The sequence below is a fragment of the Vespula vulgaris genome, chromosome 9 (genome assembly GCF_905475345.1).
Source record: "Vespula vulgaris chromosome 9, iyVesVulg1.1, whole genome shotgun sequence".
Taxonomy (NCBI): domain Eukaryota; kingdom Metazoa; phylum Arthropoda; class Insecta; order Hymenoptera; family Vespidae; genus Vespula; species Vespula vulgaris.
The window spans coordinates 4138493-4282671 of record NC_066594.1 but is presented as its reverse complement, the minus strand read 5'-3'; the positions used below and the strand labels follow the sequence as shown (position 1 = coordinate 4282671).

The 144179-nt window shown below is 37.1% G+C and overlaps 9 protein-coding genes and 2 long non-coding RNA genes across 34 annotated transcripts in view; 4 read left to right on the top strand and 7 right to left on the bottom strand.

Moving 5' to 3' along the window:
• LOC127066456 (nephrin-like) overlaps window positions 1-5005 on the top strand; it is a 268358-nt gene extending 263353 nt beyond the window's left edge. For 3 of the 4 annotated variants that reach the window (XM_051000230.1, XM_051000234.1, XM_051000232.1), the window contains 2 exons: window positions 4140-4370; window positions 4584-5005. In XM_051000230.1, the coding sequence (XP_050856187.1) occupies window positions 4140-4370; window positions 4584-4948 (596 nt within the window). In that variant the 3' untranslated portion in view covers window positions 4949-5005. The remainder of the gene's footprint in view (window positions 1-4139; window positions 4371-4583) is intronic. The other variant, XM_051000231.1, reaches the window with a different exon arrangement.
• A 4346-nt stretch (window positions 5006-9351) lies between these two features.
• On the bottom strand, window positions 9352-12972 carry LOC127066459 (uncharacterized). The gene is made up of 4 exons (XM_051000237.1): window positions 11520-12972; window positions 10286-10438; window positions 10012-10211; window positions 9352-9936 (listed from the first exon to the last, which is right to left on the bottom strand). The coding sequence occupies exons 1-4, from the start codon at window positions 11721-11723 to the stop codon at window positions 9915-9917; spliced, it is 579 nt and encodes a 192-aa protein (XP_050856194.1). The 5' UTR covers window positions 11724-12972; the 3' UTR covers window positions 9352-9914.
• A 23922-nt stretch (window positions 12973-36894) lies between these two features.
• LOC127066482 (uncharacterized) lies at window positions 36895-39687 on the bottom strand. 2 transcript variants are annotated; one of them, XM_051000275.1, is made up of 4 exons: window positions 39445-39687; window positions 38731-39049; window positions 37198-38523; window positions 36895-37077 (listed from the first exon to the last, which is right to left on the bottom strand). In XM_051000275.1, the coding sequence occupies exons 1-4, from the start codon at window positions 39509-39511 to the stop codon at window positions 37017-37019; spliced, it is 1773 nt and encodes a 590-aa protein (XP_050856232.1). In that variant the 5' UTR covers window positions 39512-39687; the 3' UTR covers window positions 36895-37016. The 2 variants fall into 2 exon arrangements, with proteins under 2 accessions (XP_050856232.1, XP_050856231.1); XM_051000274.1 differs by having other exon boundaries at window positions 38731-39687.
• Window positions 39688-40819: 1132 nt separating this feature from the next.
• Window positions 40820-64990, bottom strand: LOC127066483 (steroid hormone receptor ERR2-like). Of its 7 annotated transcripts, none has more exons than XM_051000276.1 (11): window positions 64828-64980; window positions 62819-63488; window positions 60165-60455; window positions 46582-46728; window positions 46300-46500; window positions 46076-46205; window positions 45698-45919; window positions 45551-45586; window positions 45267-45407; window positions 44981-45183; window positions 40820-44862 (listed from the first exon to the last, which is right to left on the bottom strand). In XM_051000276.1, the coding sequence occupies exons 2-11, from the start codon at window positions 62891-62893 to the stop codon at window positions 44524-44526; spliced, it is 1785 nt and encodes a 594-aa protein (XP_050856233.1). In that variant the 5' UTR covers window positions 62894-63488; window positions 64828-64980; the 3' UTR covers window positions 40820-44523. The 7 variants fall into 7 exon arrangements, with proteins under 7 accessions (XP_050856233.1, XP_050856234.1, XP_050856238.1 ...); XM_051000277.1 differs by having other exon boundaries at window positions 45698-45904; window positions 64828-64967; XM_051000281.1 differs by lacking the exon at window positions 62819-63488 and having other exon boundaries at window positions 64828-64984.
• A 460-nt stretch (window positions 64991-65450) lies between these two features.
• LOC127066484 (DNA polymerase alpha subunit B) lies at window positions 65451-76099 on the bottom strand. Of its 6 annotated transcripts, none has more exons than XM_051000284.1 (7): window positions 75884-76099; window positions 75136-75358; window positions 74986-75052; window positions 67417-67517; window positions 66551-67336; window positions 66235-66450; window positions 65451-66131 (listed from the first exon to the last, which is right to left on the bottom strand). In XM_051000284.1, exons 1-7 carry the CDS (start codon window positions 75960-75962, stop codon window positions 65825-65827), a joined length of 1779 nt encoding a protein of 592 aa, XP_050856241.1. In that variant the 5' UTR covers window positions 75963-76099; the 3' UTR covers window positions 65451-65824. The 6 variants fall into 6 exon arrangements, with proteins under 6 accessions (XP_050856241.1, XP_050856242.1, XP_050856243.1 ...); XM_051000285.1 differs by having other exon boundaries at window positions 74986-75049; XM_051000286.1 differs by lacking the exons at window positions 74986-75052; window positions 75136-75358; window positions 75884-76099 and adding exons at window positions 69510-69630; window positions 69722-73034.
• On the top strand, window positions 67544-73439 carry LOC127066487 (uncharacterized). The gene is made up of 2 exons (XR_007782407.1): window positions 67544-69022; window positions 73028-73439. It is a non-coding gene; the product is annotated as an uncharacterized LOC127066487 (long non-coding RNA).
• A 395-nt stretch (window positions 76100-76494) lies between the features above and the next one.
• LOC127066481 (dipeptidyl peptidase 3) lies at window positions 76495-79573 on the bottom strand. Of its 2 annotated transcripts, none has more exons than XM_051000272.1 (4): window positions 79178-79573; window positions 78784-79081; window positions 76955-78722; window positions 76495-76855 (listed from the first exon to the last, which is right to left on the bottom strand). In XM_051000272.1, the coding sequence occupies exons 1-4, from the start codon at window positions 79297-79299 to the stop codon at window positions 76692-76694; spliced, it is 2352 nt and encodes a 783-aa protein (XP_050856229.1). In that variant the 5' UTR covers window positions 79300-79573; the 3' UTR covers window positions 76495-76691. The 2 variants fall into 2 exon arrangements, with proteins under 2 accessions (XP_050856229.1, XP_050856230.1); XM_051000273.1 differs by having other exon boundaries at window positions 79389-79573.
• Window positions 79574-79670: 97 nt separating this feature from the next.
• On the top strand, window positions 79671-85303 carry LOC127066485 (protein enabled homolog). 4 transcript variants are annotated; one of them, XM_051000292.1, is made up of 9 exons: window positions 79671-80228; window positions 82368-82495; window positions 82585-82801; window positions 82940-83093; window positions 83169-83283; window positions 83392-83445; window positions 83567-83725; window positions 83834-83958; window positions 84047-85303. In XM_051000292.1, the coding sequence occupies exons 2-9, from the start codon at window positions 82399-82401 to the stop codon at window positions 84239-84241; spliced, it is 1116 nt and encodes a 371-aa protein (XP_050856249.1). In that variant the 5' UTR covers window positions 79671-80228; window positions 82368-82398; the 3' UTR covers window positions 84242-85303. The 4 variants fall into 4 exon arrangements, with proteins under 4 accessions (XP_050856249.1, XP_050856248.1, XP_050856250.1 ...); XM_051000291.1 differs by lacking the exon at window positions 79671-80228 and adding an exon at window positions 80263-80388; XM_051000293.1 differs by lacking the exon at window positions 79671-80228 and having other exon boundaries at window positions 81806-82495; window positions 84068-85303.
• On the bottom strand, window positions 80321-81784 carry LOC127066486 (DNA repair protein RAD51 homolog A-like). Its single transcript, XM_051000295.1, has 2 exons — window positions 81355-81784; window positions 80321-81256 (listed from the first exon to the last, which is right to left on the bottom strand). The coding sequence occupies exons 1-2, from the start codon at window positions 81457-81459 to the stop codon at window positions 80321-80323; spliced, it is 1041 nt and encodes a 346-aa protein (XP_050856252.1). The 5' UTR covers window positions 81460-81784.
• Window positions 85037-90531, bottom strand: LOC127066480 (probable ATP-dependent RNA helicase spindle-E). 2 transcript variants are annotated; one of them, XM_051000270.1, is made up of 10 exons: window positions 90396-90531; window positions 89986-90192; window positions 89561-89870; window positions 88974-89431; window positions 88500-88869; window positions 88262-88428; window positions 86907-88085; window positions 85701-86840; window positions 85264-85601; window positions 85037-85185 (listed from the first exon to the last, which is right to left on the bottom strand). In XM_051000270.1, the coding sequence occupies exons 1-10, from the start codon at window positions 90408-90410 to the stop codon at window positions 85047-85049; spliced, it is 4323 nt and encodes a 1440-aa protein (XP_050856227.1). In that variant the 5' UTR covers window positions 90411-90531; the 3' UTR covers window positions 85037-85046. The 2 variants fall into 2 exon arrangements, with proteins under 2 accessions (XP_050856227.1, XP_050856228.1); XM_051000271.1 differs by lacking the exons at window positions 85037-85185; window positions 85264-85601 and having other exon boundaries at window positions 85742-85879; window positions 85956-86840.
• Window positions 90532-90807: 276 nt separating this feature from the next.
• Window positions 90808-92808, top strand: LOC127066488 (uncharacterized). 4 transcript variants are annotated; one of them, XR_007782410.1, is made up of 4 exons: window positions 90808-90913; window positions 91139-91212; window positions 91308-91460; window positions 91905-92808. It is a non-coding gene; the product is annotated as an uncharacterized LOC127066488 (long non-coding RNA). The 4 variants fall into 4 exon arrangements; XR_007782411.1 differs by lacking the exon at window positions 90808-90913 and adding an exon at window positions 90938-91080; XR_007782409.1 differs by lacking the exon at window positions 90808-90913 and adding an exon at window positions 90939-91074.
• The last annotated feature ends 51371 nt before the right edge of the window (window positions 92809-144179 follow it).

Genomic DNA, 144179 nt, shown 5'->3' with positions numbered 1-144179 from the left:
GCTTCTTGCTCAATTCCACTCTCTTCGAAACGCGAAAAAAAGTTCAATGACTTTCGACTCCGTAGCTTTTCCACGATCCGAAAAAGCTCCTGTTGGACCTTCGTCCTAAAGGAATTTTTCTCAAATACTAGCACCGGAAGCGGACACAGAGCCTGTTCTGACCCTACGGCAAGCTCGATTAGTGATCTAAACTTCGATGAACTTGGGATTCGAGACTCCACTGGGATATGCGATCTCTTCTCTTCTCTTCTCTTTCCTCGAGGATTCTCTTAGTCCTTTCTCGGAGGATCGGCAGTAAGATCCGGTTTATCTTTACTACCCTGCCGGCAGACGTTTCTTCGCGTAGAACTCGATTAAACTTCCATTGTAACTTTTACGAGACACTGTTGGAAGCTTAGGAGAGTAAACGATGGTGAACCGTACCTGTTATCCGCCATGAAAAGCCTTTCCGAGAATGCCACGACTTACTAGAATATAGGTAATAATCGAATGAAAAATAATTGTAATTCGATCGAGTAGATGCTAGTAACTTTTATCCAAATAAAAAAGAAAAGAAAAGAAAAGAAATCAAGAGCAAATAGGATGATATATTTCGGCCATCGACAAGTGTCATTTTAGAAAAAGATTAAACTGCTTCGGCAACGACGCAAGTCTCTACACGAAAACCATCGACGATGTAGCACTTGACAAAAAGAAAAGATCGAAAAAAGAAACGGAGAAAGGAAGAGAGTGAAAAGATAGAGGACGTCGTTCTTGTAAATCCTTAGAGCTCGTCGACGACTCACTTCGAAATCTCATTTATCTCCGTTTCGTAAAGTTCTCCGTTGGGGAAGGTGTACACGTCGTTGTATAGGTCTCTGCATGGATGCCACGAGGGCCGATGAGTTTCCGTCGCTTATATGCGTTTGCACGTTTCCCCTACGTGCCTCTTGCACTCCCTTGAATCCTTAGAATCCTCATTTACGGTCCAGCTTACTCCCTATGAGAAAATGACAACGACTATACCCGACATAACGTCACGAGTGGCGTCAAATGGGTTGTGCGTTAGGCAACATCGCTTTCCATCTGATTAAAGTCACCTCTTACAAATGTTAACTCTCCTTGAAAAGCCTGTCCTTCTCATTCTTCTTTCTTTTCTATCTTACATCTCTCACATGTCCACGTTCAATGAGTTCACACTTTTATTTCTCCCAATTACTTAGGAAATCTATAGGAAAAACAAAAATATCCTATCGTATCGTTCAAAAGTACATCATCTCGATCATTCAAATTTCCAACAGGAAAATCACACAAACTAGTAACATTAAACGAGTAGACTGAACATCGCCAGGATTGCCGACAAATTTTGTCCATATCCATTTTGTCCTCGCAAACTTACTAATTGTATTACGAACAAATTCGATTAAAGCATACTACCGGCCACAAACGCACTTCTCTTTTTGATAAACCGTCATGTATTTATATACCGGTCGATGTTATGAATATTTACCAAAGAGATCATTATAAAGTTGAACGATTACTTTTGTTTCCTGCGTATCCTTTCAACGAATGATTAAGTGCAATTTTACATATGCGCATTACCACGTGTTATTAATCTTTCGACATAATAAATTATTACTTTGTTAGATTTTATTTTAACTGTTCTTCGAACATCATCTCTTTTCATTTATCGATTCGTTATCGGAATAATGCTGGATAGCCACTCATCAACGTTGAACCGCATAAAAGCCACATAAAGGAAGAAGAAAGGCGAATAGCCTGAAAAATAATGATCGGTTAAGAGACTCTGCATTAATGCTTTTCCAAGAAGTAACGTTGTAAGATAAAACCGTAAAAACACTTAAGGCCCCAAAGAGAAGGAGTAAAAGGGTAATGCATCCTAAGCCATATTCATAATTTTTTTTATATTAAATGATACCTACTACGTAGAAAGCATCGTTAATGAAACTTACCGGTACTTCTATCTCTTTTTTTGTTCTTTTCTCCTTTTTATTTTTTAATATATTTTTTCCTTTTTTTTCTATAAACCAATAGGAAAGACTTCAAAGTCGACAAAATTAATATATAAGCTGAAACTAATGAGAGAAACTAAACATCGTGTTCAACAAAAAAAAAAAAGAAAGAAAGAAACATATTACAGAAATGGACGACAGAAAGCTAGCACGTAGAAAAGCTGGACGTTTTAGCTTGACTTCAAAATGGAAATAAAAATAAAGCACGCGTTGCTTTTTGAAAATGAAGATGAAGAGCACGAGAAAGAGAGAGAGAGGCGGAGAAAGGGAAAGGGATAGTTTGATACACCACGCAACATTGTATCCACTTTCACGGTGATTCTACTCTGGTCTTTCGTATACATCAACGTAGCTCGGTGAGCGCAGCTGGGCTGCTCGTACTGGAAGAAAACAGTTTTGTTAATTATCCGACAAAAACAGCAGGCCCAGTCCCACGCTCGGTACGCGCTATCAAATGGAACGTCACGTGTATGCGAACACACGCGCGCAAGCACGAGCGCGAGCGTTGAAACGGTTAGAGAACGAATCGTGCACGGAAAACAAACTGGAGAAAGATCTCTCTCTCTCTCTCTCTCTCTCTCTCTCTCTCTTTCTCTCTTCTTTTCTCTCCTTCTCTTTATCCCTCTTTTTCTCACTCACTCTCGACCTTGTTCTACCGGGTGATTCTTGGACGCTCGTCTCTCCTTCTACGTAAATGGCTAGAGATATAAATTAATCTTTCTCATTAAAGTTTCGCAATTGAGGCCGAGCAAGAAAGAAAGAGAGAGAGAGAGAGAGGAAGAGAGAGAAAACATAATGCACTGGAATGCCAAGCGTTTCAGCAACTTCCGTATTTTCGTAATAAAGAACTCTATCTCGGAGAATTGCAATCTCCTTTCTTTACTGCCAATCGCGAATAAAAGTGCTAGGAACAACGTGGGATATGAAAAGATGTATTCTAAATAAACCTACATGATGAAATATTTCATGGCGGACTGTCTTCGGTAAATTTTTTTCCGAAGTATTTGAATTTTCTTGAAAAAAAAAAATAAAAAAAAAGCTTATCTATCTCCGCATTAAAAATCTTCAGAAGCGTCAAATAATTTCGAGTAAAATGCAAGCATCATAATAATGATAATAACAAAATTAATTTCTTTCGAGGCAAAAACTCTCAACGTTAATTTTGTATTTTCTACTATCTCACATAACCTTTTTACTTTTGCTCTTAAAGTTTAATCGCAAATCTAAAAACAGCCCTGTATACCTGGCTGGTGCAGGCGGGCTCGTTACACACATATACGTACGAGCTCAAAAAGCAAACGAAGACCGCGAGAACCACAGAAAAAATAAACGTAGTTGATGTAATCCTTGTGCTGAAGAATAAAACGCGCTTTCTCTTCGTTTTGGCCAAGCTGTTTAGTCGCTAACACGCACGTACGGTCTACTCTTCTCTCTTCGTCGTCGTCGTCGTCGTCGTCGTCGTCGTCGTCGTCGTCGTCGTCGTAGTCGTAGTCGTAGTCGTAGTCGTAGTCGTAGTCGTAGTCGTAGTCGTAGTCGTAGTCGTAGTCGTAGTCGTAGTCGTCGTCGTTGTCGTTTCAGAATTGCATGAAAGAGGAGAAAAAATGAAGCACAGTAAATAACCACGAAGGGCGGTAAACAGTCGCTTTCTTTTCTACGGTGACAGAGCGTAGTTAATCCTCCAGCTCGTTTTAACGTTCTTGTTCACGTCGAAAGCTCGACCGAGCGTTACTTCGAGTACAAAGCACGAGAATAAGCACGCAATATACGTTCGAGGTATATTGTCTAGCTGAATATTTACGAATCTACTAGTTTTTCTTATGCGTGCTTCTATAGAAAAAAAAAAAAAAAAAAAAAAAAAACTCGAAGAAATGAGCGATATCACTGATAACGTTGACAATATCATTTGAATAGAATGCTGTATAAAAATATATTACACCTACGTACGTACGCGCATGCTACAAGAAAAATGATCGTCGTCTAGGATCATCGTCTAATTGAAATCTATATAAACTATCGCAAAAAATTTTGTTAAAAAGATCAACTTTCTAAAATTAACATTTAACTTTAGAAAAATGTGTGAATGTCTGATGAAATGCAATAGAAATACCTTCTATTTATTTGCTTCAGGACAAGACGCGGGAATCGTTCTGTCGCCGCTAATTGGCATGGTTGTCGGCGCTTTGGTAACCCTCGTTCTGATCATTCTTGCGGTGGTCGTACGGGTGCGAAGGGAACGCATCTCAAAACCGCGACACGAGAAGCCGGCTGAACTTAGCGAACTACCAACACAACAATATCCCATGCAGAATCTCCAACAGACCGTAGAGACCGACCCTGACGTTATACCGAATAAGTTTGGTAGGTTCTTCGATCGATCAGCCGTTCTAAATGTATTTCTCTGTCATCGAGGGAGGGATGCGTAGACAGAAATCGCTTTTCAAGGTCCGACGTGATAAAAAGAAGATTAAAATCGTCCGCGAGGCATGAAAAGCGATTTAGCTCGTTACACGTGGTAAGCGCTTTCGAATCCGAAAGCTCTATACTCTATAGGTATCGTGTATATTGTTTCAGAAGGTAATCTCGTCGAAGTCAGTCCACCAAGTTATCCAGCTGGGTATCCCCCGGGACATTGGGTCACGCCCGGACCTACGCCAAGTATAGACGAGCTTTGCCACAAGTTTAGCGGTAGACCAACGGAGCTGAGGTTACCGTCGAGAAGTACGATACCCGCGCTCCCAAATATGCCGATGACGGGAGTAGGAATGATGGTTGGTACCGGGCAAGGCATCGTCGTTGGTGGTGGCATCACCGGCATCAACACGCAAGGTGTGGTAGTAGGTGGAGGTCAAGGAGTCGTTGTGGCAGGCGAATGTCTCGATGGCGAGGCTATCAAACGTCGACTCATGGCCAACAGGCTTCCCGAGAGCTGTGTCTAGACCGAACACGGAAAAGGTCGCGAAAAGATGCAAGGAAACTGGAGAGAGAAAGAGAAAGATAGAGAGAGAGAGAGAAAGAGTAGAAAGAAAAGATATTATTTGTCCGTGTATCGCTAAGACAACCGCGATGGAAAAGAAAAGACTCGATCCGCCCCAATTGTTTTCAAAATACCTTCTCTCTATAGCCAAAGAAATCTCTTACGAAGGGAAAAGAAGAAAGACATTGAATGGAAAGAGAGTCGCAAGCTTGCTGAAACTTTCTTCAAGAGTTTCTGCGAACGTCCTCCTCCTATCTTCGAAAGACGCCGGGAAGTTCCTTCCTTCTGTTTTCCCTCCTCGATGTAACTTTCCTACGTTTCTCTCTGCTTCTCTTTATCTTCTACCTCTTCTCTTTGTCTATTTCTCATTCTCTTCCTTTCGCTCGAGCAACTTTGTGAACCGATGATCTTCGATAGTGACATTTTTAATATCTACCTTCGGTAGTTCTATGATTTATCCATAGTAATTAAATTTTCCTAAATGTCCTTAATAACTGAAATAAACTTCGACTCCCGTCGAAGAATACTTTGGCTTCACGAAGAGGAAGGATAGATTATAGAAAATATTTCCCCGTATTATCTTTCCCTTCGCTGAAACAACGGCCACGCTTTCTTTTTCCTTTTTTCTTTCTTTTTTTTTTTTATATCGATCCACCTATCTTGGAAGGCGAGAGACGTAAATGTAGCTACGTGTAAGCCTACCAATCACGTCGTCGAGGCCTGGAAGCATCAGACCACGAAATGCGAGAAAAGATAAAAGGCTCTCGAACGACCCCCTTTCTGGTGGCTCGAATGAAGATGGATGAAGGAAGCGCGTAAAGATATACGTTGGAAAGGAGAGTGAGAGAACGAGTAAAGGAAAGAAAACGAAATGAATCGGGAGATAGGGTGAAAAAGAAGGAAAGAGCTAAAAGGTAGAGGGGACGCCGAACAGAAACGAAGAATATCCCGATGTTACTCCGACGCGCGCTTTTAAGAGCATGGAACACAATTTTAAGGTCAAGCGATCAATTTCGATATAGAAGAAATCTACTTTATAGAGTTTCCATTTATAAACCTCAACTCTTATGAGCCTCCCTCGAATATGTCAGGGATTTTTTTTTTTATTCTGAATTAACATTCCTGAACAATTATTTGCACTTTATTTTTTATCGTCGCTGTATCTCTCTCTGGTTTTCGATTGATGAACTCCCGTTGGTATTTGAACAAAAAAAAAAAAATCGTTCGATCGAGTCTCCGCATCTTTTTGATAATAAATTGAAGTGCTTCTCTCTGCTGGTTCAAACGATTGTTTTGATTAAAGAAGAAAGGGAATTATATTTAAAGCATATCACCGTACGATCAAAGAAATTAGCAAAGATTGCGTTCGATAAGAGAAAAAGAAAAAGCCGCGATAACGATAAATCATACGGGGCAATGCATCGTTAGAAATTTTTTTGGAAAATTAGATCTCTCATATCCCCACAAAAGCAGTGAAACAAATGGTGTTAGAACGCTCTATCCGACAATAAAGTATGTACCCGAGGGAGATAGAAAGTTTACGAATAAGATTGGTGTAACGTGCTCTTCCCAAAGCATCGAAAATTATTTCCAGTGCGCTTGACGGGTTAGACACGGAGAGGTCTTCGTATTTTTATCAATGTAAAAAGTAAATGTTTCTAAGTGTGAAAATACCATCGACTTAAAAAAGTGAATAATTCGATAGCCAAAAGACAGAAGATAACTTATATATCATACTATACCATAGATCAATAATAATTTAAAAAAAAAAAGAAAAAAAAAGAAATATACTGGAGCGTGAGTACATGCAAACAGATAAAAGAATGTTACTTACTAAAAAGTTTCGTTACTATCGTCGAGTGACCTTTACACGTAAAGCGCAGGGTATATACACGCACTTTGATCACATCCTAGCTGTGACATATACCTAAATTACATGCGCGTGCGTTTTTTCTACTATTATCATATTTTGTATCGCGATCGATGATCTTTTCATCCAAAAAATACACATAAACATGCATACATACAAATATACATGCGTCTCCTACCTCATCGGACAAACCGCATATATTGATTTTTATTTTAAAAAGCTCTTACGCACGATGATTGGACGAAATTTAATAGTCTGATTATTCCTCGTGTACATATAATAACATATACATAGGTAGGGCGATCGTTTTAACCAATCAATAATCGTCGTCTGATTTGTGCATTTTGTATCCCATATCTAATTGCCTCAATGAATTTACTTAATTTTCCTAGAAAGCAACACGAAAATATACATTTAAGATGCATATATCTGCATAAACAAAGAGCAGAAAAAAGATTTAAGGAAAATAAGAAGAAGGCTCGGAAGAGCATTTATCCTCAAGTGAAAAATTCAATTTATAAGGTCACAAATATCGGGCTTCCACGTGATATTTTGCGACGGAACCATGAAAGGTGCTTGGCAGCAGTAAGCGAATGAAAATATGACGAAATATAATCGTAGGCGAACGAAGTGACATGAATTTAATCTGTCTAAGACTCTCGCTCAAAGTGATTATAAATCTTAATGTGTAAAAATAATTTATCAGAAGATTGAGAGAGAGAGAGAAAGAGATATAGAAAGAATAGAAAAATAGGAGACGTTGATTTCTCGTGAGAACGATAACAACGAGAAGAAATTATAAGTGCGTTGGGCGGAATTTCGAGTGTCTGTTTCTATGTATAAAACAAAAGTAAAAATCGTATGATCGTTACTCGTTAGCTGATGTTGTGTCGCTGTATATATTACCGTTAAATCGATTTACGTACTGTAAATTTAAGTTCGAAAGTGATCGTGTCGAACATCGTTGTACCTCCATAAACATCGGCTATAATTTAAGCAAGTTCTTATCAAATAAGTAGTTGGCCAACAATTTCATAGACAGAGAGAATTACACGTATATATTTACTATACGTACAACTATCCATCTTGCGTCTGTAAACTTTGGCGATACCGAAACTACGAATCACTTTCCCAGCATTAGATAAATTTTGGCCTCGTTTTAGCATACTCTACGGTCACAAATTTCCTTTCAAAGTGGACAATAAAACTCGGGTGGTATTAGTCGAAAACAATGTCAACATCTTGTAAACGATTATCGATTCATATCATTATGAACATTTGACTATACATATCTGATTCTCGTCGATCGTCGTCCATAAAAATTCATTCTGTAAAAATCGACGCGAAGATTTATAATTAAGATATCCTTTACTACACAACGCAACCGAAATTTCGTAAACTGATACCGATTGGATATAATACTCCTACAATTTTCACTGTAAAATCAAGTTATAAAGGTCCTAAAATATTCACAATGTTAAGGCTATAACTCTCTTCCACCGGGACAACCTTCTCTTGATCGGCAAATTCTTTTCAACCGATCATGACATCAGATCAAATTGAAAAACGAAAATATAATTGAATGATTGAAGATAGTAGGGAATAATAATTGTACATAATTCAATATTCTTGTGAGGAAAAAAGTCCATGTAAATCGACGAACAACCACGTTTTAAGTTCACTGTATAGGTGATTTCATATCAAAACTCCATCATATCGTCAACTAACTCGTATGTATATATATTACATAAAATTTCGATCTGAATAAACTGTTTAACTGTCCAAACTGCCTAAAAGTGTTTATACAATTTAAATGACCATCAATTCCATTTTCCTAATGTCCTTTCTACGTTGTTTAGTTTGGAAATTACTTTCTTTCGTTATCGAAGAAAATGAAGACATGTTTCTTATTTCATTGCGACATCTACTTAGACGAAACTTTAACGTTTGATTATTTTTCCACTTTTTATATTTATACAATTTATTATTGTATCGCGGCTCTCGAAGGTGAAACGTAATAACCGTAAAAATGATTGTAGTAAAATTGATCGATAGAATTCCTCAATCTTGATTAATAAAGTTTTATCATCCTTTCGAAAAAAAAGCGTACACCGTTAAAGCCCTGAAACGATCACACTTGATAATGACCTGTCGTCCGAAGAAACGCGGCTATTCACTCGTAATGAAACGAAAATTGGAATTCGCCTTATTTCGGTATTAAACACTGTCTCCCGTGTATCTTTCATCGTGTAAAATTTCGATCTACTCAAGTTCTCGGTCGTATTTTGTTCGAACACAAACAATTCAACGTTTTCGATTGTGATTGCAATATGAACGACCGATAAAGTAAATTGTTAACTATTGTAAAAGAAGACATCTACGATACGTAAAGGAAACATCTAAGTTTTTCTTTCGATATGAAGGAAAGAAGAAACAAGAAAAGGAACAAAAAGAAAAAGTACATTTTCACGGTTATAGAAATGTGTATCATAAAAATCGCTTGATATGCAAGCTCTGTGTAAAATCCCTTGTGTGCCCTTCAGGTACACCGGAAAAAATGAAAGAATCATGCGCGGAATTTTAATCCCGGCTTATACTCTACGTACTCTCACGAGTGTATCTCTCTATATGCGAATGAAAGAAACATCTCAGGAATGTCCCTAGCGTGTACTAACCAAAGGTCTTAAAAATCTGTAGAACAGGCGACATGAACAAACAATCCTTTTGTTCCTCGTTGTAGAATCGTAAAACGTGTTTTTAAATGCTAATACGACATTTAAATTTTCTTTGATCAGAAGCAGCACTACAAACACCATATTTCATGTAATTAAGAAAAATATATTTTATAACAAATACAAGTACATACATATCGCAAAAAGTCGATTCATTCGAAACCCTTACGTTTATTTTACGTTGAGATCCATTTCACAGACAAAACGGAAGGACGAAAATAACAAATTCACGACGCACGAAAAACTTGGATAAAACGAATACTTTGATCTGTATGATTTTAAATTTCAGAGTTTCATATTTGATGAATATGTGGCACTTAATCATTCTATCGATCGTCGTTTGAAGGTCTACAAGAAAAAGATAAAACAAGCATTGAATCTATGATTTTCATAAGCCGATTAAAATGTTAAGTATACGAGTACTTTTCTATATTATCCTCGGCGTTGGTATTATCATCTTCCGTCGTTTTTTCGCTTGTCTTTTCTGGCCCATAGATAATACTCGAAAGCTTTTCAAAAGTTTTCTGCGGTAAGTCGACGAGAATATTCATGATCTTAATAACGGCACGATTATATTTTTGAATCATTGAGTACCTCGTATTCTCGAGGCGCGGTATATTGATCTAAAGAAACGTATACGCATGAATAGTATAACAAGGTGAACAAAGCAATACGAGAGGAAACTACATATATTTACTTTGTCGATGTCTGGAAAAAATGGCAAATTACCATCGGTGTACATCCAGTATAAAAGAGTGCCTACGGTAGCACTTTTCATTAGAAAAACTATTATTATGAAAAATATTTGAGCTTTCGTTCTTCGCGCTGGCTTCGGTGGACACACGCATATCTAAAAATGTAATAAAAGTGAATGAGTAAATAAATTCGTCGAAAAGCCCGATATAAAAAATTCATAAATCGTCAGGAAGAAGGAAGATGACCGTTCGAAAGTCCACGAGAGATTTGACAGATTCTACGATAACCTATTGAATAGTTCGACAGATATTAAGCCTCGCGAAATGTTAGTTGCCATTTGTGAAGTCACGTAGGAACGTGTCTCTAATGAGTATAGGGATTACTGACCGTTCTCTTCCATTAGAGACCAATCGACGTCGCTATACCTCTACGCCATCCGTCGAGCTAATTCGAGGTAAACGCTACTAGCTATCGACTAACTAATTCCGTACAGGCGTTGGGACAACATCAACCACTTGTCCACCTTGTCAAGAGTCGCGTATGCCAAGGTAAGTTAGTATCATCGTAACTGAACGTGTCGCACAACTTATCCATCGAACAAGAAGGACTTAAAATTTTCCAAATTGTATATTTTCTCTTAAGAAGAAAAAACGATCCCCGTTACATCGCTAAACCGTTTGATTCCTAGTTACCGATATCGATCCTACGACCTTAAAATGAATTCGTTCGAAACACGACTCGTTTTTTTTCTCGAGATCAGGTATTTTCAAGACTCCGGCGATTCGTATCGATCCGCGCGCAATCCACTTTCCTACTCCTTCTAATATTAACGCTCACTTTCACAGCCAAGAGTTCGATCAAAACCAGGGAATTTACGTAAACCACTAAAACTTGGGCATTTACCCTTCGGCTTCGTTCAAATCGCTGGACGTACTGAACGCGTTATGTAAAGCCGCCCTACTTTCCACTTCAACAGTTTGTATATGTTCCGTGACGTGTTCGAAGCATGGTCAAACTTTCCGATTACAAACGACAAATTTAACGATTGGATGCACTTTGTATATGTAACATGTACAAATTTAAGTCACGTAAACAGCTAAAGGTAAACTTTCCTTCGGCTTAGACTCTAAAGCAGATCATAAAGAAATGATTAATAGTTTAGATATACTAACCTTTATAATTCCACGCGCAAAGAGTCGATTATAAGAGCCGATTGATAAACAGTATTATCTCACCTTCGGTGCACAAATTCTTTGCATATCCTTTCGTGTACAAATTTTAACGTGAACTGGCTTCGGCGTCCAATAAGAAGAACTTCCATGTCCCAAATTAGGACATGGTTCTGTTATATCGGCACTGACAAGTTTCTGTACTTCTTTTGGCTTGTTTGGTACTGATAGGTTGATGGTCCGCGCTATGCATTTCGCCCCCTTTTTCATCTTCCTTTCTCTATTATAAAGACCTCTGGAATCTTTGTTAGAGATTCTTAGCTTTCTTTTAAAATATTTTTCCAAGATGAACGGTTATGTAGGGTCGAAATGAAGATTCGAAGATCGAAAAAGATCAAAAGCTTTTCTTAGAACGACGTCCTTTGACAATCACAAAAATACGAAAACGAATATTCCCGATAAAACTTTCAATATAACTTTGTTACTACGCGAAAAGAGTTCAATAAGGAATAGCGAATCTTAAATTAAAAGGATAATATTATCGTACTCAAAATGCGTTTGCACTGCTATTATAGTATACAGGGAAGGTTAAAATTTGATTTACATTAAAATTTCTTACGAAAGGTGCACAAATATATCTATTCTTTTTTCATCCAATTGAAAATTAAATAAAATAAAAACAAAGCCACGATCCGATATATATATTTTTCTCATATAAAACGAGAATGACACTACTAAATTTTGACAAGCATAGCAAAACCACGAATTTTACATTTTACATAGTTCGCTCGAAATAGTCTTTCGATATTCAGCTATTCTTTTGTTCGATAAGAAGTGGAGATTCTCTTCTTTATGCGGCCTTCATACCCTGTGATTTATAACTCCGTCTCTTTTGCAAACAGATCGAGTTTCTCAGTATGCAGACTGAGGGGCACAAAGAATTCTTACCAAACTCTCCCACCTACAGTCGAATAAATCAAAAGGTACCAGTGCATTTTAGACATCGATATAACGTGCACCATTATTCGTTGCTAACAATTTTAATACGTATTATTAAATTGCTAAATTATTAAGATAAGTCATCTTCCAAAGTAATATTTTACAAATATAGCGATCGTAAGAATGGGATAATCCAATATAAATTCAAAATGTACTAAAACTTAATAAGAAATTGATAAGAAGCTGAATAAAATATCTCGGTACGGTACCAATCATAGAGAATACGCTTTCAGCTTATTCGCCGAACAATATTTATATATTCGTAGCCGCATATCGTGCATTTTCTCCCTACAAAAATATCCCGTTTTTCGTTTCTCGATCTAGGATTCCAATCTGGATATAATGAAAGGAACCGTGGTATATAAGCAAAACTACGCGCGCATATAAAACACGATGAGAAGGATAAAGGCGAAAGGAGTAATATACGTCGAATGTTCCAACGAGTTTCTTTTCTTATTTCTCCTTTTTCAATCCAAGAAACTTCTTAACAAGAGCGAAAAAAGAAATAAAAAAGACTAGTAACAGAGGAAATAATATACCTGTGTATAACTTGTTCAACATGGCAGTAAAGTTAATTTTCCGACCCTTGTAAAAGATCACGAGAACCTTAAAAGTATAAACATTTTTGGAAAAATGTCGAATACATCGGGCTGGCAATTTGTTCGTGGATATAAATCGTCGATATCAGCCACCTAGTCGCAAGTTGGAGAGCCATCCGTGCGACATAGATCACTTTTTATCGCGAGATGCCACGGGTCCGATGTGTATGCTTATTAATAGACATCCTGGCACCCTTAGATCCCCTACGTAAAAATATGGCCGCGGTTCGGCCAGAAAACGGGGAATTTTTGCAGAGGGTAGAAGAATGCGAGAAGGGTGGAAAGTACTCGTACTATGCTAGGGCGAAAGGAGAAACGGGAGAAGAGAATGGAAATGAGAGGTCGACCGAGATACGGTATACATACATACATACATACATACATACATACACATATATATATATATATTTATACACACATGCAGCAGCACGAATAAACGCATACGCGTGTCACCTATGAATAAATATATGTATGCATGCATATAGATATGTATATTCGAAGGCATTTATAACGACACGGATATCCCTAGCAACGCTATTCCGCTCATCATTATTTCGAATCATTTCTCTCCTTGGAACTAGTACAGTGAAATCGGTAAATTAATCATCTTCGTAAACGAGGCATGTGTGGACATTTCTGAAAACTACTATTTAACTTTTAAGGAGAAAATAGGTCGATCGATCAGTATACGACCTATTAATTTTATCTATAGATTTCTCTTTATTTATTTAAAAAAATAATCGAAATTCCGCGTATAGTACTACTTTACAGTATTAAGCATTTAATTGCGCAGAAGAAGATTCGATTAAGAAAGAGGATCATAAGCTCTCTTCATATCTCAATGATAACTCGGAGAATCGTTTTACTCGTCTATTTCGCAAAAGAGAGAAACTTTAGAATTTGTCCAATTTGTCAGATCCGGAAGACTCGAGTTCGCGTTTTTTCTACAAAACGCACTGAAAACCTGTGGAAAATTTGTTCGTAAAATGCATACTCGTCGAGGTGGAAATTTCGAGGATGAAAAGAGGCGCCGCCACGACGAGTGGCGCAACAAAAAAAGACGACAGCGAAGGAAAACGAACGACTCCTAAAGGAAAGTTTGAGGGTGTTGGGAAGGAGCAGCGGTGAGGTATAGAAGTAGAGAAGGAAGATGGGAACGTACGAAAGTAGGATAGAGAAGACTTAGAAAAGGGGAAAAAAGAGAAAGAAAGAAAGAAAGAACGAAAGAAAGAAAGAGAGAGAGAGAGAGAAAGAAAGAGCTGTAGTAAAAGAAAAAGAGAAAGAGGGAGTGCTATATAGAAATGGAAGGATATTAAGAAAAGGAAGATGTAAGGCGCATGAAACTCGACTCGCAGCTGAAGAAGCGGTAATTACCCCAGGAAAAAGATGCGCATCAACGGCAATCAGGCTATAACTCGTGAAATAATTAATTTATAATTAAGAGACGCCCTGGATCACGTGACACCGCAGCGTAATCTCCAAGAGAAGTTTTTCCTTTTCATGTCCTTCTCTCTTTCTCTCTCTCTTTTTCACGTATTTCGACTTTTACAGCTTGTCACGTAAAGAATAAGTAAAGAAGCGCAAAATATTCCCTCTAATTCATTCTCGAAGTTTATCGGACGCATTTAAAATTGTCGAATTTAAACGATAGAAATAAAGAGAGAGAGAGAGAGAGAGAGAGAGAGAAATTATTAGCTAGTATATCTCGATGAAACGAAAACACGAAATTACGAATCGATTTTATATTTTCTTCGAACCGATCACGAATTTTTCGTACGTACACGTTGAATCGGTAGGAAGCGAGAGAAGAAGAGATATGTATGTATAAAAATGGAGATCGCAAAACGATAAAAAAAGATTCACGAGGTACTTGGTTATAACGATAGACTTTAAGAAAATCACGAGGTCGTAGACCTAACTAAGGTATTTTCTAAAAGAATAAGAAGAAGATAGGGAAAAAGAGGGAAAGAGCCAGCGGCGCGAGAGGCGGAAAGGAACGTAGGAAACTAATTTTCACGATATTAGTCTTACGAAATTGGTTATTGATGTTCCGTTCGTCGGCCGATAATAGCGAACGGAAGCGAATCCTTCCGGAAGGTCGTAAGTCCGGGAGGGCCGTGAATCCTTACCACCCTCGCAATGTACTCACACCAATGGCCCGTCCTTTCTAAAAGAATTACTTTCTTAACGGGCGTTAAATCGACTTTACCTCTCTCGAGAGATCTTCGGCAGTCTGCGATTGACAAATATTTCATGGTTCCAACTTGTTTCGATCTTTCGCCAGATTCTCCTCCTTATCCTCGTATCTATGTCTTTCCCCGTACTATCCGTTTCTACCTTACGAAATCTCGGCGATGTACCGCGAACGCGCCTACAAGCACTCTTTCCTTCTTTCCGAACAAATGACCGGTTGAATCTCTGGCGTATTTCCAAGAATCCCTGCCGTCTAGCGCACTGCCCCAAGAATTTCCCCGAATTCCAGGAAAATCGGTGGCCCTGGAAAAATATTTACTTCCACCCAACGTAAAGCCGATATATCTCGATAAAATACGATATTACGAGGTGGTGGCGGCGAGAAAGAGGCGCATGACGACCACATAAATCGATTTCCTATGCGATCATATCGGTCGTTGAACGTCCAAGAGCTCTCTACCGTCACGCTCTTCTTTCCAATCGGCGACTTTACCTCTCTCTCTCTCTCTCTCTCTCTTTTTCTCTCTACTCGGTCTCCGTCTCCCGTCTTTCAACGATCCTATTAAGGAAACGGAGGTCTAATAATTTTTAATCACCACTCGTCTCATCAAACCTTCGTCGTTCTCGTTTTTAATATCGATCGTAAAACGATACTAATACTACACTTCCTGCGTAATATAACATTGAACGAAAGGAAAAAGATAAAAAGGGTAAATAGAATCTCCCTCGATTCGAAACGTTTCTAATCCGTGGATTGGTCGATTTGACGCACGGAGAGATAAGTTCGACGGGATTCTACGAATTCGATTGATCGCGTTTCCTGGCTATAGAAGAGCTGAATGTAAGAGAGGGCGAAGAGAGCTCTCTCGGCCTTGGCTAGGATATATGATTCGCGGCGGTGTCGTAAATTGAGATTAGTCCGGGATTTCGGTGGTACGCCGTACCACGAGGAGATTTCAAGAGAAAGAGAGAGAAATACAGAGAGAGAGAGAGAGAGAGAGAAAGAGAGGGAGAGAGGGCACTACCAATCCAAACTTCCCGCCGAGATTCGGAATCTTCGTACTCTCTCGCAAAGGAATATTGCGAGCTACCGACTCCGAACGACTCGAATTATCGACTCGAGCGAGCGTTTAACGCGGTCGCTCGCATACCAAATCCATCTTTCTCTTTCTTCCTTGCCCACATCTCTTGTCCTCGAATCGACCGATACCACTCGCTAGGGATCGATTAGAATACCCTCGAGGAATTTCCCCAATGTATAAACTTCCAAGCAACGAAAAAGCCATTTTATTTGAGCTTCCCTTTTCGCCAAAGGCCGAATGCTGTCATCGCCGTCCTTCTCAATCTTGTTCCGTGATCGAAACGTGTTTAATAAACCAATCCCTACGCCGAACCTAAACCTCATCGCTTCGAGAAAACTCTGATTCGGAACACGTGTGTTAGCGCCCTTTTCCTCTTTCCAATATGCGTACTTACCAGTAACAACGCTTACGTATATAGCGTATATTGGTTTTACTGAATATTTTACTAGAATATTTACGATCGCGAGACACAATACCTGATTATGCTTTACCAATTATATACATTTTTTATGGATCTTAATTTTCGGCAAATCTAGTTGTCGCATACAATCCTTGGTAGATATCTTGGTACAACTGATCCTTGGTGAATCCTAATTCTTGTCGGTTGATCCTGATAGACTTTAGATGCTAGTTCGCTCGTAACTTCTTTGAGACGAGCGCATAAACATCTCTCGGCTCACAATCCTGCAAGATCATCAGATAATTTAAAGAAAAAGGGGACAATACGTAAAAGTTCGTATAAAAAGTAAAAAGAAAAGAAAAAAATGATTCTTGATTGATCAAAGATTTGTTTGGATTGTCCGTCTAGAATATTTTTGAACAATTTCTCTGATTTGACAACTAAAAAAAAAAGAGAGAGAGATAGTTCAAAGGAATATTTTACTTGTTAGATGAAAGTGTTTCGGATCCCATTCTGATCCGGTTGTAACTATGTCTGCATAGCATGTTTGTTTAAGAATACCCTCGGTGGATGACAAATATGTTTATTGCGTTTAGACTTGCATATCCAAGATCCGAGAGCAAGCAGATTATCTATTTTACAAAATTATTTAAACATGCGAATGATAATACATGATTTGACCGAGACGGTACACCAGTTATAATGATATACCAAGACACGATTTTGACTTTAAAATGAAATAGTACTTCGAGCAGAATGTAATCGTATTCGTATCTTATCTCCGAATTATCTATACGGAAAAATCTTTGTCATCGTTATCGTATACCGTTCAGCTTGTAATTTTCAATTAGATCCTTGGGACAAACCTTCATTTCTTCTCCTCTGCAAGTTATTACAAGTGCACAAATAAAATTATTTGTCTCTCGTACAACGATTTCAACCATTTCGAAGGTCGTAAAAGAAGAGAATAAAATTATGAGTGCTACGATAAAAACGCAACCATAGAATTCTGTATTAAAAAAGATAAAAAAGAAACCAATATCAAAACATTATCAATCCAGCATATTGGATAATATGGCTCTTTTCCTTTCATAAATTTTCCATTTATTATTTCTTTTCTAGAAAAGTATATATCCATCCTGGGAACATTCATCAATTGTAACTCTTTCAATAGTAAAGATATATCGATAGTAAGAGCAGTGCGGCTTATAAAAAAATTCAAGAATGGAAATAACGCAATGAAGATAATAACGACTGTAAAACAAAGAAGAAAAAATTCGTAAAAATATGCGTATTGTTAATCAAAAATATACATGATATGCGCGACATCTCGTTTACACGGAACTTTCCTAGTAAATTCGTAGAAAACGAGGTCTCTCTCTCTCCCTCCCTCCCTCCCTCCCTCCCTCTCTCTCTTTCTCTTCCCTTTGAAAAAGAGAGTGACAAAAGGGATACAGGAGAAAGGTAGAAGCAAAGATAGAAAGGATTCCGGAAAGAAGGTGTGAAAAATACTTTACCCGTACAGAAGGCACAATTAGATTCACTAGGTAGAAGAAAGTCTCTTACGTCGTTGGGACATACATAATGTATTTTCCGATAGGTACGTGTTCCTGTAAATAAAATACATGTGGGCGAACTCGAGCAAGTTGGTGCCCTCGAAAAAGAAGAAAGAAAGCATTTACGTGAGCTACGTTCGTAGTAAATATCCCAACATGCAACGTAAACGAGTATCGTGCATTTCAGTAAAAGTACAACGTCAGTCACAATTGAAAGAATGAAATAAAAATAAAGATCGAAAGATTGAAAAACAGAAAAATAAACGAGTAATTGATCGAAATTATATTCACCGATTGTTCCTTCGAAGAAAAAAAAATGATAAATGTTTACTTGGGATGTGTAATTCCTAAACAAAAATTATCGTTAGGTACAATATATTTTCTTAGAGATGACCATTAGAAAGTTTGTCACGCAACACGAATGAAACTTTCACGGATACGTTTTCCTTTCTACTATAATTCGTGTTTCGAGCACGTTATAATGTACGGATAAACGCGGTTTCACGTGGTAACACGCGCGAGAAAAGATGTCGGAGACAGGAAAGGTGAAACATTTACGTGAGAGACCGTGTAAAAGCACGACGAAACTCGCAGCTCGTCTAACGACGTTCAAGGGACCAGCAAATTCACGTTGCTCTAACGAAACTCCTGCACTTCGCCAGTTACGTTCCTGACGACGAGGAGAAACAAAATTTAAAAGTTCTAATGAAGTGCAGCAGCTCGCATAAGCGTTCATAGGTTGCGAATATGTCATCTTTTATTTTTATTCTTTTCCTTTTCTTTTTTTTTTTTTCTTTTATATTCATTCAAAAAGGTACGAAATAACATAGGAGAGAAAATTAAAACTACGTTGGCGCGGACTGTGGAAGCAAAAGAGGATACACTTGTACACGCATACTTTTCGTTATACAAATTGTAAAAAAGGATACAATATTTAAAAAGTGAATCAAAAGCACACCCATGCTTTCGGTGAGGAATGATGACCAAGTGATAAGTTCCCGCGGTAGTATTCTTTAGGAACGCCGTTAGACATGTTCGTTTCTTTCGAGCTTTCTCTAGCTAACGTATTCATATGTACGAGAGAAAGAGAGATAGAGAGAGAGAGAGAGAAAGAACAAGAAAAAGAACGAATAGAACTTTTGCAAGATATGAAACACTTGGAGCATTAACCTAATATTTGCCTCAATCAAATATTGTCGCACCTGTGCGATACTCCAGCTTCTCGCTGAAAAGTCGTTCAAAATTTGAGCACCGTGAAGATTCGTCTGACATTTGCTTGAACTAAACGACGATGTCACACATATGTGAGATTTATCTTTACCAAGTCAGAGTGTACTCAAGCACGTAAACTGTGCTCACAACATTTAAGCATACTAACGTTCCTAATTTTACGCGTTTGTCGTTTCACTATCCCGTTTTACTATATCAGAAAATAACAAACATAATAAACATTGACAAAAAAGACATCATTAGTTCTACCCATCGTAGGTTTCAAATTATCTGATAATAAAGAATTTTACGATCCGACGATTTGACGATTTAACGCTTATCTACATTTCCGAACCGAACGAACAATTAGTACGGAGAATAATTAACACCTTGATTTGAACTATTCGCTTCAGCAGATTCTCGTAAAAACTCTGTAATCTGATTCCATTGATCCGTCATATCCAAAGTATCGATATTCTCTAATCTTGCGCACACGTACTACCTATAAAAATTTATGCCTCGAGGCGTACGTACTGATATCAGGAAAGGTTGTCTTACCTATACCGCACAATGTACATATGTACATATACATATATATATATATATATACATAAATATATACATATATATTTTATATTAAAAATACCCGATTGACTCGAATTTCCAGTGATATGAACATCGTATAAACATTCATCGCAGCATAACCAAGGGAAAAAAAATCGAAAAAAGGGAAATTGAAAAAGCTTCGATTCAAGGATTGTATGTATAAGAAAAAAGCAGTCAAATCGCGGGAAATAATGATATCGATATGATATATGTAGGTAGATAGGAAGGTATATGTAGATAGATATATGTATATGTATACGCGGCCATAAGAGGTAACGTAACGGTTAAGGAAGAAGATATTCATTTCACGCGTGCCCGACTGTAAATGCGAAGATATAGCTAGAGTTATATATCATCCCTTCCGAAGGACTTTAAATCAGGATAGGAGCTGAATAACCTACAGGACCTGCTTCTCCCTCGAGAGCATAGAACCACTGTGGAATTCCAAACGCAGTCGCGGATCTCGAACCTTTGATATACGTATTGACTTCAAGTTGCCCTTCCTTCAAAGATTATCCCATTCGTCCTCTTCAGGCATCCCGATAAATACTCAATATAGATTCCGATCGCTATATATATTTTTGAAATCAGATTTCCGATTCAGTGACGTATACCTATGACACGTGAGACCGAAATAAAATTATAATCATGCGTTCTCTGATATATCAAGATAAATGTCTGACAAAATATTCTACGCGTTGAATATATAATAATATCGAGAGAGGACGCTTTGTTGATTATGAAAAAATCTGGATTTTTATCTTGGCAAACTGCATTAATTACAAGCGATAGATCCAATTAAAAGTACTATCATGTTAAAACACTGCTACCGAGGGATAAAGAGAGAAAGAGGGAAAGGAAGAAAGGAAGAGAAAGAGAGAGAGAGAGAAAAAGGAGCCATTCTCCAGCGTTTCGTACACTGCGATTCCGCATGGATCGGAGGGTCGAATGAGGGCTGAGGAACGAGGAGAAGAGGGAGAAGAACGGTGCGACGGTTCGGGGTTGAACCAGGGGTAGGACGCGAGGGCTTAAAAATATGATTTTAATACCACTGCTCCGGGGGTCGCCGTATATCACGCTTTTGTCCGCCTACTATTGTCTCTACGCTGGACTCACACCCTCTCGAAAGCGTCGTCCCTTCGCTCTTCCACGTCCAATCCCATCCCCTCCGACGGACCGACGAATCCCCCACTCCCACCACCACCCTCCGTCATACTTCGCCTCGCCCTTCATCCGATAGAGCTGCCTCGACGATGCACCAAACCAAATCTTTCTAATTGAAAATTTTTGCACGTCCCTTCTTTTCCTCGACTTTTTTGCGGAAATCACGATTTTGTACGGTACTACAATTATTGTAATTTTCGACTGATAAATACTAAAAGCTTTCGTTTCTAATTCGTTGTAAAACCAATTTCTTATCGACCCGTTAAATTTAATTGGATCTCGAATCTTTCAAATATTGGAAATGAATACATTTCATTTCAACAAAATCCCATTTTCTTTTTATCTACAAAAATTGTATTACCCTTAAGATTCATTTTATTGGATTCGCATGTGTTAAATGTGTTAATCGTTAAAAATAGTTATTCTTTATTGAATTACTTTAGCTCGAAATAAATCGACGCTTCTAAATCGCTTCTAAATCGTGCTTCTCGTTTATTTGTATTAATTCGAAGTAAGTTCTGGATGTTAACGCGCATTTAAAGTAAATTATCTCTTTCCATCGATTTATTGGAAAAAAAAAATTTCGTAATATGTAAAGCATTCGTAAATTCGTTCTTTGTCATCTCACATATTTATCTATGACGTAAAAATTTGTTGTCCGCAAGAGACAATTTGTCTAATTCAAATGTAACCATTCTTGATAATGTCAGTTCACGAAATTCTTTTTGTTAATAAAACAGAAATCGAATTATCTTTACCATGATTAATAGTCTTTTTACTAATATATATTAACCATTTGGTTTGTACTATAAATTTCAAGACAAATTTATTTATTTTTCAAAGATAATTCTACAAAAGAAAAAACGTGCGTTTTATCTTTCAGCATGTTGAAACAACCATGTCAAAACATTGAAAATATGGGCTTTGATGGAATGGCTTTGCTTTTATGGAATACGTGAGAACAAAGTACGAGACGAAGGTAGTAAATTCGAATTAAACACGAATGACCGATTTCGAAAGAAAAATTATAATACGAGTACAATGCATTGTAAAATCCACTGTGACAACAATCGTTTCTCGTAATGTTAAAGCATCTATGTATATGTCCTACATACTATATGCAAATATAAATCAAGCGGTGTTGTATGAAAATACTCGAAATTACCAAGAATTTTGTACAGGGATTTTCTCCTACTTTCAATAACGTTATTATCTAAAAATCAAATACAAACAAACACACGCGATAATGATAATGATTTGTGCACCTTCGAAAAACATAGAAAGAAATAAATATAGAATAATAAAAAATAAAAAATGGTGTAATTCATGAACATCGTTAAAATGAACTTTCGCGTTCTCACCTTTTTAATAAGCTATAAATAGACATCTAAAGGTACGATAAATGTTATTAATCGAATCGTCATCTATTAGTTCGATTAATTGAACAGCTATCAAATGTGTCCCAAGCTTTTGACGGCAAAGCCGATTGATATTACTACATTATTATATATGCGGCCGGAACCTGAATTGTACATACGGACACACTCTCCTAAGGCTCTTTGCTCGCTTGATACAGGAGGTTGCTGCAGGAACTTGATGCAAATAATCGAGTACAAGTACCTATACGAACCCATAGAGATATTCATACGATTAACGCATACACACACACATACACATATATATAACACTGTTGGCGCATCTATATATCATTGGCCGTTTATTCACTATAGACGGGCACGACTCGAATTTGCGGACGATTGGCTGCGCCGTGTGCGTGTGAAGCTAACTTAAAAGTGAGACATGCTTGAACGCTCCGTCAAACGATCCTGCAAGATCCTCTTCCTCTTCTTTCTATCTTTCTCTTCCCCTCTCTCTCTCTCTCTCTCTCTCTCTCTCTCTCTCTCTCTCTCTCTCTCTCTCTTTTTCTCTTAATTTCTATAATTAAAAGACGATACATCGAACTCAAAAATCCAACCTCGTTAAAATCTTTCGGATTACGGAAAAATGCTCTCAGTTAATTTAATATACCTTTGATATAATTTGAAAACTCGAATTCTTAAGTAAAATTAAGCTACATCAAAGAAACTGCTCGTTAATCTCTGAGTCTCACCCCAACTGCCGATAGATTATACCTGTGAATTTCTATATTCCTTCGGGCGATGCAAAAACGAGCAAGGTTAATCTTTCTTTTATAAAGCATCGGCACATTGCATTTATATTATATCGTTCGGGATATTAACCAAACGCTAGAATCGTTTTACATAGGAGAAACGAGCAACGAGATTCTCGGTATGCTTATATGTCGTTTCACCAAGATGAGGAATACAAAGGGTCGCTGTCCTCAAAGGGTCTCATTTCATTCGCGTTTAGCTCCTCCTTTTAAGAATTTCCTTTTCGCTGATCCTAAGGTCGAGATGAAAGAGGAAAGTTTACCTTCTTGGGAAGAGGCAAGTATAGTTAAATGAAAATAAGCAACAACACGATAAAAATTGACAGATATTAAAAATCTCTATACTATTGGATCTATTTTGTTCTACGACATTTTGTCCTTTAATGTAACGCTTGCTTTCCCTTTTAAAGGAAAACCGAATCAAAAGTAACATTATAATATTATTATACATATGATATAAAAAATAATGTACAGACAGTATCGTATATTTATCATTCAATGTCGTTTATATTAAGTAATAATGAAAAAAGAATTGATGAGGTATGATTCAAACGAGCGATACGTTCAAGCATTTATTGGCGTGTCAGTTATCATAAAATATCAAAGAGCATTGCTTTTGCATTGTAACTGTGCGAGGGTTAATTCATTGCTCTGCGTATACACGATGAATTATGATTTCCATCGATGATCGTAATATCTCTGATACGCGCCATTGCCTTTCCGTTAGGATCGAACTTGGTGTGAAAGCTACGAACATTGTAATAGAAAATATACCAAGTTACAGTAACATTGAGCGAACGAATATAACGTATTTCATCGATTTCATTTTCCTATATTGTTGTTTTGCAAAGCTATACGGTATATTGAAACATGATATTAATTACATTTGATATCGATGATTCGTCGAATTCAACCTACGATAAAAGGTAAATGTAAATAACATATGTATACCGCATGTTAGCATTGAAACCTGCATAACAAAAGATTTAATGCCGAGTTTTGTAAACATTGAATAAACGTTTTTTTTTTTTTTGACGAGATTATATGCGTATTAAACGAATAGCTAAAACGTATTAAGATATAAAAACGGTAAAATACTATGGAAGCGAGCACGTTCGTTTTTAATAAGTAAATATTCGCCGAAAAAATTGACCTAAGCGCTTGGATGATTTAGTGATTTAATTATAGCGATCTTCTGCATATCGAGCATATATCGAAGACTACAATCCAATCTTAAGAATAAAATATTACAAACTAGATTTTTTTCATTTGTCACATTTCTTTTCTTTCTCAAGTAAATCGAAGGTGAAACGAAAACGTGTATAGTAATTAATAAAAATCAATCACTTACCAATGTCTATTACGCCTCGTCTTGAGAATCAGCAAGTAATTGCGCCGAGACTTATTGATCGTAGAAACTTACGTCTTACTCTCGTCAAGGCTCGATGAATACTAACGATGATATATGAACAAAACAAAGAAGTCAGGAGTTGTGAAGGACGTAAACAGATAATACAACGTTATAATACGTGTAAGAAAACACCTACATGACTAATACATTGACGAAATTGTTTTTCACTAACCTTCATTCACAATAACATTACAATATATTATGAAAGTCCCAAACGACTTTGACCTTACCTTCAAACATCTAAAGCAAAATCTACTGAGATCACTTCTAGGAATCTAGAACGAAACAAAGCCTTCTTTTTTTTGTATCGTTAAAATTCTATCGATCTAAAATGAAAAAATTTTCAATTCAAAACTCGTATTTTATTTATATACAGTTATTCACGTATATCTTTCTGTGAGATAATAATTGTACATGAATAATAAAATGAAAACGGAAGGCAAATAAATAAATGAGAATTAAATATCTATCCCAATAAAATTAGTCTAATTTTCCTCCATTTCTATCAATTAATCATATTATTATCGGTTATATCGATTAAATTAATGTTGATATCAATGCTGAATATTTTTAACCCGTACTCCTTATTTTCGATATAATAATATCTCGTTAGTTTGCTTAATAATTTTAGACGATTTATGATAAAAAAAGTTGAAGCGCATCATTCGTAAAATGATTTGAATTCTATAATTGCAGTCTTTCGAGAAGTCGTACGAGTAGATCATTAAGCATAAAGAGCCGATAAATGTTCCTGAAACTCGAAATTGCCGTTAAATTACCGCACGGTAAAGTTGCGATAACGAAGGACTCCGAAACGACGATAGTCCGATTAATCGCATCCATAGGGAGCAGCCATTGCAATTGTCGGGAACTAATTAACATGCACCGTATTGTCCTCCGATCTCCCAAATTATACCGATGAAAAAAAAGGATAGATGAATTCGATCTAATCTTGATTCGGAAAAAGTATTTCTTGTTGAAACTTAATTCCTTCTTTATTCGCGTACAATTCGAACGGAGATCTAAATTTCATTTCATTGATAAAACAGATGTTTGGTATTACTTTTCACTCGAGACTTTTTGAAAGTCGATAAAATGTATAATGGATGATATAACGAAAAGGAAAGAGTATATGTATACCGGATCGATCGTAAACGATCGTTCTCACTTTAGTAACGTACATCGCGCCTTATAATAGAAATTTGATAATGCCAGTTTGGCTGAAGCAACGTCGCCTTAGAGAAACGTATTACCCTAGCACAAACTTTAAACAGCCATCGAGTCGATAAAAAAGCAACCATCCGTGAGGCAATCTTAGGGCAACGTAAGAATATATCCGATCTCTAACCACCGCTACCATTAATAGTATCATTCGCCACTGATCGTGCTTAATCATCGGTAGCTTCGAAGAGGTCGATAATTCTTTGACGTTCGCGGGCGATCCCTGATATCGTGGGCCAAGGATTTGGAGAAGAAAATTATTACGAGACTCTCTCTTACTTTCTCTCTTTCTCTCTCTTGCATCATCGAAGAAATTGCCGAGCTGTTCATCCCCCAGGCCGCTAGTACTAACGACGTTAACAAAGAAAACTTTTCCTTATATAGTCTCTCCTGTCTTCCTCTCTGATACAGTATGATAATATTCGTCTAAGTTTTTCTTAGGACATAGAGAAGTTTACGAGAAGATTTTAACGAGCTTCTAGAATTTTCAGTGCATCCTTAAAGATGCAGTAAGATCGAAGTAAAGGATAAATATCTTTTCAGAAGTGCACGGAAATATTCTAGCTAATTTGCTCGATGAAACTTGCTGCTAATATTCCGTTAACCTCTGTAATAACCTCTGTAACCGAGTTTAATGGCATAGAAATTATTATATCGAGAGACCTGTGAATTATTCTGCAAAAACTCGTTAATATTAAATTTCTGTCATTCGCTATTCATGATATAAATATCTATATGCAGATATGATAAAATATCAATAGGATATATGTCAATGATATAATAACCTTTTCATCTCATTTTTAAAGCAATCGGTAAAAAGAAAAAATCGATTCTTTTTTAAAACGGAATAATAATTTTTGTCACCGTCATTCCATGCTAGCGAAGCAAAAACGAGAGAGAGAGAGAGAGAAGAGGAGAAAGTAGAGATGGCTCGCGCACCGATACCGCATTTAATTTTCCCTGGAAACGTCACGTTCACGTTCCGCAGAAGATCATATCTGTAAGTTGCGCAATAAAATTATTCGGACAAAACGTTAGTGGTACTTCCACCGGAGAATAGCATCGCGCCTGTTGTTCGGATTTTCCATTAAATTTTCTCCAAAATTAGTTCGTGTACGTCGGATGGTTACCTGCGAGCGGTCAGAGATTCGACTTGTACGAAACATTAGCGTTTCCTCGTTCCTGTGAAATACCACAAAATATTTTCAAGTAACGAGAGTAAGCTTGCTAAGAACGCTAAAATCGTTTTCCTGGAATTCTCTCGGCATGCCGTACCTATTTAAGTATATACCTATAGACTATCTATAGCGATAGAAAGCTATTTGCCGTTTCTCCGCATTACAATAATTTCCAAAGCCTGGTCAACGAGTCGTGATAATTTAGAGATATATCGTTATAAGAGAAGGAAAATATCTAGGAAAATATACCTTTCTTCTTTGAAGGAGCAACGAAATTATACTTTGCTTAGGTAAAAAGAAAAACCTATCCAATTAATCAATTCGATATTTTGCGCTTAATCTCGAATCTCCAGTCTGCTATGAATCTAAGACCCTATAAAACTGATGATTCTTGCGAATCACTCGGAATGCGCTTCGTTAACGTCACGTAGAAAGCACCGAAAACATGAGAAGAAGTTCGATACTTTTTTCTTTTCGTTGTTTCCAATCGGTTATAATTCACCATCCAATCGGTTCTTCGGAAGTAATCAGGAAGAAAAAGGAAAAGAGGAAGAGAGAAAGAGAGAGAGAAATGAGGAAAGAACGATAGGTGTAAGCCAACTCAGGCCTTCGTGTGCACGATGATAGGCATTGCACGCTTAGAAAGACGAAGAGAGAAAAAGAGAGAGAGAGAGAGAGAGAGAGAGAGAGAGAGAGAGAGAGAGTCACAGGGCTGACTCGAAAGGGAGGCTTTGCCAGTGGCGGGAACTATAATTCTGCGTTATCGGCGAGTTCACGGGCCAACGAGTCTCTTCCTCGAAGGGGTGAGCTCCCAACAGGCTGGTCACCCTTCCCTGGCATCTATGTACCTACATGTCTCACCGCCCGAATCGATTCTCCGCGAGTCCTACGATCTTCGATCGAATAGAACGTACCACAAGCGTGATCTAGGCTCGATCGATCGGTCGATCGAGCATACCATGCGACACATGAAATCGTGAAGACGCGATCACCCGTGTCTCTTCGTTCGTTCTCACTAATATGCTCGTAAACTCTACGTCCTGCGATATTGCGTAGCTCCGCTGAGCGAAACGATCATCGAAACTTACCAACTTACCGCGTTCAACGATCCGTGTATACATCTTTAACTGGAGAATAGAAAAAGAAATGATGAGATCGCGTGTTCGAGCTCGTCCAAGTTGGAATCAATTTAACGGACTCGGCTAAACAGAAAGAGCCGTTGGTTGAACGCGAACGTGCCTTTGGGTTTGGAATGATTTAAGGGTTGTTATCGGTAACCAGGACCGCAGGTCGGAATGTCGACGTCAGCTAGATCATTGATATCAATTCGATTTCTCACTCTCCTCTCTGATCCACCCTTGAGTTCATCGAACGCGTTCAAGTTAACGATGATGATACACCGACGGTAGGAGCGAAGATCTTGCTTCGCACACCAGGCGTTCGACATTAACCAGCCGAGGCACGTTGCTACCAACGAAGTAGTTAACCGAACAAGCTAGGCTTTCCACCTTTGACCTCTGCCGCTGACCTCCGCATCTGACCTCCACAGCTCAACGGATCAGTACGTTATGCGTTTAGAGCGGCCGATGTATCGTCTATCTGGTAAAGTTCACGCACGGTTGCGTCAAAGGGCAATGGCGAGTGATGGATTAGTGATTTAAGATGATCCGCTATCCGTGAACGTCGAACTCGAGCTGCTCATCTTTCCCTGTACGGCTCATTCAATTTCAATCGACCTCCCTTTTTGTTTCCGAGCTGGAACATGCGTTTTCTACTACGTTCGATCGCTCGAACGAACTTAGATTAATGACAATGTTGACGACCTCGTAAAATCGTAGAAGCCGCAACTACGAAGTTCGAACTCGAATAGCCGCGTATCTAGTAATTACGAGCGAGAATTGGCGAAGATCGCGCGTATATCCTCCTTTCCACGAGTATCTAAAGTTTCATCCCCAGAATATCGAGAAATCACGAGCTTACCTGAAAGTCTCGTGTATGGGTTCCACTGCATTCCAGCATGCAAATGAGACACGAAGCGTTCAGAATAGTTGGAGGTTACTAATGTCGAAGATAGGAGCTAAAGGAGACGCCGAAGGACTCTCGTTTCTCTCCCGTTACACAGGGCAGCACTTCCCCACCTCTATTTTCGAACCCTACTTTACCTTCCTATCTCTCGCCACCTCCATCGAGCCCCAACTACCCCCATCTCCTCCTCTCTCTCTCTCTCTCTTTTTCTATCTCCCTTTCTCTCTTCTTTTCGCTAAAGTAACATTTCTTTAATGCTTCTCGCTCTTTCGCCGATTATCAATTATAACGACTCCGCACCACAAATCGATTTTCATATATATTTGTTAAAAAAATGAAAAGAAAAAAAGAAGAGAAAGTGGAAAGAGAAGAGTGACTTCATTTCGTCGATAGTTATGACTCGTTTAAATATAAAGTAACGTCCAAGTGGATTTGAATTTGTGCACGTGTACGTGAGAGAGAGAAAGAATGGATGGAAGGAAAAGAGAGAAAAATTGTAATTCATCGTGGTCTATATTAAAGTAGGAAAGAATTCAACGACGCAACGATAGCTCCTCCCGGAAAATCGAATCGACGAATGACGGATATTATCGCGATGTCGGAAAACGAAATGAAATTAGGTGAAAGATCGAGGACTATTTTTCCGAATGGAAAAAGCTTAGAAAGAGGAATTTTTGGTCGAAGTTGAGAATAGATAGGAGAGATAGGAGAGCGCACAATCGCATAAGGAAACATACAGGAACGGTACAGATTTACGACTATTCGAGAATAAACGTGCGAGTATTAATGAACGACAAAAGGCTCTCTTTCCTAGCATGCAGAGAGAAAGAAAACATGAAATGTAATTTATAATGTCGGACGCGATGAGCGCAATCTTTAATGTTAGCGAGATGGTTCAACGAGAGTTGGCTGACATGGCAAAAGCCAATGGAAAAAGTGAAAGAAAGGAAGAGAGAGAGAGAGAGAAGCAATTCTCGTATTATAACGGACGAGATCGTAAAAATTCTCTTTTTCTTTGGACGGCTATCATTAATGCGAGACTCGCAGGACGAGCATGCGCGATTCGTGCTTTAACGAGGAATAATCATAAATACGGATGACCATGATATTTATTACTCCGTAGGATTATCGTTTTTTTCTATTATCGACCTTTATATTTCATCGCTTGACCGTTAAGAAGATCAGATAATTGTATCTCTTCTCTTTATATTATCTCTTTTTCAGTTTTAGAAAAAGAGATTAAAAAAAAAAGAGAGAAAAAGAACAAAGAAAAAAAAAAGAAATCTGATGAACTATAAGAGAAAAAAATTTTATACAAGAGAAGCACGAAATTGGATCTCACCACTTGACAATGTCACGAACGCAACAGTACTCACGAATGCGCGCGATACGTGCTCCAAGTTAATTTTCATGACTGGAGATAGTGAGTAAGAGAAGGGGTTAGGAGAGGTTGTCTTACAAGGCAAGGAGTCTGGAGAACCAAAGGTTGGTCGAAGCTAGGAAAATTACTATAATCAACATCGAGATGAAGTAACTATTACCTACACATCACGCTTAGACTCTTTAAGAGTCAAAGAGAATCTTCCTCCGTCGTCCTCACCTCTGCCGCTTATATCCAGCTGCTCTCTGCTCTTTCCTAAAGAGAACCCCCTTGAAGAATGGGGGTCATAGAGAACGAGCAGGCAAACGAGTAAGCGAGATACAAAGAGAGAGAGAGAGAGAGAGAAAGAGGGAAGGAGGGAGAGAGAGGAAGAAAAGGGGAAGAAGGGAGGATAGGAAGACTCGAAACTCGGGAACGAACCGTTCGAAGACTGGAGGGTGGTGCAATTTCATCGGCACTTTTGGTGGTGAGGGGTCGCGAAGTTCGAGACTGCTTCCAATTAACCAGGCACAGCTTCGCTCTCATCGAGAGCTCGAAGGGAAAGGGGCTATTCGAACGACGGGGTTACCACGAAGGAGAGAGTGTGTAAGAGAGAAAGAGAGAGAGAGAGAGAGACGGAAATTGTTTTGTAACCCGAGAGCGTCGTTAACGCGAACACATCAATTTCTCGCTTAAATAATGACATCGAGGAAGATTAATTCGTCCAATGCGTCCAGAAACTCCGCCATTTATAATCCTTCTCGCGATTCGAGTGACATTCTTCCTCGAAGGGCTTCGACTTCGATAGGATTGCACGAAAACCTTTCAACGAGACGATTTCGTGTCCGCTTGGATAAAAGTCTCGCGTTCGCCGGACCGTTCAAGTACCGTCGTCTATCGAACGTTTTCCTCTGGAAGAGAGAACGAACCGAGGGGAAAAGTTTTGCATTACCTCGAAATGAGTTCGATGGAAGGAAATAAGAGGAGAAAAAGGAAAGCAAAGATCGCGAATTGGATCGAGACGGGCGGAAGAGATTGGAAATTAATATCGGATATCCGTGAGAAATATTTCAAACTACCAGTAGAATAGTAGCTAAGGAAGATCGTAATAAAGATCGCTAAGATTTTAACGAATCCCACGTCGGCTCGCAAAGATCGTAGGATATGCCGTGGCAGTCGATGAGGCACGTTACCCTTAACCCAACGACGGGCAAAACCAACGACGTGACCGAGTCGGTACGTGACGTTTCGGTCTCATGAAGAATTTTAATTTCATCCGTCGTCGTTGAAAAAGATGCGAAAAAAGGAAAGCGAATCTAGCTTTTCCAAGGAGAGGGAAGAGTTTAAACCAAGTCTCAACTGTACCCGTTCTTCTCGACGTGACAAGAATGGATTTTCCTTGGCATGCTGTTCTATGGCTGGGAAAAGATGATTACGTCCTCCTCGAAATGTCCGACAATCTATCCTCTCCTTGCGAACTTTAATATACTTCCATATATGTATATTTATGACGCTTATCCGAATCCATTTTTATAATCTTCTCTTTAAGGATCGATTTTTTAGAGCGTATTTTGAAACGTACGCAGAATTATCCATATTGCGCTTCATACCTAAAATATCAAATCCTATTAATGTCGTTCACCAGCTTTCGCTCTTAGCGTGATATAACTACAGCGACAAGTATGTACAAAATATGAACTACAAGCGCAATAGTGTCGACACTGTACGCCTACTCAAAACTGAGAGGAAGCAGCCGGCCCAAAAGGCCTATAAATTTTAATTATTCCATACTTAACGCGTGTTACGAAATCTGTAATGTTAAACTGAATGTACTATTGTTTAAATATTAGTTTGTCGTCAAGAGTAACGCCTGTAAACCATCATAAACGCAGGGGTAATGAGCAGACTTAATGACGTATAGCACGGAATATTTCGTTTGATATCATCTGTATCAAAACGAACGAGAGTAAAAAAGATCGAGAAAGAAAACGAGAAAAAAAGATATGCTTTCCTCTTGTTTCTCTTCTTACTCGTGAGTTCCTTGCTTCTGAACTTTTTAGAAAGCATCTGGTTTCATTGAGGAGGAACAAGGAACAACAGGACCAACGTTCGAAGCTAACGATCAAAGTTTTTATTAGAAAATAAAAAGAAAAGCGTCTTTATTCTTAGAGAGTGGATTAACCCTACGTTGTTTCTCATAGGGAAACGAATCGCCGGTCTCGCTCTCTCTCTCTCTCTCTCTCTCTCTCTCTCTCATTCTCTTTATCTCTTTGCTTCTCACGTCGAAAGCAGCGGAATACTCGCAGTTCCTAACCGTTCATCAGGATTACTCTGGCTCCGAAGTAATACCGACAGTGGCAGGAAGCTCACGGAAATCATTTAACGGTTGGAGGTGGTGGAGAAGACTGGAAAAGGACGAAGAAGAACACCGGTAATTATTTTAGTGGTGCGGGTGAAAGGACGAAGAAAAGGGTTGTGCTGGCACCCTCTCTCCTCGGTTTTACTTCTTCCAATGCCACACCCTTCCACCGACGTTGTTCCATGCTAATTCTTACTAATTGGTTGCATTACTCTCGTTTCATTCACCTCTTCTTCTTTCTCCTCGTTCGTAAGATATTCCTTTTGACTCGTTTCTCTTGTTAACCGGCTCTTTGGCTCCTCTTTCCTCCTTTGCCATCCCTTCATCCACGATTTTACCAATTATATTTTCCTTCTTTCGTTCGTACGTATCAACGAATTTTTACTAATACCTACGTTCGTCTAACGCAATTATTTTCACTCGTTCTTTACTTAGCCAACTACCTAACTCATTTCTTTGCTCGTATCAACGTTATACCGCTAGTCTTAGAGTTACAAAATTAGAGATTTATCATCCCAAGAAGATTACTTTAGCCGCTTTAAGTTATGTGCCATAGCTGTGAAATCCTTTTCATCTTATACGATATATTCATTTGCCTTTATACGAGAGCATTCGACGAACGTTCCTAATTTTATTCCTGTTTTACGATCAGACGGACGCAATATTGCCTTTCCAAAATTTAATACCTAAGACTGGCTTAGACATCCAATGATACTTTCCAATTTCAAATTGATACAGAACTAGAAGCGTAGAGATTCGATCGTCGGTGAATCGAAGCGCCTTGAAGTCAATTTGCTAACCTTGGGAGAGTATATATAAGATTTTAGATATTTTGTTAAGCGACTAATTTGTTCCCTCGATAGAGAAACCGAGTTACCGATTAAATCGTTTCATAACCGAACCGATGAAATTATAGCCGTTGGAATAAATATGTTCTGCTTTGTCAAAAGCTTCGCAAGTACCCTCGTCCTTTATCGTAGCTCAGCAATTTCGTAAACGTAACTGCGTTAACGATCGACCTATACCGAAAATTCCGATCGCTCATAGCTCTCTTCGTTAGCCCTTCGAAGGAACGTGTGATCAGGGGAAATTGCGAAGAGCCTGACGTTGGCATTCGATCGTCCCATCTTTTACTTCTCGTCGTTCATCTATGAAATTTTATCGGAACGACGACATCACTACGAAATATCTGTACCTCCAAGTTATGCATCTCTATAAATCGATGTTTGCCCATTACTTCCAAGATTTTCTAAACGGAAAACGTTAACGGTATTCTCAGCATACTCGAGAAAATTTCTCGCTTGCTCTGATAACTCGATTCTCTCTGATGATGGCCCAAACAAGGATTTCTCCCAAAATTCAGATTGGAGCTCATTAAGAGCGAGGATTGCATGGATAGTCCAAGTACGCTGTCTCCGCGAGCGTCTTACCGTGAAAATTACTTCCGAAGATCGTCGCCACGAAAGAACGCGAACAGTCCTCTCTTATTTAAATAGCTTCAATCAGTGCGCGATAGTCCCCGTACAAGAAATAAATAAATATTTTTCAAACACTTAATTGTTCGCCCCTTTCGAAATACGCATAGACGGAATTCAAAATACACGCTTCGAGTCCTTTTACTCCTCCGGGCTATTTTCTATATTCCGTAACGTAACTAACGAGAAAAATAGTGAAAAGATAAGGAATATCGCTTGAACGTCGAGCGAAATAAGGAAGACGAAAATACGTTTCTAAAACGTACGTACGTATGCAGTAGGTATATAGCGGGCCAAGTGCATCTGCCAAAATTCGCAACGGGAAGCACGTAACGGGAAAGATCGCCGACGACGATTAGAAACGTAAGTAGTTGGAAGGAGCGTGGAATGGTCCTAATTATATGCTAACGGCCGCTCTCTGAAAAGCAGATAAGGTTTCGGGTGCACGGGAAGCTACTACCAGTGAAATTTAAATTACAAAGCGCTTGGTAATTAATTTATATTATTAATCACAAAGCGTACTTATTAGTTCGCCGTATCTACTTACTCCCTTTCGCTCGATTCGCGCGAATAGACATTTTATTATCGTTCGATATTCGCATTCCTCTCAATGGAATAGCTCAGAACGAATCACCGAAGGAAAAGTTTCAATTCGCCGCTGAATACGTTATTATTCATTTATGCAGATTAGCATTAATATCGAAAGACTTTCGTGAGAAGTATCCGACCGAGTTCGTTTCAACTTGAGTTACCCTTCTTGTAACACTTGATATGACACCAATCGTTCATCTTAATGAGTAATTTCAAACGACATCTTTTTGCTTCTCGTCAAAGTTAGACTGTCCGAAAGGAGACGAAAGATTGATCCTTAAACTTCTCCACAAAAGCCATGTGGATGTATCTCGACGCGATGTGTTAACACGTAACACGATGCGGTAGCACGACATAAAAAAATAGATACGTACCAGTAAGGAAGAGAAAAAGTCGGGCGCATACGTGTTATCGTCGATTCGATCGCGATTCTCAAGATCCTCGAAAGAAACTTACTCCTATCTCAGAAGTAGATAAGAAAGGTAGTACGTGCGGCGACGATGCTTCGCGATACGTTATATCGACGCGATAAGAAGAAGAAATTTCGTAAGAGCGGAAACGAGAAAGCGAACGAGCTTTTACGGCATCCCTTGCGTTCCTCTCTCTATTCGAAATTTGATCGTAAAATTATAGAACGTTCTTATGACGAAAATTTGTTAATCGATCGTTAGTCGACATGAAGGAAGCGATGAAAATTTGTTATTTTCGCAAGATCGTTTCGGACGCTCGAAAAATCGAAAAATTCAGCCGAACGAGAAAATTGTCAAACTTGAGCCGATAGATTAATTAAAAGTCTCGACGCATGAATATTTTTACAAATTACAAGCGAAAATCATCCAGTTCGTTTAACGAACAATACCGACCGCTTAACGAAGTAATTACAAACGAAAAAGCGACAGCACTAATTATCGTAGCTCTGTCGTCGTTTCTCGTAACCGCGTTCGAGCGACATTTTTTGCCCCGTAGGGATGAAAGTTGATCCACGAACGTAAATTTATCGTGCGTATCTGTTTACCCTTTGTCCTGACAATTTGTGAAAAAGTACTTTGTCAATACGTCATTTTTCGAAAATTGAAAATGATGCTCATCGGTGGTGAGTGGCGTTTTTCATATCGTCCTCGTCATTCTTCATCCCTTTTTTTCAATGTAAAATCAAGTAAAAATATATATGTTTCCCTGCGATCCTGGTTATTCGTCTATGATAATAAAAATGGCGATGAATATCATCGAAACGGTTCAATTTTTACGATAAAACCGTTGTGCCATAGAAAGTCAATCTGAAAACTATCGATTGTACAAGTTCGGTACTTTCATTTAACAATCGAATCTATAATAAATTCGCGAAAAGAGATTTAATAAAATAGAATAAAAAGAAACAAACAAACAAAGAAAAAAAGAGCTCGGATCGTTTCAAGTAGAAAGGTTTCGTTCAAAATAAAATATGTATACTCCGATGATAAAACTCGGCGAAATGCTTGATCGACAGTGGAAAAAAACTAACGTATTGTCCTTTAATAAAACTGACCACCCAATCCTAAAAGTCTTCCCGTAAAATTTCGAAGCCAAGCGAAAGAGTTTACACACGAGATCGGGTCAGATAATAAGAGGATTCGTTTACGAGGGCTCGTAAACCATGACGGACGTTACCAGGTGCGGAGCTCGTAAATATCAGTCGGCTCCGGGTCATGAATTTATGGACCGTCCGCGAAATCGTTGATAAGAATCGGTAAGTATCCGGTCATTGCACCGGGCAAGGTGCAAATGCAATGTATTGAGACGATATCAGTCGCAAAACCGAATTGTAATACCTTAAAATAGTTCACTCGTCGAGAAACTCGATTCATTTTCGAATTACAAATAGATGTAATCAGTCATTATTATAATATAGCTGTGTGTGTGTGTGTGTGTGTACGCATATTATATAACATTTTACACGGAAAAAGAATAATATTTTTCTATATCATCTTACGTACAATCATTTTTACATTTAATACGAATAAAATCCAATATTTCCCTGTCGTTTCTCCTGAAAATGATAATAATTGAATAAATTTTTAGAAGGAAGATATTCAAGCTAGCTTCAATTAAAAAAGTATATTTGAACAAAGGTAGAGTAATTATCGTTCAACGTGACGATATTTCATACCTAGTTTTTTGCTCCGGTCTTTCTCCATAATGGTAAAAAAATCTAAAATTATTCTCGACATTGGTATTCGTATGGTCACATTTTTGAGAATCCAAGAGATCTTTAAATTTATTTGTTTCCGTTATCGAGTCTGTCATGAAAGTAATAGTCTTCGAGAGAAGCGAAGAAACCTCTATGTTCGCTTTATGATCCTTCGTAACATGTCCTGGAGGTTGTTTTCTGTGAACCGGAAGCCTTTTCAGTTTATCTCCGACCTTATGATGAAATCTGTCGATAGAAGAGTAAAACTCGTCTGGCTTGCGAGTGAAAACATCGTAAATACTGTTCCATAAAGGATCAAAGTAATCCATTGAATTTGTTCCCACATTCGATGGATTATCATATGTCGGATTATCATTCTTCGAAATGGACAACTCGTTCGAAATAATCTCCTGGAAATCTTGACGATTCGTTGCATCGTTTACGCTATTTTTAGCATAAGAATCTTTGATATCGGCAGATTTCGTAACAGTATTCATCGTGTTAAATTTCTCGAAATCCGTAGGCGAGATTATTTCGGAATAAAAATTGGTAGCTGTCGAAGAATCGGAACTTCCGTCGCCCTTATATGTCTCGTAAATATTCGTTAAGTTATAAACATTTAGACCATCGTTCTTAGTTTTCGTTTGTGTTTTTTGCAATGTCATTTCTTCGAAAATTTCTGGTCGAATGGTCGACAACGAACTGATCGAATTAAATTCCTCGATGGACATTCTCGCATAGTTGGATTTTACTGTACTCGTTGAACTAGCCAAACTCGCAATTTTCTCTGTTGACATGGGAACTTCCACATTTCCATTTTCTGAACTTATCATTGTAGAGATTGTTAATGGTAACGTTACACCCTTCTTATTATCCAACTCATTATAAATGCTAACTTTCGTTATCTCTTTGTTTTGACTACTATACGTTGCTTCGTTTGCTATTTCCATCATAACATCTGCATTTGTTAATAATTTATTTACTTGTTGAGAAAAGGAATATTTAACCGTATTTTCGAAACAATCGGCTTTCGTAAATCTTTGTAAATTCGTATATGATGCAACGTTTTCACTATCATGATTTTCCATAGTATCGTTCTTCACATTATTTCCTTGTGTTTTTTTATTAAACTCCACACTAAGGCATTCAGCATTATCTTTCTTCTCTCCGTTTTCATTCGTCTTATTCCCATTTATATTTTCACGATGATCATCAATAACGTTGATATTCGTATTCCCAGAAGGTACTATCTCGGAACTAAAATTCGTACTCGTAAATTTCGTTTTCATAGTATTATTCCCAATGCTGTAAACATTTTCCGTATTAAAAATATTCTTGAAAATACAATTATTATTTGTTACATTTTGCATTATCGAAGAATCGAATAAAATTGTATTACTTGAATTGTTCATTAATATTTCAACAAGACAATATTAAAATATTTTATTAACGCGTTGACTCTTGTTAATTTAATGAATAAAATTAAGAAATTGAGATTCGTATTTGGCTTACCTATTGCTTGTTCTATCGAAGGATTTCTTTGGTATCAAACTTTGTTCCAATCTTTGATAAGCTATAATTAAAAGTTTAAACAGACATTCCAATTTCTCAGCGAAAATCGAACCTTTCTCTTGTGCATTACGTAATAACAACAATCTTGCCCAGTCAGATCTCAAAATACCAAAGGGTAAAGCCGTAACTGGGCATTCGAAACCAATGATCATCGAATCGATTGTAGGTACGTTCGCTAAATTCAATGTAGAAATGTATTCTTCTAAATTCGCAATATTTAATTCTAGACATTGGTCGTGTGATAACAGCGGCCTTTGCACTGTAAGTAAGACAACAAGGAAACGAATCAAAGAGATAATGAAAAACAAACAGAACGTAACAAAAATAGTATGATTTTTAAGATAACGAAACTTCATTAATCTGTTAAGCGGAAAGAATGAGTTATCTCGTCTCAAAGATTTCACTTCACACATAAAAGAAAAAATGTTATGTCCTAATTCTTCGCATTACGATTTATTACCAAAGTATAACCATTTTTTTTTTAATCAAAATAAATTTTATCCACTTATATCACATTCACCGAACGAAAATCTTCTTCAATTTAACAGATTAAGAAAATATAAATGCTTATATTTTTTATTTAAAATAGCAATATTTATTATAACGAAAAACGATGTAGACATTTAATAAGTCAAAAGAAATGATAACACTCACCGTTGTTTGCAAGAGCAAACGAAAGAAAAATGTAAGAGAAGGGAAAGAAAGGCACTAGTCGATGCATGACTACCACACGAACTGCGGAAAGACTGCACTATGTATATTCTATTTCGTTGGAATCGGCACTTCCTCGCTGCGGGAGTTGCAACATTTTTTCTCACTCGCTCATAGCCAACGACAATTCATGCTTACCATGTGAATTATTCACGATATTCTTTAGTTAGAAAGACTAAGACCAAACGAACTTATCGTATTCACTATATTCTCACAAGCAAGAAATTATTCGATATTTAAAATTCTTTCGTATATATGTATTCCTAATGTTCGTGAAGAAATTATATCAGATGAGATAACGAAACGATTAGAATTGACCACAAAGGAATTCCATGCAACATTTTTTTTTATTTTCTCGTGTCTCCTGGCAGATATTTCTATCTTACATAACACATTTTTCATCCGGACGAATAATTAATCGCGACTTGTACGAATACCCTGGCGCACAAACTCGACTCCAGTAATATTTAGGCTGTCACTTGATTTTCTTCATTTTTTTTTTTACAAGTTAGCCGGTGATCTCTCGTGTGTTTGTTCGACTACACTTCTCACTTCGTGTATGTATACATATAAAAATTATATTATATATTTATATATATATATAAAATATATATATAAATATATATATATACATATATATACATATACACACATATATATATATAGACCTACTATAGTACAATTACAAAGTAATTACATACATATTTATAATCGTCATAGAAGCGGCATTTAAATTCTACAGGCATCGTTTTCGATGGTGGATTTCGAAAGAAGATCTAAAGATCAAAGCATAATTGAGAATTCATTGAGTATAGATCACAGATAGGAAGCAGATATTATACGAATTTTTAACTACCTTTAGATTTTCTTCAAACAGAAAACATCAATTTTTTTTTATCGCTTATTTACTATTAACATCCAATATTTATAACGAAAAATATTATACCTCTTTCTTCAATTACTTTGCCTTATGTTAAATAAACATAATCTTATTTTGAACGTGCGCGATATCTACACATGAAATACTAATAATGCTAAATTCAAGGTTCGTTCGCATCCATCTCCAAATCCATCTTGTAAATGATGCCTGTTACAATATAAAAATCTCAAAACTGGTACTAGCGTCTTTCGCCTTCTTTATTTATACTATATATTTACACTTTATAAAGGGGCGATATTGTACACTGACAACAAAAGAAAAAAATCTATGTCATCTTCAGCGTAATAATGTATATAGAAAAAAAAAAAAAGAAAAAAAAAGAAATAAAAGAAACTTATTTTAGCCGTAGGATCGTATCCTTGTTTGTTGTTGTTGTTGTTGTTTTTTTTTTTTTTTTGTAATCTTCTTCGCACCAAATACAAAATGTACATATTACATACACACATCTATTTAATCGCTCTATTATAACAAAAATAAATCGATTTCATCCTTTTTTGTTTGTCCTCTGAAAAGAAAAATATGCACGTTTGAATAATCAATGTCGACGACGAAAAATGATTTGAAGCCAAACACGCGGACGGATAAAATGAATAACGATTTGGAAAACAAATAGTCGAAATCCCCACTTTATTTGGGCAAAAATAGTCGACCATTCTTAATTCCTTAACACAAAAGAATTTTACTTCTGCCGGATTTTCTCTTCCATCCGTTTTCATATATGCGTTTCCTTCTTTCTTTTTTTTTTATATATAAATAATTTCCATCTTCGTAACACATAAGCTTCATTATATAACATAGTGAGTTACAGCATTAATCGTCTCCTTATCTTTATCGTTATTAATATTATTATTAATGTTATAATTATTATTCTTTTATTATTACTATTATTATAATGTTTGCTTCACAAATATATTCGCATTCTTAACTATTTGTATGTATCGAGGTTTGTATCGTTTGTTTATTTGTTTGTATGCAACCCTGAGACTACGATTCTATGCCACGGCGAATGGATGATGATTAAATGATGGAAAAAAAAAATATAAAATAAAAGCTTACGAAAATTTGTGGATTTCTCAATTTCGATGGGGACCATATAAAAGTCGGTTTCATAAAAATACATTTTTGCTTTTAGGTGGAACGCTTTGATTAAGAAAATATTTCTTCAATATTCTTACCCGTTCTTTTCCGTATTTTTAATAGTTCAGCGCGTCTGATATTTAATAGTTCAATACCATCGCACTACGAAAGTTTTACATATATCGTATCTTATTGTCGGATTTATAATAAACGATCGTATGCACGTAGAAGATACATTGAATTCCACTTGAAAATAATAAATCAAGTAACGAATCGGATTATCAAGATATGACAAAAGCTGATCAACGACGCGCGAATTAAGCTAAGCTTTATGAAACACCACCCTTATCGCCCAATCTGGTTAACATAGTTTCACCATGCGCGATAGTAGAAAAATTAATTTAACGTATCGATTTTTACATACATGGAAATAGTTGGTAAATTATTATGAAACCAACTCAAGAAAAATAACAAAAAAAAAAAGCAGAACAAGATAAATTCATATTAATATATTACAAGATCTCATAAACTAAAACGTTCGAATTTTGACGGAACGCCAATAATTCCACAAAAGAGAAAGCCAAATAATGTGTAAATATCACAGTCTAAAGAAGAAACACTTTTACATTGATAAAAACGAAAAGGAAGAGCGTGACGAATGAATTGATGTTAGTTAAATCGAAAGTATAAAACTTATAAGAAAAGTGAATATAATAACTGAACAATAATTTATTTACCGATAGGAAAAAAAGTTTCATTCGCAAGAGATACAGAAAAGATCTCTCTTGCGTCAGTCCTTTTCGTTGATTACTTTCAATTTTTTTGTTGACATCTTAAAGTGAAATTTATCCATGGGGAAAAAAAATCGAAACCATATGTATATGTATTTAAAAAATAAGCCACGTAATGAACGAGAAAGAGAGAAAAATGTAGCAAGCTGTAAAGAACACAGATAAAATTCGCCGTGGCTGAACAGCCATGTTTTCATTTCATTTATTATGCTATCTACTTCATGACGAGGAACAAATCATCAAGCAGGAAAACTTGAAAGAACTTACACGAATAAGATATGGGAAGTCAGTATCATGAAATATTCATCGTACGTAAATGCAGGATAGATGAAACGTTGTAAGATAAAAGGACAAGAAGGAAAAGCAAGGTCAAAATAAAGGAATAATGCCACATTTCCATGGTTTGGATAATGCAACGACGCGACTGAACTATATATTGCACCGTAAAAGTGACGATATACGATACGACTACACCGATGCATAACATTTTCACCGATTCTTCGAACGATTGTTTGTACGTTACTTTAATTCGATAATATTTTGTTTCTCTTTTGTGCAGGAATTGGTTACTTCGTAGTCATTACTCGTATCCTTATTGTTAAAGAGAAAATTAAGTTCACGGACGCTGCCGATACATCTCGAGAGATATATTAGATATAAATTTCAAATATAACAAGTAACAAAATCGATTGTTCCTTCCGATAAAACAGATTCAATTTCTTACATCGTGCTTTTAATTTCGCGCGAATATATAAGGCAAAAAGAAAAATACAAATATCTGTGAAAATGTTATGGCTGATGACAAACTATTGCTAAAGAAAGCTCCATAAAACAAATTTATATTCAATTCGTACTGAACTTTCACGTTAGAATAGTAGCTCTTGTTACATAACGACCTTCCTTCCATAGAAGCAGTACTATGCACACGACCCGCACGCGATACTCATAACGGTAATAACTAGATAATAAAGATCCCTGAATATATATATGTATATATATACATATTTATATATTCTATATAATATATGATATATATATATATATACATATATATATTCTCCTACACTTTTTGTGTGGCACGCGCAATATTTTCGCGATCATTTTAACAAACAATTAAACTCCTCTTTTTTACTCTCATGAACCTGGCAACCTGGCCAAAGTCCGTTCTTAAAATATATTCCTAATGTATCTTATACAAAAGAAATTAAAAAAAAAAAAAAAAAAAAGAAAAAAGAAAGAAAAAAAAAAAAAAAAAACAACGTGGCTCTAATTCGAGAACGATCCAGTCATTCTTTCTCTTTCTTTTCATCTCTCCAACTTGATCAACCCTATTCTTATCACTGGTTTTATTTGTACAACGATACGCCCTAAAGGTTTAAAGTGCTGTAACTATGGATGTTCGATACATCTAGCTTAAGTTTTAATTATTATTACTTTCAACATTTAATGCCACCTATAATGCCAAGTAAACATTTGTATTATCTTTTTTTTTAAATTATTAGCGTTACGCACGTACGTTCCTCTTGCTAAATTAACTAACCGCCAGAAACGATATATGAATCCAGATTAATGACAAGCATGAGATGATTAGCGTATCTCTATTGCAAATATGTAACATCAAACACCCACAGTTCATCAAACACCACAATTACTAAACTTCGATCTGACTTGTACGATCATTGACTCGATGTCACGATCATAATGATCAAGTGTGTAAACAAAAACATATTTATTTGGTAGTGCGATCTGTCGATCAACAGACTATATACTATCCTATAATGATACCTCTAAACGTAGGCTCCTCGCATTTTATTCTCTCCGCGTTTTATGCTGAAATCACATTCCTTTTCCTATACCTGTAAAAGGGGTACTTGAAAAGGAAAGCTTGGTTACTTTAAACAAAGACAGCTAACGGTATCTCAGAACTATACGCAAGGTTCGATGATCGTCGGGAAACACTGGTCGAAATCACTCCACGCTTCACCTTTGAAAAATAAAGAACTTTTTGTTCGCGAGTCTGTTCGAAAAAAAAAGAACAGAACTGCACTGTTCCTCTCACTTATCATTCACTCACTGTCATTCTCTTTAGTTTCGAAAACGTGAGTAACACCTTTGTTATTTCCGCGTGATGGTTATTTTACATCGACAATTAATGATAACTTTGACGAACTCGTATCAATTTCAATGATAGCATTCGACCAGGTTCTAGCTGTTTCATCGATAATAGGCAGCTTCCAACATCTCTACAAAGAGCTTGTTCATCGGCACTTTGCCCGTTCTATAAACACTCGACCAAAATCTCCTTACAATTCCATCGGCCTGTCTAAGACTAGGCAGTATTAGGAACATGTTTTGCGTAGCACGTAACGCCTGTCCTGGCCTTACGGCTGCTACGCAATCCGAAAGGGAATTTAATATTGCGTCACGGAAGCGATATAGCGCTTGAGGTTCGTCCGATCTCGCGTCGCTATTCGCTAGAATCAATGCCTTCAGTACGTAGTACTCTTCTTTGATCAAACTCAATCGTTGAATCCTTTCTACGATCTGGATACACTGTCATAAACGGTAATGATAAAACAAATGTTACCAGAGTTCGAAAAAGTTACTTGTATCAAATTCCATTTGACAAATCAAACTTTCTTTTTATCTCGTAACCGACCGCTCTACTTACATGCGTATATAGCTCTGTACAATGGCATTCACGTGCCAGGCGTTCATCCAAGCTGAAATCTTGAGCGAACCACAATCTGCCATTATTAGGCATACTTCTCCATGCTAAACTGAAAGTTAGGATTTCCGCCCATGTACTTTGTAGAAGCCGCATTTGATCGTTTAAAGCTAAACTGCTGAACCCCGGTATTTGCTTAGCCCAACCTTTTAAACAACATCGTTCTCTGTATTATAAAACGAGCAGCTTATATCGCGTAAAATATGTTACTATTCCAATACTAAATTACCGATAATTCCAACTAATTCGCGGTCATATAGATCCGACAATTGTCCCAGTATCCTTTGATCTGTGTCCAAAGTGTGAGAAAGATTGGATACTTGTAAAATATCGGGCTCGCACGCAGCTAGAGCTTCGACCATCTTGTTATCTATAAACACACGTATATAGCTTTAACCGAATCACATAATGTCAAACATCGTGATGTAATCTTATACGTTCTACTTAATATTACATTATCCAGTTTGCTTTTATCTAATATAAACCAGACTTAATAAATATTCTGCAGCTTACTTATTTGTTCCCCAGATCCTCCGGATGCTACGCTCGCTTGAAATATTAAAAAATCTTTGTTTATATGAACGGATACTCGAACTGATTCTAATGATTCTTAAAATGACATAAAAAACCTAGATTAAGCTACTTGGTAGAAAACATTACCTTCCAGAGTAGCCGTTTTCACGGGGATGTAAGGATCCGTAGACCTTCTGTATTTTTGCCTGCCACCTCTAACCCGATCCAATCGCACGCCTTCTTTTAGCATTCCCTGGCGAAGACATTTTTGAAATCTGCAGGCCTGGCACGCCTTTCTCCTACGTTTATTTATTTCGCACTCTCCGTTTGCCGGGCAAGTATATTCAATGTTACCTGTAAAGTTACTCGCTATTTTATCGTAATATACATGGCCTTGATCCAGATAGCACCATTATTAAATATATCACAACGGACGATTAATTCATAAAATTGGTACTATCTGGTACTATCTGGTAAAATAATCGAATTTCCGACAATCCAAGAGGAACGTGAAACTTTTTTTACCTTGTATGGTCCTCTTAAAGAAAGCTTTGCACGCTTCGCAAGACGCGACACCGTAATGGAATCCACTCGCGACGTCTCCGCAAACGAGACACAATCGCCTAGGCATCATATCTTCCTCCTTAATGCCTTCCTAAATAAGAAACAAATATACGAATCTTATTTCGAACGTTCATAATATCAAATGCGGCATTCAACGATCATTCGTCGTGCATTCTTAGTGATACCTCAGGAGTTCCTAAAGGTTGAGTTGTCGAAGAACAGTGATGCATCTCTGGACTACCTGGACTTCCACTACCACCGCCTCCATTTCCGCTACAAGCGCTGCCGCCACCGCCACCACCACCACCACCACCACCACCACCACCACCCCCACCGCCGCCGCCGCCGCCATAATCAGGCGGCACATCCATTTTTGTGCAAATTGCCTACATATAACGTATCATTATTATCGTACCGATGTTATATCAATCAATTTCTACATTTCTCGCTATCCTATAATGTTTTACCTCCTGGTTTTGCAGTGTAGTGGTCGGTGAACAAACTTGATAGTTTTGTGTAGGCGTGGCGGGGTTGTCGACTTCTTGTTTAATGTTTGGCATGGTTCTGTTGTAGCATATCATACCTTCGGTAGTAGCGCCAGACATCATACAAACCTGCGAAGAAACGAAATATAAGTAGTAAAGGGGCGAAGAAACGAAATATAAGTGGTAAAGGGGCGAAGAAAAAAGCGAAAAGAGAAGATTCCACTCGAAAAAAAATTATTGCTTTTTCTTTCTCTCCTCCTTGCAGTCAGTTGCACTTTTTTCGATCGCTATTTTTAAGTACGACCAGCACCACGAACATTTTTAGAATCGACTTCAGAGAATTCGCGGTTGGGAGAGGATGTCCGTAACGTTGCTCTCGCAACGTTCGGGCCAGGCTCTAGAAGTGAAAAAAATATTTTTCAACTCGACGGTCCGCGCTCTTCATAATTATCCTCACACCATTGGCCTTCTCTATAGTTCTTCTCGACCATAATTCGTTCCATTCGTATCGACGACAAAATAATACATCCCCAAATTATTCGATACGAAAAAGAGAAACAAAAAGGTTATTACATAAATAAAAAGTCATTACATACTATAAAACGATGAACGAAATCTACTTGAGGGCATAATCGGAAAAATTTCGAAGAGAAAGTGAACGATTTCCGTACTCTCGAGAGTTAGTCAGACGATCGAATACTCGACAGATATTTATGATTCGATAAAAGCCTGTTTTTTCGTAATCTCTTCAAAGAAAGGAATGGAAAATGGATGACACGAAGCATCTTGCATTTAATCGTGAGCTCAGATATATGTAGATACGCGTAAGAAGAACGTTCCCGCGCCATCTGGTTGACCTTGAACTTAAATTTCTTTTTTATCCTCCCTTACGCAGTCGAAATGTCTGGAGCGAAGCGTCAAGAAGAACAGCTTTTAAAACGACGACGAATGGACTTGGAAAGATGGTCCCTTAAACAAGCCCTAGCTAGGTTCCGTGAACAAAGTAACGGTGAAAGGATTGCGTAAGCCTTCTTCTCTTTCCTCTTCCTCCCCCCCTAATACTTCTCCTACTCCTACTCTCGATCTTCTACCCTCTCCATCTTCCTCCTCATCCTCCTTCATCTCCAACTTCAACCTCTCCCACCACACCACTGGTGGCACATACGGTGTCGTGGTTCGAGCTCAGAAAAGAGATAGAGGAACGCAGGATATCTGGTTGAACTTGAACTTGACTTCTCAGATGAAATGACGATCGCATTCATACGATTCACAGAAGCCTAGAATGTGTGACCTTATAACTTTCTCTATCTCTTTTTCTACATTATTTCCTTCATAACGTAGTATTTACTTACCACCGAACGCACGCATTTCCGTTAACGAGCTACGTACAATTTACGTACCCTTCCTACAGTCGCTTGGACGCGTTAAAATCTGATCGACGATAAAATGGATCGTTCGATCAAAAAATCTTCGCAAATTAATAAATATTTTATTATTGGTCAGCGAACCGTCTATAACCGAATGTTTTCGAGTTCTATAAAAAAACTTATACAATGTGACAATTATAATGTTACTTTTTTATAATAATATTATATTGTATTATACTACGAATAATATAACTTAGCATCGAAAAAAAAAGATATTAAAAACTACTGATATATACAATATAAGTGAGCGACTTCAAAGTTAGACGGCGTTATAGAGGATCGAAGAAATAGAATTTATACCGTAATTGTTGCGATGTCCTTTAAAAAAAATCTTCCAAATCTATAAAATGTCAAAATAAGATCAATGATCGAGGATCGATGACGAAACAGAAAGATTTCTCGCGTAATTCTGATATAACACGCCTATTATGCGATTTGTACGATTGCCGAGAAAAAATATAAACGAAAATTGCATAACGAACACGTGCGTTTGAGTCCTTATTAGAGCATAATATGAAATTAAATACGAAAGGAAACCAGATAGAGAGATAATAGGTAGAGAGATAATAGATAGAAAGATAATAGATAGAGAGATAATAGATAGAGAGATAATAAGAATATGCTTGGACTTGTCAGTCTTAAATCTGTCCTCCCATTTCCACAAAAGCGTTTATCGTTTACGCTTGAATTATTTCTACCGGCGATAGAATTCAATCTTGTACTACGTCAATCCTGTCATGACACAATAAGATACATATTTACGGGTTTCTATTGCATTACTCCTTTATACTCTATTAAATTGCTGTTAAATAGTCTATGTCGTTTAAAGCTTATATATATATACATATATATATATACATATATTATCTTAAAAAATTGAAAAATCTTGTCAATACAGAAAATTCGCATAAACATGTAGGAAACTAATAATCGTAACGTATATACATATATATATCTGTATTTGAATCATCCCATTTAAATCTCAATTCTTCAGGATTATTGAAATCGTTAACTACAAAAAATGATGATAAATCTGCGAATCTTCTTGTATATCATTTTCAATGCAACATTATTCAACTGCAAAAGAGTGCATACATTTAAATACATTTACAATTATTACAAATATTTATATATGCAATATTTATATTTACAATGTATTCTATAGATATGTAATCATAAGCATATATCAACTTCACATATTAGAATATTCCGTATATATGTTGTCTTTAAGTAAGTATACTTAAAGTATACTTCATTGATGGCTCTTCGATGTATCCGAGAGAGGCCCTATGTGTTACTTCGAAAGGAAAGTAACGGGGAAAGGATTGCGTAAGATGCATCCTCCCTGCCTCCCTCCATCCCTCCCGTCCTCTCTGCCCCTCTCTCTCTCTCTCTCTCTCTCACTCTCTCTTTCTCCATTCCTCGATTTCCCCAAGCAACCCTTTACTTCACTCTTTCCTTGTTCGATCGCCGATTAAATGATCGCTAGAAGCGAGACGCAAGAGAGACGAGAAAAACGATGAGACACGACAGCACACGCAGGGAGCTATCTGTGGTTGGCCTTGAACTTGACTTTTCTGCGTGTGCAGAAAGGGAGAGAAGGCGTGAAGGGGAACGGTACGAGAATGAGAGGGAGAGAGACACGGAGAGAAAAAGAGAGAAGCACGGCCGCGTAGCGAAGGCCGCAAAACAGCGCCATCGCAAATTTAGATACCGAACGCCAGCGGAAACGGCCGACTACGACGGCCTTGACGTTACTCTCCCTCTCTCTTTCTCTCTCTTTAACCCCCTCCAATGCCTCCAGCGACAGCGCCCAACACTTTTCAGCCGTCTTCTTCGTCGCGTGCCTTTTTCTATCTTCTAGCTTGCTCTTTCTTTTTCCTTTTTTCTCTTTCGTCCTCTTTCTCTTTCTCTTTCTCTTTCTCACTCTCTCCTTCTCTCTTTCTCGCTCTCTATTTTTCTCTGTCTCTCTTGCGAGCGCCCACTGACTTCCGCTGCTATCAGCTTCCGACTGTCTGGCTGAGAAATTCGCATAAACTCGACACCATCGATTTCGAAATAATTTGTCGAAAAATAAGATGCATACGTATCTATATGCATATATTTCAAATTTATTATAATGAATACACAGTGGATATTAAAATATATACCTAGCTATCATTTTAAGACCCACAATTCAGCGAGCAAAAATAATTTCTATAAACGTCTTATTCCGTTCGACCTTTTTTCTGTTCCAATAATTCCTTTATCTGACCGATTATGTCCAGAGTATTGAAAAGTATGGCCTCGAGATTTCTACGTCAGTCGTATAATTTTATGAGGATAGACCAACAATCGGTAGAAAATAATAATTAAGAAAAAAAGAAATTATAACCGTGTAAACAAAAAAAAGAAGCTTCTGTGACCCCATATTTTATAATACATTCTGTATACTTGATCGTAATCAATATATTCGATAGAAAACAATTTATGAAAAAATTCGGTCCGCTCAATTGTAATAAAACGATTCGGATCAAATGCATGCATGCTGTAAGTTCCCAAGCGGGATAGAAAAAAATTTTCTTCTAAGCACGTCCGTTCGTAGCGACGAGACGTTTTTTCAAGTTCTTAAAATACGTACATATAATCCAATAGGAGGGAGACTTTCGAAAGTAACCAAGAGACATTGATATACGTGCGATATTATCTTTATGTAACCTAGAGATTGAGCGGAACAGAATATAAATATAACTTAAAAAAAAAAAAAAACGATTTCATGAGATTCGCGATTAATTTCTCAATTAAATTATTTCCGATTATTTCTCGGTTAAGTATATTTCCATTTGCAATTACTAATTACTTCGAGTTTATCGAACGGAAGAAGGTTTTTCTTCATTGCGAGTCGTTATCATTTCCTCGTCAGAAACAATTAAATAAATCCTATAGATTATCTTGTAGGTACTAAAGTCTATTCGTGAATACGTGTTGAGAATTAAAAGCTATAATATATGATAATGATTATGAAAAACTTGTTAAGCGACTAAGATATGTAAATGTCATAGTTGAAAAATGATTAATAATGAAATACGCGTTGCATTTTTATTTTCTGTCGCATAAAATCAAAGATATATAAATCTATTTATGCGATTGATTTCGAAATAAACGAGAAAATTTTGACGTCAATGGGAACGCTTGAACGAAGGATCTAATGAATTTTTGTTCGTGTTGAAATCGACTAACGCGATAGATCCGAATACAAAGAGTTAATTGCAATTCTAACTGGTTGCTGCACCATACACGACACATCGAGAGGATTACACGTACTTGAATCCCAACTACACGCATACGCAAGGAGGTTATACGTCACCGATGGCGCAACTCGCATCACGATTTTACGCTATACCTACTTAAAATCGCTCTTTATTTCTGTCCATCGTTCGTGGTCTCGCAACGATTGTTTCTCTCATATCTCCGTGACGTAAAGTTTCTTCTTCTTCTTCTTCCGTCGTAATTATTATATTAACGTGTTTAACCTGCCTGAAGATATTTCGTTCGGCTTTATGTGATCGAGTTATAAACGGCTGCTTCGCGCGGTACATGAAACGTTAATATTTATAATATTTATAATATTAGAATTTTATTTCTAATCGTTCGACCCGTACGTATTACGATAAAATAACGACGAATAAATCGGTCAATAAAGTAGAGAAAGAAATTTTGAACGCGTCAAGAGTATAATCCTGTTACTTAAAAAAACCTACGGAATATACGTCAAGCTCGGAAGAAAAAATATCAACGTCGATAAAGTCACGACGACCAGAAGTAAGCACTAAGTAGTAGCACTCATCAAACTTTCACGAAAAGATGGATAGTTCGATAGAAATGATAGAGTTTATAGATCCTTCTTCTACTCCACGGACGTTTACCGATTTCGATCAAACTTACTACAACTGTACGTACATACATAGTTGCGCGGGATATATCGAAATTTTCAAGGTCCATGAAACCCGTCGCACCCGTTTTCAAACAAGTCGATTATGTAAGCGAGAAAAAGAGCCTCACGGCAGTACGAAAGAGAATAAAAAGAAACGATGCCAGCTGCGCTTTATCGCTGTTTCGACTTTGCTCATCCTATTCTTCGGAAGAATCCCCTTGCCCTTTCTTCGCAAATTTATTCCCAATCGGTACGAGTGATTCGTTCTAATGATTCGAAAAAACTAATGGTGTGCTCAAACGCATACAATAATACGAGATAATAGTATTTATGAAGAATTTAACATGACAACAATAAAGGTATATCACGCGTATACGTTCGTTTCGTGATTGAGGGATGTGTGTTACTGGCAACGTCTAATTAATATCACCACCATTCTAGTCACGTGTATCGTGTCCGCGATGCTGCATGTTTCCTAGCGCATAATCGAACCACCGTCTTATTAATAGTCATCTTTTAGATGTTTATTCGCGATTACGCGACCGTTTCGTCAATGTAACGAAGAAAACGAGATTCGAGATAGTCGACTGTAAGAATAAACATAGAATAAACGGAAATGAAAGACCGCTTAATATCAAATTTTTTATTGTTGGTTCTCATTCGACCATTTCTCTTCTTATCTGTTACTATGCGCGATATCGTTCAAATAAATGTACGATACGTGGTCACGCTACGCCATAATACTTTGTAATTTTAGGTGCAGACGAATTCACCTAAACGAAAGCACGGAAGAGTATAATCTTCGACGCTCCAAACAGGATTATCATTATCAGGATATATATATATATATATATATATATATATATCGCTTTAAAATGATTTTCTTAAGTGAAAACAGGTGTCTAAAGGTTGGACTGGTTCAACCAACTTAGAGAAAATCTAAGATGGCTTTCTTTGATTGTTTCTATCGCGCAGCAGCATCATCGCGAAACCACACATTTATCGAGAGTAGAAAGAGAAAGAAAAGGAGAAAGAAAGAAGCCATTGCTAATGCGATCATTAAAGTTAATAAAATAAACTTGAGAAGATATAAATAACTTCGTACGATAGTCCGTGTTTACTCTTTTCCAACTAGTCGTTTAAATACGCAGAATAAATGATTCGATTTATGAATAGAAGTTCGATAAATTTCTGAATTCTTTCGATCTCTCGATGGATTAAAAAAAAAGGGAAAAAAAAAGAAAGAAAAAATGAGAAATGGACTCTGCCATGAAGACGATCGTGAATCATCGAACGAAATTCCTCGTTTTTCCGGTCCAATCGTCGAAATTTTTTCGTGTGCAATAATATTGTATAAAATATTTCTTAAATGTTTCTTATATATACGATTTGCCTGCGTACATACTTTACTGAAATAAAAGAACTTACCAAAGACGTATGCGACATATATAAGAGTATTGCCTTTAAATTTTCTCATTTTCTTGGTAAAAATGATCACAAGTCAGTCGTACGATTGAAAACAAATTATTAATCGTAATGAAAAATATTATTAAGTAGCAGGTGGGTGGTATTCGTGCGATTGAAACGCGTCGAATAAGAAATCGATCGAACGAGGATGAAGACCCTGGCTCGCACGGTCAAGGCCGAGACCTTGGAAGTTGTGCGCTATCTACCAATTTCGCAGACTTATCCAATGAGAAGCCTGCGAACCCCTTTCCGATTGTTCTTCGGTGTTGCCCCTTCTCCTACTTATTATCCCTAACGAATAATAATTAGAGATAAATACTGATATCAAAAGTACTTATACATTTTATCGGATCTCAATAGTACTTATAATACGATGTAGTTAGATGTATATGTATATACGTGTTATATACGTGCCCAGTGTTTTATATATATATATATATACATACAGATACATTTGATCGCATCTCTGACGATAATAGATTTGCTTATCGTAATCATATTTATGATACCAATCAAAACACTTTCGTTGATTATTTCAAACTAAAAATGTCCACTTTCTTATCATAAATAAATTCGTGCACACATATCGATCGTCACGTTCCAAGTTCAATAATTAGAAACCATCTAGAAATTTAACGTTATCCGCATTTACAGCTAACATCGTCGAAAACAAGCTCGATGTGTTTCCGCATTGTTAGCAGACTTTTTAAAAAAGAAAAGAAATAGATCCTCTTCGATTCTCGTGGTAAAGAAACCACTCCGAGGGGCGTTAAATAATTGATCGAAATAGATAAGGATGCAATGTTTACAAGCTTCGACGAATCTTCTCTCACGCGTGTCACCGGAAATTCATTAAATTCTTTAAACCTTTCATTTTCTTTTCCTCTATGTAAGGATACAAGATATATACATACATACATATAAGAAAAAAGAAAGAAAATTTATGTATACAAAGGGGATTTAAATTGACGCAAATACTAGAAAATAGGATTGACTATCGTACCTCTAATGATGTATAATGTATGAAATATATTTTAAGAAATCAATTGAAAACCTATACTCATCGGTATAGTTACAAAAAGTTGTTAAATCGAAATTTAACGTAGCCCAATTTTGTAAATTTCAGAATAATTTTCTTTTTTCTTTCTTTATCTTTTTTTTACTTGTATACGATCCAACGTAGGCATTACTTATAATTTTACCCTTACAAGAGTTACTCAAAAAAATTAAAGGGATAATCTATCTGTTTTACCAATATTCCTCGATCTATAATTAAATATTTCTTATTTTGCTATACTGTAGATTCGACAATGTATTTATTCTGTTTCACGTATTGTCCAAGGTTAGGACTAGCCCAACTCTTTCTCCTCCCCTCCCCCTCCCTCCCTCTCTCTTCTTCTCTCTCTCTCTCTTTTTCTCTTTCTCTCTCTCTCTTTCGATGTGATGACGTCACCGACGTCTCGTGGCCTTAAACTTGACTCCCCACCAAGCAAGCGCCAAAAGGCAGCAGACGATTAGCAGAACGAAGGCTGGCCTCACCGTTCTTTACGATTTGCGTCTCCTCTTCCCCTCCCTCGTTCTCTCTCTCTCTCTCTCTCTCTCTCTCTCTCTCTCTCTCTCTCATACACGCGTGCGCAAGCACGCCCAAGTTTATGATAAGAGAACGGTCTATCATTGATGAATGATCGTCGATAGGAGAAATCTACAGAAAATTCTTATTCCGAAATTTCATAAATCGCTTGTACCGTTAAAATTTTTTTCTAAGAGCTCATCATCTAAAATCATTATTCTATTTTATGCTTTCCAACGGTAGAGCCTATAAATTTATACCGATGATGGCTCTCGTTCTAAATGTCCATTAAAAAGTTTATTGGTGTCGAAGCTGAAAAACGTATTCGAGACACGCAAAGTATCGAACCGGAGTGTGAGAGGAATGAACGGGGGGCGAAAATAGGAAAAGAAAAGGAATTAAAACACGAAAATAAAAAAGAGAAACAAAATACAAAGAAATAGAATAAATATTAATTTCGTCGAGACGACGCTTATGCGGCACGTCAAAGAAGTTAAGGATCGTTCGAGGACGTACAAAAAAAGGTTCTTCGGAGTAGGAGGAAATCGAAGAAGCTCGCTAAAGCATTGCCCTCCGGTTCTTTCTTCTGCTTCGACGCACGCGTGGAATTGAGCAAGATCGTGATCTCGTTGGTATCCACACGTAACATCTACGGTATAACAAAACTCATATTCAGAGATCCGTTACGGACCGCGAATGCGAACACATCGCGTAGTAAAGATACGAAACGCGCGCTAACTTAATACGAGACAATCGTGTATGAGCAATTTCAAGGTAGGGCATTATCTATTTTTAAAGTCCGAATCTGTGTTACTGCTCGCCATGACGACGAGCAACAACGAAAACGACAACGTAAGAACCTCGCGATCGTCGCTCGAAACGAATATCGACGAACTCCTACTTTTCATTTTTGATTTCTTTATCACGACGAAGAGCGAGATCAAGTTTTTCCGCCGAATCCCACGTTTCCATCCTCGCATTGCTATTTCGAGCATACCTTCGAATTTTATATTTAGATATCCTTTCTATCCTCGCTCCAAGGGCAGCGTCGTCTTGGAAGGGTTAAGGAACGAACGAAAGAAAGCAACGAATGAAAAGAAAAGAAAAGAAAAAAAAACGAAGGATCGATGGGAACTCAGAAAGAACAAGTATCAGCAATCGCGTTGGAGAGAGAAATATAGAAACGCGGTTTTCTTTTTTTTCGCGTTTCTACATTTCGATGAGCTAGCGCGACACAAAGATCGATTTTTTTATACGTTAGAACACATCGGCCCGGCGCGCGCTCAAAAACAAAGAGAAACGCGAATACGAAGAGAAGAGGAGAGATATAACAACAAAACGCGTTAGAACGTTCGATTCTTTTCGGATGATGTCAACCGAAGCAAACAATTTCTTTGCACATGGGTAAGCTCTTTTCCTATCTTTTTGTAAAAGAAAAACTGAGACACAAGTGTCATCGTCTCTCTTACTTCAAATACAATGACTGCGATCGCTCGTCTCTTCGTATTTCCATCCACGTGCGTGTCCTCCGTTCAGAAGAACGTAAACGACTCTCCGGAGAAATTTCTTATCCTTTTCTTTTTTGTTTTTTTTTTTTTTTTTTTTTTTTACAACTGCTGTTCTCTCGAAGACAGCACGAGTCGAGCACAAAGAAATTATTCTATGAACCGTAAAATCCGTTTTACTTAACGGAGCGTGGGAGGGTAGAGAAAAGAAAAGATACCTCATTCCTTTGTTCCTTTCAAATTAATAATTTGAATAAAAGAAACACGTTGAATAAACGTTTGAGAAAAACATCGGAGTTTCCATATGTTTCGAATGAAGCAAATTATAAATTATAATTGTAGTTATATGCAATAAAAGGAAACACACAACGCGATCAAATATAAGGAATAAAGAAAGTTCGATGAACTTTTGTGCATATTATTTTATTTTATTACGAGAGAATAAGTACGAGAAGTGAAGAGACGAGAGATTGAGAGAGAGAGAGAGAGAGAGAGAGAGAGAGAGAGAACGGAAAACAACGTTTAACGTCTCATCCGCGAGCGCATGCACTGCGGAGAGAGAAAATGAATAGTGACGAAATCGTAGACGATCTCTTAACACCGATTAATCTCACCTCTTCTTCTAATCTTTCGTACCTCCTCCCTCCCACTCTCTCTCTCTTTCTCTCTCTCCCTCTCAAACTAACTTTTCGTGTAAAGTAGAAAACGACTTCGAGAGACACGCAAAGTACAAGACTTTACGCTATATACGTGAATCTTTCGAAAGACAAAGACAGAACGCGGAGTAGTGGTAACTGTTTCGAAAGACTTATGAACTTTGCTATCATTCTACGAAAGAAAAAAGTTATTTCTCCGGCTCGGTCCATAATCGATTAAAAACATCTCTGACGAAATATATGTATAAGTGTGATATAGAAAAGAAGTATAAAAAGTATAAACTATAAAATCTTTAGACAAAAAGTTATCATTAATTAATCGAAAATTAGAAAGGACCTTATCATTCTTTCTCTCTCTTTCTCTCTCTCTCTCTCTCTCCTCTTCTCATTTGAACACCTTCGATCGGAGTCGAGCGCGCGCGTACCACGTAAACAAAGCCACGAGTTCGTGCGATAGAGAGAGAAAGAGAAAAAGAAAGTAAAAGAGAAGAGAGAGAGAGAGAGAGACAGAAAGGGAGAGAAGGTGTACATAAGGTGGAGGAAGTAAACAAAGAGAAAAGAAAAGAAGAAAGAAGAAAAAGCACGTACCACGTCGTACATCCAGGCCTCCATATCGTTCTCGCTCCTTTTCACACTGAGGAATAAGCAGAGTAAGAGTAAGCAAAATAAGAAAATGGCGGCGGGATGTATCACGAGGGCAAGGAAGACGTTATTAGCGTCGGAAGTACGCGAAAGGGCGACGGTAATAAAATGGAAAAGATGATAGAGGTAGAGGAAAAGAAGGTGACGATGGTGATGGTAGAGGAAAAAAAAGAATAGAACGCACCGCGAATCATCCCCGCGTGGCTACGCTCGGCAACGCGTCGTAAACGCAACAACGGTAAAACCTGGGACTCGGCGGAACCGCGGCTCGCGCGCGACTGAACGCAAACACGCGCCGGAGGATGCGGTAACACCCCCACCCCACCCCATCCCACACGCGAACCCTGGATCGCGCACGACGCGCGACGACCGAAATTCTTTCTTTCTTTCTTTCTTTCTTTCTTTCTTTCTTTCTTTCTTTTTCCCTTTCTTCCTTTCTCTCTTTCTATATTATTATAATATCGAGCTCTATTCTCTATTATAATAACATCGATCTTCGCTAAATCTTAATGATCGCAAAATTTCTCCTAAAAAATGAAAGAGAAACAAACACAGAGACAGAGAGAGAGAGATAGTAAAATAGTTCAGTGTTATCATTAGATAAAACACACACTTCAACTTTTTACACACCCCTCAAATTCCATGACTTTATACACAATCTATTTAATTATGGAAATCGATAATTACGGATCACAATGCAAATTTAATGTAGTCGATTATCGTCTCATCTCCAACGTTCGAATTTACAACCCCGAGTTTCGAAACGATTTTTATCCATCGTACGATTATCCAATCCCTTATTGAAACATACTTTACTATACTTATTCATATTCAAAGATTTCTATTATCATGAAAAACTTTTTGCTTCGTAGCTCGCAAAAACAGTTGTCGAAATGCGCAAAATAATCTTCGATAACGAACAGTGAATACCGATAACGTTGTAAATCGATCACTCGATCGCTCACCCGACATGACATGAAATTTACATTGCGTTCCGTGCTAACCTAGCGACTTTCGATGAAAACGAATTATTTCAAATCTATTTTCTACAGTTTCTTGATCCATTCGTGATAATAAAACTCCGTTAAACGAACATTATATCACTGCAATCGACATACGCTTTTCAGCGATTTATGATTTTCGTAGCTGATGTACGCAATTGAACAAACATACGGGATGGTCACACGCAACATGGTTTCGACTTATCAAAGATCTTTGATTTTCTATATTAGATTAAAAACATAATAAGCGAAATCATAAAACGATTTGAATACATGATTCAAAACTCTCGAATAGTTTTATCTCGCGCAATACGCGTATTGTATTCAAAAAATTATATATTATACGTATACGTGTCGTATATCGATTACATTATTTACGACTCTCGACAGACTCGACGATTCGATTAATCGTAAAAATCGTCAAATGAGAAATACTTGTTATTAAAATCTTATGAAAGAATGACACATGTTTACCGTATAATTGCATTGCATTAGCCAAAGAAAACACAAAATCGCGTTATCGCCTCCATGTATATTCGATCAAATCGTTCGTTCGTTCGATAGCTGCAATATACGCATATGTTATTCGATAATTACAAATACCGCGTTGTAATATCTCTCATTTTCGGCTTTTCATGGCCACGGCAAATCGGTCATTAACACTATTCACCTTGGGCCAACATATGATAGAACTTATCTCATTTATCTGTTCGCACTCGAAACGATTTGCGATATCAGCTGAACCGCTCAAATATCTCCGTCATATTCTCTCCTTTTCCCCTGTTCTATCAAACTGCAATACCTGTATATATATTTTATATATATATACATATATATATACATATATATATATACACATGTGAACTAGTCGAGAGATAATGCGTATAGATCAAAATCGACATTAATTTCTACGTTTATTAATCTATACGAAGCGCGTCAAGTAACGATGTTCGAAAAAAAAAAAAACAGACCCGATAACTAACACGATACAAATTATTAACAAAAACTAAGTTTCGATCTGAACACGCCTAAAGAAGCACTCTATGTAAGTAGATATCTCGCAACACCCTCTCCTTTCAAAAAAAAAAAAAAAAAAAAATCGTAAAAGCGCCTATGAAAATATCATAAGTTCTGCATCGAGAGACGAGATGAATAGATAACGCTTTGATAAGAGTTTAGATATGAAAATATTGGAAATATGCAACACAATGAAAATCGGTGTCGTACGTCGCAATAACGGACGAGTCGAAGAGCCGAGAGTAAATCGATCGAGGTTCTTCTACCTTCTTCGCTACCCTTCGTTTTCGCAGCCCGGATTGATACGTTCCTGGCGCGTCGTCGTGCGTATATAAGTACATACATATATACACATATATATACCTACATACATAGACCGTGGGTATATCGCGATGATCGTTGGTGGGGGTAGCCGGCGGTGGTGGTAGCGGTGGCGGCGGCGGCGGCGGCAATAGCGGCGGCGGCGGCGGCGGCGGCCATGGACCTGCTGGAGGGGGCGGTGGCCTTGAACTTGACTGCCGCCGTTTTTGTGCACAGCCGTCGTCCGCCCAAAACAGCCCACCGGCGTAGGACTCGCTAACTTTTCCTTCGCTATTTCCTCTCTATCGGGACCTCCACGATCATATACCGGGTGTCCCATTTTACTCGCTCCACGAAACTGTTATCAAAATTATTAAGGAAATTTTCTCGAAGTCAAAACTGATCGATATTCTTTCGCATTGAGAAATTAATTTATAATAATAAAAAAGGAAAAAAAATCTACGGAGTCAGCAACGGACGTAACACGGACTCTGGCGCGCGCGCACGTTTATCTTCCATACAAATCTCTTTAATAGTCTCCTTTTAATCAAGTTTATTTATTGCAGTGTCTTTCTTCTTGATTCAGATTCAAAACGAGTCACTTAATCGAATTACAATCTTCTTACGAAGACGAATCTTTTTGTTAGAATATTTTGTCGAAGTACAAAGTGGCTTTGAATCTATATATGTATATATACATAAATATACATACACGGATGCACTTTCTTACGCCATAGTCTACCGTTATATAACGTTCGACAGCCACCGTTAATCCTAAATCAAATGATTATATTGCACTATGATCGATCAAAGGTGCATTCAACGTCTACGAAGTATCTATCCATCTATCTGCGTGCGTGTGTGTGTAAAACACACATCATACGCTTCTTTCGATCGATTTCGCGCAAGGACTAAACAATTTTCCGATTTTAATGCTAAACAAAGTTGTCGTCAAATGCTCTTATCTGTCGTTTTACGTATTCAGCGGTAATAAACTTTATCACCGTACATAAAATATACGGTATAAAAGGAAGTAATAAAGAGAAGATGTATTTCACAAGTTTAATCGCAACAAAAATAAAACTAACTTTTGTGCAAGTTCACCGACAAGTCATTCGTACAACGAACGAAGAAGACCATTTACACAGCTATCATCGTATGTACGTAGAACAAGGTATTAAGGAGAAAAAAGGCATGATCATTGTTACACGGTGAGCGATGTAACACGACGAATCTGATTGGCGACAGAAACGTTCATTTAACAACGTTCAGAGGGAAGATAACGCTTACGCTTTTCCTTCCTTTACAACGTTATGAACGATAAAAAAATCAGGGAGAATGTTTCATCATGGTATTCTGTGATAATTACATTTACAACTTTGTCGACGATCGATGTCGATTGTCGTCAAAATCGGTAGATTTTTCCTTTTCGTTAAATTTTTTTTTTTTTTTTATCAAACCGGTGTTAATTCACGCTATTACGAAGTTTGAATATTACGAAATTCGATTAAAAACAGAAAAGAATTGAATCGTACAACGGATCAGATACTGCAACCAATGGAAAGAGACATGACATGAAATTTCGTTGCAAGAGAATATTTTTCATGTTACGAAAGTATCTTACATCGTGACGAATGTCTTTAAAGAGAGATATCGCGAAACTTGCAAATACACGGAGAATCATTTGATTGCAAAATATTTATCACGTTGGAAAAAATTGTAAATTCTGACTCGCAGATACGTTACGATGATAATATAATTAGTTTAAAGATCAGATAGAAATGAATGTCTTTTGAGAATATTTATGGCATTGTAGTTTGTATTATCGTATCCAAAACTAAATCCGATTGCCTTTTTAAATATATACGTATATAACTTACTAATATTCATAAATAATATAATTTTTTCCCCAACCAATATATACATGTATATAATAACATTTTCCCCAACCAATATATATAGTAACATTGCGATAAGAGAAGAATTGAAGAATCGTCGAAGATGTCGTTACGTTGGCTATGCATCAAGAGATTAGAGAGTAAGATAAAAAAGAATAAAACGAAAGATGAGAAAGAGACAGGCATTTTTAACTAGAAAGAAACGTCGACGAAAGGAGGCCTTGAAACGGAGAGACGAGACGAGGACACAACGCCGAATTACGTATTACACGGTGTGTTCTTTCGAGAAGAATAAAGAAAGAAGAAAAAAAACAGCATTCCTAAACAAATCGTATCGTCCATGATCTTTTTTCGACGATGAAATCATCATCTAAACGTAAATAAAAAAAATGATATTATTCTTTAGGAAATCATGAAATCACTTGAAAATCACACCTGCCAGTGGCACGACGCACTATGTCAAGCTCAATGTTCAAAACAGTGTATAAAAACGTATTGTACGTATGAATATCGTACGTTACTCTTTCCGTTCTAGTACGAATCGACCTTGACACCGAAACGACATTATTAACCTTTCCATGTAGATATTTGCCTACGAATTCAATATTATAAGATAAGATATTTACATATCTATGTATTAATCTCCGAATGTGCGTTTTTTGCGACACTTTTGGATTCGGACAAAATAGCATATATGTATATATATATTATATATTTTATATATATATATAATATAATAATAGAATTAAAAAAATGGATAAACAAATAACTTTAGAATAAAAGATAATAACAAGAAGGCACAATGGTGATAATATAATCTTACCGGAGAGACCAAGTCAGGGTTGAGGTAGGTAGACGAGGAACGAATCGGATCGATATGGCACTCTCGCTTTCTCATGCTACCGGTGTTACGCACGTATGTATGTACTTACATACACGAAGTCGCATCTATGATACCTTCTGAGAAGGGACAGCTGAAAGCTACCTCTTGTCTCTGTTATTTTTTTCGCATTTTATTTTCCTCCCCCAAACAGTTTCTCTTTAATTTTGACAAAGGAAGCAAACGTAATTTCGTTCGAGTAACTACCATTATCGACAAATATAATCGTATATAATACATTAGACGTTCGAAAAATATCCAGTAATATTTTATACAAGGTAATTCAATACCACCAAACGAAGTAACCTTTCTCTTCTATTTTTTTCTCTTCTATTGTTTCTATTTGTTTCTTTTTTTCTTTTTTTTTTTGTAATGTACTCTAGAAATAAAATAACAGAAAAACATTTTCTCTAAAATAAATCAATAGGTAAATGATTCTCGAGTGTTATTCACTCACTTTGTATATATGTACGTACGTATCTAATTTGTATGTTCCACAAATTGTACAAATTCGAAATATATGCAGTTTTTTGAAAATAATTATTGTTGAAAATTTTCAAGAATTTTTTACATCGTCAAACGTATGGATATGCAAACGCATAAAAACAATTGTCTGAAAAAAAATCGGTTAAATATAACGAATAAATATAATTATATTATTGTAAGGATGAAAGTGAAATGTTGAATAAAAGATAAATGAGGAGGCTACATTTTTGCGAATGATGAGAATGTTTGCATCGAAAACTTTTCGATTATGCTCGAAGAGAAGATACGTACTTATTTAATACAATATATATTTACCTAGTCGCGGAATCGTGTTACCTGCGATGAAATACAATCCACGATTATATGTAGAATATATGTATATCGTATTTATTCTAATTCTTTTGATTTTAAAATAGCGATTGAAAATTAAACTCGATAATATTGGGATTTACACTCTCATCCGTTGATACTTTCACAATTTATCGAGATGAGGAAAGTAAGACATGTTAAGAAGCAATAATCATACCGACATATATATATATATATATATATATATATATATATATATATATATATATTGCAGCGAGTGCAGTCGAGGACTGTCAAACGATTCACGGAGAGTCACGTGCTCTTCGAGAAGTAGCCATGCGTTAACTGGAAGATTAATGTCACGGATTACGTTGTCAGTTACGTATTATGTTACAAAACGAACGCAAATTTATTCTGCAGTGTTCCTTTAGGGCATCGAAACGTTATATAGTTCATTTTCATTCTCGTTTTTACAAACTATCCATTAAATGAATGTAAATGAATGAATTTAAGAAACCTAAACTCGGTCACAAACTCGATCCCGCAATGCTTTCACTTTTGCCGAGATCATCCAATACAATTTTATCGTAGAAAAGCACAGCATCTTTAATCGTCTTTCGAAACAGGAAAAAATTCGAGATTTTTTTTTCCAACTTCTCGGATATAAATGCGTGTTATAATGCAAGAAAGAAAATCAACGCCACTAATTCATTCGACTATATGTTTCGCACACTTTTTTGCTCTACTACAACAAAAAAAAAAGAAGAAACAAAAAGAAACAAGAAAGGAACGAAAAAAAAAGAAAGGAAAAGTAAAGAATCACGCGTGTCATCGATTGTGAAAGCAGTGCGGCAAATTTCAAGGCCGCGAGCATTGATCGCGTAGTAATGAGAAAAATGATGTATTATTCAAATAAAAACAATCGTAAGCTTTGCTACGAAAAATTCAAGTCGGAGTCGTGAAATTCGAGCCGTGAGATAAGAATGCAGTGAAAATTGTTAATGTATACACTGGAATGTATACGAATTCGTAAGAAAGATGGCGTCCATGAAATTTGGCAGGTCGCTAATTCCAATGGACTTTCTCTTCGCTTGGTGTCTCTCGTCGATGACGAGATCAAAGGGCGAACGTACGTTAAAATAAGCACGAACACTCACCCCGATTTTTGTAGACTCTTTTGTTTCTTCATCGTGGATTGAAGGTGTTTGTTCGCGGGAGAAATATTGGAGTAATGGCCGATTCCACGGCTCAGTAGAAGCAGAAAACCCCGATGACTCCTATTCGTCGTGCATGTGGCGCCGTCACGTGTGCCCGACGTCATTATAAACTTGACCACTCGGGATATAGTCAGTGCTACCCTCTGTCGGTGAATGTTTCAGTATCTAAACCGGAGATCGTCGCTCCATCTTTTGAATAAAATAGAAAAGTCTTTTAAGTTATTTATATTATCGACATTGTACATCGAAAAGTTTGTAAAATGCTAGTTTAAATCAAGATATAGTTTTAAATAAAAAAAAATCACTTTCTATATCGATATCAGCGATCAAATGTCTATTAATTTTTTTTTTATTATATAAAGTGTGCAAATTAAACAGGACGAATAAATGCAACGATGTTCGTTTTTGATAAAATTGAAACGTCGATCCTTTAAAATAATCGTACATTAAAAACAGCTTATGTCCAAACGTTCAAGTCTCAAAACGTACAGCACACATCTGTTTCAATTTACTTAATTATTTGTAACGTATACATGCAAAAAAAACATAGGAAAAAACGTATGGATTCTCATAACTCTTATATATTTACGTATTTATAAGTCGTAATAATGAAATTAAACCTGCTCGTAACAAATTTCTTATTTAAGTTTCATGATGGACTTTTATTCGCAAGATACATTACCATTGATAAGAAGTTAACTCTATGTAAATTGGAGATGCTTATTTGGTATATGACAAAAAATACAACTTTTGCAGACGATGCTTGAATCATAGGTAATACAAAAATATTCGAATGAAATTTATCTAAAAGGTGAAAGTGATCTTTTCTTTTTTTAATTAGAAAAAAATAACTGTACAAAAAAAATAAAAATTATTTCCTTAAATAGACGTATAGCATATAGATATGGTAATCAAACCAATACCACGAATAACGTTCTCAGATTTTTCCTATCTCACAAGATACGTTATGAGGATTCCATTGTTCGTTTGGTCTGATACACAACCTTGCGTACGTATACTTGATCGATCGTTCAGGGTTTATAACGAGACAATCATTGATTACGCCACAAAAATAACGCATATCCGATGGCAAAATCAATATATGCGGTTGTAGATCGAAGAAAGCGTATTTTTTCCACAATTTCGTATCGAGGTTTACAGTAGGAGGATAGGACGGATAAAAGCAACGTTGAGACAATATGTGATCGGCTATGCGGATAAGTCTATCCGTTGTTGGCAAATTCCTAAAAAAAAAAAAAAAAAAAAAAAAAGCGACATTAAAAAATACGGTACGTACGTAAATATATCGCATATTACCACGAATATAAGAAAGTTTGAAATACTTACGAAATTTCTTCTTTTGCTATATGCTTAATACTATCTACCGAAGTTATACCGATTATCAAACCTTCTATATCCAACATGCAAGGGTCTGGCATCATATAAAGATTTTCACCACCTAGCGGTATTTTGTCCTTGTTAATGAAAAATTCGGGGGTTGGGAAAACGGGACTATGATGAACATCTCTATACGATGGTACCATTATAACTTTAACAAGTTTTCTAGAAAAACGAAAAAGAGCACCTTAGAAATATCACATAAACGTTAATAAAATCCAAATGTATAATAACAGGTATCACGAGAAGGGAAAAAATACCGTACCCTAACACATATTGCATAACTTTCGCAATCAGTCTCTCGAAATGTTCTTGAAATGTTTCCTTGATCGAAGTACTCTTCACTTCTGGATGACTATACTCAACAAATGGTCCAATTAGTATCAACACGTGAGGCTGTTCCTTCGCTACGCGTTCCATAATATCGAACAAAGGTTGATAACACAAATTATCCGAGGGTGTGAACGGACCGACCGCGATCATAATATTAAAACTTTTTGTAAGTCTGGGTGGTTCGGGTTTATTGGCATAACCTTTAGTGAAAAATCGTTTCGCGTTTAAAACATTCCTCGTTGGATTTGTTCCTTCGACCGCCACGATTTGACCCGGATACAAGGAATATTGCTTTACGCCGCTCAAGTTCAAAGATACGACAGATGTTTTATTATCGTGGTACGACCACTTGCAACCTTCCAACATGTAACTGGTGATATCGGATTTGGTATGAGCATCGCAGAGTATTCGGCCCCACGTCCGAAAATTCGTTTGACTTTGAAACATTACATCCTTCGTGTAACGTATATCGATGTTCTCTAATTTCGCCCAAATATTACACAAACGTTCTCCGACGTCACAACAAACAGAACTGAGCATCGATCCTTGACTGTGAAGTAGTTCAAACATGTACATTATGTTAGCAGGGACGCCTTCGCCTAATTGCGTGATTTCCACGTCGTAATCGAACTCTCTGTTCCACGATGAGATCTCTTTTCCAAAAAATGATAGAACCTTTCCTGTGTCGACGTTAACGGGATATCTGAACGGAGTATCGCTGAAATATACATTTTAATATTATCCGCCATTTTAAGAACCATGAATAGAATGGTTAATTGCAATTTGAAAGAAACTTACGGTTTCGTTACGTAACTGACGGGTGAAAAGTGCGCATCAGCGGCACGTATTTTGCCATCTTGATTTTCCGACAACTCCTCCGGACTTCGCAGCCTTTTGCCCTTTAAATGAAAAGAGAAAAAGAAAAAAATTATCACGCGATTAGGCAGAATAAATATGAAGAAAATAAAATTAATTGCAACGATAAGATAACAGTATGCACATATTACGATCGACCAAAATAAAAATGTTATTTTCTCAAGAGCTTCCAATCTCGTTTTTTAACATCCAAAACAGTTTGCCGTAGACGAGTATGTATCTAGTCACGAAAAAATAGAGCAAACGTGCACCACATTCATACTCGTCTATGGAATCGCCTTTTTGTTCTGGCCATTTGAAACGCGTTAAACCTTGAAACACAGTGGTTCTCGATAGGATTTTCCTTTGAAAAAATTCGATTCGTCTAAACGTATGCATGTCGTCGAGGAGCACACCGTCATCTTCATAAAACGGATATAACGCGTCCTCTGTAAATTCGCTTACTTCTCTTCAACGAGAACAAGATTGATACCAGATACAAATTATATAAGCGAGGAAGAAGGAAAATAGGAAAGGAAAAGAATAACAAGAAGATCGGAAGCTCGAAGATTCGTGACAGCTTGTGATATCTTGTGTAAACGGACGTGGATCATTTTAACGAATATATCGAGAACCACTGTTATCTCGCAGAACCGTCGATGAAACTGCGATGTTAATACCGAACGTGCTTAATGAGTGTGGATCTAGTCACAACTTTATCGACTGTGCACTAGACCATCACTCATTCTGCACATCCAGAAATCGATGTCTTCTTCTTTCCTCCGCTTGGTACACCTTCTTCCTTGCTTTAATCCATTTATAATTTTTGGATCTAGCGCGCATCCCCGAGATAACTCGGGAATTATTTCGCGATCGTTCGTTGCACTCTCGATCGGCCGTAACAACGCCACACAACATAGAGAGCACGAAAATGAGGAGGGGGAGGATATTCGACGCGTAACCATTATAACTCGAATAATAACGATGAACGGCGAAGACAACAACAGCGGTCGAAGAAAAGGGTGACTTATTTCGCGAGCCAACAACAACGAAGCGAGGTTAAACTGCCGTTAACCTAAAGACTTTTAGCACTCGTTTTATTACATATTATTTCAATCAATTTCAAAGCATTTCTTCTCCCATGACTTTGCATCGAACGCGATTCCGTACGACTCGGTAACGATCGGCTACCTTCGCTACTGATCGACAGAAAATCCCGACGATTACGTTCTAAAGTCGTCGTCGAATAAATATAATAAACCTTCGGAGGATTTCGGGAGAAACGATGTTTCGTTGAATGGATCCTGTGTACCCTTTTAATGTGTCTTTTGAGAAATTTCGCGTCTGACGGGTCTATACATAAAAAAAAAAAATGGGAAGAGAGACGAAGGAAACGATTTCGAGGATGCAGGAAACCAACGACTTTGAATCAAAGCCGACGAAGAAGAAAAGAAAGAAACAAGAGAAAAAGAAGAAAAGAGATTTCACACGGCTGCGATTTCGGATCACGAAATTGCGAACGACCAGCCGATGATCTTCTTCTCCGTATGTAAGTACGATTCCCTTCGCCTTCGACCACTCGCGTATCTCCTATCCCCCCTACCTTCATCTTTCTCTCGTCGCTTCACCAACCACTCGCCCTTCCATCGCCTTTCATCCCCCTCGTCCCACGGTCATAAGATCGACGGATAGAGCGAGAGAGCTAAAGGGAGAAAAAGAGAACGACAGAGAGAGAGAGAGAAAGAGGGAGAGGAGCGTGGGAAACGACGTTGAACTTTTACCAGTTACTCGCGTTTCACGATACAGAATACACGCCGGTGTATGCATACAACGATAGAAATGCAAACTAATATAGATTTTTTTGCAACGAACCTATGTCCCTGACACGAGAAAAAAGAAGAAAAAAGAAAGAAAGAAAGGAGAAAGGCGGGCGTGCTCGAGAAAAGGATGTTAAGAGAGAGAGAGAGAGAGTGGATATACATTGGGCAGACAGTTGTCGGTCAATTGCACTTAATTGGTAGATGCGTACGACTCACCGAGGAATCGTTCTTGACAGAAAGAGTAACCATAAGCAACGTCCCGCGTTTCCTTGCGACCTTGACTACCTCTCTCCTCCTTCCTTTCCTCCTTCTACTTCTTTTTATTCTTTTGTTTTTGCTATCCGAAAGAAAAAGGAAAAAAACGTGAAAGTAAACGGACTCGGGCAAAATTACTACTTAAAATTTTATATATCGTTTCGTTGTATCACCTAGTATAACACGTTGATATCACACGTTGCAACGCTTTCATAATCAACAATTAGGTTGAAAAAATAAAACATTAAGATAAATCTGAAGATATAAATTAGATCGCGAAGCATCCGACGACAAGTGACGAAGACATGATATAGATTATCAGAATAAAAACGGCAAAGAGCCGTGTTAACATTAGAGAGTATTATCGTCCGAGAGTAGATTGTTTCGAGGAATTCGAAAGAAAGGCTTTAAAAGAGACATCGGTGCGACATAGATTGCCATCGCTCGCCCGATTCGTAAAATTCACGACTATTTAAAAGATCGAAATGTATCGTTCATAGCGAAAATCGTGTACGTATTTAAAACGTATTACATCGAAACCATAGATATTCTTTAATATGTATATTCCTATCGATAAAACCAGACGAAAGTCCATTCTCTCTCTCTCTTTTTTCTGTGTGCGTGCAGATATTTACTCTTTCCTTCTTTCTGTTCAATCGTTTTCTCCAAATTAAATCTCGACGCTCAGAAACGAGCACATTTCAGATTTGATCGAATTAATGTCGAATTTTATTGATAACCGAGTGTTCGTAGCGACGGAAGAGGAACAAAAATGCGCACAGCATTTTTCAGCGAGATTTTGTGAAATGGCATGAATCGTGTTTTTATAACGATAGAGATCGTTGCGAAATTAAACAAACGCGAAATACGTTCTCATCAAACATTACCGAAAACACTTACGTTCTCCTAAAATGGGAATAATTAAAGAAGTAACGCGAAATGAAGGGACGAGACGGGACGTTCAAAAATATACATTCTCGAGAGGATCATTTTGAGAAGTTTCGAGGACGAAAGTCCTTCGAACGTGCCTGCAACAGGTTGCATAGCTGGTGAGAAGAGAGCCGACGACGACGCCGCTCTCATATCCACTGTACGGTCGACGCACTCGCCTTTGCACGCACGCACACAGCAGAACATGCGGCATGGCGTGCACGCGAGAGAGAAAGAGAAAGAAGGGGAGAGAGAGAGACAGAGACAGACAGAGAGAAAGAGAGAGAGAGAGAGAGAGAGAGAGAGAGAGAGAAAGAAAGAGAGAAAGGCGGAGCGCGTCCCTACTACTATATCGCCGGCACGCGAACCGGAGAATGCAAGGTTATCCACGAATATTAGATACACCTCGATATCGTGTACGCGAGTTATAACACGATTTATCGAACACGCTCCTTCGTTCCCGGGCCACATGTGTCCGATATCTATCGACGAAGACTCGTTTTACTTTCACTCCTACCATTTCATTCCTCCGTCATTCGCAAAAGAAAAGGAAAGAGAATAACTGCGATCGGCTGCTCGTATATACTCCCTTGAGATTCGTCACGATTCACACGACCTTGAACGCGAATATGGAAATTAGGAAATATATATCACGGAGAATCGAGTTTTAGCGAGTAACGAGTAGAAAAGATAAGATGATTTCACTTTTTTTTTTTTTATATAAAATCAGTTAGTACATGAACGACACACACACAACGACAACGACGCGACGGCAACGACGCGCGACAGCAAACATATAATCGGAAGAAATGCCAGTGTTACTCGATCGAGGAGGGGAATCAGAAAAAGACGGTTAAGAAGGAGAGAGAGAGACAAATAGAAAGAGAGGGAGAGAAAGAGATGGAGACGACGCATCATGGAAACGAGTCGGCATAACGTGAAGCGTCACGCGATGCTCGTTTCGAACGAAATAATTTGTTCCCGTGGGCAAAAGACGACGCTACGATTCGCGTGAATTCCAATGGCGAGAGAAGAAGGATGTGAACAGAGAGAGAAAGAGAGAGAGAGAGAGAGAGAGAGAGAGAGAGAGAGAGAGAGAGAGAATCTAGCAAGCGACGATGAAGAAGACGGCGCTATCCAACCGGAAACGCTCCTCTCGTTCGACGAAAGGTCTAGAGATTACAAAGTGGAGAGGGGAGATGAACCAAACGGAATCTCAGGCCGTTGGAGAGAAATCTACCGACTCGATCTCTCTCTCTCTCTTTCTCTCCCTCTCCCTTTCTCTTTCTTCCTTGACGCGTCACGATTTTCCATCTTCCTTGTACGATAAGAATGAAATGCACACATATAAAAATGATCACTATAGATTCCCGCGCGTAAAATAACACACGCGAAATCACGGAAACGAAAGCAACAGGTCGTCGTCGTCGTCGTCGTCTATCCTGCGCGTAAACTCACTCGCGACTACAGCGGCGCTCCATTATGGCCGACGCGCGAGCGAACGGAGCGACGTAGGACGCCGCTTTGGAAAGCCAACTCTCTATTATTCGATTCAGAGAGAACGAGGACAATTTAAATAATTCGTCGAAGAATTTTCGGTGATTGTGACAACAGCGTTCTTTTCTGCCTACGTCGAGATACCGAACGAGAGAGTGCTATTGAGGAGGGAGGGGGGAGAGAGAGAGACCATTCACGGAGCTCTTTCTCTCTCTCTCTCTCTCTCTCTCTCTCTCTCTCTCTCTGAAATGATATTTTAAGGATAAAACACTTGGAAAGTAGAAAAAAAATAATTGAGGATCCACAATGAAAATCAAAGCAATTGCCACGACACGACGCGCACATCCCGATACGAACAAACATTTCCGAGTATCAAATAACAAAAAAAAAGATGCTTTGGTAAACTCGAATAGAATGCACGACCGGCATCAGCACATCAACGATGGCAGAGCCTGGCTGGGTCCTTGAAAACTGAAATCGTGCCCTTTGAAAGAAATCTGCTCGACAGTTGCCGTTGGAGGGAGATTCTCCTTCTTTTCTCTCTCTCTCCTCCCTCTTCCCCTTGGCAGCTCCTCCTTCTCTCTTTCTTTTTCACGCACACATACATACATATGCTCCCTTCTTCTCTACTCGGAGAAGAACATAACCGGCCGCTCTCCATCTCTCCTACCCTTCCGCCTGTCTAGTGTCCTTTGTGGGAGAGCGTTCGAGCGAGAGCGACCGGAGGGAGAGAAATAATGGCGGGGCGATCTACCTGGACGATTTTTATGGCGGGAATTACGGTGCTCGGTGAGATCCTGCAACGACAACGCCTCGTCTCACCTCACCTCGCAATGCTTCATTACGGATTGAGAAAACACCTGCATCAAGAAGATCTTTTTCTCTTATGAATGCGGAAGAATAGAATAAAAAGGGACCTTCGTGGGTCTCTCGATTTTCACGATTCAAATTATAATTAGTTACCGTTTTAATCACGACCGTGCATTTTCACGAGCACCGATCGATCTGCAAAAAGTTACATTACGATTGTGAATATTAAAATTAACTTTCAGTTCGCAACGTCGATCGACGATTTATGCTTGAGATCGGGCGAAATAAAGATTTTGGAAAAGCCTACGTTTTGGAAAAGAGTACGTACGAAAGAAACGACTGACTCTCGTTAAATGATCACACGAGAACCGACCATCAACTTGACTGAAGAATAGCCTTATGGACGAGCGTGGAACCAGTGCCAGGGACAGTAGCAGTGGCCAGGGCTGTACTATGCGATCAAATTGCCTCGGTTATTCGCCCAATAACACTCAATGATTTCTGTACTATCGATTTTTGTTATTTTCTATTAAAATAGAGCAAATTTTGTCTTGTTTTCGGCATAGTTGTTGAAGTTGCCACATAGATAAAAACATATTTCATAAATATTTGAAGTTATATATATAAATGAAAAAATAAACAATTTTAAACGAATTTAAATTTAATGTTCGTATAAAAGGTTATTAAGCCGTACCCATCGGTACACGCTGTTAAACATTAAAATTTCTTTCAAAATCATTCGAAAACACTTGAACCAAAATCGAAAGGGCATTCCTGCTTGAATGACGATCTATGGACAGACGCTCGAGAAAAAGAGAGGGGAATCATAATAGGGCCTTCCGCGAAGAATTGGGTCCACAGGTAGAGTCCTTACGTCATTGCTACTACGGACCGACCGCAAAGAATGTGAGACAGTGTTGCCACGGCGACGTAAATCATTATTGCGCCAAGGTATCAGATTCGATGCAAACGATTCATTGGAACTTTGATAAAATTTTTTTCTTTATTTTACTAACTAATACAAGAAAGATCTAACAACGATAAAAAGAATAGATTGTTGGAATTTTGTTTTTATTTAATCTCTATCCATTTGTCCCTATATCGCATGGAACAAAACTAATAATTTCGTTAAAAATAACAAGGATAAACACGTATAGTGGAACCAATTATAAGCACGATACTGATTCTGAGATTGTATTCGTAATTACGTATTTGATCAATAAGATTTAATAAGGATCTATAACTATTTCGATCAGAAATATGCAACTGGATTAGCTGGTTAAAAGTGGCTCTTGGAATTAGAGATCAAACATTAAATTAAAGGAGATAAAATAATTATAAAGATAGTAGTTTATCAAAACAATAAAGAGTAAAAGGAAAGATGTAGAAAGCAATGATGGCAACGTTCATCGATTCGGTTTTTCAGATCTTCCTTGCGATTCACGTGGTACTCGCAAAGATTCGTTACAATGTTGCCATTCCGCTTCTTTAAATTTAAATTTAGAATACAAAATGCGAAACAATATTGAAATATCAGCAAGAATAGTAAAAATATTACATTTGGTCTAAAGAACAACTAATGTCGTGTAAAAAGGAATCATAATATAACTTGAATATAACTTGAATCTGTACAATACACATATATTTCGAAATCTACGGATTTATAAATCTGGCAACAGAGCCGGAAGGCCGTTACGGAGGGGGCGGGACTATTGCAGGTTAAAGAGAGGGAGTAAAGAGAATGTGCAGTTTTCGAGCATCACAACATCACGAAGTTGACCGACAATGAAAATTTGAAAATAGAAATGTTTAAATGCAAACTTTGAAATATAAACTAAATGGTATACGAATTTTCTAAAAGTTTTGTTAAATTAATAAAAATAAAATTAAAATAAAATAAATGTGAAAATGTAAAAAATTCTATTACAAATTTCTATAACTCCGATAAATAATGTGAATAATGTAACAGCCTATATTCTTATTTGTTTGAGATATTGTAATAAAAATAAATTTACATAAAAGATAAAACTACTTAAATTGCATTATATATGGGATATAATATTAATATGTAACCTTTATAGAAAAAATATATTCTATATAATAAGATTATGCTACTTCTCTAAGATCATGCTCTTTCTTTTTATTATATGTATTTTGTTAGATTAATAAATTAAAGTAATGTTAAATTTTATAAACTTACCACTATTGTTGTTGGTGTCTTGATTCCATCACAACCATACATTTCAAGAATGTTATCGCTCTCACTACTTTGTTTATGTAAGGACTTATATATATAATTATTATAAAATAATCAAAAGAAGAAAGAATTTTATATAAATTTAAAGGATACATTATTTGTTTCAACGGATCTGTAACAATACTTCTTGTATTTAAAAACTCTCCATTTCTGTTTACATTATTACTCTTATTTTCCTTTTTTAATAAGTCATGCTCCAATTTTATAAGTCGATCCAAAGTAATATCGACTTCATTAAATACAGAAGTACTATATCCTAACCACATCTCGACAAGTTTTTCTTCATCCACATTGTATAAATTGCAAAGTTCTATACCTAGAGATAAGATTCTTTTCCTTATTAGATTCAAACAGCTATTGTGTTAATTTAGATTAATTTTAATACCATTATATATTTTGTCCCTAATTGAAAATATATTTAGATAGAAACATATAATGTTATCTAAACTTGTTAAAACATATTTTAATGCAATATATATATATATACATATTGCACTAACACATAAAAAATGATGGTATAAAAACAAAGATAAAGAATATAACCTTATCAGTTAAAATATTTATAGATAATAGAATCAATTTTTATAAGCGAAGATATAATTATAAAATATTATGTTGCTTATCACTCTAATACGTATTTCAAAGCTAGGTTAGATACTGACCAAATTATACGATATAACAAATTACTGTGTTAATAATATTATTATAACTTAATTGCATTGAATTGTGAAAATGATACATTCAATTTTATTTTAAATACTCGTAATAAATATATATTTTTAAAATGTCTTTAAAATATGAAACGGATAATATTTAAAAATCTTTTATAATAATTACTTACATTTGTCAAGAACGCCATTGTCTTCAACGACACATCCAAATTCTTGAAAATATTTTTGTAAATTTTCTATTTTATCCATTTCGATGTTAATGCCTAATCGTTTACGCTAAAACTAATGGCTTCAATATTCAGATACCACAAAACAATACATAAAATTGTACATTTTGCCGCGTGCGCGATGTCTACACACGTATATATACTTTATCCATAAATCATCTTGTGTAAGAAAGGTAAGAGGTATTTCGAGTAAGAAGTAGTTTCTTTTTCGTCCTCTAGAGTGCGTTATACTTTCTTAATATGAAATCTTATTGGTAGATCAATTCCATTTCTTAAAAACGTCTAAAATGGAGATTATTATGGTTTTCACATGTCATATACGTTCATGGTCGATAAATTTAAATAAACTATTTTAATCTAGAACATCGCGAATTAAAACTATTTTTAAATTAATATAATATTTATAAAGTTGATATCAAAAAGTATGAGATTATGAATTTCAAGCTTGGAGGACGTATGGAAATATTTAAATAAAGGTTACTATCCGTAAGGTAGTATTCATAATGAAATATCGATACATAGATCATATGACCGAATGATTACCTACCCTAAGATTTCATTTGTGTATATTTTTAACGGAATCATATATTTATTTGCACTTATAAAATATTTTCTTAATAAAACATGAAATATTGTTGTAAATATACGATTTTATAGTTTTTAAGTAACATTATATGCATAGTTTTGCATTAAAAAAGTAAATATAAAAGCAATTATGACATATATTTTTATAGCTTTATGTGTAATTTTTTTAATTATCAATGTCTTTCGATATGAAGTAATTCTTATCCTTTTCCCAGAGTTGGATAAGTAATTCTGAAACATTGGCAGTAGGAAATCTTTCTATCCAAGATTGAATCAATCCAGAGAAAGATGGTTCATAATTCTTCAACATCACATTAATTGTATTATTTTCTAAAATATTTTATCACTCATATTAGTAAATAAATTTTAGCAATTCATTTTCTTCAAAATAACATTAGAAATATAAATGTGACATATGAAAATACAAACCATTTAAGACGAATGTATTTGGTTGAACAAATATTTTTCTGGGTTGTTTATTGGCCAAAACTATTTCTCTCCAGCGTGCCCATGGATATGGGCCAGAATCAGGTACTTCACTATATTTTTCATACATCGTTTTTGCAGCTTCTACATCAGCTGTACTTTTATAAATTTGAAGTTTCTTCAAAAACTCTCCAATTACTCTTCTTCCAACTATTCCAATCTTAGACTTATCTAAAGTCATTCTTAAATTTTTTCCTGATTCAGTTTCAGTAATAGTAACAAAATTTTCCTCTGCTTCAAGACAAACTCTAAGTAAAACATATCGTGCTTGAGAATGTGCTTGTAACCACTGTTTAGTAGAAGGTTCATACATTTCTAAAGCTTTAGCACAACCATTCCACAGCAATGACAACCAGTTAACATAAATTATATCATCAATAATTTCATCTGTATAACCAAAAATACGTACAACATCTTTTTCTAAACTTAAATAAAGCCCAACTGCTTCTGCTCGACATTCTTCATATGATGATCCTAATGCACCAAATTTAGAGTCATATGTTTCCCCAATTGTGAAGTATTTATCTATTAATTCTCCTGTTAAAGGATTTTTTACTGTTTTAATATCAAAATTGAAAATATTTGGTCCAAGCTGCCTTAACAGTTTACCACTGCCATGACCAAGGAGTTCGTGTAATCCAACTTGTACTTCAAAACTAGGAATTCTATACTTATTCATTAAGGCTATATCTTCATCTGATAAAAACGGTAACACATCCTGCTTCATATTAGCTGGTATAACATTTCCTAAGGAAACATTCTTAAATCCTTCAGACTGCCTAATCTCATCATAATTTGGAATATTAATCCCTGCAGGAATACCTGAACTTGAGAATGTTAAAACATCTAATGAAGTAAAATCAGGTCTTAAAAATTCATCTTTTTCGAATTCTCTACTCCAAGGAAGCTTAGGAAGAAGCTCTTCTGCTTTATTAACCAAGTTAGAAAACTTTTGAGACATTTCTCTATTTACCATAGCTACAAAGCCTTCAAATTCTGCTCTTTGTCCTGCTGGGTCTCTATATGTTTCTATAAAACCAATATATGTTTCAACGGCTGGGCTTTTGTCTTTAATCCAGTAACGAGAACCATTTTTATGATCTTGTAATGAACCTGATTTAAAATGATCTATATATTTTTCCAGCATTTTTTGTTCTGTTTCATTCGCTGCATACTCCTTAGCTTTTTCAAGATTTTCATTAACTGATTTTAAAATTTTATTGTAATCTCCTCTTGTGATTTTGAATATGGCTCCCTCAAAGTTTTCCTGTGGTAAAGTTATCTTTGGATCATCTTCTTCCAATACAGAAGCTAATCTTATCTCATATAGATTTGTGTTTTTATAATTTCCAAACTCATTGGATGATATTACACTTTTAAAACATCTTGCGTTATAGGATTCCAATCCTTTAGATTGCATAAATCTATTAACTAATTCTGCATCTTCATGTGTACAGTTAGCAGAGAAATAAGTGGTTACACCTTTTTCACCTAATCCTAATGATTTCAACTTATTTTCTAAAGAATACATCACATCGTGAATATTGTCCCAAAGACTTTGTATTTCTATAGAATTTTCTTTAAAAGCTTTTGAAGCTTTTACAATTATTTCAAATTTATTTTTAGGTAAATTTGGTATTATTTTACTGTCACCAAAAGATTTATAATTACCACTATTTGATAATATTCCACATACATAGACCAAGAAAGCCTGAAAATAAATATAAAAATATGAATAAAATATAAAAATAATAATGATGCAATATACTTACAGTAAATTCATTTTCAGAAATATCTGCCTGTAATACAGATTTTTTTAAATCGTTTATAGACTCAGAAAGAAAAATTTTATGTAAAAGAGCAAAGATTAATGGCGATTCTTGTGAAGTTTGTAATTGTACGATAAGACCACCATTCCATGCAGCCTGACTTAAATAATGTGCATATAATTTTTCCTTTAATGTTAATGAATTAAAAGCAGTTTCACATTCTAACGAAACTACAGGCTGATTATTTGGTAAAGTATACAAAGATATATCGTCACTCATTGCGTTATAAGAGTAATACTGACTGTAATAATAAAGAAATACTTTCAATTTAGTATCAATAAACGCTCATTTATGAACACGTCATCGCAAAGAAGTACTTTTCGAAAGTTTAACCTACCGGCTTATTTTCGATTTAATTGTTTGTACTTTGAAAATATTTGTTGAGAAATATACACGCGTAAGAATTAATTTTGGAAAATCTAAACGTGTTAACAGGTTTAAATTGTATAATCTGAACATTTTCCGAAATCAAGCCGGCGAAGGTCAAATTACTAACGTAAAGTAATGCGACATGAGATTTAATCTCTTGTAGGAAAAATATATCTCACTCAGTATTCTACTGGCTATGTCTTTCAGATTCTTTTGTTTGTATTTTCTTTATATGTGTATACATATAATAATATGTTTTATTTGTTAAATTTGATGAATTACCAAATAAATACTTTTATCACAATAAAACAAAACTGAGATACTAGTTAACTATAAACGACCGTGATGACGGATACTTATTCTGCGCGCGCACATTTCCATTTCTATAGGGAAATATTTCTAGAGATTTTTTTTTTACCTATTGTAAGTATTGTTAACTTTATAATATTCTATATAATCCAAAAAATGAGATGTAAGAAGTGACAAATAATCGTTATTATGCATTTTATGTATTATAATATATAAATAATATGTATTTATATATTAAAATAGATTTAAAAAAACTAAAACTAATCTCTGAAGGAAAACGAATCGACTCGTTATAAAAAAATTCAACGTTTTTTTGCGACAAAAAAATAATTTATATCGCACTCCTAAGCATTATACTTTCCAATTCTTTTTTTTTTTTATTACTATTATTTAATTTAACTGGAATTCCGTATTTACATCTGTGTACCACCTTATTCTTAATTAATAAATTTCACGCATTCATGTCTACTGATTACAAATCTCCGTTCAACAGGTTAATTAATAAACAATTTTATTTGTTACAGATATAGTAGTTTTTTTATAATAAATCTTACAAATTTCTATAAAAAATATACGTTACTATCTTCAGTTATTTATTCTATGGATAGTGAACACTTCTTCTGCTTATCATTTATGTAATGCTTATTCAAATCTTAATTAAAATATTAACTTACTTTTATTAGAAGAACAAGATATTTATATGAAAAATGGTATACAATTTATCTTAAGAAATGTGGAGTTTAACAAACTTATCAATTAATATTGTTACATTATTTAAAATATAATATTGGCATGAAATGAATTATTCTTTCACATCTCCTATACCATCTGCATTTATAGCAAACATTGCTTCGCTTTCTGGTAAACAAGGTGAATCATAGATTTTGCATATTCTTGTTTCTCCTCTACCTTTACGTAAATACAATCTGGTTGTACTCGCGTGTGCTATGATATTACCTCCAATTGGTTTCTTTTGATCACCACCAAACATAGAAGCTGCACCATCAACTTGAGCTACTACTTGATTAGTTATAACAACTGCTACACCATGTTCATCTGCTATTCGTAACAACATCCTTAAAAATCTAGCTAAATGATTTTGTCTAGCTGATAATTCACCCCTACCAGAATAATCAGTACGATAAAGAGCTGTTGCACTATCTACGATCAACATAGCATATCTGGATTCTGTCATCATGGCACTAGCTTGTATCACTAACTGAGTTTGATGATCTGTATTATAAGCTCTAGCACAAGCAACATTATCAAGAACAGAATCACCAGCAATTTTGTATCTTTCAGCAACAGCAATTAACCTTTCTGGTCTAAATGTTCCTTCTGTATCTATATAAAGGCATTTACCTTCTGCTCCTCCCATATCTATAGGTAATTGGCAATTTACAGCTAATGTATGACATAATTGTGATTTTCCTGTCCTAAACTCTCCAAAAATTTCTGTGATAGAACCTGTTTCAATTCCTCCACCTAATAATCGATCCAATTCCGTAGAACCAGTGGTAACATAAACAATGTTTGCACGTGTTTGATGTATCTCTGTGGCACTCTTAAAACCCATTACCACTAACTTTGATGCTTCTTGTAATATTTTATCTGCCTTAGCTTCACTGATACCTTTGATAGAAATAAGGTGTTTTTTTGGGGCATACGCTATTGCTTCCACAGTATGGTAACCAGCCTCTTCAAACTTTTTAATATCACCTGCTGTAATTCCATTTCTCTAGACAAAAAAAGATCATGGTATATATATATATCATCTTTTAACAAAAGCATTTTTATATTTCTTGCATTTCTTATAGGTTAAAAAATAGGACATACTTCCAATGTTTTTATCAACTTTGCTTGTGGATTATAATCATCTGTGTCATTGTCATCGTCCACTTCATCATCTCTTTCTTTGAATGATGCTGATGCAGCGGACATTATTTTCTTTTAAATTTATATTAAAGTTTCACAACTATATTCAGTACACCAAATTCGATTGAAAATGAAAGAACATTAATGATTATCTTATTTCGAGATACTCATTGTCAATATTAATAACAAATATCTCCCTTTTATGTATTATTTAATTAGCATAATTATTTATGAACCTAACTGTCAACAAATAATAACGAATTTATAATTAAATATTACTTTTTTTTTCTATAAAGAATTGCCTTTATTACACGTGTATCACTTTTGAAATCAAATCAATCAATATATGTATTTCTATTGCCGCCATGTAAACGCGGTACTTGCTGTCATGTGCCCATAGTATGCCTATACGATTTCTGACTAGTAAACGCGGCAAAAAGTGATAAAATCAGCTATGGAAGCTATATATATATATATATGTATATATATATGATTGGCTGACCTTACAAAGAAATGAAAGAACGATGATTTCGCAAACTAAACAAACATATTAATACATATTAATATAGAATTGTGTTGTACTTGTCATTTAGTTTAAATTTTCACCAAGGAAGATATGTATACATTGATTTAAATATATTATAACGAATTTTTATATGATTTTTAACTAAATAAATAATTCTTATTTATCTATAAAAATTGTAATATCAAATTTTACGTTTTGGAATAATAAACCGACATATTTGAATATTGGGATATATTCTAATCCAACAAAATTATTAATCTTGGCATAGAGGTTAAACATAAATAAATTGCCAAAATAAATTAATTTTAAAAAGTTAGAATAAAAGTTATAGTAAATATTAATACAATGTAACAATTCCAAAAATGTTAATATATATATATATGTATATAAGCTATTTAACAATATTTGGGATAAATAATAGAGAAAAATAATAATAAAATAATAACAGTTAATAGAAGGTAAAGTAACATAGACAAAAGATGCCTGCAGTAATAGTAGGAGCACCTCAACGTAGTGAACAGATGTGGCAAGCATTAAAGACTCATATTACAAGGGAACGACAACGAAAAAAACAGGGTATAATTTAGTTTGATTAATGTGTGTGTTAAATAAATCAAAGTGTAATTAAGAATTTAAGGACAAAATATATTTTATAATTTTTATAGAACAAGAAGCTGATGCGGAAGAAGAACGTCAAAGAAAAGAAAGAGAACGTCAGCAAAAGCAAGATGTTATGACTTTAGGTGAAACACGTGAACAAATATCTAATCTTGAAAATGAATTGGCACAACTGAAGGATGAAAAACATCAATTATTTTTACAATTAAAAAAAGTTCTTAATGAAGATGATAATAGAAGACGTCAACTTATTAAGGAAACAAGGTATGTACTTTCTCTATATTTCTCCCTTTACATTAAATGAATACTTCAAACACAATTTAACATTTTCTATAAATTTGTAAAGATCTGTACCTTTATATTTATTAAATATATTTATTAAATATGTTATTGTATATATAGAGGCTGTTCTGAAGTATTAACAGCAGTTGGAGGATATCCTGGTACAGTTTCGCAAGTAGTACAGTCTCCACTATTTTTACCATTACCACGTAGCAGTAGTCCTTTGTATAACAAAGTAGCAGTTGGTGCACCAACGCATACTCTTCTACCAAGTGTATGTATAATATTTCTAATCATGAATATTATATTCATCTATATACATTAAATCATATATATTCTTTTATTAAAGGGTCCATTAAAAAGATCACACAGTCCTTCACCTCCACCAACAGCATCTCCATACCATACTGGATATGGATATAAACCACCACCTTCTATTTCAAGTTACAATCCACCTCCACCTAGTAAGTAGATTTAATAGAAGAATTGTGTAATGATTAGTTCCTGTTAATTACAACTGCCATACAGGTGTGACTTATTTCATTCAAATTAACAAATAATTTTGATTATAGAATCTGAGGATGCTGCTAGAAGATCTAATGATTCTAGAGCTGTTCTTTGGAATAGTGAGTAACTCTGAAATTTACTTTGATTGTATCATTTAGAATTACAAAGTAATAATAGCAGTTCTCTCATAAAATTTATTAATTTCAAAATTAAATTAAAAAATTAATTTAATTATTTTAGAAAACAATCAATATTCTGCATCAAACTTCTATTCTACACCTACTGGACAAAGTGTTTATAGTTATTCTGCTCCAACTTCACAGCAGTCTAGAGAACCTGAACTTGCAAAACCAGTATATTTATCAGGAAGTAGAGCAGCTTTATCTACACATCAAACAGGTATTTTTTAATTTTTATTAAATTAATATCGAAATTATTTATCTTAGAAACCTTTGATTTAAATAACAACATATAGAAATTAATAAGAACACATTATATTTTTTGTAGCATACGTAACTAGTTTACACACTCTAGAACATAAAGGTGCATATGCAGAAGATAAATTTTATCTTCGCCCTGGTAGTCATGTTACTGTACATGGTGGTGCTATGCCAATTCAACAACCAACACAAGTAAGAATATTGTGTTACATTTTAATTAAAAACTATCTATTTTATTAATATTAGAACTCTTTATGATATATCTCATTATTTTGATAAGACATTTGATTTTGTTTTAAAGGGAGCCAAAACAGGTGGTATTACTTCTGGATATCCAGTAAGAGCACCTCAACCACCACCTGGACCATATCCTCCCCCACCCCCTGGAACTTACGTTAATGCATCAGGCGCTAATATACCTGGTCGTTTACTGTATACACAACCTGGCGCACGTTATTTACAAAGAGAAGTATAGAACTAATATTTAAATATCCATGGCTTATAATGCATAATTGACATACATATTTTAATATAGCTTACATATTACAAAACATTTACAGAACACATACATGAAAAATAATATACGAATTCATTTATCAAATAAAAAATATTCTGCAATAGCAAATCTTTATAGTAAATTGTTAAAACTGTATAGAGATATATATTTATATCTTATACATTATGTAAATCATTATTTCTCAAGTATATGAAGAGAGAGTTTTATATAGTCCAGTTTTTAAATATTATCGATTATTTACGACATATACACGTATCACTATATACATTAAAAGTTGAATTTGGGATTTATAAGCCAATCGAAAAAGGAATAAAATACGATAGGATAACATAACGTCAATTTTATATTTCATTATTATCTATTTGAAGAAAGATTTCAAAAATTAACATTATAGATCACAATCCATTTTATTTTACGTAATATTAAGTAATATTATTTTATAACATAACTATAATATTTTCAAATATAATGCATATCTATAGATTAAGCTTTGGACAGATAATAATACTGCATATAATACTGACATGAATATACTTGCTAATGTGTAATTAGTTGCTAACGTATAACGTATAATATCTGTCCCATTTGCTAATCAATAACTAAAAGTATTTCATTTTTATTTGCAAATATAACATCATAAAAAAATAAAAAAATATAAAAAATAAAAAGATAATTATGAGAAGTTGTATGTTAATTGAAGTTGTATTAAAAATTAAAATATTACGTCTTACATCATTGGAAATGATCTGCCAAAAAGGAATGTTCAAAGTTTAATATTCCATTTTTTTTCATTTTCTCTATGTACCAATGTATACAAATGTATACGAAGTTTTGGAATACTATATATAGGTACTTTGCAGAAATCGCAGTAAATCTCAATATTTGGTAATTTTCGTTCATCTCTATAGAGGAAAATATATTGGTATTTAATTAGTAATATAAAGTAACTGTTACAACATAATATTCTTATATCAACTTACTCTGAAGCTAAATTACGTAATTCCTTAATATGATTCGTCATTTTTTCGAGTTCATCATTTTTCTCTTCCAATTCTAATGCCCAATGTAAACTGTAAATATTATTTTTGACCATAGTCATTCTACTAGGTTGTAGAAATAATAATTCATCATACATTCCCCATTTATGAAAATTCATCAACATTTCAGAATCTTGCTTTTTTCTACATTTATCCATAAGTTTCGATAATATAATTTTTATTTTATTTTGATAAGAAACTATTTCTTCAAAATTATTATTTTCTTCAATCTTTTCGTTAATGTGCATGCCGATATTCATCCAATGTCGCAGTCTATTTATCTGTAAATATGAATTTTATAAAACAATTTGAATATAAATATCATTTCATAAAGTAAACATATAATAAATACAATATATATCACGTAAATATATTCTTACATCTTGTAAATCATCAAATGTTATCTCAACATCGAAATATATTTCCATATCACGTTCTGGAAAAAGACTTTCTTTGGTAGAACTATCGCATCCTAATCCACATAATGCTCCAACATAATATGTACCGGAAGAATTACGTCGTAATTCCATACGTGGTGTAAAAATTAAAGCAAGTAAAGCTGTTAAACCAGGAATGGCAGGTATTAAAGTGGTATTACGTAATGTTAAATTGCTACCATTTACATTCTGGCTTACAGTTCCAGCTACCAAGAGATGTTTCTGTTGTTCCTTCCAATTACTATCCAGAAGGACTGAATTAACTGAATTTGTTTCGATGATGACCTTTTTATCTCTACCAGCAATTGTAAGATGTCGTAAGGAACATTCGAGAGGAGAAAAAGGACCACGTAAACGTACCGTTGAAACGCATTTCGAATCTTCAGGAGGATCAGGATAATCATCACATGAATTATAATCCTCGTATTGCATCTTCTCATAATAAAGAAGTTGCGTTGCATTCATATTTTCATATCTTTTTCGTAAATCATTGTTCAATCGTGACAAATAACTTTCTTCTTTGTGCATTGCTAATTCTTGATCTATTAATATTTGGTTGATATTAATTTTCTTATCTGTAGTTACAGCTATCAATGTTAAAGCTATAACACTATTAACAACAGAATATATTTCACCAAATATTTGTTCATTACTTTCAAGTAACTCGTGAAATTTGTTATTAGCTTCCTGAGGCCAATATACCTTGTGGCTGTGTATCGTACAAGGTTGAATATTAGTTAAAACACATTCCAGTGCTAAAGCAGGGATTTTCATAATATCTTTACAATGTATAATTTGCCGTATATCGTTTGGATGAATTTTTATGGTATGGCCTATATCAATTAATTGGCATAAAGCAAATTTGTTATCAGATTTTCCGATATAATTTTTTATTACACCACGGTAAAATTCTACTTGAAAAGTTTTCTTGAATGGAACAGCTACAAGAGAGTTAATCTTTGGAAGAGAATCGAATTCTTTTAATGATTTTTTTTCTTCATTCAGAACTTTTTTTATTTGCCTTATTTTATCATATGTATCCTTATCATTTATATGTATCCAAAAATGACCAGGATCTATGACCTGTAAATAATATACACATAAAAAATACTGACTTATTAATGTAAATAAATTAATTCGTATACTTACATTTATTATTTTAATTGGAATGTATGAAATATCAAGACCTGGAAGATTCGGATTAATATAAGCAGGTTTTTTGCCTTCTTTTATAGAAATATCGTTATTAAAAAATATTGACTTGTCTTTAAGATTCATTTTTTTTGCTAAATCAAGAGCGTTTTTTTCACTTAAAACAGATACTTCAATAGGCATATTACATTGTCTCATTTTGATAGACCTATATACTGAAAGTGGAATTTTTCTTTCTTCATCTGTATAATTTTTACTAAACTGAAGATATATACGCGAAAATTTAAAAGAAACGTTTACTTTTCCGGCAGAAGATTTAAAACAATCCTGAAAAATATTTTGAATTTTGCGTGCATACAGAAGTCCTGGCTGTTTCAATGGCCAACCTTGCAAATATACTGTATTTGTTAAGTCTAATCCATTCAAGATCTTATGCCCCTCTTTTAATTCTTCAATATTTTGGTGTTTAATAAAATAATTAGGATAAAATGCACCAGCAATTACAATTTTTAGAACAAATGGTCGTACTTCATCATCCCACATAACTTTATTAATTCCAACACTTTCAGTTATACCAAATTTTTTCAATCTTTGAGTTACGTCATATACGAGAGCTTCAATTTCACGTAATACTTTTATTTGAACAAACTGTCTCTGTGCCCATCTCTTTTCCATAGCATTATTATTTAAACGACGATTTGCTTTCTCACTTGTCCATACTTTGTAAACATTTAGAAATGCTATACAATCACTTTCTGAATCACAAGCCCAACTAAATTTTACATTATAAGCTAATAATTTCTTTCCAAATGGGCTACAAAACATATCTTTTACAGTCATACTACAACCAATTATTATCATGTCTCTTAAAACACTGAAGAGATGACCTAATACAATCAATTTTGTAACATAAATATTTAATGGTAGAGCAGCCATTATACGGCCGAGATCTGTTAATTCACCATCAAAAAGTTGTGTTTTATCATTATTATTGAGTAATGCACCAGATTCTTTCAATAAGAGTATAGTACGCTCTAAGTTGCTAAGATCAGGTGGATCAAGAGATAAAGCTAAAATAGCTTTAGGTTCACCCATGTTTAGAATTTTTGCCTGAAGTACTAAGTTTTCAAGAGGAGCTCTTAACATTTCAGGATTTCCTTCTTCACGTAGTACTGACTGTCATTATACAAAAGTAATATACAAAACAATAAATTAATTGATGATTAAATATAATCTCCTTGCTAATATATAATGATTTTGTTATATATTATTTTTTTATTTTATTCTTATTTTATTAATTAATTTTATTTTTTATTTCTATTTCTTTTAATCAATTATAAAATAATACTTACATCGTAAAAAGTTTTTGGTACTAATCTATATACTCTTCCATCCATTATACGACCTGTACGACCTGCACGTTGTTGACAATTGCCTTTACTAGCCCAAGAAAGTTCCAAACATTGAAAATTAGTTTTTGGGTCAGTAACAAGTTGCTTTACCAGGCAAAAATCGATTACTGTGAAGAAAGAGTATTTTAATTTAGATGTTTATTATACTTTTTGAGATGCTGATAAGATAGTATCATACCATACTTCACATCGGGTACAGTAATACTACTTTCAGCAATATTTGTTGATAAAATAATACGACGATAGCCTTTTGGAGGTTGTTCAAAAATTTTGTGTTGTTCTTCATTTGTAATTGATGAATGTAAAACGATAATATCCCATTTAGAGTTTTCATATTTTGCAGATGTTAATATGTTATGCATTTCTTCTATTTCATTAATTCCTGGCAAAAATATAAGAATTACATGTCTATTATATAAACCTGCTTTACTGTCATATGCTGCATCATCTGCCTTCATATCAAGTTCATCAAGAACAATTACTATGTGTACACAAAAATCCATCATATTTTTTGTTACTTTTGGTTCATCTCGTGATACTTCTGGTAACTATGATATATATAATAGTTTTAGTCTAAACATTTACTGATATTATATATATATATATAAAGTTATACATATTTAAGAATCATTAAGCTATGTTTATTACTTACTGGTCCTAACATTCCAAGTTGACACAGATAATAAATGTTTATATTAAAGTAAGTTCGTTTAGCAATATCAATGACAGGTGCAGGTTCAAGTTTATTGCCGACAGGTGATGAAAAATATTTAGCAAATTTTTCAACATTAAATGTTGCAGACATAAGTACAACCTTCACTGTACGTGAATTTGTCCTTAACAATTTTCTTACAATAAGCAACAGGAAATCCAATTCCTGATCACGTTCATGAATTTCATCTAGTATAATATGAGTATACTCCAACATGTGTTTTGTATTTATTAATTTTTGTAAAAGCACACCAGTTGTACAATATGTTAAACGGGTATCTTCAGATGTATTGTTTATCATGCCTACTTGATATCCAACAAGAGTTCCTACAGGCCATTCTCTTTCTTGACTAACTCTTTTTGCAATACTAATAGCAGCAATACGTCTAGGTTGAGTTACTATTAAAAGTTCAAACAAATATTTTGTTAATTAGAATAAATAAAATTGATATTTTGAATAAAAATTTTTAATAGAACTATCTTTTATAAAATATTATAATATGGTAATATAGATAAAAGATAAATTACCTATGATATTACAGTGAGCTCTTTTTTTATAACAAGAATCAAGAATAAATTGTGGTACTTGTGTTGTTTTGCCACAACCAGTTGGTCCCTCTATAATAACTACAGGATTTGTATCGATCATTGAGATTATACGGTCTTTCATTGTAGTGATACTTAAATTAGTTTTTGGACGATAGGCAAAGTTAAATGTTCTATATACATTTGTTAATTTTTCATTATTAAGTTCCTGTATAACAGGATTTGATCCCATAGATACTGCATCCACCTTAGCTCCAGCTCCATAAGTATTTGATATATGACTTACAGCAGACTTTATTTAATAGATTATATAATAATAAATTGATTTGTTTATTATTGTTTGATTATAATAATAAATTGATATTGTTAATATAAAGTAGAATAAAGTAAAAGAAATAATAAAATACCTGAAGAAGCTCTTCTTCTTCCTTCTTAACATATTCTTCTATATAATTGGTACCTGCTGCATTACTTGTAGTTGTTGAATTGAAATTTAATAGATTGTCTATTAAAGACATATCACTAGGTTGAAATCTTTCACTGTATGGAGGTGGTAATTGGATTTTTTTTATTTTTTTATTTCTTTTAAAAATATCTAAGTAATCCATGTTGTCCTACTGGAATTTTGATACAAGAAACCATAGAATTATAATTGTGGTAACTTGATGTGTGTGTGTGCATCAATGTTTTTATATTTAATAATAATCTATATTTGCTTTGTTAAATCACGTGAATATAAAAACATTAACAATTGTTCTCATTGTTATAACCTTATTGGACATAATATTTTTATCGATTAATACAGATTAATACTGACCTTCTGTTTGATCATAAAAATATCCCAAATTCTTCTAATATTGCTCTGGTTTGAATTCCGTATAAAGGACGTATTCTTCTCTCTTTTATATTATTTTCATTTATATACTAAATCACACAGTTCGTGCACTTCAATGTCAAATATCAAAACAATAACAAATACCTCGTTTATAAAAATTTTTCTACCGAATATCGATAATATATCACTTATAAACATTGCAATGAAAGAAAGCAATGTTGTTTAAACAGCCAGAGAGGATTAAGGGGAGGCAAAGAGAACAAAAGTGATTGTATATTCAAGAAGAAATACAGTTTTGATTATATCGAAATTATAAAATAATATATACCTTCGCTTTTTATTTCGAATTTTCTGCTTATATTTTCGCGATATCGATATTCTTTTAATCTATTAACGATGCGTTAATTAATAATTTTTCATTAATTAATCGTGTTCGATCGTATTTCGTCTTGTATAAGATTTTCACGCATCCATACACACATAACACGTGCGAAACGGATGTAAGTATACATAACATATAGATGTTTCCTTATGGATACATATATATATATGTCCTGTATTTGTATATATACGAACGCGATTAATTTTCTATTATATGCTTTATGCTTTAACAATGAATCAATTAATACAACTATTGCTTAAATAAAAGAAACATAGCGAAGTAAAAGTAATTTATTTGATTTACTTTTGTAGTATATTTTGATTTATCATTGTTTTTCTTTCAGTTCAAATAGAAGAAAAATCATTCATCTTTTTGGGGAGTAGGATGCTCCTCATCAAAGAATCCACAAGGATTCCAGTAAGTAAAATTCTTTTTTAAACATTTCCTAAATAAATGAAAAATCTTTTATTATAATAATGATTGTAAAAATTTTGTTTTTCTTTCTTTTTCAGATCATCATTGCAATCATGCGTGTTGCAATAAATGGAGTGTTGTAACATTTAAATAAAATAAAAATCGCGAATTAGAAGCACTGTTTGTTCGTTCATTTAAATTCGTTCTCATTTGCGATTTAAATTTTAGAAACATGTATAGTTAAATCAAGTGTAAGTAAAGCAGTCAGTCATAGAGTCAGTCTTCGTATAAATTATTACTTTTCTTTTTAAACATTATTAGATTTTGTTAATTAACTAACTATCGTTGACATTACAGTAATTATTCTTATAAATATTTAATTCTGATCGAATATTATTTGTAATTTCTGTATAAAGAACACGATAAAGAAGTAATTGATAATAAAATCACATACATTTTTTTTATTCTTAGTAATAATATTTGAAATCTTTATCAATTGTTTAATCATTATAAGTTGTAATGTAGAGTCACGTGTTTAAATTTTAACTTATTGCAATATGATATAGAGATTGATAAAAATAGATAGGGAATTAAATTAAAAAGTGCATCTACATATTGGCATGTCGGTTGGACATGCCATATTACATGCTTTTATATATTGTTTGTATGATTAATGTATTTTCTTTTTATTACAGGTGATCATTGGTGGATTTATTAACATCAGTCTTTTTCGATATTCGCATAATAGAGTGTCTGAAATGGTTGCTGTTTAAAATATGTATTTATGTATATATGCATTTCTGAAGGCAAACACAAAATATTAAATGTAATTATTTACAAATTTTTTTTTGTAACTATAATTTCAATATAACAAATATAATATCAAATATTTGTGGGATGTACCCAAGATTTTAAAGATGTTTATTAATAAAATGTTTAATTAATGAGAAAAGATGTGTTTCAGATCTACAATTTCAATTGGATTATATGTCTGGTTTGTTTGTTATATTAATAATATCGATAGGCACACAGAATGAAATTGCATACTGTTGCAGTTTTATTCCGCCTGTTTTTATGATTTGTTTTATACACACTATGTTTAATTTTTCAGGTACTTGATAATGACGAAATTGATATTAAAATAAGTAATATAGAATTGGAGTAAAGCTATACTAAATAATAAGATTATATATATAACTAACTAAGAATAATTTCATATTACATACTATCTTGTAAATTGGTAAAGTATATTAGTAAGTTCTTAAAAATTTCATAATTTCATTGCGTGCTTATTCATAGCTACAATTATTATGCATGATGCATAACATGCATCTTGGGGTTCTAATGCTTCATTTTTTACGCTTTAACACATTTATATTAAGAGTAATATTAAGGATCTAGTTCTAAAGTTAACTTAGTTTTAAGGCTAATGCAAGGCAAAAATGGCAGATAGATTAACTATTTGCCACTTAGTAATTAAGATGGTCTAAAAGGTCTGGATATATATTGGGTCGACACATGATTGCCATTAGCTGTAAAACGGTATTTATTTATGAATCAATTATCTTACTTAACTAGTAGAATTCTAAAATAATTTTATTATTTTTATAATTTTTTAACTTTATTATTTTTATTTGTTCTTAATTATTTTTATTTACTCTTATTTATTTTTATTAACGCTTCTCTGGATAAACATTATATTTTCTATTCTACTTATGTTCACCATTATATTCGCATATTTTAAAATTAAAAAAGTTAAAACAAAAGTTAAAAAAAAATGAAAGTTAAAAATCTGTGACAGATTTATACATATAAATTTACTTAATCTTTTTCTATAATGTTAATCTTCTTGAATTTCGTTTAGTTCTTATTTTCAGGATATTATTCATCATACTGACCAATATAATATTCACCAATTTGTCTGAACATCTACACATTTGATAGCAGTTGTCATCTATTTCCTGCTGCTCTTCATATAGAAGTATAAACAAATAAGTTCATCTCTGGCACCTGAAATAACGAAATTATAATTTTCTTGCCAGTTTCTCTAATAAATTATTTTAGAATTTTCTTATATATAGTCTGTCTATTGCAGTATTATCAGATCTGGCAAACGTAAGTACTTCAATCTTTAGTTACAATTCGAATAAAGAAATTTTGGCATGTAACCGAGATAAGCAGCCATTCGTCCGGTAGTACTTGTAACATATTGGATTTCAATATATCACAAGTTCTACCGACCCAGGTCCCACCGCGTGGAGGTAGCTGCATCTGGGGACCCACGGGCTAACGGGGACTCTACTCTAAAGTTCGCGTAAACGGCGTGATCAAATAAACGGCGTTCAATAAAACGAAGTCCCCGGTAGGACTTTTAATCGAGCCCGAACACTCCCGGGAGTGTTAGTATAACGGTGACTCTAAGTCGCGTTCGCGACGTCTACGCACTACCCAAGAATTCAGGCGGCTAACTGGAGGAGGGTCAGTCCACGCTTACGGATAGCAAACCATACCGCTCGGCAGCACACGAACCGACAAACGACCGGTCATTATTCGGTTTAGCAATCAAACGGAGTCCTTTACCGTAGGACTTTTACTCGCGCCCGAGAACACCACGTCTGTGCCCGCCGACATAGGCGTGAGTGTTCTTCCTATTCTACCCGTATTCGCGTCTAACAATCGATTATGAACCGGACCGTTCGACGATATAGCGGACTCTTGCCGATAAATCGAAATCCATGAAGAGGAGCAGAAGCAGAAGAGAAAAATAAGAAAAGAAAGCCGGAACATGCGCGCATGTGAAAACGATAGAATTCGGAAGAAAAGAAAGAATAACTGGAAGGTAACACATGCACGTGTGAGAACGATGAAATTGAAAAGAGAAGATGGACATAGAATGTAGGTACGCTTGACCAAAACTAGAGTACGAAAATCGAGCTCGATTTTTCGATACTGAAAGGAGACCCGCACAGAAGCCCACGCTCATGACCCCAACTCATGAGACCCACCCGAGAGAAACTATAATAATTAATCTGGTGTATTCATTTCCGAATATACAAAAGATATAAGAATCGATGTAAAAAACGTATGAACTTCGACGTTTACTTTGGAATTACATAGAAAAGATTTTGGATGAGTCTTCAAATATGCAGCCATTTGCTCGGAAATACTTGCAGGCTATAAGACATCGATATATCACAAGTACTGCCGACCCAGGTCCCACCGCGAGGAGGTTGCTGCATGTAGAGACCCGCGGGCTAACGGGGACTTTACTCTAAAATCCACGATCCGAGATGCCTTTCCGCTTCGGGAGCTTCAAGCTTCTCAGCAAACTGGAGATGTATAAAACCCCGCTTACAGATTGATCCGCTGTCCACATCGTCGGCTTCAGACATATCGAGACACGACCGGTCGTGTCTATATTTCGATTTCAAAGATCAAAACGAAGTCCTCGGTAGGACTTAATCTCGCGTTCGCGAACACCCACGCGCGTGCCGGCCGTCACGCGCGTGAGTGTTTTCCCTATCATTCGCGTACGGAAGCAAGGAGACGTACCCTTCCTGCATATAATGAAGATTATATGCAGAGAGGTTCCTTTAACTTCCGTGTAAAAATCCCACGACGATAAGTCCAGCGATCACCTAACTTGAAACAGAAAAAGGACAATAGACTGTACTATATATATTTAAAAGAATATATTATATACATAGTAAAATATGAGTAAAAATTAAAAAGATAACACAAATTAAATATAAAAGCTAAAATTAAAAAGGTAATAAAAGTTAAATATTAGAGCAAAAATTATATGCAATAAGACATTTATATTCAAAAAGATCTCTATTAAAATTTAATTTCACGATGATCCACCTCTCGATGATCGCTCGCTCGATGATCGCTCTCCCGATGATCTAACCTGAAACAGAAAAAGAGTAAAAAAAAAAAGAAAAGTGGAGAAAAAGAGAAGAAGTTAAAAAGAAGAAAGGAAAAGAAACGAAGTAGAGAAAAATAGAAAAAGAAACGTGGAGTATTTGCGTAAGTGAACGTGAGACAAATAAAATTCCGAACGATTGATGTTCATCTCGAAAATCGTTTCACTCGAGGAAGATTAGAGTACCATTATTGAGTTAGATTTTTCCCTAATGAAAGAACCAAACCCGCCTAAGGCACTCACCCGAGGGCCCCTCCCAAGGGTCCCACCCGATAGAAAATCAAGAATTTAACCAACAATTTAAAATAATTGTTTAACTATAATGTGCAGCTATTCGCCCGGTAGTACTTGCATTCTAATTAAGTTATATTCCTAATTTAGTTATAAATTTTAGATAATATATATATATAAATAATTTAGTTATAAACTTTTGATATAATTTGGACAAAATTTCAATGTATTGCAAGTACTACCGACCCAGGTCCCACCGCTTGGAGGTTGCTGCATCTGGGGACCCACGGGCTAACGGAGACTCTACTCTACAGTTCGCGTGACCGGCGTGATCAAATAATCGACGTTCTATAAAACGAAGTCCCCGGTAGGACTTTTAATCGCGCCCGAACACTCCCGTGAGTGTTAGAAGAACGGTGACTCTACTTTAAATTCGCGTTCGCGGCGTCCTATGCACTAACCAAGAAATCAGGCGGCTAACTGGCGGAGGATCAGTCCACTCTTACGGATAGCAAACCACACTACTCGGCAGCACATAAGCCGACTCACTAGCACGACCGGTCATTTACTCGTTTTTAGCAAACAAACGTAGTCCATATCGGTAGGACTTTTAATCGCGCCCGAACACTCCCGTGAGTGTTAGAAGAACGGTGACTCTACTTTAAATTCGCGTTCGCGGCGTCCTATGCACTAACCAAGAAATCAGGCGGCTAACTGGCGGAGGATCAGTCCACTCTTACGGATAGCAAACCACACTACTCGGCAGCACATAAGCCGACTCACTAGCACGACCGGTCATTTATTCGTTTTTAGCAAACAAACGTAGTCCATATCGGTAGGACTTTTAATCGCGCCCGAACACTCCCGTGAGTGTTAAAAGAACGGTGACTCTACTTTAAATTCGCGTTCGCGGCGTTCTATGCACTAACCAAGAAATCAGGCGGCTAACTGGAGGAGGGTCAGTCCACTCTTACGGATAGCAAACCACACTACTCGGCAGCACATAAACCGACTCACTAGCACAACCGGTCATTTATTCGTTTTTAGCAATCAAACGTAGTCCATATCGGTAGGACTTTTATTCGCGCCCGAGAACCCCACGTCTCTGCCCGCCGACACAGGCGTGAATGTTCTTCCTATCTTGCCCGTATTCGCGTCTAGCAATCGATTATGAAACGAACATTTCGACGATATATGGGACCCTCGAAGATATATGGGACCCTCGCCGATATGTCGAAGTCCATGAAATGGAGGAGAAGCAGAAGAGAAAGAGAAGAAAAGAAAGCCGGAACATGCGCGCATGTGGAGGGGATAGAATTCGGAAGAGAAAGAAGAAGGCATATTCGGAAAGTAACACGTGCAAGTGTGAGAACGATGAAATGGAAGAGAAAATGTGGACATAGAGTGTAGCTACACATGACCAAAACCGCAGTACGAAAATCGAGCTCGATTTTTCGATACTGAAAGGGGGAAACCCGCACAGAAGCCCACACCCACGAGCCCAACTCATAGGTCCCACCCGAAAGAAATTAGAATAATTAACCTTGAGTATTTATTTGCGAGTATAGAAAAGATGTTTGAAACAATGTAAAATGCACGAAGTTCGATGTTTAATTGGAATTGCATAGAAAAGATTTTGGAAAAATCTTAAAGAACGCAGCCATTCGCAAGGTGATACTTGCAGCCTACAAGATTTCGACATATCACAAGTACTTCCGACCCAGGTCCCACCGCGTGGAGGTTGCTGCTTCTGGAGACCCACGGACTAACGGTGGCTCTACTCTTTACTACTTCTGCTACTATCAAGAAAGCAAAGCAACGGGGCGATCTCCACTCCCGACGAATTCAAGTTTCCAAACGCTAAAATTGCAGCCCCATGCGTATTCGTATTTGGGAACCGACTTACGCATAGCTCAACTATCCAACATCGAAAGCTTCGATCATCACTTGAGCACAACCGGTCGTACTTTCGCGACAAACGCCGGAACCCAAAATTGAATCTACCGCAGTCACGATACTTACGCGAGCATTCCGGAGATACTCACGCGAATATGTTGAATACGTTAGAGCCAATGTTGGACTTTAACGCGCCCGAGAACACCAACGCCTTTGCCAGCCGACAGAAGCGAGTGTCCTTCTATCTTGCCCGAACGGGAGAAAAGAAATCCTTCCACGCCTGAGGTAGAAAGATTCTTTGAACACCCGTGTAAAAATCTAAGTCCCTCGATGGTCCTTGGACGATGCAACGATTGCTGTACCTGGAAAGAAACGGACTAACGAGGATTCTACTCTAAAATCCACGAACCGAGATGCCTTTCCGCTTCGGGAGCTTCTGGCTTCTCAGCAAACTGGAGATGTATAAAACCCCGCTTACAGATTGCTCCACCGTCCACACCGTCGGCTTCAGATATCTCGAGACACGACCGGTCGTGCCTATATTTCGTTATTTCAAAGATCAAAACGAAGTCCTCGGTAGGACTTAATCTCGCGTTCGCGAACACCCACGCGCGTGCCGGCCGTCACGCGCGTGAGTGTTTTCCCTATCATTCGCGTACGGAAGCAAGGAGACGTACCCTTCCTGCATATAATGAAGATTATATGCAGAGAGGTTCCTTTAACTTCCGTGTAAAAATCCCACGACGATAAGTCCAGCGATCACCTAACTTGAAACAGAAAAAGGACAATAGACTGTACTATATATATTTAAAAGAATATATTATATACATAGTAAAATATGAGTAAAAATTAAAAAGATAACACAAATTAAATATAAAAGCTAAAATTAAAAAGGTAATAAAAGTTAAATATTAGAGCAAAAATTATATGCAATAAGACATTTATATTCAAAAAGATCTCTATTAAAATTTAATTTCACGATGATCCAGCTCTCGATGATCGCTCGCTCGATGATCGCTCTCCCGATGATCTAACCTGGAACAGAAAAAGAGTAAAAAAAAAAGAAAAGTGGAGAAAAAGAGAAGAAGTTAAAAAGAAGAAAGGAAAAGAAACGAAGTAGAGAAAAATAGAAAAAGAAACGTGGAGTATTTGCGTAAGTGAACGTGAGACAAATAAAATTCCGAACAATTATTTTGCATCTCGAAAATCATTTCGCTCGAGGAAGATCAGAGTACCATTATTGAGTTCGATTTTTCCCTAGTGAAAGAACCATACCCGCCTAAGGCCCACACCCGAGGGCCCATCCCAAGGGTCCCACCCGAGACTTTAGATAAAAAAGCAATTTTGGTAAAAGATTGAAATATGCAGCCTTTCGCCCGGTAGTACTTCCGCTATATAATTATTTAAATATCCATATATAATTTAGTTATAAACTATTGATGTAATTTAGATACAATTTCAATATATTGCAAGTACTACCGACCCAGGTCCCACCGCTTGGAGGTTGCTGCATCTGGGGACCCACGGGCTAACGGAGACTCTACTCTACAGTTCGCGTGACCGGCGTGATCAAATAATCGACGTTTTATAAAACGAAGTCCCCGGTAGGACTTTTAATCGCGCCCGAACACTCCCGTGAGTGTTAGAAGAACGGTGACTCTACTTTAAATTCGCGTTCGCGGCGTTCTATGCACTAACCAAGAAATCCGGCGGCTACACTGAAGGAGGATCAGTCCACTCTTACGGATAGCAAACCACGCTACTCGGCAGCACATAAGCCGACTCACTAGCACGACCGGTCATTTATTCGTTTTTAGCAATCAAACGTAGTCCATATCGGTAGGACTTTTAATCGCGCCCGAACACTCCCGTGAGTGTTAGAAGAACGGTGACTCTACTTTAAATTCGCGTTCGCGGCGTCCTATGCACTAACCAAGAAATCAGGCGGCTAACTGGCGGAGGATCAGTCCACTCTTACGGATAGCAAACCACACTACTCGACAGCACATAAGCCGACTCACTAGCACGACCGGTCATTTATTCGTTTTTAGCAATCAAACGTAGTCCATATCGGTAGGACTTTTAATCGCGCCCGAACACTCCCGTGAGTGTTAGAAGAACGGTGACTCTACTTTAAATTCGCGTTCGCGGCGTCCTATGCACTAACCAAGAAATCAGGCGGCTACACTGAAGGAAGATCAGTCCACTCTTACGGATAGCAAACCACACTACTCGGCAGCACATAAACCGACTCACTAGCACGACCGGACATTTATTCGTTTTTAGCAATCAAACGTAGTCCATATCGGTAGGACTTTTAATCGCGCCCGAACACTCCCGTGAGTGTTAGAAGAACGGTGACTCTACTTTAAATTCGCGTTGGCGGCGTTCTATGCACTAACCAAGAAATCAGGCGGCTACACTGAAGCAGGGTCAGTCCACTCTTACGGATAGCAAACCACACTACTCGGCAGCACATAGACCGACTCACTAGCACGACCGGTCATTTATTCGTTTTTAGCAATCAAACGTAGTCCATATAGGTAGGACTTTTATTCGCGCCCGAGAACACCACGTCTCTGCCCGCCGACACAGGCGTGAGAGTTCTTCCTATCCTTCCCGTTTTCGCGTCTAACAATCGATTATGAAACGAACATTTCGACGATTTATGGGATCACCCTCGCCGATATGTCGAAGTCCATGAACTGGAGGAGAAGCAGAAGAGAAAGAGAAGAAAAGAAACCGGGACATGCGCGCATGTGAAGGGGATAGAAGTCGGGAGAGAAAGAAGAAGGCATATCCGGAAAGTAACACGTGCACGTGAGAACGATGAAAGGGGAAAGAAAATATGGACATAGAGTGTAGCTACACTTGACCAAAACCAGAGTACGAAAATCGAGCTCGATTTTTCGATTCTGGAAGGGGGAAACCCGCACAGAAGCCCACACCCACGAGCCCAACTCATAGGTCCCACCCGAAAGGAATTAGAATAATGAACCTTGAGTATTTATTTCCAAGTATAGAAAAAATGGACGAAAAATGTAAAATGCACGAAGTTCGATGTTTAATTGGAATTGCATAGAAAAGCTTTTGGAAAAATCTTAAAGAACGCATCCATTCGCAATGTGATACTTGCAGCGATGATCGGTCCCTCGATCACCTAATCTGAAACAGAAGAAGAATAAAAGAAAAGATAAAATTATAGCAAATATTAAAGAGATATTAAAAATTAAATATAAGAGCGAAAATTAAAAAGTAAATAAAAGATTTATATGAAAGCAAAAATTAAAAATATAATGAAAACTAAATATAAATGCAAAAATTAAAAAGTTAATAAAAGTTAAATATAAAAGTAAAAATTATATATAAAATTAAATGCAAAAAGATATTTATATTTAACATATTTTCTGTAAACTTTGTTTCCTGTAAAAATTTAATTTCACGATGATTGGTCCCGCGATGATCGGTCCCTCGATGATCGTTCCCTCGATGATCTAACCTGAAACAGAAAAAGTATGAAACAGAATGAGAAAAAGATATAAAAAAAAAATGAGAAAAAAAAGGATAAACAGAAAAAAGGAAAGAGAAAGAAAAATTTGCGTATATACGCGTGAGAAAAATAGAATTCCGTACGATGGATGTGTGTCTCGAATTTCGGTTCAGTCTACGAAAATCAGAATATCATAATTGAATTCGATTTTTCTTTGGCGAAAGAACGAAACCCGCCTAAGGCCCACACCCGAGGGCCCCTCCCAAGGGTCCCACCCGAGAGAAGCTAAAATAATTAATCTCAAATGATTGTTTCAACTATTACATAGCTATGCGTTTCAATGAATAGAAATGACTGTGAATTTATTGCTGAATGTATCGAAGATGTTAGAAATAATGTAAACTATAATTTGGAATTACATAGAAAAGATTTTGGAAAATTCTTTGAAATATGCAGTCATTTGCTCGGTAATACTTGCATCCCATAAAATTTCGATGTATCTACAAGTATCACCGACCCAGGTCCCACCGCGTTGCTGCACTTTAGGACCCACGGGCTAACGGGGATTCTACTCTAAAATCCACGATCCGAGATGCCTTTCCGCTTCGGGAGCTTCGGGCTTCGCAGCAAACTGGAGATGTATAAAACCCCGCTTACAGAAAGCTCCACCGTCCACACCGTCGGCTTCAGACATCTCGAGACACGACCGGTCGTGTCTATCATTCGCTGTTTCAAAGATCAAAACGAAGTCCTCGGTAGGACTAAATCTCGCGATCGCGAACACCCACGCGCGTGCCGGCCGTCACGCGCGTGAGTGTTTTCCCTATCATTCGCGTACGGAAGCAAGGAGACGTACCCTTCCTGCATATAATGAAGATTATATGCAGAGAGGTTCCTTTAACTTCCGTGTAAAAATCCCACGACGATAAGTCCAGCGATCACCTAACTTGAAACAGAAAAAGAATAAAACAAAAAGAGATAATTATATGCAAAAAGCCGTTTACATATAAATATACATTTAAAATCAAAATACAATTAAAGAATAATATTAATAATTAATAAATAAATTAATGATTAAATAAAATAAAATAAAAAAAACAAATATACAATTAAAACTTCCCTGAAAAATTAATTTCACGATGATCGGTCCTTCGATGATCTAACCTGAAACAGAAAAAGAATAAAACAGAAAGAGATAATTATATGCAAAAATAATATACAATATTATATGGAAAAAGCCATTTATATATAAAAAATACATTTAAAATCAAAATACAATTAAATAATATTAATAATTAATAAATAAATTAATGATTAAATAAAATAAAATAAAAAAAACAAATATACAATTAAAACTTCCCTGAAAAATTAATTTCACGATGATCGGTCCTTCGATGATCGGTTCTTCGATGATCTGATCTGAAACAGAAAAAGGTTAAAAGAAGATGAGGACAAGAAGAAAGAAAAAATAAGAGGAGACGAAAATAACAAGAGAAAAAGGAAAAAAGAAGCCGAGCATGGTTTTGTAAGTGCGTGTGAGAAAAATAGAATTCCGAACGATGAGTGTGCTTCTCGAAGAACGTTTCACTCGATGAAAATCAGAATACCATAAGTGTATTCGATTTTTCATTAGTGAAAGAACGAAACCCGCCTAAAGCCCACACCCGAGGGCCCCTCCCAAGGGTCCCACCCGATAGAAGATATAGGACTTAATCAACAATTTAACCAAAAATTAAAAATAATTGTTTTAACTATAATATGCAGCCATTCGCCCGGTAGTACTTGCGCTATATAATTATTTAAATTTCTATATATAATTTAGTTATAAACTTTTGATGTAATTTAGATACAACTTCCATATATTGCAAGTACTACCGACCCAGGTCCCACCGCTTGGAGGTTGCTGCATCCGGGGACCCGCGGGCTAACGGTGACTCTACTCTAAGTTCGCGTGACCGGCGTGATCAAATAATCGACGTTCCATAAAACGAAGTCCCCGGTAGGACTTTTAATCGCGCCCGAACACTCCCGTGAGTGTTAGAAGAACGGTGACTCTACTTCAAATTCGCGTTCGCGGCGTTCTATGCACTAACCAAGAAATCAGGCGGCTAACTGAAGGAGGATCAGTCCACTCTTACGGATAGCAAACCATACTACTCGGCAGCACATAAGCCGACTCACTAGCACGACCGGTCATTTATTCGTTTTTAGCAATCAAACGTAGTCCATATCGGTAGGACTTTTAATCGCGCCCGAACACTCCCGTGAGTGTTAGAAGAACGGTGACTCTACTTTAAATTCGCGTTCGCGGCGTTCTATGCACTAACCAAGAAATCAGGCGGCTAACTGGAGGATGATCAGTCCACTCTTACCGATAGCAAACCACACTACTCAGCAGCACATAAACCGACTCACTAGCACGACCGGTCATTTATTCGTTTTTAGCAATCAAACGTAGTCCATATCGGTAGGACTTTTAATCGCGCCCGAACACTCCCGTGAGTGTTAGAAGAACGGTGACTCTACTTTAAATTCGCGTTCGCGGCGTTCTATGCACTAACCAAGAAATCAGACGGCTAACTGGCGGAGGGTCAGTCCACTCTTACGGATAGCAAATCACACAACTCGGCAGCACATAAGCCGACTCACTAGCACGACCGGTCATTCATTCGTATTTAGCAATCAAACGTAGTCCATATCGGTAGGACTTTTAATCGCGCCCGAACACTCCCGTGAGTGTTAGAAGAACGGTGACTCTACTTTAAATTCGCGTTCGCGGCGTTCTATGCACTAACCAAGAAATCAGACGGCTAACTGGCGGAGGGTCAGTCCACTCTTACGGATAGCAAATCACACAACTCGGCAGCACATAAGCCGACTCACTAGCACGACCGGTCATTCATTCGTATTTAGCAATCAAACGTAGTCCATATCGGTAGGACTTTTAATCGGGCCCGAACACTCCCGTGAGTGTTAGAAGAACGGTGACTCTACTTTAAATTCGCGTTCGCGGCGTTCTATGCACTAACCAAGAAATCAGGCGGCTAACTGGAGGATGATCAGTCCACTCTTACCGATAGCAAACCACACTACTCAGCAGCACATAAACCGACTCACTAGCACGACCGGTCATTTATTCGTTTTTAGCAATCAAACGTAGTCCATATCGGTAGGACTTTTAATCGCGCCCGAACACTCCCGTGAGTGTTAGAAGAACGGTGACACTACTTTAAATTCGCGTTCGCGGCGTTCTATGCACTAACCAAGAAATCAGACGGCTAACTGGCGGAGGGTCAGTCCACTCTTACGGATAGCAAATCACACAACTCGGCAGCACATAAGCCGACTCACTAGCACGACCGGTCATTTATTCGTTTTTGCAATCAAACGTAGTCCATATCGGTAGGACTTTTAATCGCGCCCGAACACTCCCGTGAGTGTTAGAAGAACGGTGACTCTACTTTAAATTCGCGTTCGCGGCGTTCTATGCACTAACCAAGAAATCAGACGGCTAACTGGCGGAGGGTCAGTCCACTCTTACGGATAGCAAATCACAAAACTCGGCAGCACATAAGCCGACTCACTAGCACGACCGGTCATTCATTCGTTTTTAGCAATCGAACGTAGTCCATATCGGTAGGACTTTTAATCGCGCCCGAACACTCCCGTGAGTGTTAGAAGAACGGTGACTCTACTTTAAATTCGCGTTCGCGGCGTTCTATGCACTAACCAAGAAATCAGACGGCTAACTGGCGGAGGGTCAGTCCACTCTTACGGATAGCAAATCACACAACTCGGCAGCACATAAGCCGACTCACTAGCACGACCGGTCATTTATTCGTTTTTGCAATCAAACGTAGTCCATATCGGTAGGACTTTTAATCGCGCCCGAACACTCCCGTGAGTGTTAGAAGAACGGTGACTCTACTTTAAATTCGCGTTCGCGGCGTTCTATGCACTAACCAAGAAATCAGGCGGCTAACTGGAGGATGATCATTCCACTCTTACCGATAGCAAACCACACTACTCGGCAGCACATAAACCGACTCACTAGCACGACCGGTCATTTATTCGTTTTTAGCAATCAAACGTAGTCCATAACGGTAGGACTTTTAATCGCGCCCGAACACTCCCGTGAGTGTTAGAAAAACGGTGACTCTACTTTAAATTCGCGTTCGCGGCGTTCTATGCACTAACCAAGAAATCAGGCGGCTAACTGGAGGATGATCATTCCACTCTTACCGATAGCAAACCACACTACTCGGCAGCACATAAACCGACTCACTAGCACGACCGGTCATTTATTCGTTTTTGCAATCAAACGTAGTCCATATCGGTAGGACTTTTATTCGCGCCCGAGAACACCACGTCTCTGCCCGCCGACAAAGGCGTGAGTGTTCTTCCTATCCTTCCCGTATTCGCGTCTAGCAATCGATTATGAAACGAACATTTCGACGATTTATGGGATCACCCTCGCCGATATGTCGAAGTCCATGAACTGGAGGAGAAGCAGAAGAGAAAGAGAAGAAAAGAAACCGGGACATGCGCGCATGTGAAGGGGATAGAAGTCGGGAGAGAAAGAAGAAGGCATATCCGGAAAGTAACACGTGCACGTGAGAACGATGAAAGGGGAAAGAAAATATGGACATAGAGTGTAGCTACACTTGACCAAAACCAGAGTACGAAAATCGAGCTCGATTTTTCGATTCTGGAAGGGGGAAACCCGCACAGAAGCCCACACCCACGAGCCCAACTCATAGGTCCCACCCGAAAGGAATTAGAATAATGAACCTTGAGTATTTATTTCCAAGTATAGAAAAAATGGATGAAAAATGTAAAATGCACGAAGTTCGATGTTTAATTGGAATTGCATAGAAAAGCTTTTGGAAAAATCTTAAAGAACGCATCCATTCGCAATGTGATACTTGCAGCGATGATCGGTCCCTCGATCACCTAATCTGAAACAGAAGAAGAATAAAAGAAAAGATAAAATTATAGGAAATATTAGAGAGATATTAAAAATTAAATATAAGAGCGAAAATTAAAAAGTGAATAAAAGATTTATATGAAAGCAAAAATTAAAAATATAATGAAAACTAAATATAAATGCAAAAATTAAAAAGTTAATAAAAGTTAAATATAAAAGTAAAAATTATATATAAAATTAAATGCAAAAAGATATTTATATTTAACATATTTTCTGTAAACTTTGTTTCCTATAAAAATTTAATTTCACGATGATTGGTCCCGCGATGATCGGTCCCTCGATCACCTAATCTGAAACAGAAGAAGAATAAAAGAAAAGATAAAATTATAGCAAATATTAAAGAGATATTAAAAATTAAATATAAGAGCGAAAATTAAAAAGTAAATAAAAGATTTATATGAAAGCAAAAATTAAAAATATAATGAAAACTAAATATAAATGCAAAAATTAAAAAGTTAATAAAAGTTAAATATAAAAGTAAAAATTATATATAAAATTAAATGCAAAAAGATATTTATATTTAACATATTTTCTGTAAACTTTGTTTCCTGTAAAAATTTAATTTCACGATGATTGGTCCCGCGATGATCGGTCCCTCGATGATCGTTCCCTCGATGATCTAACCTGAAACAGAAAAAGTATGAAACAGAATGAGAAAAAGATATAAAAAAAAAATGAGAAAAAAAAGGATAAACAGAAAAAAGGAAAGAGAAAGAAAAATTTGCGTATATACGCGTGAGAAAAATAGAATTCCGTACGATGGATGTGTGTCTCGAATTTCGGTTCAGTCTACGAAAATCAGAATATCATAATTGAATTCGATTTTTCTTTGGCGAAAGAACGAAACCCGCCTAAGGCCCACACCCGAGGGCCCCTCCCAAGGGTCCCACCCGAGAGAAGCTAAAATAATTAATCTCAAATGATTGTTTCAACTATTACATAGCTATGCGTTTCAATGAATAGAAATGACTGTGAATTTATTGCTGAATGTATCGAAGATGTTAGAAATAATGTAAACTATAATTTGGAATTACATAGAAAAGATTTTGGAAAATTCTTTGAAATATGCAGTCATTTGCTCGGTAATACTTGCATCCCATAAAATTTCGATGTATCTACAAGTATCACCGACCCAGGTCCCACCGCGTGGAGGTTGCTGCACTTTGGGACCCACGGGCTAACGGGGATTCTACTCTAAAATCCACGATCCGAGATGCCTTTCCGCTTCGGGAGCTTCGGGCTTCGCAGCAAACTGGAGATGTATAAAACCCCGCTTACAGAAAGCTCCACCGTCCACACCGTCGGCTTCAGACATCTCGAGACACGACCGGTCGTGTCTATCATTCGCTGTTTCAAAGATCAAAACGAAGTCCTCGGTAGGACTAAATCTCGCGATCGCGAACACCCACGCGCGTGCCGGCCGTCACGCGCGTGAGTGTTTTCCCTATCATTCGCGTACGGAAGCAAGGAGACGTACCCTTCCTGCATATAATGAAGATTATATGCAGAGAGGTTCCTTTAACTTCCGTGTAAAAATCCCACGACGATAAGTCCAGCGATCACCTAACTTGAAACAGAAAAAGAATAAAACAAAAAGAGATAATTATATGCAAAAAGCCGTTTACATATAAATATACATTTAAAATCAAAATACAATTAAAGAATAATATTAATAATTAATAAATAAATTAATGATTAAATAAAATAAAATAAAAAAAACAAATATACAATTAAAACTTCCCTGAAAAATTAATTTCACGATGATCGGTCCTTCGATGATCTAACCTGAAACAGAAAAAGAATAAAACAGAAAGAGATAATTATATGCAAAAATAATATACAATATTATATGGAAAAAGCCATTTATATATAAAAAATACATTTAAAATCAAAATACAATTAAATAATATTAATAATTAATAAATAAATTAATGATTAAATAAAATAAAATAAAAAAAACAAATATACAATTAAAACTTCCCTGAAAAATTAATTTCACGATGATCGGTCCTTCGATGATCGGTTCTTCGATGATCTGATCTGAAACAGAAAAAGGTTAAAAGAAGATGAGGACAAGAAGAAAGAAAAAATAAGAGGAGACGAAAATAACAAGAGAAAAAGGAAAAAAGAAGCCGAGAATGGTTTTGTAAGTGCGTGTGAGAAAAATAGAATTCCGAACGATGAGTGTGCTTCTCGAAGAACGTTTCACTCGATGAAAATCAGAATACCATAAGTGTATTCGATTTTTCATTAGTGAAAGAACGAAACCCGCCTAAAGCCCACACCCGAGGGCCCCTCCCAAGGGTCCCACCCGATAGAAGATATAGGACTTAATCAACAATTTAACCAAAAATTAAAAATAATTGTTTTAACTATAATATGCAGCCATTCGCCCGGTAGTACTTGCGCTATATAATTATTTAAATTTCTATATATAATTTAGTTATAAACTTTTGATGTAATTTAGATACAACTTCCATATATTGCAAGTACTACCGACCCAGGTCCCACCGCTTGGAGGTTGCTGCATCCGGGGACCCGCGGGCTAACGGTGACTCTACTCTAAGTTCGCGTGACCGGCGTGATCAAATAATCGACGTTCCATAAAACGAAGTCCCCGGTAGGACTTTTAATCGCGCCCGAACACTCCCGTGAGTGTTAGAAGAACGGTGACTCTACTTCAAATTCGCGTTCGCGGCGTTCTATGCACTAACCAAGAAATCAGGCGGCTAACTGAAGGAGGATCAGTCCACTCTTACGGATAGCAAACCATACTACTCGGCAGCACATAAGCCGACTCACTAGCACGACCGGTCATTCATTCGTTTTTAGCAATCAAACGTAGTCCATATCGGTAGGACTTTTAATCGCGCCCGAACACTCACGGGAGTGTTAGAAGAACGGTGACTCTACTTTAAATTCGCGTTCGCGGCGTTCTATGCACTAACCAAGAAATCAGACGGCTAACTGGCGGAGGGTCAGTCCACTCTTACGGATAGCAAATCACACAACTCGGCAGCACATAAGCCGACTCACTAGCACGACCGGTCATTCATTCGTTTTTAGCAATCAAACGCAGTCCATATCGGTAGGACTTTTAATCGCGCCCGAACACTCCCGTGAGTGTTAGAAGAACGGTGACTCTACTTTAAATTCGCGTTCGCGGCGTTCTATGCACTAACCAAGAAATCAGACGGCTAACTGGCGGAGGGTCAGTCCACTCTTACGGATAGCAAATCACACAACTCGGCAGCACATAAGCCGACTCACTAGCACGACCGGTCATTCATTCGTTTTTAGCAATCAAACGTAGTCCATATCGGTAGGACTTTTAATCGCGCCCGAACACTCCCGTGAGTGTTAGAAGAACGGTGACTCTACTTTAAATTCGCGTTCGCGGCGTTCTATGCACTAACCAAGAAATCAGGCGACTAACTGGAGGATGATCAGTCCACTCTTACCGATAGCAAACCACACTACTCAGCAGCACATAAACCGACTCACTAGCACGACCGGTCATTTATTCGTTTTTAGCAATCAAACGTAGTCCATATCGGTAGGACTTTTAATCGCGCCCGAACACTCCCGTGAGTGTTAGAAGAACGGTGACTCTACTTTAAATTCGCGTTCGCGGCGTTCTATGCACTAACCAAGAAATCAGACGGCTAACTGGCGGAGGGTCAGTCCACTCTTACGGATAGCAAATCACACAACTCGGCAGCACATAAGCCGACTCACTAGCACGACCGGTCATTCATTCGTATTTAGCAATCAAACGTAGTCCATATCGGTAGGACTTTTAATCGCGCCCGAACACTCCCGTGAGTGTTAGAAGAACGGTGACTCTACTTTAAATTCGCGTTCGCGGCGTTCTATGCACTAACCAAGAAATCAGACGGCTAACTGGCGGAGGGTCAGTCCACTCTTACGGATAGCAAATCACAAAACTCGGCAGCACATAAGCCGACTCACTAGCACGACCGGTCATTCATTCGTTTTTAGCAATCGAACGTAGTCCATATCGGTAGGACTTTTAATCGCGCCCGAACACTCCCGTGAGTGTTAGAAGAACGGTGACTCTACTTTAAATTCGCGTTCGCGGCGTTCTATGCACTAACCAAGAAATCAGACGGCTAACTGGCGGAGGGTCAGTCCACTCTTACGGATAGCAAATCACACAACTCGGCAGCACATAAGCCGACTCACTAGCACGACCGGTCATTTATTCGTTTTTGCAATCAAACGTAGTCCATATCGGTAGGACTTTTAATCGCGCCCGAACACTCCCGTGAGTGTTAGAAGAACGGTGACTCTACTTTAAATTCGCGTTCGCGGCGTTCTATGCACTAACCAAGAAATCAGGCGGCTAACTGGAGGATGATCATTCCACTCTTACCGATAGCAAACCACACTACTCGGCAGCACATAAACCGACTCACTAGCACGACCGGTCATTTATTCGTTTTTAGCAATCAAACGTAGTCCATAACGGTAGGACTTTTAATCGCGCCCGAACACTCCCGTGAGTGTTAGAAAAACGGTGACTCTACTTTAAATTCGCGTTCGCGGCGTTCTATGCACTAACCAAGAAATCAGGCGGCTAACTGGAGGATGATCATTCCACTCTTACCGATAGCAAACCACACTACTCGGCAGCACATAAACCGACTCACTAGCACGACCGGTCATTTATTCGTTTTTAGCAATCAAACGTAGTCCATATCGGTAGGACTTTTAATCGCGCCCGAACACTCCCGTGAGTGTTAGAAGAACGGTGACTCTACTTTAAATTCGCGTTTGCGGCTTTCTATGCACTAACCAAGAAATCAGGCGGCTAACTGGAGGAGGGTCAGTCCACTCTTACGGATAGCAAACCACACTACTCGGCAGCACATAAACCGACTCACTAGCACGACCGGTCATTTATTCGTTTTTGCAATCAAACGTAGTCCATATCGGTAGGACTTTTATTCGCGCCCGAGAACACCACGTCTCTGCCCGCCGACAAAGGCGTGAGTGTTCTTCCTATCCTTCCCGTATTCGCGTCTAGCAATCGATTATGAAACGAACATTTCGACGATTTATGGGATCACCCTCGCCGATATGTCGAAGTCCATGAACTGGAGGAGAAGCAGAAGAGAAAGAGAAGAAAAGAAACCGGGACATGCGCGCATGTGAAGGGGATAGAAGTCGGGAGAGAAAGAAGAAGGCATATCCGGAAAGTAACACGTGCACGTGAGAACGATGAAAGGGGAAAGAAAATATGGACATAGAGTGTAGCTACACTTGACCAAAACCAGAGTACGAAAATCGAGCTCGATTTTTCGATTCTGGAAGGGGGAAACCCGCACAGAAGCCCACACCCACGAGCCCAACTCATAGGTCCCACCCGAAAGGAATTAGAATAATGAACCTTGAGTATTTATTTCCAAGTATAGAAAAAATGGATGAAAAATGTAAAATGCACGAAGTTCGATGTTTAATTGGAATTGCATAGAAAAGCTTTTGGAAAAATCTTAAAGAACGCATCCATTCGCAATGTGATACTTGCAGCGATGATCGGTCCCTCGATCACCTAATCTGAAACAGAAGAAGAATAAAAGAAAAGATAAAATTATAGGAAATATTAGAGAGATATTAAAAATTAAATATAAGAGCGAAAATTAAAAAGTGAATAAAAGATTTATATGAAAGCAAAAATTAAAAATATAATGAAAACTAAATATAAATGCAAAAATTAAAAAGTTAATAAAAGTTAAATATAAAAGTAAAAATTATATATAAAATTAAATGCAAAAAGATATTTATATTTAACATATTTTCTGTAAACTTTGTTTCCTATAAAAATTTAATTTCACGATGATTGGTCCCGCGATGATCGGTCCCTCGATCACCTAATCTGAAACAGAAGAAGAATAAAAGAAAAGATAAAATTATAGCAAATATTAAAGAGATATTAAAAATTAAATATAAGAGCGAAAATTAAAAAGTAAATAAAAGATTTATATGAAAGCAAAAATTAAAAATATAATGAAAACTAAATATAAATGCAAAAATTAAAAAGTTAATAAAAGTTAAATATAAAAGTAAAAATTATATATAAAATTAAATGCAAAAAGATATTTATATTTAACATATTTTCTGTAAACTTTGTTTCCTGTAAAAATTTAATTTCACGATGATTGGTCCCGCGATGATCGGTCCCTCGATGATCGTTCCCTCGATGATCTAACCTGAAACAGAAAAAGTATGAAACAGAATGAGAAAAAGATATAAAAAAAAAATGAGAAAAAAAAGGATAAACAGAAAAAAGGAAAGAGAAAGAAAAATTTGCGTATATACGCGTGAGAAAAATAGAATTCCGTACGATGGATGTGTGTCTCGAATTTCGGTTCAGTCTACGAAAATCAGAATATCATAATTGAATTCGATTTTTCTTTGGCGAAAGAACGAAACCCGCCTAAGGCCCACACCCGAGGGCCCCTCCCAAGGGTCCCACCCGAGAGAAGCTAAAATAATTAATCTCAAATGATTGTTTCAACTATTACATAGCTATGCGTTTCAATGAATAGAAATGACTGTGAATTTATTGCTGAATGTATCGAAGATGTTAGAAATAATGTAAACTATAATTTGGAATTACATAGAAAAGATTTTGGAAAATTCTTTGAAATATGCAGTCATTTGCTCGGTAATACTTGCATCCCATAAAATTTCGATGTATCTACAAGTATCACCGACCCAGGTCCCACCGCGTGGAGGTTGCTGCACTTTGGGACCCACGGGCTAACGGGGATTCTACTCTAAAATCCACGATCCGAGATGCCTTTCCGCTTCGGGAGCTTCGGGCTTCGCAGCAAACTGGAGATGTATAAAACCCCGCTTACAGAAAGCTCCACCGTCCACACCGTCGGCTTCAGACATCTCGAGACACGACCGGTCGTGTCTATCATTCGCTGTTTCAAAGATCAAAACGAAGTCCTCGGTAGGACTAAATCTCGCGATCGCGAACACCCACGCGCGTGCCGGCCGTCACGCGCGTGAGTGTTTTCCCTATCATTCGCGTACGGAAGCAAGGAGACGTACCCTTCCTGCATATAATGAAGATTATATGCAGAGAGGTTCCTTTAACTTCCGTGTAAAAATCCCACGACGATAAGTCCAGCGATCACCTAACTTGAAACAGAAAAAGAATAAAACAAAAAGAGATAATTATATGCAAAAAGCCGTTTACATATAAATATACATTTAAAATCAAAATACAATTAAAGAATAATATTAATAATTAATAAATAAATTAATGATTAAATAAAATAAAATAAAAAAAACAAATATACAATTAAAACTTCCCTGAAAAATTAATTTCACGATGATCGGTCCTTCGATGATCTAACCTGAAACAGAAAAAGAATAAAACAGAAAGAGATAATTATATGCAAAAATAATATACAATATTATATGGAAAAAGCCATTTATATATAAAAAATACATTTAAAATCAAAATACAATTAAATAATATTAATAATTAATAAATAAATTAATGATTAAATAAAATAAAATAAAAAAAACAAATATACAATTAAAACTTCCCTGAAAAATTAATTTCACGATGATCGGTCCTTCGATGATCGGTTCTTCGATGATCTGATCTGAAACAGAAAAAGGTTAAAAGAAGATGAGGACAAGAAGAAAGAAAAAATAAGAGGAGACGAAAATAACAAGAGAAAAAGGAAAAAAGAAGCCGAGAATGGTTTTGTAAGTGCGTGTGAGAAAAATAGAATTCCGAACGATGAGTGTGCTTCTCGAAGAACGTTTCACTCGATGAAAATCAGAATACCATAAGTGTATTCGATTTTTCATTAGTGAAAGAACGAAACCCGCCTAAAGCCCACACCCGAGGGCCCCTCCCAAGGGTCCCACCCGATAGAAGATATAGGACTTAATCAACAATTTAACCAAAAATTAAAAATAATTGTTTTAACTATAATATGCAGCCATTCGCCCGGTAGTACTTGCGCTATATAATTATTTAAATTTCTATATATAATTTAGTTATAAACTTTTGATGTAATTTAGATACAACTTCCATATATTGCAAGTACTACCGACCCAGGTCCCACCGCTTGGAGGTTGCTGCATCCGGGGACCCGCGGGCTAACGGTGACTCTACTCTAAGTTCGCGTGACCGGCGTGATCAAATAATCGACGTTCCATAAAACGAAGTCCCCGGTAGGACTTTTAATCGCGCCCGAACACTCCCGTGAGTGTTAGAAGAACGGTGACTCTACTTCAAATTCGCGTTCGCGGCGTTCTATGCACTAACCAAGAAATCAGGCGGCTAACTGAAGGAGGATCAGTCCACTCTTACGGATAGCAAACCATACTACTCGGCAGCACATAAGCCGACTCACTAGCACGACCGGTCATTCATTCGTTTTTAGCAATCAAACGTAGTCCATATCGGTAGGACTTTTAATCGCGCCCGAACACTCCCGTGAGTGTTAGAAGAACGGTGACTCTACTTTAAATTCGCGTTCGCGGCGTTCTATGCACTAACCAAGAAATCAGACGGCTAACTGGCGGAGGGTCAGTCCACTCTTACGGATAGCAAATCACACAACTCGGCAGCACATAAGCCGACTCACTAGCACGACCGGTCATTCATTCGTTTTTAGCAATCAAACGCAGTCCATATCGGTAGGACTTTTAATCGCGCCCGAACACTCCCGTGAGTGTTAGAAGAACGGTGACTCTACTTTAAATTCGCGTTCGCGGCGTTCTATGCACTAACCAAGAAATCAGACGGCTAACTGGCGGAGGGTCAGTCCACTCTTACGGATAGCAAATCACACAACTCGGCAGCACATAAGCCGACTCACTAGCACGACCGGTCATTCATTCGTTTTTAGCAATCAAACGTAGTCCATATCGGTAGGACTTTTAATCGCGCCCGAACACTCCCGTGAGTGTTAGAAGAACGGTGACTCTACTTTAAATTCGCGTTCGCGGCGTTCTATGCACTAACCAAGAAATCAGGCGGCTAACTGGAGGATGATCAGTCCACTCTTACCGATAGCAAACCACACTACTCAGCAGCACATAAACCGACTCACTAGCACGACCGGTCATTTATTCGTTTTTAGCAATCAAACGTAGTCCATATCGGTAGGACTTTTAATCGCGCCCGAACACTCCCGTGAGTGTTAGAAGAACGGTGACTCTACTTTAAATTCGCGTTCGCGGCGTTCTATGCACTAACCAAGAAATCAGACGGCTAACTGGCGGAGGGTCAGTCCACTCTTACGGATAGCAAATCACACAACTCGGCAGCACATAAGCCGACTCACTAGCACGACCGGTCATTCATTCGTATTTAGCAATCAAACGTAGTCCATATCGGTAGGACTTTTAATCGCGCCCGAACACTCCCGTGAGTGTTAGAAGAACGGTGACTCTACTTTAAATTCGCGTTCGCGGCGTTCTATGCACTAACCAAGAAATCAGACGGCTAACTGGCGGAGGGTCAGTCCACTCTTACGGATAGCAAATCACACAACTCGGCAGCACATAAGCCGACTCACTAGCACGACCGGTCATTCATTCGTTTTTAGCAATCAAACGCAGTCCATATCGGTAGGACTTTTAATCGCGCCCGAACACTCCCGTGAGTGTTAGAAGAACGGTGACTCTACTTTAAATTCGCGTTCGCGGCGTTCTATGCACTAACCAAGAAATCAGACGGCTAACTGGCGGAGGGTCAGTCCACTCTTACGGATAGCAAATCACACAACTCGGCAGCACATAAGCCGACTCACTAGCACGACCGGTCATTCATTCGTTTTTAGCAATCAAACGCAGTCCATATCGGTAGGACTTTTAATCGCGCCCGAACACTCCCGTGAGTGTTAGAAGAACGGTGACTCTACTTTAAATTCGCGTTCGCGGCGTTCTATGCACTAACCAAGAAATCAGACGGCTAACTGGCGGAGGGTCAGTCCACTCTTACGGATAGCAAATCACACAACTCGGCAGCACATAAGCCGACTCACTAGCACGACCGGTCATTCATTCGTTTTTAGCAATCAAACGTAGTCCATATCGGTAGGACTTTTAATCGCGCCCGAACACTCCCGTGAGTGTTAGAAGAACGGTGACTCTACTTTAAATTCGCGTTCGCGGCGTTCTATGCACTAACCAAGAAATCAGGCGGCTAACTGGAGGATGATCAGTCCACTCTTACCGATAGCAAACCACACTACTCAGCAGCACATAAACCGACTCACTAGCACGACCGGTCATTTATTCGTTTTTAGCAATCAAACGTAGTCCATATCGGTAGGACTTTTAATCGCGCCCGAACACTCCCGTGAGTGTTAGAAGAACGGTGACTCTACTTTAAATTCGCGTTCGCGGCGTTCTATGCACTAACCAAGAAATCAGACGGCTAACTGGCGGAGGGTCAGTCCACTCTTACGGATAGCAAATCACACAACTCGGCAGCACATAAGCCGACTCACTAGCACGACCGGTCATTCATTCGTATTTAGCAATCAAACGTAGTCCATATCGGTAGGACTTTTAATCGCGCCCGAACACTCCCGTGAGTGTTAGAAGAACGGTGACTCTACTTTAAATTCGCGTTCGCGGCGTTCTATGCACTAACCAAGAAATCAGACGGCTAACTGGCGGAGGGTCAGTCCACTCTTACGGATAGCAAATCACACAACTCGGCAGCACATAAGCCGACTCACTAGCACGACCGGTCATTCATTCGTATTTAGCAATCAAACGTAGTCCATATCGGTAGGACTTTTAATCGCGCCCGAACACTCCCGTGAGTGTTAGAAGAACGGTGACTCTACTTTAAATTCGCGTTCGCGGCGTTCTATGCACTAACCAAGAAATCAGGCGGCTAACTGGAGGATGATCAGTCCACTCTTACCGATAGCAAACCACACTACTCAGCAGCACATAAACCGACTCACTAGCACGACCGGTCATTTATTCGTTTTTAGCAATCAAACGTAGTCCATATCGGTAGGACTTTTAATCGCGCCCGAACACTCACGGGAGTGTTAGAAGAACGGTGACACTACTTTAAATTCGCGTTCGCGGCGTTCTATGCACTAACCAAGAAATCAGACGGCTAACTGGCGGAGGGTCAGTCCACTCTTACGGATAGCAAATCACACAACTCGGCAGCACATAAGCCGACTCACTAGCACGACCGGTCATTTATTCGTTTTTGCAATCAAACGTAGTCCATATCGGTAGGACTTTTAATCGCGCCCGAACACTCCCGTGAGTGTTAGAAGAACGGTGACTCTACTTTAAATTCGCGTTCGCGGCGTTCTATGCACTAACCAAGAAATCAGACGGCTAACTGGCGGAGGGTCAGTCCACTCTTACGGATAGCAAATCACAAAACTCGGCAGCACATAAGCCGACTCACTAGCACGACCGGTCATTCATTCGTTTTTAGCAATCGAACGTAGTCCATATCGGTAGGACTTTTAATCGCGCCCGAACACTCCCGTGAGTGTTAGAAGAACGGTGACTCTACTTTAAATTCGCGTTCGCGGCGTTCTATGCACTAACCAAGAAATCAGACGGCTAACTGGCGGAGGGTCAGTCCACTCTTACGGATAGCAAATCACACAACTCGGCAGCACATAAGCCGACTCACTAGCACGACCGGTCATTTATTCGTTTTTGCAATCAAACGTAGTCCATATCGGTAGGACTTTTAATCGCGCCCGAACACTCCCGTGAGTGTTAGAAGAACGGTGACTCTACTTTAAATTCGCGTTCGCGGCGTTCTATGCACTAACCAAGAAATCAGGCGGCTAACTGGAGGATGATCATTCCACTCTTACCGATAGCAAACCACACTACTCGGCAGCACATAAACCGACTCACTAGCACGACCGGTCATTTATTCGTTTTTAGCAATCAAACGTAGTCCATAACGGTAGGACTTTTAATCGCGCCCGAACACTCCCGTGAGTGTTAGAAAAACGGTGACTCTACTTTAAATTCGCGTTCGCGGCGTTCTATGCACTAACCAAGAAATCAGGCGGCTAACTGGAGGATGATCATTCCACTCTTACCGATAGCAAACCACACTACTCGGCAGCACATAAACCGACTCACTAGCACGACCGGTCATTTATTCGTTTTTAGCAATCAAACGTAGTCCATATCGGTAGGACTTTTAATCGCGCCCGAACACTCCCGTGAGTGTTAGAAGAACGGTGACTCTACTTTAAATTCGCGTTTGCGGCTTTCTATGCACTAACCAAGAAATCAGGCGGCTAACTGGAGGAGGGTCAGTCCACTCTTACGGATAGCAAACCACACTACTCGGCAGCACATAAACCGACTCACTAGCACGACCGGTCATTTATTCGTTTTTGCAATCAAACGTAGTCCATATCGGTAGGACTTTTATTCGCGCCCGAGAACACCACGTCTCTGCCCGCCGACAAAGGCGTGAGTGTTCTTCCTATCCTTCCCGTATTCGCGTCTAGCAATCGATTATGAAACGAACATTTCGACGATTTATGGGATCACCCTCGCCGATATGTCGAAGTCCATGAACTGGAGGAGAAGCAGAAGAGAAAGAGAAGAAAAGAAACCGGGACATGCGCGCATGTGAAGGGGATAGAAGTCGGGAGAGAAAGAAGAAGGCATATCCGGAAAGTAACACGTGCACGTGAGAACGATGAAAGGGGAAAGAAAATATGGACATAGAGTGTAGCTACACTTGACCAAAACCAGAGTACGAAAATCGAGCTCGATTTTTCGATTCTGGAAGGGGGAAACCCGCACAGAAGCCCACACCCACGAGCCCAACTCATAGGTCCCACCCGAAAGGAATTAGAATAATGAACCTTGAGTATTTATTTCCAAGTATAGAAAAAATGGATGAAAAATGTAAAATGCACGAAGTTCGATGTTTAATTGGAATTGCATAGAAAAGCTTTTGGAAAAATCTTAAAGAACGCATCCATTCGCAATGTGATACTTGCAGCGATGATCGGTCCCTCGATCACCTAATCTGAAACAGAAGAAGAATAAAAGAAAAGATAAAATTATAGGAAATATTAGAGAGATATTAAAAATTAAATATAAGAGCGAAAATTAAAAAGTGAATAAAAGATTTATATGAAAGCAAAAATTAAAAATATAATGAAAACTAAATATAAATGCAAAAATTAAAAAGTTAATAAAAGTTAAATATAAAAGTAAAAATTATATATAAAATTAAATGCAAAAAGATATTTATATTTAACATATTTTCTGTAAACTTTGTTTCCTATAAAAATTTAATTTCACGATGATTGGTCCCGCGATGATCGGTCCCTCGATCACCTAATCTGAAACAGAAGAAGAATAAAAGAAAAGATAAAATTATAGCAAATATTAAAGAGATATTAAAAATTAAATATAAGAGCGAAAATTAAAAAGTAAATAAAAGATTTATATGAAAGCAAAAATTAAAAATATAATGAAAACTAAATATAAATGCAAAAATTAAAAAGTTAATAAAAGTTAAATATAAAAGTAAAAATTATATATAAAATTAAATGCAAAAAGATATTTATATTTAACATATTTTCTGTAAACTTTGTTTCCTGTAAAAATTTAATTTCACGATGATTGGTCCCGCGATGATCGGTCCCTCGATGATCGTTCCCTCGATGATCTAACCTGAAACAGAAAAAGTATGAAACAGAATGAGAAAAAGATATAAAAAAAAAATGAGAAAAAAAAGGATAAACAGAAAAAAGGAAAGAGAAAGAAAAATTTGCGTATATACGCGTGAGAAAAATAGAATTCCGTACGATGGATGTGTGTCTCGAATTTCGGTTCAGTCTACGAAAATCAGAATATCATAATTGAATTCGATTTTTCTTTGGCGAAAGAACGAAACCCGCCTAAGGCCCACACCCGAGGGCCCCTCCCAAGGGTCCCACCCGAGAGAAGCTAAAATAATTAATCTCAAATGATTGTTTCAACTATTACATAGCTATGCGTTTCAATGAATAGAAATGACTGTGAATTTATTGCTGAATGTATCGAAGATGTTAGAAATAATGTAAACTATAATTTGGAATTACATAGAAAAGATTTTGGAAAATTCTTTGAAATATGCAGTCATTTGCTCGGTAATACTTGCATCCCATAAAATTTCGATGTATCTACAAGTATCACCGACCCAGGTCCCACCGCGTGGAGGTTGCTGCACTTTGGGACCCACGGGCTAACGGGGATTCTACTCTAAAATCCACGATCCGAGATGCCTTTCCGCTTCGGGAGCTTCGGGCTTCGCAGCAAACTGGAGATGTATAAAACCCCGCTTACAGAAAGCTCCACCGTCCACACCGTCGGCTTCAGACATCTCGAGACACGACCGGTCGTGTCTATCATTCGCTGTTTCAAAGATCAAAACGAAGTCCTCGGTAGGACTAAATCTCGCGATCGCGAACACCCACGCGCGTGCCGGCCGTCACGCGCGTGAGTGTTTTCCCTATCATTCGCGTACGGAAGCAAGGAGACGTACCCTTCCTGCATATAATGAAGATTATATGCAGAGAGGTTCCTTTAACTTCCGTGTAAAAATCCCACGACGATAAGTCCAGCGATCACCTAACTTGAAACAGAAAAAGAATAAAACAAAAAGAGATAATTATATGCAAAAAGCCGTTTACATATAAATATACATTTAAAATCAAAATACAATTAAAGAATAATATTAATAATTAATAAATAAATTAATGATTAAATAAAATAAAATAAAAAAAACAAATATACAATTAAAACTTCCCTGAAAAATTAATTTCACGATGATCGGTCCTTCGATGATCTAACCTGAAACAGAAAAAGAATAAAACAGAAAGAGATAATTATATGCAAAAATAATATACAATATTATATGGAAAAAGCCATTTATATATAAAAAATACATTTAAAATCAAAATACAATTAAATAATATTAATAATTAATAAATAAATTAATGATTAAATAAAATAAAATAAAAAAAACAAATATACAATTAAAACTTCCCTGAAAAATTAATTTCACGATGATCGGTCCTTCGATGATCGGTTCTTCGATGATCTGATCTGAAACAGAAAAAGGTTAAAAGAAGATGAGGACAAGAAGAAAGAAAAAATAAGAGGAGACGAAAATAACAAGAGAAAAAGGAAAAAAGAAGCCGAGAATGGTTTTGTAAGTGCGTGTGAGAAAAATAGAATTCCGAACGATGAGTGTGCTTCTCGAAGAACGTTTCACTCGATGAAAATCAGAATACCATAAGTGTATTCGATTTTTCATTAGTGAAAGAACGAAACCCGCCTAAAGCCCACACCCGAGGGCCCCTCCCAAGGGTCCCACCCGATAGAAGATATAGGACTTAATCAACAATTTAACCAAAAATTAAAAATAATTGTTTTAACTATAATATGCAGCCATTCGCCCGGTAGTACTTGCGCTATATAATTATTTAAATTTCTATATATAATTTAGTTATAAACTTTTGATGTAATTTAGATACAACTTCCATATATTGCAAGTACTACCGACCCAGGTCCCACCGCTTGGAGGTTGCTGCATCCGGGGACCCGCGGGCTAACGGTGACTCTACTCTAAGTTCGCGTGACCGGCGTGATCAAATAATCGACGTTCCATAAAACGAAGTCCCCGGTAGGACTTTTAATCGCGCCCGAACACTCCCGTGAGTGTTAGAAGAACGGTGACTCTACTTCAAATTCGCGTTCGCGGCGTTCTATGCACTAACCAAGAAATCAGGCGGCTAACTGAAGGAGGATCAGTCCACTCTTACGGATAGCAAACCATACTACTCGGCAGCACATAAGCCGACTCACTAGCACGACCGGTCATTCATTCGTTTTTAGCAATCAAACGTAGTCCATATCGGTAGGACTTTTAATCGCGCCCGAACACTCCCGTGAGTGTTAGAAGAACGGTGACTCTACTTTAAATTCGCGTTCGCGGCGTTCTATGCACTAACCAAGAAATCAGACGGCTAACTGGCGGAGGGTCAGTCCACTCTTACGGATAGCAAACCACACAACTCGGCAGCACATAAGCCGACTCACTAGCACGACCGGTCATTCATTCGTTTTTAGCAATCAAACGCAGTCCATATCGGTAGGACTTTTAATCGCGCCCGAACACTCCCGTGAGTGTTAGAAGAACGGTGACTCTACTTTAAATTCGCGTTCGCGGCGTTCTATGCACTAACCAAGAAATCAGACGGCTAACTGGCGGAGGGTCAGTCCACTCTTACGGATAGCAAATCACACAACTCGGCAGCACATAAGCCGACTCACTAGCACGACCGGTCATTCATTCGTTTTTAGCAATCAAACGTAGTCCATATCGGTAGGACTTTTAATCGCGCCCGAACACTCCCGTGAGTGTTAGAAGAACGGTGACTCTACTTTAAATTCGCGTTCGCGGCGTTCTATGCACTAACCAAGAAATCAGGCGGCTAACTGGAGGATGATCAGTCCACTCTTACCGATAGCAAACCACACTACTCAGCAGCACATAAACCGACTCACTAGCACGACCGGTCATTTATTCGTTTTTAGCAATCAAACGTAGTCCATATCGGTAGGACTTTTAATCGCGCCCGAACACTCCCGTGAGTGTTAGAAGAACGGTGACTCTACTTTAAATTCGCGTTCGCGGCGTTCTATGCACTAACCAAGAAATCAGACGGCTAACTGGCGGAGGGTCAGTCCACTCTTACGGATAGCAAATCACACAACTCGGCAGCACATAAGCCGACTCACTAGCACGAACGGTCATTCATTCGTATTTAGCAATCAAACGTAGTCCATATCGGTAGGACTTTTAATCGCGCCCGAACACTCCCGTGAGTGTTAGAAGAACGGTGACTCTACTTTAAATTCGCGTTCGCGGCGTTCTATGCACTAACCAAGAAATCAGACGGCTAACTGGCGGAGGGTCAGTCCACTCTTACGGATAGCAAATCACACAACTCGGCAGCACATAAGCCGACTCACTAGCACGACCGGTCATTCATTCGTATTTAGCAATCAAACGTAGTCCATATCGGTAGGACTTTTAATCGCGCCCGAACACTCCCGTGAGTGTTAGAAGAACGGTGACTCTACTTTAAATTCGCGTTCGCGGCGTTCTATGCACTAACCAAGAAATCAGGCGGCTAACTGGCGGAGGGTCAGTCCACTCTTACGGATAGCAAATCACACAACTCGGCAGCACATAAGCCGACTCACTAGCACGACCGGTCATTCATTCGTTTTTAGCAATCAAAAGTAGTCCATATCGGTAGGACTTTTAATCGCGCCCGAACACTCCCGTGAGTGTTAGAAGAACGGTGACTCTACTTTAAATTCGCGTTCGCGGCGTTCTATGCACTAACCAAGAAATCAGGCGGCTAACTGGAGGATGATCAGTCCACTCTTACCGATAGCAAACCACACTACTCAGCAGCACATAAACCGACTCACTAGCACGACCGGTCATTTATTCGTTTTTAGCAATCAAACGTAGTCCATATCGGTAGGACTTTTAATCGCGCCCGAACACTCCCGTGAGTGTTAGAAGAACGGTGACACTACTTTAAATTCGCGTTCGCGGCGTTCTATGCACTAACCAAGAAATCAGACGGCTAACTGGCGGAGGGTCAGTCCACTCTTACGGATAGCAAATCACACAACTCGGCAGCACATAAGCCGACTCACTAGCACGACCGGTCATTTATTCGTTTTTGCAATCAAACGTAGTCCATATCGGTAGGACTTTTAATCGCGCCCGAACACTCCCGTGAGTGTTAGAAGAACGGTGACTCTACTTTAAATTCGCGTTCGCGGCGTTCTATGCACTAACCAAGAAATCAGACGGCTAACTGGCGGAGGGTCAGTCCACTCTTACGGATAGCAAATCACAAAACTCGGCAGCACATAAGCCGACTCACTAGCACGACCGGTCATTCATTCGTTTTTAGCAATCAAACGTAGTCCATATCGGTAGGACTTTTAATCGCGCCCGAACACTCCCGTGAGTGTTAGAAGAACGGTGACTCTACTTTAAATTCGCGTTCGCGGCGTTCTATGCTCTAACCAAGAAATCAGACGGCTAACTGGCGGAGGGTCAGTCCACTCTTACGGATAGCAAATCACACAACTCGGCAGCACATAAGCCGACTCACTAGCACGACCGGTCATTTATTCGTTTTTGCAATCAAACGTAGTCCATATCGGTAGGACTTTTAATCGCGCCCGAACACTCCCGTGAGTGTTAGAAGAACGGTGACTCTACTTTAAATTCGCGTTCGCGGCGTTCTATGCACTAACCAAGAAATCAGGCGGCTAACTGGAGGATGATCATTCCACTCTTACCGATAGCAAACCACACTACTCGGCAGCACATAAACCGACTCACTAGCACGACCGGTCATTATTCGTTTTTAGCAATCAAACGTAGTCCATAACGGTAGGACTTTTAATCGCGCCCGAACACTCCCGTGAGTGTTAGAAAAACGGTGACTCTACTTTAAATTCGCGTTCGCGGCGTTCTATGCACTAACCAAGAAATCAGGCGGCTAACTGGAGGATGATCATTCCACTCTTACCGATAGCAAACCACACTACTCGGCAGCACATAAACCGACTCACTAGCACGACCGGTCATTTATTCGTTTTTAGCAATCAAACGTAGTCCATATCGGTAGGACTTTTAATCGCGCCCGAACACTCCCGTGAGTGTTAGAAGAACGGTGACTCTACTTTAAATTCGCGTTTGCGGCTTTCTATGCACTAACCAAGAAATCAGGCGGCTAACTGGAGGAGGGTCAGTCCACTCTTACGGATAGCAAACCACACTACTCGGCAGCACATAAACCGACTCACTAGCACGACCGGTCATTTATTCGTTTTTGCAATCAAACGTAGTCCATATCGGTAGGACTTTTATTCGCGCCCGAGAACACCACGTCTCTGCCCGCCGACAAAGGCGTGAGTGTTCTTCCTATCCTTCCCGTATTCGCGTCTAGCAATCGATTATGAAACGAACATTTCGACGATTTATGGGATCACCCTCGCCGATATGTCGAAGTCCATGAACTGGAGGAGAAGCAGAAGAGAAAGAGAAGAAAAGAAACCGGGACATGCGCGCATGTGAAGGGGATAGAAGTCGGGAGAGAAAGAAGAAGGCATATCCGGAAAGTAACACGTGCACGTGAGAACGATGAAAGGGGAAAGAAAATATGGACATAGAGTGTAGCTACACTTGACCAAAACCAGAGTACGAAAATCGAGCTCGATTTTTCGATTCTGGAAGGGGGAAACCCGCACAGAAGCCCACACCCACGAGCCCAACTCATAGGTCCCACCCGAAAGGAATTAGAATAATGAACCTTGAGTATTTATTTCCAAGTATAGAAAAAATGGATGAAAAATGTAAAATGCACGAAGTTCGATGTTTAATTGGAATTGCATAGAAAAGCTTTTGGAAAAATCTTAAAGAACGCATCCATTCGCAATGTGATACTTGCAGCGATGATCGGTCCCTCGATCACCTAATCTGAAACAGAAGAAGAATAAAAGAAAAGATAAAATTATAGCAAATATTAAAGAGATATTAAAAATTAAATATAAGAGCGAAAATTAAAAAGTAAATAAAAGATTTATATGAAAGCAAAAATTAAAAATATAATGAAAACTAAATATAAATGCAAAAATTAAAAAGTTAATAAAAGTTAAATATAAAAGTAAAAATTATATATAAAATTAAATGCAAAAAGATATTTATATTTAACATATTTTCTGTAAGCTTTGTTTCCTGTAAAAATTTAATTTCACGATGATTGGTCCCGCGATGATCGGTCCCTCGATGATCGTTCCCTCGATGATCTAACCTGAAACAGAAAAAGTATGAAACAGAATGAGAAAAAGATATAAAAAAAAAATGAGAAAAAAAAGGATAAACAGAAAAAAGAAAAGAGAAAGAAAAATTTGCGTATATACGCGTGAGAAAAATAGAATTCCGTACGATGGATGTGTGTCTCGAATTTCGGTTCAGTCTACGAAAATCAGAATATCATAATTGAATTCGATTTTTCTTTGGCGAAAGAACGAAACCCGCCTAAGGCCCACACCCGAGGGCCCCTCCCAAGGGTCCCACCCGAGAGAAGCTAAAATAATTAATCTCAAATGATTGTTTCAACTATTACATAGCTATGCGTTTCAATGAATAGAAATGACTGTGAATTTATTGCTGAATGTATCGAAGATGTTAGAAATAATGTAAACTATAATTTGGAATTACATAGAAAAGATTTTGGAAAATTCTTTGAAATATGCAGTCATTTGCTCGGTAATACTTGCATCCCATAAAATTTCGATGTATCTACAAGTATCACCGACCCAGGTCCCACCGCGTGGAGGTTGCTGCACTTTGGGACCCACGGGCTAACGGGGATTCTACTCTAAAATCCACGATCCGAGATGCCTTTCCGCTTCGGGAGCTTCGGGCTTCGCAGCAAACTGGAGATGTATAAAACCCCGCTTACAGAAAGCTCCACCGTCCACACCGTCGGCTTCAGACATCTCGAGACACGACCGGTCGTGTCTATCATTCGCTGTTTCAAAGATCAAAACGAAGTCCTCGGTAGGACTAAATCTCGCGATCGCGAACACCCACGCGCGTGCCGGCCGTCACGCGCGTGAGTGTTTTCCCTATCATTCGCGTACGGAAGCAAGGAGACATACCCTTCCTGCATATAATAAAGATTATATGCAGAGAGGTTCCTTTAACTTCCGTGTAAAAATCCCACGATGATAGATCCAGCGATCACCTAACTTGAAACAGAAAAAGAATGAAACAAAAAGAGATAATTATATGCAAAAAGCCGTTTACATATAAATATACATTTAAAATCAAAATACAATTAAAGAATAATATTAATAATTAATAAATAAATTAATGATTAAATAAAATAAAATAAAAAAAACAAATATACAATTAAAACTTCCCTGAAAAATTAATTTCACGATGATCGGTCCTTCGATGATCTAACCTGAAACAGAAAAAGAATAAAACAGAAAGAGATAATTATATGCAAAAATAATATACAATATTATATGGAAAAAGCCATTTATATATAAAAAATACATTTAAAATCAAAATACAATTAAATAATATTAATAATTAATAAATAAATTAATGATTAAATAAAATAAAATAAAAAAAACAAATATACAATTAAAACTTCCCTGAAAAATTAATTTCACGATGATCGGTCCTTCGATGATCGGTTCTTCGATGATCTGATCTGAAACAGAAAAAGGTTAAAAGAAGATGAGGACAAGAAGAAAGAAAAAATAAGAGGAGACGAAAATAACAAGAGAAAAAGGAAAAAAGAAGCCGAGAATGGTTTTGTAAGTGCGTGTGAGAAAAATAGAATTCCGAACGATGAGTGTGCTTCTCGAAGAACGTTTCACTCGATGAAAATCAGAATACCATAAGTGTATTCGATTTTTCATTAGTGAAAGAACGAAACCCGCCTAAGGCCCACACCCGAGGGCCCCTCCCAAGGGTCCCACCCGAGAGAAGCTAAAATAATTAATCTCAAATGATTGTTTCAACTATTACATAGCTATGCGTTTCAATGAATAGAAATGACTGTGAATTTATTGCTGAATGTATCGAAGATGTTAGAAATAATGTAAACTATAATTTGGAATTACATAGAAAAGATTTTGGAAAATTCTTTGAAATATGCAGTCATTTGCTCGGTAATACTTGCATCCCATAAAATTTCGATGTATCTACAAGTATCACCGATCCAGGTCCCACCGCGTGGAGGTTGCTGCACTTTGGGACACACGGGCTAACGGGGATTCTACTCTAAAATCCACGAACCGAGATGCCTTTCCGCTTCGGGAGCTTCTGGCTTCTCAGCAAACTGGAGATGTATAAAACCCCGCTTACAGATTGCTCCACCGTCCACACCGTCGGCTTCAGATATCTCGAGACACGACCGGTCGTGCCTATATTTCGTTATTTCAAAGATCAAAACGAAGTCCTCGGTAGGACTTAATCTCGCGTTCGCGAACACCCACGCGCGTGCCGGCCGTCACGCGCGTGAGTGTTTTCCCTATCATTCGCGTACGGAAGCAAGGAGACGTACCCTTCCTGCATATAATGAAGATTATATGCAGAGAGGTTCCTTTAACTTCCGTGTAAAAATCCCACGACGATAAGTCCAGCGATCACCTAACTTGAAACAGAAAAAGGACAATAGACTGTACTATATATATTTAAAAGAATATATTATATACATAGTAAAATATGAGTAAAAATTAAAAAGATAACACAAATTAAATACAAAAGCTAAAATTAAAAAGGTAATAAAAGTTAAATATTAGAGCAAAAATTATATGCAATAAGACATTTATATTCAAAAAGATCTCTATTAAAATTTAATTTCACGATGATCCAGCTCTCGATGATCGCTCGCTCGATGATCGCTCTCCAGATGATCTAACCTGGAACAGAAAAAGAGTAAAAAAAAAAGAAAAGTGGAGAAAAAGAGAAGAAGTTAAAAAGAAGAAAGGAAAAGAAACGAAGTAGAGAAAAATAGAAAAAGAAACGTGGAGTATTTGCGTAAGTGAACGTGAGACAAATTAAATTCCGAACAATTATTTTGCATCTCGAAAATCATTTCGCTCGAGGAAGATCAGAGTACCATTATTGAGTTCGATTTTTCCCTAGTGAAAGAACCATACCCGCCTAAGGCCCACACCCGAGGGCCCATCCCAAGGGTCCCACCCGAGACTTTAGATAAAAAAGCAATTTTGGTAAAAGATTGAAATATGCAGCCTTTCGCCCGGTAGTACTTCCGCTATATAATTATTTAAATATCCATATATAATTTAGTTATAAACTATTGATGTAATTTAGATACAATTTCAATATATTGCAAGTACTACCGACCCAGGTCCCACCGCTTGGAGGTTGCTGCATCTGGGGACCCACGGGCTAACGGTGACTCTACTCTAAAGTTCGCGTGACCGGCGTGATCAAATAATCGACGTTCTATAAAACGAAGTCCCCGGTAGGACTTTTAATCGCGCCCGAACACTCCCGTGAGTGTTAGAAGAACGGTGACTCTACTTTAAATTCGCGTTCGCGGCGTTCTATGCACTAACCAAGAAATCCGGCGGCTACACTGAAGGAGGATCAGTCCACTCTTACGGATAGCAAACCACGCAACTCGGCAGCACATAAGCCGACTCACTAGCACAACCGGTCATGTATTCGTTTTTAGCAATCAAACGTAGTCCATATCTGTAAGACTTTTAATCGCGCCCGAACACTCCCGTGAGTGTTAGAAGAACGGTGACTCTACTTTAAATTCGCGTTCTCGGCGTCCTATGCACTAACCAAGAGATCAGGCGGCTACACTGAAGGAGGATCAGTCCACTCTTACGGATAGCAAACCACGCTACTCGGCAGCACATAAGCCGACTCACTAGCACGACCGGTCATTTATTCGTTTTTAGCAATCAAACGTAGTCCATATCGGTAGGACTTTTAATCGCGCCCGAACACTCCCGTGAGTGTTAGAAGAACGGTGACTCTACTTTAAATTCGCGTTCTAGGCGTCCTATGCACATACAAGAAATCAGGCGGCTAACTGGCGGAGGATCAGTCCACTCTTACGGATAGCAAACCACACTACTCGACAGCACATAAGCCGACTCACTAGCACGACCGGTCATTTATTCGTTTTTAGCAATCAAACGTAGTCCATATCGGTAGGACTTTTAATCGCGCCCGAACACTCCCGTGAGTGTTAGAAGAACGGTGACTCTACTTTAAATTCGCGTTCGCGGCGTCCTATGCACTAACCAAGAAATCAGGCGGCTAACTGGCGGAGGATCAGTCCACTCTTACGGATAGCAAACCACACTACTCGACAGCACATAAGCCGACTCACTAGCACGACCGGTCATTTATTCGTTTTTAGCAATCAAACGTAGTCCATATCGGTAGGACTTTTAATCGCGCCCGAACACTCCCGTGAGTGTTAGAAGAACGGTGACTCTACTTTAAATTCGCGTTCGCGGCGTCCTATGCACTAACCAAGAAATCAGGCGGCTACACTGAAGGAAGATCAGTCCACTCTTACGGATAGCAAACCACACTACTCGGCAGCACATAAACCGACTCACTAGCACGACCGGACATTTATTCGTTTTTAGCAATCAAACGTAGTCCATATCGGTAGGACTTTTAATCGCGCCCGAACACTCCCGTGAGTGTTAGAAGAACGGTGACTCTACTTTAAATTCGCGTTCGCGGCGTCCTATGCACTAACCAAGAAATCAGGCGGCTAACTGGCGGAGGATCAGTCCACTCTTACGGATAGCAAACCACACTACTCGACAGCACATAAGCCGACTCACTAGCACGACCGGTCATTTATTCGTTTTTAGCAATCAAACGTAGTCCATATCGGTAGGACTTTTAATCGCGCCCGAACACTCCCGTGAGTGTTAGAAGAACGGTGACTCTACTTTAAATTCGCGTTCGCGGCGTCCTATGCACTAACCAAGAAATCAGGCGGCTACACTGAAGGAAGATCAGTCCACTCTTACGGATAGCAAACCACACTACTCGACAGCACATAAGCCGACTCACTAGCACGACCGGTCATTTATTCGTTTTTAGCAATCAAACGTAGTCCATATCGGTAGGACTTTTAATCGCGCCCGAACACTCCCGTGAGTGTTAGAAGAACGGTGACTCTACTTTAAATTCGCGTTGGCGGCGTTCTATGCACTAACCAAGAAATCAGGCGGCTACACTGAAGCAGGGTCAGTCCACTCTTACGGATAGCAAACCACACTACTCGGCAGCACATAAGCCGACTCACTAGCACGACCGGTCATGTATTCGTTTTTAGCAATCAAACGTAGTCCATATCGGTAAGACTTTTAATCGCGCCCGAACACTCCCGTGAGTGTTAGAAGAACGGTGACTCTACTTTAAATTCGCGTTGGCGGCATTCTATGCACTAACCAAGAAATCTGGCGGCTACACTGAAGCAGGGTCAGTCCACTCTTACGGATAGCAAACCACACTACTCGGCAGCACATAGACCGACTCACTAGCACGACCGGTCATTTATTCGTTTTTAGCAATCAAACGTAGTCCATATAGGTAGGACTTTTATTCGCGCCCGAGAACACCACGTCTCTGCCCGCCGACACAGGCGTGAGAGTTCTTCCTATCCTTCCCGTCTTCGCGTCTAGCAATCGATTATGAAACGAACATTTCGACGATTTATGGGATCACCCTCGCCGATATGTCGAAGTCCATGAACTGGAGGAGAAGCAGAAGAGAAAGAGAAGAAAAGAAACCGGGACATGCGCGCATGTGAAGGGGATAGAAGTCGGGAGAGAAAGAAGAAGGCATATCCGGAAAGTAACACGTGCACGTGAGAACGATGAAAGGGGAAAGAAAATATGGACATAGAGTGTAGCTACACTTGACCAAAACCGGAGTACGAAAATCGATCTCGATTTTTCGATTCTGGAAGGGGGAAACCCGCACAGAAGCCCACACCCACGAGCCCAACTCATAGGTCCCACCCGAAAGGAATTAGAATAATGAACCTTGAGTATTTATTTCCGAGTATAGAAAAGATGGATGAAACAATGTAAAATGCACGAAGTTCGTTGTTTAATTGGAATTGCATAGAAAAGCTTTTGGAAAAATCTTAAAGAACGCATCCATTCGCAATGTGATACTTGCAGCGATGATCGGTCCCTCGATCACCTAATCTGAAACAGAAGAAGAATAAAAGAAAAGATAAAATTATAGGAAATATTAGAGAGATATTAAAAATTAAATATAAGAGCGAATATTAAAAAGTAAATAAAAGATTTATATGAAAGCAAAAATTAAAAATATAATGAAAACTAAATATAAATGCAAAAATTAAAAAGTTAATAAAAGTTAAATATAAAAGTAAAAGTTATATATAAAATTAAATGCGAAAAGATATTTTTATTTAACATATTTTCTGTAAACTTTGTTTCCTGTAAAAATTTAATTTCACGATGATTGGTCCCGCGATGATCGGTCCCTCGATCACCTAATCTGAAACAGAAGAAGAATAAAAGAAAAGATAAAATTATAGCAAATATTAAAGAGATATTAAAAATTAAATATAAGAGCGAAAATTAAAAAGTAAATAAAAGATTTATATGAAAGCAAAAATTAAAAATATAATGAAAACTAAATATAAATGCAAAAATTAAAAAGTTAATAAAAGTTAAATATAAAAGTAAAAATTATATATAAAATTAAATGCAAAAAGATATTTATATTTAACATATTTTCTGTAAACTTTGTTTCCTGTAAAAATTTAATTTCACGATGATTGGTCCCGCGATGATCGGTCCCTCGATCACCTAATCTGAAACAGAAGAAGAATAAAAGAAAAGATAAAATTATAGCAAATATTAAAGAGATATTAAAAATTAAATATAAGAGCGAAAATTAAAAAGTAAATAAAAGATTTATATCAAAGCAAAAATTAAAAATATAATGAAAACTATATATCAATGCAAAAATTAAAAAGTTAATAAAAGTAAATATAAAAGTAAAAATTATATATAAAATTAAATGCAAAAAGATATTTATATTTAACATATTTTCTGTAAACTTTGTTTCCTGTAAAAATTTAATTTCACGATGATTGGTCCCGCGATGATCGGTCCCTCGATGATCGTTCCCTCGATGATCTAACCTGAAACAGAAAAAGTATGAAACAGAATGAGAAAAAGTTACAAAAAAAAATGAGAAAAAAAAGGATAAACAGAAAAAAGGAAAGAGAAAGAAAAATTTGCGTATATACGCGTGAGAAAAATAGAATTCCGTACGATGGATGTGTGTCTCGAATTTCGGTTCAGTCTACGAAAATCAGAATATCATAATTGAATTCGATTTTTCTTTGGCGAAAGAACGAAACCCGCCTAAGGCCCACACCCGAGGGCCCCTCCCAAGGGTCCCACCCGAGAGAAGCTAAAATAATTAATCTCAAATGATTGTTTCAACTATTACATAGCTATGCGTTTCAATGAATAGAAATGACTGTGAATTTATTGCTGAATGTATCGAAGATGTTAGAAATAATGTAAACTATAATTTGGAATTACATAGAAAAGATTTTGGAAAATTCTTTGAAATATGCAGTCATTTGCTCGGTAATACTTGCATCCCATAAAATTTCGATGTATCTACAAGTATCACCGACCCAGGTCCCACCGCGTGGAGGTTGCTGCACTTTGGGACCCACGGGCTAACGGGGATTCTACTCTAAAATCCACGATCCGAGATGCCTTTCCGCTTCGGGAGCTTCGGGCTTCGCAGCAAACTGGAGATGTATAAAACCCCGCTTACAGAAAGCTCCACCGTCCACACCGTCGGCTTCAGACATCTCGAGACACGACCGGTCGTGTCTATCATTCGCTGTTTCAAAGATCAAAACGAAGTCCTCGGTAGGACTAAATCTCGCGATCGCGAACACCCACGCGCGTGCCGGCCGTCACGCGCGTGAGTGTTTTCCCTATCATTCGCGTACGGAAGCAAGGAGACATACCCTTCCTGCATATAATAAAGATTATATGCAGAGAGGTTCCTTTAACTTCCGTGTAAAAATCCCACGATGATAGATCCAGCGATCACCTAACTTGAAACAGAAAAAGAATAAAACAAAAAGAGATAATTATATGCAAAAAGCCGTTTACATATAAATATACATTTAAAATCAAAATACAATTAAAGAATAATATTAATAATTAATAAATAAATTAATGATTAAATAAAATAAAATAAAAAAAACAAATATACAATTAAAACTTCCCTGAAAAATTAATTTCACGATGATCGGTCCTTCGATGATCTAACCTGAAACAGAAAAAGAATAAAACAGAAAGAGATAATTATATGCAAAAATAATATACAATATTATATGGAAAAAGCCATTTATATATAAAAAATACATTTAAAATCAAAATACAATTAAATAATATTAATAATTAATAAATATATTAATGATTAAATAAAATAAAATAAAAAAAACAAATATACAATTAAAACTTCCCTGAAAAATTAATTTCACGATGATCGGTCCTTCGATGATCGGTTCTTCGATGATCTGATCTGAAACAGAAAAAGGTTAAAAGAAGATGAGGACAAGAAGAAAGAAAAAATAAGAGGAGACGAAAATAACAAGAGAAAAAGGAAAAAAGAAGCCGAGCATGGTTTTGTAAGTGCGTGTGAGAAAAATAGAATTCCGAACGATGAGTGTGCTTCTCGAAGAACGTTTCACTCGATGAAAATCAGAATACCATAAGTGTATTCGATTTTTCATTAGTGAAAGAACGAAACCCGCCTAAAGCCCACACCCGAGGGCCCCTCCCAAGGGTCCCACCCGAGAAAAGATAAAGTAATTAATCAACAATTTAATCAACAATTTAAAATAATTATTTAAACTATAATACGCAGCCATGCGCTGAGTAATACTGGAATCCTATTAGGTATCCTTCCTGTAAAAGTGAGCGGAGAATATGGTATATATTTAAATGTTCTTATTTCATTTGTATGTGCACCTTCGTTCAGTGCAATTTCGGTGTTTTCCGCAATTGCATTTTCTTATTCTGTGCACTTTTAGTTAGTGCACCTTCAGTGGTCCTCACAATTGCCATATTTTAAACGTTTCGAAATTATTACTTTAATATGAAACTTGATTTTATAAAAATAATATTACGAATTCAATTGAACTTTAGAAAAGAAAAATACACAAAAATTTGTTACTCGACTTTAATAATATCAATATATAAAGTACGTAAAAATTCTATTCGCGTACGCGTGGCAATGTGAGAAGGGAGACGGAATGTCACGTCGTTTCAGTTTCTGGAAATTACATTATTATTATTCTATAAGAGCATTTTGAGTGACAACATGGTAAAATTAAATTATGACTAAGAGCCATTTTCGAAGAGTTCTGTCGAAACTTCGAAAATAACTCAATAGTCTAATAGTTGCCCTCTTGAGCCACAAATTGTGGGGGCCTCTTCGGCACATAGCCTCTTCTTTGCTTCGTACCCTAACAACTACTATAGAACATTTGAACTATCGTCAACTATCGCTAAGAAACTAGAACTATCTCTTATTTTAAAACGTCGAAGAAAACTAACGAATCTAAAGCAACTCTAAACCAATCCTGAAACAAAAATCGAGAAAGCATCGGTAGAGAAACGAGAATTAATATATTAATTGCTGAAAATCCTAAGCTAAAAATTGATTAAGTTACTCTATGTTCTACGCGTTGCGATTTTACAAGTCTCTTTATCTTTTATCAACGATTCTACTCTACTTTATTCTTTCAAAAGCAATGACTCTATTGAGACTTTTCGTTTATTAATATAATTGATTAATCTTTATTTAAAAATGTAATGAAAAATCATTGGACGCTCCTTCTTACAAACAATTATTCTAATTACTAGAAAATAAATTATACAATTTCGTTTGTAATCCAGAGACTATCCATCGCGAATCGCTTCTTGCTTATTTATTATTAAAATTGGCGAATATCGCGATACATTACTATTTTCGCGAGAGAAAATTATTTAAAAATCCATTTAAACATTCAAAATTTCAAATAATTATAATTAACACGTTTAAACAAGAAGACTCTATCCTGATCTAATAAATAAAACGAAAAATAACGAACCATTCGCGAGTAAATCTCCGAAGAAATTTATTCGTGGTCACTCATTGCTCTTCTACTAATTAATTACAACCAATCACTCGTGCCGATTCGGACCTTTCGTCCTCGACATGATTGAGTGATCAGAGGGATTTCAAAATTAACTTACTACTTAAGAAGTTCTGCGGTGGCTCCAAAACACTGGACCGCGACTTAGGTCGAAATTGAGGGTGGATGATTTGTAGTTGGTTGAAAATGAGGTAGGTCGACATCGACGTTGGTCGAGATCCTCTTCATTGATGCACTGACTCTAATTCGCGGTAGTTATTTATTAACGAACGGTCACTGAATTTATTTCGCGAAATACTACTATCTTTTATATATACAGTCTGTGCGACTGTTAAAAAAGTAAAAAACTTGGCGAACAAACACTGACTCTAAGGACTGCATTGCGCGCAGTCTATGTAAAAACACTTATCGTTTAAATCGCGATACGCGAACGAATAAACACTGCCTCTACTTCGCGATAAATTTATTTTAGCGAAACTAACAATCGATTTCATCATTGCTATGCGCGCGATTGCAATGAGGTTCTGGAACAAAAATACAAACGAAATAATTAGTATCATTATTATAATGAAAACTATAAATAATTAAAGAAATATGTGATAGAGAAATATACTTACTTTAAGTCTTCGTTAATACATATTCGAATGACATCCGCGAAAATTTCTAAGTCCACTCGGGAGATAGATCTTCAAAGTCCTCCGGGAGTGTAAAAATTTCTAAGTCCATTCGTGGAGATAGATCTTCAAAGTCCTCCAGGAGTGTAAAAATTTCTAAGTCCACTTGGGAGATAGATTTTCAAAGTCCTCGGATAGTGCACAAATTTCTAAGTCCACACGTGACATCCGCGAAAATTTCTAAGTCCACTCGGGAGATAGATCTTCAAAGTCCTCCGGGAGTATAAATATTTCTAAGTCCACTCGGGAGATAGATCTTCAAAGTCCTCCAGGAGTGTAAAAATTTCTAAGTCCACTCGTGGAGATAGATCTTCAAAGTCCTCCAGGAGTGTAAAAATTTCTAAGTCCACTTGGGAGATAGATTTTCAAAGTCCTCGGATAGTGCACAAATTTCTAAGTCCACACGTGACATCCGCGAAAATTTCTAAGTCCATTCGGGAGATAGATCTTCAAAGTCCTCCAGGAGTGTAAAAATTTCTAAGTCCACTCGGGAGATAGATCTTCAAAGTCCTCCAGGAGTGTAAAAATTTCTAAGTCCACTTGGGAGATAGATCTTCAAAGTCCTCCAGGAGTGCAAAAATTTCTAAGTCCACTCGGGAGATAGATCTTCAAAGTCCTCCAGGAGTGTAAAAATTTCTAAGTCCACTTGGGAGATAGATCTTCAAAGTCCTCCAGGAGTGTGAAAATTTCTAAGTCCACTCGGGAGATAGATCTTCAAAGTCCTCCAGGAGTGTAAAAATTTCTAAGTCCACTCGTGGAGATAGATCTTCAAAGTCCTCCGGGAGTGTAAAAATTTCTAAGTCCATTCGTGGAGATAGATCTTCAAAGTCCTCCAGGAGTGTAAAAATTTCTAAGTCCACTTGGGAGATAGATTTTCAAAGTCCTCGGATAGTGCACAAATTTCTAAGTCCACACGTGACATCCGCGAAAATTTCTAAGTCCATTCGGGAGATAGATCTTCAAAGTCCTCCAGGAGTGTAAAAATTTCTAAGTCCACTTGGGAGATAGATCTTCAAAGTCCTCCAGGAGTGTAAAAATTTCTAAGTCCACTCGGGAGATAGATCTTCAAAGTCCTCCGGGAGTGTGAAAATTTCTAAGTCCACTCGTGGAGATAGATTTTCAAAGTCCTCGGATAGTGCACAAATTTCTAAGTCCACACGTGACATCCGCGAAAATTTCTAAGTCCACTCGGGAGATAGATCTTCAAAGTCCTCCAGGAGTGTAAAAATTTCTAAGTCCACTTGGGAGATAGATCTTCAAAGTCCTCCAGGAGTGCAAAAATTTCTAAGTCCACTCGGGAGATAGATCTTCAAAGTCCTCCAGGAGTGTAAAAATTTCTAAGTCCACTTGGGAGATAGATCTTCAAAGTCCTCCAGGAGTGTAAAAATTTCTAAGTCCACTCGGGAGATAGATCTTCAAAGTCCTCCAGGAGTGTGAAAATTTCTAAGTCCACTTGGGAGATAGATTATCAAAGTCCTTCGGGAGTACACAAATTTCTAAGTCCACACGTGGAGATAGATTTTCAAAGTACCAGAAAGTGCGAAATAGAAATCTGTAACAAAAGAGAGAGTATAGAATTTCGAAAATATGAGTAATATAACATTGTACTTGCATATACTCATCCTTAATACCCGCCCGAGTGGCATCCACGGAAATTTCTATGTTCCCTCGTCGAAGTCCAAAGCATAACTGAACTAGTAACTGTAAAAGTCGGTCGAAGGCCCCTCTTTGTTTATCTCTCTCGCAGCCGACTATCCCCACTTCGCACTTTAATCTAAAATCAAATAAACGCTATAGAATGTTGTAAGAATGAGAAATTCAGAAGTATGTTTTATTAACTATTCGTTAATACTTGCAGGAATGTCCTCCGCGGAATTCTCCAAGTTCCCTCGTCGAAGTCCAAAACACAACTGAACTAGTAACTGTAAAAGTCGGTCGAAGGCCCCTCTATGTTTATCTCTCTCGCAGCCGACTATCCCCACTTCGCACTTTAATCTAAAATCAAATAAACGCTATAGAATGTTGTAAGAATGAGAAATTCAGAAGTATGTTTTATTAACTATTCGTTAATACTTGCAGGAATGTCCTCCGCGAAATTCTCCAAGTTCCCTCGTCGAAGTCCAAAACACAACTGAACTAGTAACTGTAAAAGTCGGTCGAAGGCCCCTATTTGTTTATCTCTCTCGCAGCCGACTATCCCCACTTCGCACTTTAATCTAAAATCAAATAAACGCTATAGAATGTTGTAAGAATGAGAAATTCAGAAGTATGTTTTATTAACTATTCGTTAATACTTGCAGGAATGTCCTCCGCGAAATTCTCCAAGTTCCCTCGTCGAAGTCCAAAACACAACTGAACTAGTAACTGTAAAAGTCGGTCGAAGGCCCCTCTTTGTTTATCTCTCTCGCAGCCGACTATCCCCACTTCGCACTTTAATCTAAAATCAAATAAACGCTATAGAATGTTGTAAGAATGAGAAATTCAGAAGTATGTTTTATTAACTATTCGTTAATACTTGCAGGAATGTCCTCCGCGAAATTCTCCAAGTTCCCTCGTCGAAGTCCAAAACACAACTGAACTAGTAACTGTAAAAGTCGGTCGAAGGCCCCTCTTTGCTTATCTCTCTCGCAGCCGACTATCCCCACTTCGCACTTTAATCTAAAATCGAATAAACGCTATAAAATCTTGTAAGAATAAGAAATTCAGAAATATATTTTATTTACTATTCGTTAATACTTGCAGGAATGTCCTCCGCGGAATTCTCCAAGTTCCCTCGTCGAAGTCCAAAACACAACTGAACTAGTAACTGTAAAAGTCGGTCGAAGGCCCCTATTTGTTTATCTCTCTCGCAGCCGACTATCCCCACTTCGCACTTTAATCTAAAATCAAATAAACGCTATAGAATGTTGTAAGAATGAGAAATTCAGAAGTATGTTTTATTTACTATTCGTTAATACTTGCAGGAATGTCCTCCGCGAAATTCTCCAAGTTCCCTCGTCGAAGTCCAAAACACAACTGAACTAGTAACTGTAAAAGTCGGTCGAAGGCCCCTCTTTGCTTATCTCTCTCGCAGCCGACTATCCCCACTTCGCACTTTAATCTAAAATCGAATAAACGCTATAAAATCTTGTAAGAATAAGAAATTCAGAAATATATTTTATTTACTATTCGTTAATACTTGCAGGAATGTCCTCCGCGGAATTCTCCAAGTTCCCTCGTCGAAGTCCAAAACACAACTGAACTAGTAACTGTAAAAGTCGGTCGAAGGCCCCTATTTGTTTATCTCTCTCGCAGCCGACTATCCCCACTTCGCACTTTTATCTAAAATCAAATAAACGCTATAGAATGTTGTAAGAATGAGAAATTCAGAAGTATGTTTTATTTACTATTCGTTAATACTTGCAGGAATGTCCTCCGCGAAATTCTCCAAGTTCCCTCGTCGAAGTCCAAAACACAACTGAACTAGTAACTGTAAAAGTCGGTCGAAGGCCCCTCTTTGTTTATCTCTCTCGCAGCCGACTATCCCCACTTCGCACTTTAATCTAAAATCAAATAAACGCTATAGAATGTTGTAAGAATGAGAAATTCAGAAGTATGTTTTATTAACTATTCGTTAATACTTGCAGGAATGTCCTCCGCGAAATTCTCCAAGTTCCCTCGTCGAAGTCCAAAACACAACTGAACTAGTAACTGTAAAAATCGGTCGAAGGCCCCTCTTTGTTTATCTCTCTCGCAGCCGACTATCCCCACTTCGAACTTTAATCTAAAATCAAATAAACGCTATAGAATGTTGTAAGAATGAGAAATTCAGAAGTATGTTTTATTAACTATTCGTTAATACTTGCAGGAATGTCCTCCGCGAAATTCTCCAAGTTCCCTCGTCGAAGTCCAAAACACAACTGAACTAGTAACTGTGAAAGTCGGTCGAAGGCCCCTCTTTGTTTATCTCTCTCGCAGCCGACTATCCCCACTTCGCACTTTAATCTAAAATCAAATAAACGCTATAGAATGTTGTAAGAATGAGAAATTCAGAAGTATGTTTTATTAACTATTCGTTAATACTTGCAGGAATGTCCTCCGCGAAATTCTCCAAGTTCCCTCGTCGAAGTCCAAAACACAACTGAACTAGTAACTGTAAAAGTCGGTCGAAGGCCCCTCTTTGTTGTCCTCTCTCGCAGCCGACTATCCCCACTTCGAACTTTAATCTAAAATCAAATAAACGCTATAGAATGTTGTAAGAATGAGAAATTCAGAAGTATGTTTTATTAACTATTCGTTAATACTTGCAGGAATGTCCTCCGCGAAATTCTCCAAGTTCCCTCGTCGAAGTCCAAAACACAACTGAACTAGTAACTGTAAAAGTCGGTCGAAGGCCCCTCTTTGTTTATCTCTCTCGCAGCCGACTATCCCCACTTCGCACTTTAATCTAAAATCAAATAAACGCTATAGAATGTTGTAAGAATGAGAAATTCAGAAGTATGTTTTATTAACTATTCGTTAATACTTGCAGGAATGTCCTCCGCGAAATTCTCCAAGTTCCCTCGTCGAAGTCCAAAACACAACTGAACTAGTAACTGTAAAAGTCGGTCGAAGGCCCCTATTTGTTTATCTCTCTCGCAGCCGACTATCCCCACTTCGCACTTTTATCTAAAATCAAATAAACGCTATAGAATGTTGTAAGAATGAGAAATTCAGAAGTATGTTTTATTTACTATTCGTTAATACTTGCAGGAATGTCCTCCGCGAAATTCTCCAAGTTCCCTCGTCGAAGTCCAAAACACAACTGAACTAGTAACTGTAAAAGTCGGTCGAAGGCCCCTCTTTGTTTATCTCTCTCGCAGCCGACTATCCCCACTTCGCACTTTAATCTAAAATCAAATAAACGCTATAGAATGTTGTAAGAATGAGAAATTCAGAAGTATGTTTTATTAACTATTCGTTAATACTTGCAGGAATGTCCTCCGCGAAATTCTCCAAGTTCCCTCGTCGAAGTCCAAAACACAACTGAACTAGTAACTGTAAAAGTCGGTCGAAGGCCCCTATTTGTTTATCTCTCTCGCAGCCGACTATCCCCACTTCGCACTTTTATCTAAAATCAAATAAACGCTATAGAATGTTGTAAGAATGAGAAATTCAGAAGTATGTTTTATTTACTATTCGTTAATACTTGCAGGAATGTCCTCCGCGAAATTCTCCAAGTTCCCTCGTCGAAGTCCAAAACACAACTGAACTAGTAACTGTGAAAGTCGGTCGAAGGCCCCTCTTTGTTTATCTCTCTCGCAGCCGACTATCCCCACTTCGCACTTTAATCTAAAATCAAATAAACGCTATAGAATGTTGTAAGAATGAGAAATTCAGAAGTATGTTTTATTAACTATTCGTTAATACTTGCAGGAATGTCCTCCGCGAAATTCTCCAAGTTCCCTCGTCGAAGTCCAAAACACAACTGAACTAGTAACTGTAAAAGTCGGTCGAAGGCCCCTCTTTGTTGTCCTCTCTCGCAGGCGAGTATCCCCACTTCGCAATTTAAATCTAAAACAAAATAAATCGTATAGAAAATAAAAAAAATGTGTGGGAATAAATGTACATACATTAACTCTTCTCTATTACTTGTGGAGAACGCGTTCTGGGAAAATTGCGATGCGTACTCGTCGAAATTCGAAGCAAGACTGAACTAGTAGCTGTCGCTTATATTGTCGTCACGAGTGGAGAATATCCCCACTACTCCATTTTATTCTAAAACCGAACAAATCGTATAGAATATTGGAAGAATGAGCAATATAATTATGTACTTACATTGACTCTTCTCTATTACTTCCAAAGAATGCGTACTACAAGAACTGCGATGTGTACTCGTCGGAATTCGTAGCAAGACTGAACCATTAACTATTAAAATCGGTCGAACGCTCGACTTTGTTGTGGTCTCACGAAGCCCAGTATCCCCACTCCACAATTTCTTTCTAAAACGAAATAAATCGTATAGAATATTGAAAGAATGAGGGAATATAATTATGTACTTACAGATTCTTCTCTATTACTTCCAAAGAATGCGTACTACGGGAACTACGATGTGTAGTCGTCGGAATTCGTAGCAAGACTGAACCATTAATTGTTAAAATCGGTCGAACGCTCGACTTTGTTGTGGTCTCATGAAGCTCAGTATCCCCACTCCACAATTTAATTCCGAAACGAAATAAATCGTATAGCATATTGAAAAAATGAATGATATAATTACGTACTTGCATTGACTCTTCTCTATTACTTCCAAAGAATGCGTACTACAAGAACTGCGATGTGTACTCGTCGGAATTCGTAGCAAGACTGAACCATTAATTGTTAAAATCGGTCGAACGCTCGACTTTGTTGTGGTCTCACGAAGCCCAGTATCCCCACTCCACAATTTCATTCTAAAACGAAATAAATCGTATAGAATATTGAAAGAATGAGGGAATATAATTATGTACTTGCAGATTCTTCTCTATTACTTCCAAAGAATGCGTACTACGGGAATTACGATGTGCACTCGTCGGCATACAAAAGGAAACTAACAAAATAATAGTCAAAGTAAATAAAAGTCGTATAAGTTCGTATTACTCAAAGCGAAAATTTTTAAGTATTAAAATTATAAACTAGTTATTTTATTTCTCTCATGTATCGATCTTTGTAATGTTAAACAAATACAGTATTGTTTAAATATTAATCTTTTGTATTCTGCAAATATTAAAAACTGTTTAAATAAATGTAAAATTATCGAAAATATTAATTTCTGAGCTTCCGCCTTTGGAAAGATTCGATATTCGCTCGTCGGAATACAAAAGAAAACTAATTCGAAATTCTTATGTAGCTATATAGTAAATATGTACAAGCAAATAAAAAAGTATTGATTTGTGCTTACCTTCGCATTGAAAGAATTTTTCTAAAAGATTATGGATGCAGCGTATCAATTTACACAGGTTTGTAGATTCACAGTTTGGAGACAATGTTTTATACATTGGTTCCATGGATTTGTGTGAATGTGTCCAGTATCTGTGTGACAGCAAACGAGAGTGAATATTTTTGTCCGCATATTTTGCGATGAAATACAGATATTTTTGCAAAAAATGATATTGGTCGATGTGCTAATGCTTTTTAGAATTTATACAGATCAGTAATGTTCGAAAATCTAGACAAAATCCTGTTTTTTTCGTACCTTATTCAGAGGAATTTCTTCTTCGTTGCAGCTTTTTCTTCTTCCAAAGCGATTAGAACTTCTGGCTACCAACGAGTACATAATAAATACTCTCGAACAAAAATTATTTATGAATTAATATTTATAGATCAATCTATAAGCAAATATAATTAAATATCATTCTTTTCGAACATTTACAAGAGATATTGATCATAGAAAAGATAAATTCTTTGATTATCCCATTTATTAATTAATTATCTTTTAACACCCGAAGTAGAAGACAGAAGAAACCTATGTATATAATTACGCGGTATTTACGATTTGGAGGGAATCTACATATTTGGCGGGAATTTTATATACTTAATAGAAAGTAGTAAGACGTTTCATAACAATTTTTAATGATGTTTTTGCGATTGAATATTATATTTTGTGCTATAATAAAAATAAAATGTTAAGAAAAATTAATATATTTATTAATGCGTAATATTTCTAAAATGACATAATATATATGTACAACGCGAAGCTGCATCTTCACGGTGTAGATGACGCCATTGCTGCTTCAATTCGTATCAACCAAATACGTCTCCCCGTTACATGTAATTAGATTTTTTTCAACGTACACTTTATTACCATACACCAATCGATAGCTAAGTAAGCGATTTTCAAAAGGCCGCATTCTCAAATCGGAACATCGTTGCATTTAAAAGATATTCGCGAAAATAA

What these genes read in the sequence shown, in the direction of transcription:
- LOC127066459 (XM_051000237.1), bottom strand. Translation starts at nt 11,723, where the DNA reads ATGAAAAAGGGGGCGAAATGCATAGCGCGGACCATCAACCTATCAGTA. An exon ending in AAAGAATTTGTGCACCGAAG is followed by an intron (nt 10,439 to 11,519) that starts GTGAGATAATAC and finishes TTACATTTTTAG; the next exon opens with ATATGCGTGTGTCCACCGAA. An exon ending in TTTTTCCAGACATCGACAAA is followed by an intron (nt 10,212 to 10,285) that starts GTAAATATATGT and finishes ACGTTTCTTTAG; the next exon opens with ATCAATATACCGCGCCTCGA.
- LOC127066482 (XM_051000274.1), bottom strand. Translation starts at nt 39,203, where the DNA reads ATGTGTGAAGTGAAATCTTTGAGACGAGATAACTCATTCTTTCCGCTT. An exon ending in TTCGATAGAACAAGCAATAG is followed by an intron (nt 38,524 to 38,730) that starts GTAAGCCAAATA and finishes AAATGTTTACAG; the next exon opens with CATTGGGAATAATACTATGA. An exon ending in AGACCGGAGCAAAAAACTAG is followed by an intron (nt 37,078 to 37,197) that starts GTATGAAATATC and finishes TATCATTTTCAG; the next exon opens with GAGAAACGACAGGGAAATAT.
- LOC127066483 (XM_051000276.1), bottom strand. Translation starts at nt 62,893, where the DNA reads ATGAGAAAGCGAGAGTGCCATATCGATCCGATTCGTTCCTCGTCTACC. An exon ending in ACCCTGACTTGGTCTCTCCG is followed by an intron (nt 60,456 to 62,818) that starts GTAAGATTATAT and finishes TTTTGATAACAG; the next exon opens with TTTCGTGGAGCGAGTAAAAT. An exon ending in GTACAGAGCTATATACGCAT is followed by an intron (nt 44,863 to 44,980) that starts GTAAGTAGAGCG and finishes CGTTTATGACAG; the next exon opens with TGTATCCAGATCGTAGAAAG.
- LOC127066484 (XM_051000284.1), bottom strand. Translation starts at nt 75,962, where the DNA reads ATGGATAAAATAGAAAATTTACAAAAATATTTTCAAGAATTTGGATGT. An exon ending in AGACACCAACAACAATAGTG is followed by an intron (nt 67,518 to 74,985) that starts GTAAGTTTATAA and finishes TTTCATTTAAAG; the next exon opens with GGCAAAAGGCTGCGAAGTCC. An exon ending in GTCAGTTACGTAACGAAACC is followed by an intron (nt 67,337 to 67,416) that starts GTAAGTTTCTTT and finishes TGTATATTTCAG; the next exon opens with CGATACTCCGTTCAGATATC.
- LOC127066481 (XM_051000272.1), bottom strand. Translation starts at nt 79,299, where the DNA reads ATGTTCAGATTATACAATTTAAACCTGTTAACACGTTTAGATTTTCCA. An exon ending in ATTAAATCGAAAATAAGCCG is followed by an intron (nt 79,082 to 79,177) that starts GTAGGTTAAACT and finishes TTATTATTACAG; the next exon opens with TCAGTATTACTCTTATAACG. An exon ending in TTTCTGAAAATGAATTTACT is followed by an intron (nt 78,723 to 78,783) that starts GTAAGTATATTG and finishes ATTTATTTTCAG; the next exon opens with GCTTTCTTGGTCTATGTATG.
- LOC127066486 (XM_051000295.1), bottom strand. Translation starts at nt 81,459, where the DNA reads ATGTCCGCTGCATCAGCATCATTCAAAGAAAGAGATGATGAAGTGGAC. An exon ending in AGTTGATAAAAACATTGGAA is followed by an intron (nt 81,257 to 81,354) that starts GTATGTCCTATT and finishes TTTTTTGTCTAG; the next exon opens with AGAAATGGAATTACAGCAGG.
- LOC127066485 (XM_051000292.1), top strand. Translation starts at nt 82,399, where the DNA reads ATGCCTGCAGTAATAGTAGGAGCACCTCAACGTAGTGAACAGATGTGG. An exon ending in CAACTTATTAAGGAAACAAG is followed by an intron (nt 82,802 to 82,939) that starts GTATGTACTTTC and finishes TTGTATATATAG; the next exon opens with AGGCTGTTCTGAAGTATTAA. An exon ending in TTTATCTACACATCAAACAG is followed by an intron (nt 83,726 to 83,833) that starts GTATTTTTTAAT and finishes TATTTTTTGTAG; the next exon opens with CATACGTAACTAGTTTACAC.
- LOC127066480 (XM_051000270.1), bottom strand. An exon ending in AAGAAGAAGAGCTTCTTCAG is followed by an intron (nt 89,871 to 89,985) that starts GTATTTTATTAT and finishes TATTAAATAAAG; the next exon opens with TCTGCTGTAAGTCATATATC. An exon ending in TTCCAATTAAAATAATAAAT is followed by an intron (nt 86,841 to 86,906) that starts GTAAGTATACGA and finishes TATTATTTACAG; the next exon opens with GTCATAGATCCTGGTCATTT.